Raw genomic sequence first — 144,179 nt, forward strand, 5'->3', positions numbered from 1 at the left:
ATTCACTTCATAGTTCAATGTAAAGGGTTTTTATTTAGCGCCTAAACTATCAAACACAGCAAACAAATTTCCAATCTGAGATATTAACTCAAGAGAAAGACAATGAAAAGAATGTTTACCAAATGTTTTGATTCAGTTTGTTTATGCTACCCACCACTAACCATCTATGGCGCTGCGCGCAGTACAACTGTAGCCATGTACAACGGTGAAACAGGTCGGTACAGATACAGCGATTGTACCGAGTTGCTTGCATGGTTCTAGCGATGTACATGGTGACAGGCATACAATTTTCGAAGTACAACGCTAGTACAGCTGTATGTCTGTCATAAGTATCAGGAAAAGGATGGGATGTGAGGAGATTATAACAATGTTCACACTCACACTCACATTCACATTCTCATTCACACTAACACATCACACTCAATTCTTAAAACTATCCTCACATCTAATATGTATTTACAATTTAACTTATTCTAATGTTAGTAGGAAGGGAACCGATGGCTCGCGAAGGACGAAAAGGAGGGGAAAATGATGTAAGAACAATCACACTCGAAGATCGATAGCTTTAAGGAAAACATTTAAGGAAAGTATATTTGGGACATGTAAACAAGGTCTAACCGAGACAACACGCTATCCGTTCTCACTGAACGGATAGCTTCGACAGAGCTAAGACTATCTGTTACAATGTACTCGTAATACTGTTCAACAGATCATGAGACGGCGGACTTAACCGGTTTTAAAATAAAATAGCAACAAGAAACTTGGAAATTACAAAAAAAAATATGGAAAATTTGGAAAAAAATATGTATATTGTATAATCATCCAAGTATTGAAATGAAATATTTATCACTGAAAATTATAGACTAGAACAAGAATAAGAACAGATATGAGTGAATGTGCACGAGCAGTTTAAGAATTACTGTTTTCCATAATTTAAAGGCAGTTCATATTAGTCCGATATTCCACAAAAAAAGGGCTTTCGGTATTTTTACATGAATGAAAAAGACTGAAAAGTTCATCGTTTTTTGGAGTATGGATGAAATGGCTAGTCATACAGACAGGAAATAAGGGGCGAAGATCAGTAACTGAAATTTGATAATTTTTTGAATATTCGTCAAAAATTAAAAAATTATCAATTTTCCACTTAGATGTGTAATCGTACCTGGACACAGTGCTTGTTTCTAAGAAATCTCCGGAACTTATAAATGGAATGTCCTAACATTTTATGAAGGAAATAAAATCAAGACATCCATCACAAACTTAATATGTCCATCCTAACCATACAAGTCTCCTACTCTCATCTACCAAAAATCAGCTATAATGAATCGAATTCAAAAATAAATTCACCCCAAATCCTTGGTACCAATATCGTAAAATAGCAAGTAGAAAGGGTGATCATGTTCAACGTTCCTAGTGGAACTTTTGCCCAAATGCCTTTTGCAAAAATGCCTATTTTCAAAAATTTTTATCTCTTGAACCACTACACCGATTCCGATGATCGATGTGTCAAATTAAAGGCAATAAACTGGCCTCCTTTCAAAAATATAACACTTGCGAAAAAAAATGGATTTCGTGAAAGCTGAGGCTTTTTTTTACATAACATGTCCGAATATCTGAGAGGTGTTTTTTTTTCGTTTTCGAGTGATTTTGCAAACTTAAAATGTTTTCAGTTTTCGTTCAATATTCCCATGCGACTGGACAACATCTATGCGACTAGAATCCAATTTTTATGCATATGTGGTATTTCATGTGGCTTCAAATTGGTATATCGATCATCTGAATCGACTCGGTAGTTTTAAAGTTATGAATTTTAAAAATGGAAAGAAAATGATTTTTTGGGCAACCCTAAAATGGAAATGATCACCCTAATGATAAAAAATACGAGTCTAATGTTTTGCGATAAAGAACAAAACTATCACTTTCCACGAAAATCTGAGAACCACTATGTCGGTTTCGCATGGAATGGCTGTATATAAACATTTCCATCGCACCTCTAGGTGGATTGACAATATTTTCGTAACTAAAATAATCAGAAATTGATTTCTAAACACAGTTCTTAATAGAATGTAATATTCACTACTTTGACCTATTGTCACCCCTTCTAAGGGGTTAATCGTGGTTCAGTGGAAAATTTATATTATTCAACGATTCCTTGAACACTTACACGTGTTCATCATTAGAGAACATTTCTACGGAATCAGTATTGGGTTTTACTCTAATTTACGATAGTTATTCAACAAATAGTTCGAAAGCTACCTTTTTTGACCCATTTTCACCCCCATCGACGGTAATTTATTTCTCAAAAACTATGAGTCTTACCGAAATAGTGTCTTAGAAAGAGTTATAGAGTATTTATGTTTAAATGTGAAAAAATATACACTGAGAAAAAAATAGTAGTATTTTTTTATTCAAAAAAAAACTTTAATTTGCAATATCTACAAATCATACATGATGTTTTATTTTTTTTATAAAATTAAAAATAAAAGTCAAGTAGAAAATTTAAAAAAATCAGTCCATGATGCTGAAACTATTTTTGGCGAACTTTGTGGAACATCGAATTTTTATGAATTTTCGAAACTTCGAATTTTTGTATGTTAACAATCATTTTGAGCCACAAATTATGAATCCTGATGTGATTTCAAATAAAAAAGCTCTTTTTCAATATCCTTCTGAATGCAACCATTATCGAGATATTTGAAAAAAGAAACATTTTTTTTAATTTATATATTAGGCTGTCAAAAAAGTCCTGCGGTATTTTTTTTGAATTTTCATTTGTTCATAAAATTAGTTACAATCATCTTTTTTTTTCTGTATTATAATGATTTTCAACACTTTTGGCTGATTCGTCACTTTTGCTTCCATTTTTGGAATAATATCGGGAGTGAGAATTGAACTCGTGATTTTGAGCGTGAGAGGTATGGATGTTACCACTACGCCAGATCGCCTCCACTAGTTACAATCATCTGTTTTAAGTCAAATATGTGCCGTTTTGTTCGATGACTTGTTCCCAACGAGATGCCAACTTCATAATACCCCTGTTATAGAAGCTCGCTTCCTTATTGGCAAAAAAAAACTCGGATAGCCAATTTTCACAAGCCTCTTTTGTGGCTAACTTCTGACTACCTAGCTCGTTCGCAATGGACAAAAACAGGTGGTAGTCACTTGGTGCAAGGTCCGGACTATACGGCGGATGCAAAAGAACCTCCCATCCGAGCTCCCGGAGCTTCTGGCGCGTCACCAAAGAAGTGTGTGGCCTGGCGTTGTCCTGATGGAAGACAATGCGGCCTCTGTTTATTAAAGATGGCCTCTTCTTCATGAGTGCTACCTTCAAGCGGTCCAGTTGTTGGCAGTACAGGTCCGAATTGAGCGTTTGGCCATAGGGAAGCAGCTCATAATAGATTATTCCTTGACAATCGCACCAAACACACAGCAGAACCTTCCTGGCCGTTAATGATGGCTTGGCCACCGTCTGAGCCGCTTCAGCGGGCTTCGACCACGACCGTTTGCGCTTCACGTTGTCGTAAGTGACTTTTCATCATGTCATGTCGTAGTTCACTTTTCATCGCCAGTCACCATCCGCTTTAGAAACGGGTCGATTTTGTTTCGATTCAGCAGCGATTCACATGCGTCGATACGGTCAAAGATGTTTTTTTGCGTCAACGTGTGTGGCACCCATACATCGAGCTTCTTTGTGAATCCAAGCTTCTTCAAATGGTTAATAACGGTTTGATGACTTATCCCCAGCTCTTGGCCGATGCTACGGCTGCTACTATGCCGGTCTTTCTCGGCTAATTCAGCGATTTTGTCGCAATTTTCGACGACAGGCCTTCCGGAGCGTGGCGCATCTTCGACGACCTCTACACCAGAACGAAAACGTTGAAACCATCGTTGTGCGGTGGAAATGGAAACTGTATCGGGTCCATAAACTGCACAAATTTTATTGGCAGCTTGAGATGCATTTTTGCCTTTGTCATAGTAGTACTGTAAAATATGTCGGATTTTCTCTTTATTTTGCTCCATATTTGCGACACTATAACTCACGAACGACTTAACCAAACAAAACACTGTCAAGAACTATATTATAGCGCGCAAAAATACCTTTCCAACAATCTATAGTATGACTCGATACAATGAATACAACTAGAACTACGCGCTTACAACGACATCTCGCGGAAATACCGCAGGACTTTTTTGACAGCCTAATATGTATTTTTAAACTTTTTTTAAATTTTTTACACAAGAAATAGTAGTCATGTAGAAAATTTAAAAAATGAGTCCAAGATGGTAAAACTATTATTGACGAACTTTGTGGAACTTCGAATATTTATGAATTTTCGAAACATCGAATTTTTGTATGTTAACAATCAATTTTGGCCACAAATTATGAATTCTGATGTGATTGAAAACAAAAAAAAACGCTTTATTAATCTCCTTCTAAATGCAGTACATCTCGAGATATGTGAATAAAATATTTCAAATTTATTGTCTTTTTTATAGTAAGTAGGCTTTTTTAATATGTTTGTCGTGTTATATGGTAATGTTCATGAAATTTTATGAATTTGCAAGTAATTTTCAACAACTTTTCCAAATACATCATTATGGAAAAATATATATATTTAGGATTTGAAAAACATTTGAAGACATGTGGGTTGAAACTTAAAAAAATTAAAAAATATATTTTAGATATTGCAAATTATTTTTTTTTGTAAATAAAAAAAGAATAATAATTTTATATAATAATATTATATATTTTTTCACATTTTAACATCAATACTCTATAACTCTTTCTAAGACACTATTTCGGTACGACTCATAGTTTTTGAGATTTGAGATTTGAAATTAATAATCAAAGATTTCTCTAACTAAAGTCGATACGCCCTTTTCAGAAGTTACACTTGAGTCAAAAAGTTCCCAATTGTTGTGGAAAACCCATATTTCCTCCAACCCAAACGGAATACAAACTTTCATTCGAATCAAAAATACTCATGTTTTGTAATTTGTCGATTTCATTTGGAATTGCCCTTTTATTAAATGCACATTCCAAAGAAATACGTCGAATTTAACCCCTTCCCGTATTAGTTAATACGTCACAGATCAAGTTATTTCACTACTCTGCCGAGCTTTCTAGCGCCCTATGTTATGCAAGTACACCACGAGTGAGACTCGTTGTTGTACGGGAAAGGGTTAAGTTTGCCAAATTTTCGTCGTTCCACCCATTATGAACCATGATCAGGTCACTTTGAATTCTTTCTCACTAACTATAATTTTGAAACTAACTATCTTAGGGAATCCCACTTTAGAATCATGTGTGTCCGTCCAATGTTCTTTCTGTCATTCGCTGGTTCGGGCCAATCACGGAGAGCAGCTACAAATTGCACAATCTACATAAATTCAAGCTTATAAACGAATGTATAGAAAATCGAATAATCTTTCTGTCTATTCCAGACATTGATTGCTCAACTAAGAAATTTGATTATTTTAATTTTATTACTTATAATAAAATATTTTAATAATATCCTTGTGCATATTCTACGAAATTAAATTATATTTTAGCGAATCCAACAAACACTCGATTGTTTGTCTCGTTTCAGTCACTATTTCTAGAAAAACTGAAACAAAACATGCCCGACACGAGGCCACAGAAACACTGGCCGCTGCACATCGTCGCCAGGGCGCACGGCTTCGACGTAAACAAAAATATATCATAATTGTTTATAACCCCGGCTGAAGATGTGTTCGCTTAGAATATCTTGCCACTTGTTTTATATGCAAATTTCCTAAGAGACAAGCGAATAATTCAGGATAAATTGGAGAGCCTCCAAATGTTAGCCGCCCCGGGAAAGGTTATTGAACGCGAGTTTTTCGTCCTAGAAACGGTTCAATTAATGACTATCCTTTGGACAGGGTAAACATATAGCCATGCTTTAAAATGTTATAGTCATAAGATATTAGGAGTGATAATTTCATCCATTGCAGTGTTCTCGACTAGCAATGAATACCAAAATCATATCTACTGAAATAAAATGTGTTGTTTCATGATCAATTTAATCATGTGAAACAGCAATAATGTTTGGAAAATACAGTGATGCTTCAGTTTTATCACGTTTCGTTTATAACACTCTCGAGTTGATAACTGAAAATGGCTCGCTCATAAACGCTTGTCAAACGGGTGATAACGGATGTCTTTTTGCCTTAGTGATAAGAAATTGCCACCAAGAAAAGTTCGCGTTAATTGACTGTCCCAATTTATTTCGCCAACAGGGATGCGAGTTTCTAGAAATTAAAGGCAGTAAAATATGTAATAGTTTTAAGTTTCCATCAAATCTGTCTCATTGCTTTATTGTCGTACTTTATTGTGATGGATCTTAATATTTTCTATGCCATCTTTGAGTTATTTTGCATTTTTTTTTTTTTTTTTGGAAATGTATTTCGCCTTCAATTCACCAAAGGTTCTATTTCGTATATTTTATCATTCGGGAAAACAGCATCTAGTAGTTGCAATACTTCAAACAGACTGGTGAACCACACACGCCCCTCAAACCGTCCGCAATGACCGGTATAATTGAATCATATTTTGTGTAATTAAATTGCACACATCGGCAGGAGCACATCAATTAGAGGGCCTTCGAGAGCCTAAGCTGCCTAAATGAAATAAATTATACCGGAATGGGATGGCGAACGGCGACACCATCGGGTATAAAAGAAATACTAGAAATCTAGGGAGAATTTACTATCGATTCGGCTAGTGATTAGAACCAACATCAATCGGAGCAATTGAACGGTTATCCTGTGGAAAGTGGTTGTATAGTTCTAGAGGATGATGTTGTTTCCGGTAGCGGATATTAAATCCTTAAAGTGACAGTGAATAACATTGTAATTTGGTTACAGGCATTCATATTGCTGATTTGCACTCTCTGTTCGGCCCAAGATGATGGAAAGTACAGACCGCCCACCACAACAACCACCATTCGTCCCTTTCCTAGATACAGTCCGTATCGTCCGTATGATCCGTTTAATCTGAATAGATCCTCGAACGATGGTCGTTATGTGGGTCAAAATGACGGACGTTACAAAGGCAAAAATGACGGGCGCTACCGTGGAGGAAACGATGGACGGTATGTTCCGGCAAATGATGGAAGATACGTTCACGTTGATAACAAATATCAACACATCGAAGGCCCTGCTGGATCTGGTGTCAGTAATCAAGGGCCATCTGGCCCGGGCTACCAGGGTTACAAGGGCAGTGGCAACCAAGCATCGTTAGGTGCTGGTGGAACTGGTAATCAAGGATCGTCTGGAACAGGTACCCAAGGACTGACTGATTCCAACGGTCAAAAGCCAGCAGGTGGCGAGGGTAATTCTGCTTTACAAACCACTGTTCCTCCGCCTCCTCCCACACCGAGAGCTAAGCCACCGACGCCTGTACCAACGCTCGCTAGACAAGCTCAAGCGAGAATTTCTAATACGGTGAATCCTGACGGGTGGAAAATCATTCGGTTAGAGAATAATGTACGAGGCAATGGATATAACTATATGTAAGTAAATATCTATTGATATGTTAATACAGAAAAAAAACCTAGTGGATCATCTGCAGATTCGAAACACAGAATGGCATTAACGCTGAAGAGTCCGGACGAATCGAAAGTGATGCCCAAGGCGGATCGGGGCTACGTTCCAAAGGATTCTATGAATATGTTGGTGACGATGGTCAGCTGTACCGAGTAGATTATGTCGCCGATTCTAACGGATTTCTGCCACAGGGCGATCACATTCCGAAGGTACCACCAGCGATCGAAAAGCTACTGAAATATCTGGCCAATCAACCTAACTAGTGGAAAATGGGACCGAAAAGCTGGAATACAGTTCTATCGAATGTTTATTCAGCTCCATTGTTTCGTTTCATTGACTAGAATAAATATACCTACTTTCCATTTAATATCAAACGTTCATTAAAGTAAGCTTCCAAGCTCACCAGATAAATGCCTAAAGTTAGGCTTCACCGATACACCTATCGTTCAATTATTGCACGCTAAAGTGAAATTCAAAATCTGTATGATATCGTAATGCATCGAAATCCGGACACATTTTGTCAACAGCATTTCTTTGAGAGAAATTAGTTATTGATTTTTGTAGAATTTATTATTTCATTGTTATCCTATTATAATCTTAAACCAAACATCAATAATGATCAAAAGGTATTTGATTTTTTCTATGATTTCTGTTATATGAACATACTCATAGAATTATTTTCTGAATGTGCTCAACAGTTAGGTAGAACGCTTGACCCTACATTAAAGTCTATTGTGTTACGTCACATTAATTCAGCAGATGATATGGTTTTGGTATGATATTGATTATAATGATAAAGTGTTCGGACTAAAAAGCCGTCCGGATTCAAAAGCATTACGGTACTACATTTTCACCTAATGATTCATCGAAGCTGGAACTATTGAACGGCAACGCCTATCTAAACCTGCAGCCCAGAGGAGACGTCATGTGTATAGTGCCGGTGATTCATTGTGCTTAACTTAATTAATAACTGCCGTTTCCCTCAGATTATTAGAGATGCGTTTTCGATAGCCAATAGTTTCTCCTTGGAAAAGGATGCCACCTGTTTCACATTGAGTGGGATTAGCTTTGGAAGATGAGACAAATGCGATCGAGTGTCCAAGGACTACTTTTTACGATGCTTTTACGATGAATGAGCCAGGGCGGATACTTAATGGATTTTAGACATGTGTATTCTAGCTGATATTTATTAGGATCTAGGGAATTCAGTCAAAAGAAAATGTACATGTTTGAAAGATTGCATTCCGAAATTGAACGCATCTTTTCATCATTCTTCAATTTATTTTGTTATTTCTGCGTTTCTTAATTTTTCTCAATTCAAGTATAACATGCATAACAGTATAACATGCAATCAAGTTTTGTGTTTTTGATACAGTGTTTTGGGTACAGTTATTTCGCCTCGAATTCGTACCCCACCATGCAGATATTTTTTCGCTACTTTTGATAGTCGAAATCAAGTTTCCGAAACATTCTAATTAGATAATTATACAGCCATTCCATGCCAAACCGATATAGAGGTTCTCTGATTTTATTACAATTGTAGTTTTGTTCCTTTTCACAAAATATTAGACCGTTTTTATTCATTTTTTCATTAGGGCTATTTTAGGGTGGTCCTAAATATAATTTTTCCAAAAAATAACTTTTTTCAAAAATTCATAACTTTTGAACTACTGAACCGCTTCAGATAGCTGACATAATTAAAGCCAATTAGCCAGTCTTTAAAAAAATATCACATTTGGGTTGAAATTAGACTCTAGTCACATAGTCTAGAGGCATAGGAAGGCTGGAAACATGTTAACTTTGAAAAAGCATAACTCAAAAACGAAAAACAACTCAAAACAACAACCTTTCTGATTTTTGGAAATACAGGTCGGACTCGATTATCCGGAATTTTAGACTCTATTTTCCGGAGTATTTTATTTTCGATTTTCGGAAATTTTGAATAATTTGTATAATAATTCTATATTTTTATTTATTTATTATTTATGAATAATGCAAATCCAAGATGGCGGCCACTACAAAATAACGAATTACATATTTTCTCAGAACCCCATCAATATGGGTATTGTTGCGATCAACAAACGAGCACTACTCTTTAGAGCAACTTTATTTGTAATTGCTTAAAGCTAAAATTATTTGAAACATAAATATTGGTTGCGGTAAATTCACTTGATTCACTTACATTTTATAGTATAATAAGACAGCTTTTTTATCCGTCGATTAATCGATCGATCAATCCTGTATGCTTTAGCCTCTAGTTTTAATTAGAACCCTGTTACGTAGAAGTTCAGTTATTTTAATTTAGGTTATCCAATTGTAGGAATTATTTCAATGGTTTTCTAACCTACCCGAAGTTCAAATTCCTTATTCGTAGTTCAATTCACTGTTTTAGCTAGATATAATTTAATTAAGCTGTAGTTTAAGAATAGGATATAAGTAGTTACTTAATTTAATTCACATAGTCACATAAGCTACTTACAAGTATAGATTTAAGGTAAATTAAGGCACAATTTCAAATTTGCATAATATCTCTATCAAAAACAATATATTTTTCCCGTGGGCAGATGATCAATTCTCGCGTAACTTTTGAAAAGGTCCAATGTAACATTTTCGTCAACTCGAGAAAAACGTAGTTGAAGACCCGAACATTATTCCGCGAATTGTCATAAAAGCTATTAATCTTTATCACTGTTTTCACCACTAGCTGTCAAGAATAACTCCGTAAAACCAATCGTAACTATTGTTCCGTGATTTACATTGGACGTTTTGACTGCCCGCGTTTGCACATTGGACATATTACGTTGCACTATAAAAATTTGAAACTAACTAATAAACAACAATCCAAATATCAGCATTTCGTTCTAAAGACTGATTATAATTGTTACCACTCGTTGAATTGCACTGAAATCGATAACAACACCTGTAAGAAAAAAATTCCAAAACGACCGAAGTACGACTGCGAGTTGTTTTGACTGCTTTGTTACTTCGGACGTTTCGGCCGTCGGAGGAAAGTGGCGTCCGAAGTAACAGTCGGGTGCTTAAAATTCGAATCTGTACATTGGATATTTTTTGTATCGGCGACAAAAAGATGAAGAAGATAGATACGTGAACGATTGTTTTTGTAATACATTCAATGATTGAAAACTAATAGCGTGCATCCATTAACTCGATTTGTTTACATTTGTTACATAGGACCTTTTCAAAAGTAACGCGAGAATTGATGTATTGCTCTACTGTTGTTGCATTGGTTCGCTTCATCAACGAAAGCGAACCTACCGTTGTAGGAGCGAACCAATCTTCGATAAGTCGGTTACAGTGAAGGCGCTGTGGGCCGGGTTGCCGGTGCTGTGGTCGTGCGAACAGGTATCAAATGAAAGGGCTTGACTAGTAGAACACAGTTATTTATGAAAAATGCAAATCCAAGATAGCGGTCACTACAAAATGGCGGATTTCATATTTTCTCAGAACCCTACCAATATGGGTATCAAATAAAAGGAACACAGTTATTTATGAAAAATGTAAATCCAAAATGGCCGCCACCGCAAGATAGCGCCATATATATATTTTTCACAATCCCATCAATATGGGTATCACATGAAAGGGCTTGACTAGTAGAACACAGTTATTTATGAAAAATTCAAATCCAAAATGGCCGCCACCGCAAGATGGCGCCATATATATTTTTTTCACAACCCCATCAATATGGGTATCAAATGAAAGGGCTTGACTAGTAGAATACAGTTATTTATGAAAAATGCAAATCTAAGATGGCGGCCACTACAAAATGGCGGATTACCTATTTTCTCAGAACCTCATTAATATGGGTATCAAATGAAAAGGCTTGACTAGTAAAACACAGTTATTTATGAAAAATGCCCAAAAATGTATCAAAAGAAGTTCTCGACTAGTAGAACATAGCAGATAATGAAAAATCCAATTTTAAGATGGCCGCAGTCCCCAAACAACTAATTACTTTTTGGATGGTTTCAATCAGCTTGACCTGTTTCTATGTATGATTGAATGTTTGTTGGGTTGTCCCACATTAATAGAAAATTGACCCCGTTCCTGTTGAATGATTGATCTGAAATTTGGAACATACATTTCATTCTACTGTCATTATAAAACTGCGTATTCCATGATCTTGAAAAATTCAATTTGGCCGCCGCAAAAAATGTCTGAATGGCTTGATTTGGAGAATACACTACACTATGAACAACATAAATTCGAAAAGGTCTCCGCCACAAAATGGTCGACTATGTATTTTTTGCAATCCTCTCAATATTGGTATCAAATGAAATGATTTGATTAATAGAATACAGTACAGGTCGGACCCGATTAAATACAGACTCGATTATATTCAGTTTGGAATTATTTTTTTTTTATATTTCAAATATGGCTTATTTCATGAAGAAATGTAACCTTTCAACGTTAAGGTGAAGTTTAAGTGGCTATTACATGTACAGTGGGGTAAAAATCGCGATTTTTGAAGATTTTGCGTGAATTTTCACCAGGAATTGTTTATATCGACATTGCAGCCAAATTAAGAAAGATAGAAGTTGTGCGTCAAAGAACAAATTGTGGAGCGGTTAGAGAACTTCATTTTAATTGATAGAAACAATCTAGTTTAATATAAATTCTTAGGATAAAATTAATAATAACACAGAGTCAGAAACAAAAAAAAAAGTTCTGTAACTCTGTCATTGTTGAAATTCGAACATATGCGTAGGAGATTTTTTTCCATCAAATATGACCGTCTATCACCTCCTGAGAGAATGTGGATAAATTAATTTTTTTCATTTGAGAAAGGTGTTTTGTGACTTTAAGGGGATGAATCAAAAATCAAATTTCTCTTTTATTTTCAAAAAAAGAGATATACATGCAAAAAAAACAAATAAAGAAAAACAAATTGTTTTGACTCGATTATCCGGAGGATTCGTTTATCCGGAGTGAAATGAAATCAATACTCCGGATAATCGAGTCTGACCTGTATTATGTAAAAAGATCTCAGCCTCCAAGAAAAAAATTAAAATAAATACAGCGCCCTTGGTCCCGAAACCATGTAAACTAGAAAAAACAAATACAATCAAAATTAAGAAAATAAAATCCAGTTTCTTTCGAAAGTGTGATATTTTTTCAAAGAATACTAGCTCTCATTGGATTTAGTTTGATCTGTCAATCATTTGAATCGGTCCAGTAGTTAAAAAATTATGAATTTATGAAAAATGCATTTTGGGAAAAAATTTTTTTGCGGACCCTCGGTTAAATTTAAAAAATTATAACTTATAAGCGAAAAAAACATGTCTCTGATTTTTGGATACGTTATGTAAACAAACCTCAGCTTTCAAGAAAACATATGAAAAAATATATAGAGCCCTTGGTCCCGAAACCATGTAAACTATTAAAAATAAACACAATCAGTGATTACGGAAACAGAGAAGATAACCTCATTGGTTTCATTTTGATCATCTTAATTGTTTTAGTACATCAGAAGTCATGATTTTTTGAATAAAGTCATTTTTGAAAAAAGACGAAAAAGTTGATTTTTCGGACCTCCCCAAAAACCGAAATGGGTACGGTTCGAATATTCTATGATAAGTAACAAAACTGTCAATTGTAACAAAAATAGGTTCTAAGACTTTTATATCGGTATGGCATGAAATGGCTGTATAATTATCTAACTAAAATGTTTCGAAAACTTGTTTTCGATTTTCAAAAGTAGTGAAAAGAATATCTGCATGGTAGGGTACGAATTGGATTTTGGAGAAGGCGATCTGGTGATAACATCTATGAACAATTCCAAATGAAATCGACAAATGACAAAACATGAGTATTTTTGATTCGAATGAAAGTTTGTGTTCCGTTTGGGTTGCAGGAAATATGAGTTTTCCACAGCAATTGAGAACTTTTTGACTCTAGTGTAACTTTTGGAAATGGCGTATCGATTTTAGTTAGAAAAAGCTTTGATATTTTATATCTCAAAAACTATGAGTCGTACCGAAATAGTGTCTTAGAAAGAGTTATAGTTAATATACACGATGTTTCAACTTTTTTCCTATTGATGAAAAATGCACTACTTTCAATTCTTATAGTAAAAGTCGTTTGCTATTTTGAACAACAATAAGTTGAACTACAGTATTCATCGAAAACGAGGATTGAAGCGGTATGTGGACGCAGTAAATGGGCATATTGCTAAGGGTGAGCACTATGCCCCCACTTCCCCTACGTAAACTTTGACTCATTTGCGACATTTTACATAGGGTATCTTTTGGCAGGAATCAACATTCTGCAGGAAGTGCTGTTCAAAAATTCGAAATGAGCATTTTCATATTCACACTTGCGGACATATAGTGAGGGAAAAATTGACAGGTTTGTAATATACGAAGCGTAGAGGATTATCGCTCGCGAAAGGAATAATTTCGCTCTCTCTCTCAATTCATGTGTGGCTATCACACGATCAGTGTTTAAAAGAAAAATGTTTGCAAATTCTATTGCTCTTGCCAGCGAGCGCACGAAACGTTGAGATTTACTAACTCGATAATTTTTTTTGTTAAACAAAATTTTTTTGGCGATCGGTGGTTTTTTGTCTGAAAAGTCGGTTTTTGACAATTTTTTTTAGATGATTGAAAATATTGACGTGTCATGCAATTTCAAGACATTTGGCCTAAAAAAGGTACTCGGTTTAAACAAAATATTATTAGCGTGGAAATATCAGAGGATCTCTTTTAAGGTAAATTATTTCCGACCGCAAAAGGTTGAAAAACTCAAATTTTAACGTCTGCGACACTAGTAAATGAAGTCCGAATGAGCTTATATAGGGTATATTATCATGCAAGTCAACATTTCGCAGCGGGGGTCTTCGTAGCCTAATTGGTTGCGTGTCCGCTACTAAGCGAACGATCATGAGCTTATAACTCAGGGCCCTCAACTGCCCATCTTTGTGTGTTATTCTAGCTACTACGTCCACATAACAAACAGCATGTGACGGTAAATCTAGTCCCTTATCGCTCACATTACGGTCTGCTGCATCGGTACTATTGTCACGCCGAAAAATTGACATATGTATCGATATAAAAAGAATACACTTACGCCAAAAATGGCTACTGTGTAATATATAACATGAGATGAAAATATACACAAATAAAATCGGCTCCGTTACCCAAACGTATTGAGATTCGTGTTTCCTGTGCCAGAAGCGAGAATGATGAGGGGTTTCCAGAAAAAATAAACACATTTTTTAAATGAAAATGAACCAAAATTAACTAAACATTCTATGTAATGTAATAGCGAATTCTTTTCAACCCCAGTTTGGCAGGCAAAACGTTTTTTCATTCACTCAGTTCATCCTAGTTTTGCACTAGGTTCAACCCGAAAGCTGTTGGGATCGCACGGAGATGTTTCACGGGTTCGCACTTGGGTTCACAAATACAACTATACTGAATTATCAAGTTCCGAGTATTGTTTTGGAAAATCTAAAAATAAAGACCATGAAAATGGAAAACCTGCTGCTTTTGCTTTTGCATATTATTAGAATCGTACTCCACAGTATATTCGCGTAGACGGCATTAAGCTTCGTGTGCTTTCAGTGGTAGGGGAAAATAATTAAGGATTTTCAGATGGAACAAACATGCTTTTACAATAAAAATTAGGGATTAAAATTTACTTTTACATATCGAATATGTATGTTTTTTTCCGAAATTGCAAAAACATATTAAACGAAAAATGTGTCTGATGACGATTTTATATTATACTGGTAATAATTTGTGGAACAAACAGGAAATACATCGACAAATGGTTAAGTGAGTGGCAGAACTAGATGTGTTAGGTAATCAAACAATATGAAGTAGAAATTTTCATTCAAACTTTTATGATTTCACACTGCACTTGGTCCTTCTGATCCGATAGAGAATAATTTACCTCCCAAGCATCATATCGTCATCAGACGTCGACACTGTACATTTGTCATCGCAAATATAAACAAATCAGACTATATAACGCACACCAACAAACCACTTCATTCGGGAACACGAAAACGTTTTTTTACATAGGACTACGTCTTACATTAAGGGTGCCAAATCAGAAAACAGATCACGTTTTTATGAAATAAAGGTAACGTTAATAACTATTTTTGCTGCGAACGGATTTTAATGATTTGCATACCAGACGAATTTCATGCCAACTCGACTGGCCATTGACAGCACCATCTCAGATAGCAGTGAAACGTTGTGGGTGTAAAGGCATGGTCCATTTAAGCAACTTTGCATACTTGAAATATTCGAAAAAATTTACAAAAATTGATAACTTAAAAACTATGATATCTACAACATTCTTGTCAAATGATGAAATGTGGAAAATTATTTTTAAATTTTCACATAAAAATACCAAAAACTTTTTAGAAAAAAATTTCGCTTAAAAAACAGTTATTTTAATAATTAATATATTTTAATCAAAAATTAATATAATATTGTTTTTAAACTTCCCAAAAAAAAAAAAAAAAAAAATATATATATATATATATATATATATATATATATATATATATATATAAATATGAATAGCCCTTACAATTTCCAACAATTCGTCCATACATCGGAAGATGGGAACTTTTACAGGGAAAAAGTTTTGCGAACAACAACTTTTTCATGTTTTCTTTGAAAAAAATTCAACTAACCCTAATTTTGTTCAAAGTCAAGATAGCGATCTAGTGTATTCGACAATATAAGAATAAAAATGTTACGAATTAAACATTAATACTATTTTTTCATAGAAAAAAATGAAAAAGTTGTTGCTCGAACAACTCACTTATTTTTGGTTGTGCTAACGTAAGGACATTTATCACTATTCACTCGCGAGACGCGACACGGAACTAGGACACAACACTTATAATCCTTACAAATATTAAAAGGGTTAAAATTACCTTTTTCGTCGACCGGTTTCGGGCTCGATGTTGTCCATCTACTGGACGGTGTCCGACGAACAACTCTTTCCATGTAAATGTGCTCATCGTCCGATGTATGGAAAACTTGTTAGAAATTTTAAGGACTATTTACTCGTTTATCTTTTTTTTTCACGATTTTAAAAACATATGTGTTCGAGAAAAATGAATTTCAATTTTCAAAATTTTTTTTTCAATGAAATTTTTTTCCAAGAAATTCTTTGATAATTTTTAATGAAAACCTAAGTAATTTCCTACATTTCATTCTGTGACCAACTTTTTGTAGATCTTATAGTTTTAAAGTTAAGATTTTCCGAAAAAAAAGTAGAAAAAACTCAAAATTAAAAAAAAAAACCTATAAAAAAAATCTATCAGACCAACAAAATTTTAGTCAAAGAATGGAATGTAGGAAATTATTTCAACAAGATCTAAATTTTTGTCGAATACACTATATCGCTATTTTGACTTTAAACAAAATTAGGGTTGTTTTTTTTTCAAAGAAAACATGAAAAAGTTGTTGTTCGAAAAACGTTTTCCCTGTAAAAGTGCACATCTTCCGATGTATGATGCCTCTCGTTAAATACTCAGTGCAGTACAATATCGAGTCTCTCTCGTGGTGCGCTTGCATATCACAAGGCACTAAGACGCTCAGCAGAGTAGTGAAATTACTCGATGCGTGACCCATCGAAGCGTTCGTATTTGGTCCGCTCTTTTGAAAACTAAATCGGGAAGAGGTTAAAGCCATTGCTACACCTTTCTTCTGTTTATTTAATCATGCAGAAGAAGACATAGAGTCATCATGTATCATTTTTAAACACAATTCTAAATAGTTAAGACAAGACTGACAAGACTGAGTCAAATCAATCTAGCATTATCTCCTTCGTTATTACGTTGTCCGGAACATTGTTAGTAATAACTTTATAGAACTGTAAGATCGCGACTACTCAAGCTATCATAATCTGAATTACTTGGGTATACCCTTCCGATCCGAAATCATCAGCCATTGAAATTCATTTATTGCATTTTCACATAACCAAACAACATACTCGATATTATGACATTATGGACCACAATTACGCAAATTGTTAGTAGTGAGACCTACACGATAAAAACATGAATTGAGCACAAATTGATTGGACAACATACAATATTATATGAAATTAATGCCTACTATCGGTAAATGGAGAATAATTCATTTTACGCATCAACTCACATTATGAGTTAACGGCCGAATTTATGCAAAAAGATTGCTCGTTGCGTCGGGGAGGGATGAGTGGATAGTGCAATCGAAAGGAAACATACCCAATTAAATCGTCAAATTGTTAACTTTTTTTACTATATTCACTGTTCATGTTTCAAGCAAAAAAAAAATTGTGGATAAATTTCCTGTCTAATGATATATAACACAACATATGTCGCAATAATCATTTTGTGAAATATGCGTTTGAAAACTCTTAATAAATCGTTACATTTTTCGTAGAGTGACCCCCCTAGATAGAAATCAAAGACATAGTCCTATTTCAAAACAAAAATGCGTAATCCTACGTCCTAAGCGGTCGTGTTTCGGATACAACCCCTCGAATTTTTTTTTATTGCAGGGTCAGTTTGGAACTAACCCAGTTTCAAAAACGAATTTGCTAGAAATCGAACACAGAATATAGAATACAGGAATACAGGAATACAGGAAAATTTGCCCGTGGCAAATTTCATACAAGTGGTGAAAAAATCTTGAACGAAAATAGTGTCTGACAATGGCTTTGCACTAGAGAAATTAGAAATGATGCGGATACTTTACCTTTGTAATGCTACACCTAATTCCAGTGTTGACAAATTTTCAGATTTTATATTTGTTAGTTTTTATTTCGATTCTTTTCTATTCTATTCATCGTTCATAAATAGTGTTCGATGAATTTTAGTGGTAACAAACATGAAGACATATAAAGTATTAGGGAATGATTTTTATGATATAAATCAAGAAAATATAGGGGGTCTCCCTAGCCACATTGGTTGCGCGTTCGCTTACTAAGCGATCGATCGTGAGTTCAAAACTCAGGGCCCTCATTCACCATCTTTGTGTTGTTACATAATAGCAGAATAGCCACGCAACAATCATCAGCGATGGAGATCGATCCACGGTCGAAATAAGGATCGATTCATCCATACAACTGCTCTGCTTTGCAAGACACATCGGGCTGCTGTTCTATAAATAACTCAACAATGATCAATCAACTGTCTCCGCTGTCCGGTGGTCCAACTGGATAATGGAAGAACAGAAAAAATACTCTTACGCCTAAATGGCTACTGTGTGAATGTACCATATGTAATGGTATAGAAGGAATACTGGCGAATGGCAACTGTGTAATGTGCTAATTATAGATATGATAACCATGTGACATGTACACGATTAAAATTTGGCACTGTTACAGCTAAAATGCTAATGAGCCTTAAATAAATAAATGGGATAAAAAAAAAGAAAATATACCAGAAAAGGATTATTATTATTATTGCTATTGGGTAATACATTGTAGCTTTGTACATTATTGTGGGCCCTGAACAAATCTGTTGGAGTTAGAGGGGGCAGCTTTCATTTTTATGAAATCAGATTAAATACACCTGTAGAAATTCTAACTGAAATTGACACTTCAAACATGACATTTATGTTGTGTTTGGACATCACAGTACTTCAAATGTCATTTGTGATGAAAAATCGGCCCGATTTCGGAGACTAATAAAATATTATTAGAGGTCAGCTACACCTACGCCTGCATCATTTCGATTTCTGAATCATCGCAGAAAATGGTCCGCTGGCCAGCAAAATCAATTTAATCCAGCTTACAAGGATTCACAGTCGAGACCTTCCACACGGTCAGATCAGTTGGTAATAAAATATTTTCGCATCTTATTTAAACCCGATCACACACCATAAGCTGCATGATTGAACTTGTAATATGCCAATAAAAAGACGATAAAAATGAAATGTTTGAGCTATCTTCGCAGGCGAAATTTATCTTATCTCCCTAGAGCAATATATCATTGCAGTGTGAAATTAATCGTAAATAAAATCGAGAGGAAATGATTCTCATCATTTGCGACTACTGCTTGTGTAGGTTCCAGCAGCGAGTAATCGAAAGCATGTAACACCGACATCCGAATCCCAAAGTTGACGGTCAAAAATTGTCAACTTTCATACCCTTGGAGAGGTTACAGGCTCCGAAACTAATTTGGCGATATGCAATTAACCAGTCAACCAAAAATGGATGCACACCGTACATTCGAGCCTATTCAAAATCAATAGCAATTCGGAGCCGCTACTCTAGGAAGGAATTCATGTCCTCCCTGAGTAAACAAAGTGAATCTCCCATCGTAAAATGATTTTTAAATGCATATTTTTAGCTACGATTGACCATCGTCATTTTTACTTCGCTGCCGGATCAGCGCGCCGCGAAATATCCGACGACGTCACGTCACGCGTGTGATTGCTAGTAGCAGACGATTGTGCATACACGCGTCCAGTACCTATTTAATAAGAATTTTGCCGCAAGCTCAGTTTAGTTTGATTGAAATTACTAAAGAATTCAGAAGTACAGCCTCACGCAAACGTCCTCGACAGGGACGCCCGGTCCAGCCAGTGTAAGCTTCGCAGCAGTAGCAGCATCTTCCTTCAGTTAAGACTCCCACCTTCGAACCAGCGATGAAATTCGCAACGGTAGCACCTCTGGTGAGTCAAATCTAATAACTTCCAGTAATTTATATCTGTGAAGGGATCCCGAGTGTCGAGAGCTGCGTGTGTCTCCCGTTGAAAAAGACACATTCCTGACAGATTAGATTGACTACCCGTTGGAAGATGCTTTGCTCGCAACGCATGTGTGTATTGACGAAGAAAAAAGTGTAAAAATTAGCCTCCAAGTTGTGGTGAAAGATCTCTAGGAGATTTATTTTTACGAGTCGAAGGAATTTATTAGACATCGTTGAATGCAAATGTTAATCGCGGGCGCCAAGAAATGCACGGTATATGGCATCGCGGTTCGGTGAATGTGTGTGCGCGAAGTGTCGACTAATTGGACAGTGTCACCCATCCTTGGACGAATCAAGATGGGGCTGCGGAAGTGATTTGGAGAAAAACTACAGTGTAATCAGCCTTGGATACCGTTAAATGGTCTTGATGGGTTTCTTTGTATGACATTTTGCAGGTGTCAAGTGAACATGTAAAAAATCGTTTCCCTTGAAGGCGATTTTGAAGGAATCATGAGTCATTATGATTAAGAAGTTTAAATGGAACATTCACCATTAAGAATTATTAATAATAATGTGTGTAATGAACTGTGGTTCATATAAAACATCCTTGACATCTTCTATTTTTTCAGGCTAAAGCAATCCTACTTACAGCTTTTTATAATATTGGGACAGTACTTGACAATGCATCCCATTACTCTATAAGTGAATTCATTTCATTTCCAACTGTATACTTGATGTACTAACCAAATGAGATCTTAGGTGTGCAGTTGGAGCAAAAATGTTCACGAGTCATGCTGGTCTAAAAGTTTAATTGGAATATCGGTATTGGAGTATGCAATCTCAAAAGTTACAATGTTTTTTGAGCTTGTAGTAATATATTCGGTAGAAAGTGAGGACTTGATTTATTGAATATACTCGACAATAGTGAGACTGAGATTGATATATCCTCCATAAGTGTGGTGGTACACAACTTACTAAAATCTTGATAAACTTCAACGTCTGGCCTGCTTAAAAACTATGATATCTACAACATTCTTGTCAAATGATGAAATGTGGAAAATTATTTTTAAATTTTCACATAAAAATACCAAAAACTTTTTAGAAAAAAATTTCGCTTAAAAAACAGTTATTTTAATAATTAATATATTTTAATCAAAAATTAATATAATATTGTTTTTAAACTTCCCAAAAAAAAAAAAAAAAAAAATATATATATATATATATATATATATATATATATATATATATATATAAATATGAATAGCCCTTACAATTTCCAACAATTCGTCCATACATCGGAAGATGGGAACTTTTACAGGGAAAAAGTTTTGCGAACAACAACTTTTTCATGTTTTCTTTGAAAAAAATTCAACTAACCCTAATTTTGTTCAAAGTCAAGATAGCGATCTAGTGTATTCGACAATATAAGAATAAAAATGTTACGAATTAAACATTAATACTATTTTTTCATAGAAAAAAATGAAAAAGTTGTTGCTCGAACAACTCACTTATTTTTGGTTGTGCTAACGTAAGGACATTTATCACTATTCACTCGCGAGACGCGACACGGAACTAGGACACAACACTTATAATCCTTACAAATATTAAAAGGGTTAAAATTACCTTTTTCGTCGACCGGTTTCGGGCTCGATGTTGTCCATCTACTGGACGGTGTCCGACGAACAACTCTTTCCATGTAAATGTGCTCATCGTCCGATGTATGGAAAACTTGTTAGAAATTTTAAGGACTATTTACTCGTTTATCTTTTTTTTTCACGATTTTAAAAACATATGTGTTCGAGAAAAATGAATTTCAATTTTCAAAATTTTTTTTTCAATGAAATTTTTTTCCAAGAAATTCTTTGATAATTTTTAATGAAAACCTAAGTAATTTCCTACATTTCATTCTGTGACCAACTTTTTGTAGATCTTATAGTTTTAAAGTTAAGATTTTCCGAAAAAAAAGTAGAAAAAACTCAAAATTAAAAAAAAAAACCTATAAAAAAAATCTATCAGACCAACAAAATTTTAGTCAAAGAATGGAATGTAGGAAATTATTTCAACAAGATCTAAATTTTTGTCGAATACACTATATCGCTATTTTGACTTTAAACAAAATTAGGGTTGTTTTTTTTTCAAAGAAAACATGAAAAAGTTGTTGTTCGAAAAACGTTTTCCCTGTAAAAGTGCACATCTTCCGATGTATGATGCCTCTCGTTAAATACTCAGTGCAGTACAATATCGAGTCTCTCTCGTGGTGCGCTTGCATATCACAAGGCACTAAGACGCTCAGCAGAGTAGTGAAATTACTCGATGCGTGACCCATCGAAGCGTTCGTATTTGGTCCGCTCTTTTGAAAACTAAATCGGGAAGAGGTTAAAGCCATTGCTACACCTTTCTTCTGTTTATTTAATCATGCAGAAGAAGACATAGAGTCATCATGTATCATTTTTAAACACAATTCTAAATAGTTAAGACAAGACTGACAAGACTGAGTCAAATCAATCTAGCATTATCTCCTTCGTTATTACGTTGTCCGGAACATTGTTAGTAATAACTTTATAGAACTGTAAGATCGCGACTACTCAAGCTATCATAATCTGAATTACTTGGGTATACCCTTCCGATCCGAAATCATCAGCCATTGAAATTCATTTATTGCATTTTCACATAACCAAACAACATACTCGATATTATGACATTATGGACCACAATTACGCAAATTGTTAGTAGTGAGACCTACACGATAAAAACATGAATTGAGCACAAATTGATTGGACAACATACAATATTATATGAAATTAATGCCTACTATCGGTAAATGGAGAATAATTCATTTTACGCATCAACTCACATTATGAGTTAACGGCCGAATTTATGCAAAAAGATTGCTCGTTGCGTCGGGGAGGGATGAGTGGATAGTGCAATCGAAAGGAAACATACCCAATTAAATCGTCAAATTGTTAACTTTTTTTACTATATTCACTGTTCATGTTTCAAGCAAAAAAAAAATTGTGGATAAATTTCCTGTCTAATGATATATAACACAACATATGTCGCAATAATCATTTTGTGAAATATGCGTTTGAAAACTCTTAATAAATCGTTACATTTTTCGTAGAGTGACCCCCCTAGATAGAAATCAAAGACATAGTCCTATTTCAAAACAAAAATGCGTAATCCTACGTCCTAAGCGGTCGTGTTTCGGATACAACCCCTCGAATTTTTTTTTATTGCAGGGTCAGTTTGGAACTAACCCAGTTTCAAAAACGAATTTGCTAGAAATCGAACACAGAATATAGAATACAGGAATACAGGAATACAGGAAAATTTGCCCGTGGCAAATTTCATACAAGTGGTGAAAAAATCTTGAACGAAAATAGTGTCTGACAATGGCTTTGCACTAGAGAAATTAGAAATGATGCGGATACTTTACCTTTGTAATGCTACACCTAATTCCAGTGTTGACAAATTTTCAGATTTTATATTTGTTAGTTTTTATTTCGATTCTTTTCTATTCTATTCATCGTTCATAAATAGTGTTCGATGAATTTTAGTGGTAACAAACATGAAGACATATAAAGTATTAGGGAATGATTTTTATGATATAAATCAAGAAAATATAGGGGGTCTCCCTAGCCACATTGGTTGCGCGTTCGCTTACTAAGCGATCGATCGTGAGTTCAAAACTCAGGGCCCTCATTCACCATCTTTGTGTTGTTACATAATAGCAGAATAGCCACGCAACAATCATCAGCGATGGAGATCGATCCACGGTCGAAATAAGGATCGATTCATCCATACAACTGCTCTGCTTTGCAAGACACATCGGGCTGCTGTTCTATAAATAACTCAACAATGATCAATCAACTGTCTCCGCTGTCCGGTGGTCCAACTGGATAATGGAAGAACAGAAAAAATACTCTTACGCCTAAATGGCTACTGTGTGAATGTACCATATGTAATGGTATAGAAGGAATACTGGCGAATGGCAACTGTGTAATGTGCTAATTATAGATATGATAACCATGTGACATGTACACGATTAAAATTTGGCACTGTTACAGCTAAAATGCTAATGAGCCTTAAATAAATAAATGGGATAAAAAAAAAGAAAATATACCAGAAAAGGATTATTATTATTATTGCTATTGGGTAATACATTGTAGCTTTGTACATTATTGTGGGCCCTGAACAAATCTGTTGGAGTTAGAGGGGGCAGCTTTCATTTTTATGAAATCAGATTAAATACACCTGTAGAAATTCTAACTGAAATTGACACTTCAAACATGACATTTATGTTGTGTTTGGACATCACAGTACTTCAAATGTCATTTGTGATGAAAAATCGGCCCGATTTCGGAGACTAATAAAATATTATTAGAGGTCAGCTACACCTACGCCTGCATCATTTCGATTTCTGAATCATCGCAGAAAATGGTCCGCTGGCCAGCAAAATCAATTTAATCCAGCTTACAAGGATTCACAGTCGAGACCTTCCACACGGTCAGATCAGTTGGTAATAAAATATTTTCGCATCTTATTTAAACCCGATCACACACCATAAGCTGCATGATTGAACTTGTAATATGCCAATAAAAAGACGATAAAAATGAAATGTTTGAGCTATCTTCGCAGGCGAAATTTATCTTATCTCCCTAGAGCAATATATCATTGCAGTGTGAAATTAATCGTAAATAAAATCGAGAGGAAATGATTCTCATCATTTGCGACTACTGCTTGTGTAGGTTCCAGCAGCGAGTAATCGAAAGCATGTAACACCGACATCCGAATCCCAAAGTTGACGGTCAAAAATTGTCAACTTTCATACCCTTGGAGAGGTTACAGGCTCCGAAACTAATTTGGCGATATGCAATTAACCAGTCAACCAAAAATGGATGCACACCGTACATTCGAGCCTATTCAAAATCAATAGCAATTCGGAGCCGCTACTCTAGGAAGGAATTCATGTCCTCCCTGAGTAAACAAAGTGAATCTCCCATCGTAAAATGATTTTTAAATGCATATTTTTAGCTACGATTGACCATCGTCATTTTTACTTCGCTGCCGGATCAGCGCGCCGCGAAATATCCGACGACGTCACGTCACGCGTGTGATTGCTAGTAGCAGACGATTGTGCATACACGCGTCCAGTACCTATTTAATAAGAATTTTGCCGCAAGCTCAGTTTAGTTTGATTGAAATTACTAAAGAATTCAGAAGTACAGCCTCACGCAAACGTCCTCGACAGGGACGCCCGGTCCAGCCAGTGTAAGCTTCGCAGCAGTAGCAGCATCTTCCTTCAGTTAAGACTCCCACCTTCGAACCAGCGATGAAATTCGCAACGGTAGCACCTCTGGTGAGTCAAATCTAATAACTTCCAGTAATTTATATCTGTGAAGGGATCCCGAGTGTCGAGAGCTGCGTGTGTCTCCCGTTGAAAAAGACACATTCCTGACAGATTAGATTGACTACCCGTTGGAAGATGCTTTGCTCGCAACGCATGTGTGTATTGACGAAGAAAAAAGTGTAAAAATTAGCCTCCAAGTTGTGGTGAAAGATCTCTAGGAGATTTATTTTTACGAGTCGAAGGAATTTATTAGACATCGTTGAATGCAAATGTTAATCGCGGGCGCCAAGAAATGCACGGTATATGGCATCGCGGTTCGGTGAATGTGTGTGCGCGAAGTGTCGACTAATTGGACAGTGTCACCCATCCTTGGACGAATCAAGATGGGGCTGCGGAAGTGATTTGGAGAAAAACTACAGTGTAATCAGCCTTGGATACCGTTAAATGGTCTTGATGGGTTTCTTTGTATGACATTTTGCAGGTGTCAAGTGAACATGTAAAAAATCGTTTCCCTTGAAGGCGATTTTGAAGGAATCATGAGTCATTATGATTAAGAAGTTTAAATGGAACATTCACCATTAAGAATTATTAATAATAATGTGTGTAATGAACTGTGGTTCATATAAAACATCCTTGACATCTTCTATTTTTTCAGGCTAAAGCAATCCTACTTACAGCTTTTTATAATATTGGGACAGTACTTGACAATGCATCCCATTACTCTATAAGTGAATTCATTTCATTTCCAACTGTATACTTGATGTACTAACCAAATGAGATCTTAGGTGTGCAGTTGGAGCAAAAATGTTCACGAGTCATGCTGGTCTAAAAGTTTAATTGGAATATCGGTATTGGAGTATGCAATCTCAAAAGTTACAATGTTTTTTGAGCTTGTAGTAATATATTCGGTAGAAAGTGAGGACTTGATTTATTGAATATACTCGACAATAGTGAGACTGAGATTGATATATCCTCCATAAGTGTGGTGGTACACAACTTACTAAAATCTTGATAAACTTCAACGTCTGGCCTGCTTATCAATAACTGGATCAATGGCCAGCAGCGCACCCTTCAATGCAATTCTACATGCTTTTACGCATGCTCTTCTACATCTTTTACTCTTGCACCAAAGCAGAATTTGGAGTGCACTTGGGAAAAAAAATTTGCCAAGACATGTACGGAATGAGTAAATCTACAGGAGTTGGATGACCAATATCTTTATTAGGGTCCAACATTTTCGAATACGAAACATAAAAATTGAATCTCCTCTCAATCGCTTCGCTTCGAGCACGACTACTTCCATAAGCGACTTCCTCTCTCTTGCTACTGAGTCACAACGAAAGTATTCGCCGCCAAACATGAATCGTTCATCAGTTATCCTCAATCTTGATGCTCGTCAATTCATTTCTAGTTGAAGCAAGTGGTAATTCTAATTGACGGGGCAAATGAACACAAATCTGCCTCCCCATTCAATCTGACTTCACTGTCATTTGTCATTTCAATGTACCGTGGAGTTCGTTTGACGGTGAAAATTGAAATGAACACGGATCATCGTAGAGTAGATAAATAGCAACAAAGACTTTTGATTTATGCTGACATAGAAACTGGTGGAAGAAGCGAGAACTCATTTCCAACTGAATGCGAAGGCCGATGGCTTCACAGTCTCCTGACTATCCTCAGTTGAATATGACTTTGCCAAGCCCTGATCTTTATTGTTTTCATCAGCCCTGATTGAAGATGCGGAAGTAACAGTCACATAGGCATATATTACCAAGAAAGTAAGAGCCGAGCTGTTGAACCTGGGGAAAAATCTGATGAAAACAAGAAAAAACAAGAAAAGCAAGATTTTTTTGAGCTGGAGAAAGAACCGGCGGTTAAGAGACAAGTCTTCAAGGAACGCGAAGTGAGAATTCCAATGTGAGAGCTCTATCTCAAGAAACAATGATTGAGTGCTGAAACCAGGACAATATCACTACGGAGGAGAATCAAAGAAACGCCCTAGTGTTACAGTGCAACTTGGGTGACGTACCGGTCGCAATACGGCTGAGGAAGACGTACTGTGGCACGTAGACGGCATCTTTACGGCTCTCGGTGGCTGCATCTGACAAACTGGAGGAGGTGAGAAAAATCGAAGCATGATGGTCTATGTTTGGATTTTGTGCATCAGGCGGAAACCTGTGGTCAGATTTAGGATCATTTGGCTACTAGTGGTTGATGACCTTCTGAGAAATTTAAACCTCACACACTCGGACATTTGTGTCGAGACGCGGAGATCAATCTCTGGGGAAAGGCATACCGCATCTTCGAAGATCCGATGTTAAACGACACCGGTGGAATCGTCTCCTAAAGACTATTGGTGAAGGTTTTTCCCGAAACATAACCCAACGAGATGGACATATAGGGACGTCATATGGAGAGGGAGCAACCGGGCGTGATCATGTATCTAACGAGATACTCGTAACCAGTCTCCCATGTTTCACAAAAAAACACTGCGTCCGGGATAAACATGTCCACGCTGCTGTTCGCAGTTTTGTGTTTGAATACAAACATGATTTTATCGTACCTATGTTTGAAAATGTGACATGTTTGTATTCGTGGTATGTTTGGACATACGATGTTTAATCCCAATGTTTCACATGATGTTCGAATATGGTGTACAGTTTCTCTTGCATTTTCACTCCAAGCACCGGAAGTGCGTAGAGTAGAAGAAGCGAATCGGACATCACACCACCACCACTAAACGCGTGGTGTGTTGGTATGTTGACATGGAAAAAATGCTTTCCTATGATGACAATGGGTGCTTCGTCCAAAACATTGGGCAAATAAAAGAATCCTCTTTATCTGTTATGAACAAAATAAACGTCGATTGATATCAGAGTTTTTCACAATTGATATCATTATTTAGTGCACGCATCAATTTTTATATTGAACTAGCTGACACGGCAAACTTCGTCCCGCCCAACATTTGTTTTTTGTTATCAATACCTTCAAACATTCACGTTTTCTTACTATGAGCAAGTTCATGGGTCCAATCGCAGAACTGTTCATTGATTGATCTTCTAATCGACCCCGTTGAATTTACCTTTTACTATAAAATTCCTAGTATTTCTAACAAAACTCATCATCATAATATCAGATTATTTTCAGACACAATTCTCGTTCAAGATTTTTCAACCACTTGCAAATAACATGTTTCTCCGTCACATGGAATTGATGTTTCATACAGAAAATATGATAGAATAAAGACAGCCCTAAATCGGACAATTCGTTCCTCGAGTTCTGCTTTTATCAACATATTCGGCGATTCTTTTTTTTTTTGTATAGATAGAAGAAGATATAGGAGTGCGTTTCATCACATTAAAATCCATTTCCAGTTTCGAACAAAGATCAATTTCGCTAGCGCAAACATCAAATGAACTAACAGCCCTTGTCACTATGTAATTGTAGAACATATAGGAATTTAATTTTCCGAATTTTCCCTTTTTCCTTCAGAGTTTTCCGAAAATTTTAAATTGTCATGTTTGGTTGGAATATTTTTGGTTGAAATATGTGTAATATTTTTATGGGACCCCTCTCCATTCCAGAGGAGGGGGGGGTTTCATACCATCACAGAAATATTCCTCCCTTCCCTCAGAAAGGTGGGAGGAGTGTTGAATCACTTTAGAAATGTTTCTTGCCCCTAAAACCTCCACATGCCAAATTTGGTTCAGTTTACTTGATTAGTTCTTTTATTAGTATGTTTCATTTGTATGGCAGTCCCCCCCTCAGAGAGACAGGAGGAGTGTCTATTCACCATGGAAACGTTTCGTGTCTCCTAAACCATTCGCATGACAAATTTGGCTCCATTTGCTTGATCAGTTTTCGGATTATGCAGAAATTTGCCCTTCATTTGTATGGCAGCTCTCCCTTAAAGAGGGGGTAAAGTGTCTAACCACCGTAAAAACATTTATTGCACTCTAAAACCTCCATATGCCAAATTTGCTTTCATTTGCTTGATTAATTCTCGAGTTATGCAGAAATTTGTGTTTAATTTCTCTAATCAAGTGTCTAACCACCATAGAAACGTTTCTTGCACCCTAAAACCTTCACATGCCAAATTTTGCTCCATTTGCTTGATTAATTCGAGTAATGCAGAAATTTGAATTTCATATGTATGGCAGCCCCCCCTTTAGAGAGGGGGCCGGAGAGTCTAACCACCATTGAAACATATATTGCATCCTAAAACCTCCATATGCCTAATTTGGTTTCATTTGCTTGATTAATTCTCGAGTAATGCAGAAATTTGTGTTTCATTTGTATGGCAGCCCCCCCTTAGAGAGGGGGGTGAGGAGTCTATCTATCATAAAATCATTTATTGCACCCTAAAACCTCATTATGCTTAATTTGGTTTCATTTGTTTGATTAATTCTCGTGTAATGCAGAAGTTCGTGTTTCATTTGTATGGCAGCACCACCACCCCCCTCCCACCCTCTAAGAGAGGGGGAGGAGTATGTAACCACCGTAAAACGTTTATTGTACCCTAAAACTCCCACATACCAAATTTGGTTTCATTTGCTTGATTAATTATCGAGTAATGCAGAAATTTGTGTTTCATTTGTATGGCAGCCCCCCCTTAGAGAGGGGGGTGAAGAGTCTATCTATCATAAAAACATTTATTGCACCCTAAAACCTCATTATGCTTAATTTGGTTTCATTTGTTTGATTAATTCTCGTGTAATGCAGAAGTTCGTGTTTCATTTGTATGGCAGCACCACCACCCCCCTCCCTCCCTCTAAGAGAGGGGGGGGAGAATGTAACCACCGTAAAACGTTTATTGTACCCTAAAACTCCCACATACCAAATTTGGTTTCATTTGCTTGATTAATTCTCGAGTAATGCAGAAATTTGTGTTTCATTTGTATGGCAGCCCCCCCTTAGAGAGGGGGGTGAAGAGTCTATCTATCATAAAAACATTTATTGCACCCTAAAACCTCATTATGCTTAATTTGGTTTCATTTGTTTGATTAATTCTCGTGTAATGCAGAAGTTCGTGTTTCATTTGTATGGCAGCACCACCACCCCCCTCCCTCCCTCTAAGAGAGGGGGAGGAGTATGTAACCACCGTAAAACGTTTATTGTACCCTAAAACTCCCACATACCAAATTTGGTTTCATTTGCTTGATTAATTCTCGAGTAATGCAGAAATTTGTGTTTCATTTGTACGGCAGGCCCCCTTAGAGAGGGAGGAGGGGTCTCAAACTATCACGAAAACTATCTGGCGGACACAAAGTGTCTCAGGATGTCCAACTCCTTTGCTGTGGGGTGAAGCTGATAGTATGAAAAAAATATGAAGTTGCTTGAAAGTGCTGCTGCTGCTTATCAATAGCCTTGAATAATTTTTGTTGTAGGCTTAATAAACGTAATATTTAAGTAAAATTTGTTCTATTAAATTATTTTTTGTAGTTTTTTTTTCATCGCCATCCGAAAATAGTCCATTTTTTTAAAGCATACGTTAACACTAAATTGGATGAAAAATGGATTGAAGTTTTCGAGCATTCCATTCGGTAATTTGAAGAAAATTGTTGAATTTGAATCGTGCTTGCCAGGCTTTAATGCTCTAACTGAGCCAGCGATTTTCAGGAGTAAACAAAATCTAGACCACCGAAAAATCACAACTGAATGACGATACTTAGAAAGAAATAAAACAGATAAGATTTAATTGCAAGGACACATGTTAAGTGTTTCACGAATAAATGAGACTCGCTAAACTACGGTTTATTTGCACATAACGTATATACGTTTATAACGTATATACGTTTATAACGTATATACGTTATGTGAACGTTTTGTTTTTTGTGTCCCGCGTTAGACCTTTGACCAACAGAAATTTAAAATTCATAATGCAACTATACAAAACAACCACCTGTCCATTATACCACACCCCCCCCCTGTCCGTCTTACCCGCTGTTCCCCTATAAATCTGTCCATATTTCCCTCACTACCTGTCCATTATTCCCGCATCGATAAAAATGTTCTACTTTTCGGTCTTGTTTTAATTTCTGTAAAAGACATGTGAGAACATATTTTTATAAAACATTTGGCCAATTATTTCGAAAACCAGTATATTGAACTGTGAGAAACTGCTTTTAAGTTTTGAAAACATGAGTTCCCAAGGATACAAGTGATGTTTTTCTTAACATGTCCGTCTTACCCCCACTTCCCTTATTGCACTGAAACTTGAAACATAACGGAACGCTTGTTCACGTTGATCGAGATTGTTGGGAAAGAATATTTTACAGTTATTATAAGAGCACCAAAATAATGTCGTGGAGTATGCAGTTGTCGCTGCAAATGGTAATGGCTGGGAGCATTGTTGCTACCTTGCAGTCTTTACCGTTCTGTTCTGATCTCATGAATGATTTGGATTATTGAATTCGTATGCTCTACCCTTCTCCTCATCCAGTAATGACAGCGAAGTGAAGTTCACACACGGATGAGCACCAAATTACAACGAGAAGTTGTCAATGTTATGCTGCCTGCCGTATGCACGTATAAATACACTACACAAACAGTTCGATTCAAGTACGGTATGTTCCTGGTGAATTTTTGCACTGAGCAAAAATCGAATTCGGAGTTTATACTCGAACGTGAACTAAAGGAACCATTAAATGGTCCTCCAGAGGATAAAAGAGGACAGATTTTTATGTTGTCACGGTTCGAACAAGCGCCGTGAGTTTGCCCTAAATCGTACGGGTAGTGTATAGGTTCACATTTTCTAGGAGGCTTTTCTGATAAAGTTGTTTGGAAAAATAATTTGTTAGTTTAAAATAACGCATAAACAATAGCGCATTGTGTTTATTCATTTCCATATACTGTAGAACCCCAATTATCTGCGGAATTGAGTGCCAATATCATCGCGGATAACAAAAATTGCGGAAAAGGCAATAAAGGAATAAAAATGAGATGCAAGCAAAAACTATCAATGATAATAAGACTATAACAAATGATCAAACTGACCATCTTTGAGGTCGTTTACACCAGTGGTCAGATCGTATGAAAACACTGATCTAAACAAAAGAGTAAGAGCATACATCTCTCTGACGAATTTCGGAAATACCCACTTTAGAGTCTAATCCGCACATTATATTCAAATGAATAACTGTGTTGTTTCGTTCTTACTATTTCAGTTTGTCGCCCTCACATTGGGTATCGTCTTCAGGGTCCACGCCAGAGCTGCAAATGATGGAAAATACGATAAGCGAAGATACAGTAGTGGGAAGTACATGCACACCAATGAAGGTAAGGTCTCGACTAGTTATTAAGTTTAACCTATAACTGCACACAACACCACACCACAGGATACACGTATTGGCTAAATAGATTTGCGTAGCGTAGGTATAATTCATAATATTATACAAACACATTCAGACAGTGGGTATCATCACATCTAACATGAATCTGCAAAACAAATAAATTATGCACGAAGTCTGTCAGCTATTGATTTATGGTTTCCTAGTTCAGAAAAAAAAGAACCTCTACTTCTTAATTTGCTTTTGTAAAAAAAATCTCGAAACGGATTCGAAATTTGAAATTTGAATAAATAATTGAAAAACGTGGAGCAAATGGAGCATAGAAATTTACTAATAAATTTTCCCCTACGCATTTGCAGGTGATTATGTGGAAGATTTGGAACGCTATCGCTACGTCCACTATGACGATGGCGATCGCGGACGCTACATCCATGTGCACGTTCCGTACGATGGCGGTTACGGCAACTACGAGGGTGGCCACGAGCCCTACCGTAATCCCCCGTACGACGCCACAGGATTGTATGCGTATGTTCAAAGACCAAGAAATGAATCATGTTTACGATTGCTAGAACAATACTATAACACTTGTAGCGATTCCAGTGCCGACAATCCTTTCAAGGTGCATGAGTACGATATCAAACAGCCGAACCTGTATCTGGAGTATGGGACACCCTATCCCGAGTTCAACTTCGATGCTTCATCCAAACAGGAGAAACAGACACTATCGTCAGCCGAGCCCGACGCGAGGATGTCCAATTTTCCAGGCATCGCGTACCTCCCGGTTCCTGAACCTTCGGCAAAGGTTGTTACTCACGAGGGAAAATTTAGCGAAGCAGCTAGTCGAAACTTTGCAAATACATTCGACCACAGTACGATAACGTTAACAACTGTTAGCCAGGGAAGGACCCAAACTGATTACGCCACCAACGTACCTGAGGATCAAACGAGCACCGCGCTGCCACGAAAAACGTCGTCTCAATCGGTAACATCTACTCCCTTTATGACAACTGCTTCCTCAACGACACCAGCCTCCGTTGAACTGCAATTGCAACAATGCAGGGTTCAACTCGAGTCAGCTTTATTGAAATTAAGCCACGATAAAGTCACTGAGCGCTAATGATCACGTGCAATAATAGCGAGATTGTCATCAGTTTTTTCTAGATGTTAATGTAAACCATCCCACGCCATAGTTCATAGCGAGAGATCGTTCTGTCAAACTTGAAGATTAATTCCCGCAATGCTGTAGATATTTATTTAGTACGAAAATAGTGTAAGAATATTTATTTCATCGAATGTAATGTGCTGAAATAAACGAACTTGTCAAAAGCCGGAAGCTTTGTATATTTTTTTCTTTTTTGAAGCTTACGAAAGTCCGAACGTTATCGTAACGGGTCTTCCATTAGGGACTTGTCAAATATTTTTCAATAAAACACAGCTTTTTTGAGATATTGAGTTCAAATTTATTCTGTTCATAGTTCGACTCTAACATTTTGAGAATGTAATTCGATTTTGGTCATATGTCTACATTCCAACCGGAATGTTGCGAATTTCGCATTGGATGTTGTCTTTGAGCTCTTCTAAAGTTCCTGTCTTGTTAGCAAAGACCAGTGACTTGAAATAGCACCATAAAAAGAAATCCAATGACGTCAAATCGCATGATCGAGGCGGCCAATCGACAGGTTCGTTTCTCGAAATAACATGTTCGCCAAACTTACTTTTAAATGAATCCATTGTAACGTGCGCTGTGTGGCCGAAAATATTCACGTTCAAGACATTCAAGATCGATCGTGAGTTCAAAACTCAAGGCCCTTAATTGACTATCTTAGTGTTGTTATAGAATAACTACGTCCACGCAACAATCATCAGCGATGGAGATCGATCCACGGTGGAACAAAGATCGATTCATCCATACAACTGCTCTGCAAGTAACATCGGGCTGTTGTGCTATTAATAACCCAACAATGATCAACATCAACTGTCTCCGCTGTCCGGTCTGCTGAACAATGGATGAACAAAAAGAATACTTTTACACCTAAATGGCTACTACTGTGTAACTTACCATAATGTAAAGAAACAGAAAAAATACTCTTACGCCTAAATGGCAACTAACTACTGTGTAATTTGCAATTTATAGAAATCGAAAACATGTAATATGTACACGATTAATAACCTGGCGCTGTTACAGCTAAAATGCTCATGAGCCTATATAAATAAAGATCCTGATCCATGGAGTAGCGAGAACATCGCAGAATCTGAGTGTGAAATTCTGAAAAATTTTAAAAGCGAAACTCTACCCATCGGTCTGGGAAAAAATTAAAACACCAAAATGTTGTGCCAACTATTCAAAGTATGTTTTTCTATTTGAATGATACAATCATGATTGATACATCCAGAATATTTATTATAGATTGCACGAAATGTGGCGAAAGGAATCTCAGTATTGGGAGTAAAAATTCAATGAGCAAACAATTCGAAGTTCCACAGTGCCTCAGTAAAGTGCTAAATAAAGACCGGATTCAGGCGGCACGATAGCCGAAGTATGCTCATTTAATTAATATTCATTGATCCTGATTTTGTTTGTATGAACTCGTATGGAATAAATGTTGTAATTTGTGTAATTCGTTTTTTTTTTTCAATGAAATAAAAATGTTTTTATAACGTCCGAAAACACAAAAAAAAATTTTTGGCGGGAAGTACAATTGAATTATGATTAGTGATTCTGAACGCTAGCATTAATTAATGCAAAAAGATAGTTCGTCATTTTTATCAGAATTTGATTTATTTTGCCTTCGATAACAATACTTTATCTATGTAGTGGATTATTATAAGAAAAGTAACACGTTTTATCCCCTCCTGATTATTGGATTCTTTTTGACAACAAATTTGATTCTATTCGCATGACCCAGATATCAACGAAAACAAGGGGAATGAACAGCAACGCCAACATGTCATGATGTTTATTTTTCATTGCATCTTCATTTTCATCTTGAAATTTGAATCATCAGAATTGAATATCAAGGCGTGTTAGTCAGAATCATAACATAAAAATTCAACGTCAACCAATTGAGAGTGAAATCGACTAGGGGGTATGTTGGTGTGGATGCATGATTTTTGGACGTTTTTTGAGCTCTGAACAAATGAAACAAATAATATTTTTTAATAATATTTTTTTTATTCTATTTCTGTTAAAATTTTACAAACGTGTGAAGTGAGAACGGTCAAGGCACAGTGGGGCGACTCCATACAAAGGTTGGCCAAGCAAAAAAAAGTTTCGTTAAATGCGAAAAAAAACATGGTTTTTACATAATTTCGGGATGCTCCACACGAATCTGGTATCCATTTTTTCCAATTTTTCCATCAATCCAATTTTTGGGATTTTATGGCACCCTCTTCTACGAAGAATTTTTCACATACTTTTCTATATAATTTTATGATCTTTGAGCACAAACAAACTCACTGGGCGTTGAAAAAAATCATAATCTTCTTCTTATTCTTCTTCATAACCAGGGATGGTTCCAATCGTATCAACGAGCACTCGTTGCATTCTCTTATTTGATTCATTCAACGCACACAATAATATGTTTTGAATCACTCATGAGACAGAAAACTGACGTGCCAACGAAAACACTGAATGAACACAGCTTGAGAGTCATCGCTTGGTAGCTGTGCGCGGGTTCATCGATGCTCGCTTGTATCATTTGATGATTCGTTCGTTAGTATCTGCCGTCGCTTTACTTTCGTTTCCTGATCCGATTGGGTGCTAAAGGTGGCCGTACACTGTTTGCCCGGAGGTCAAATATTTGATATTTTTTGACAGATAAGGTTTGATTTGATATTTGTACAAACACTATTTTGTTTGCCACTCTTCAATTTTAAACAGTAGTAAACAATATCAAACACCGAACATGGAAAAAAATCAACTGAAATATCCAAGGTAACCTAACCATGTACCGACAGGTTCGAAGAACAGACTGAAAAAATATTTTAGGCATCCAATAATTGAATATTTGATTGTCGTGTTTTGTGTAGAATATATTTGATCAGTACACGTTGACCAAATTTTATCTGTCAAAAAGAGTCAAATATTTGGCTTCGGTCAAACAGTGTATGAGCACCCTAAGCCTCGAAGCTTCGGATCGAATCGTTTTGCGATAGATTTGTGTCGCTCTCAGAAAAGAAATGAATCGCAAGGCAAAAAAAATCTACATCAAGAACAAGTAAAGTGCGATGAGAATGTAACCTTTCGATGCGCAGTGGGCATTGATAATACTAGCAGGTGCGCATCTAACAGTTGTCGTGTAATAACTTTTAAAAGAAAAGCCAATAGGGTTCAGTTTGCTTACCAAAAAGTAACTATATAATCGAATTTGTTAGGCCGTGAGCGCCTTTTTAAAAAAGAACTTTATTTAATTATAGAACTGTTACACTTGTTTATCGCACGGGGTTTAGATAATAACTAACTAATTGATATTAATTGAAGGTCTTTTATGCCCTACTAATTACTAACATAAGTGATTTACAAGCAAAAGCTTGGCATCCAGGAGCCAAGAAGAGTTCGATGACATGGTTAAGCGAATCAACATAAGGGATGCTATGTTTTGTGCAACCGAGGCTTGGGACGAGGTACCGGTTGATTCCATTGTGAAGTCATGGAAAATGCTGATATCCCGTTGTCGGTTGTAAAAGAATACATACTTTCGATTCTGCAGAAATTGATTGACCAGGACAATACCCGCAAAATGTAGAAACAATACTCTATGCAAACTACGCACAGTCGTCAAAGTTTCAGTTTTTTGGAAACCGTAAAATACCCAAGGGATATTATCAAAAATCTAATTTCGGGATTTAGGTGACAAAAAAATCAAGATGACAGCGAATCTCGACGTTACATGAAATTTAAAGACATTTGACATCATCATTTTTTTTTACAAAACTCCGATTTCATGCAATCTCCCACTAGGTGATTTTATGGTTCTCGGAAGACTCAAACTTTGGCGTCTTTATGACAATAGTAAGTAAAGTCCGATTGAGCTGAAATGTTGTATAGTGTATTTTTTCGAGGTAATCAACATTTTTCAGTGAGTCCCATTCGTAAATATTAGATGACAATTTTCACTGTCACTCTAATGCACATCGTTACTCATGAATTTGTTTTTTAACCGTATCTATTCTGCGATAATATCGTAACATATGAAGATGCTAAATAGACCTTTCGAGAATCCAATAAATCAAAGGACTATCCAAGCGGATTCGAAGATTTATCACTTATTTTGTATTCTTTGCAACAATCTCAATACTCCTACCTCAACTTTTCTTTTTTCTTACTACATCCATGATTATTCGAATGATCATATATGATATATATATGATGCAATGTGGATAACCGAATCAAAACATTCGAAACAAACCCTGGTCATCCTAACTACATCCATGTTTCATTAAATTATCATATCAGATATGTTTAAATATTAAATCGATGTATTCATTTAAGGGGGTAGTACACTATGAGAACTTGAAAAAATTAAAAAAATGTTTGGCCTAAAATGTTCTCTGGGATGTCTACTTTACTGTAGTTTTTGTCCCAGGTGGCCGATGGTTCGTTCCGAAGTTACAAGCACGTTTTTGCGTAGGAGTGCGGATCCAAAATTTAAAGCGCGTTTTTCTCGAAACTAATGGGAGTTCTACCTCCGGAACGGAAATTGGGTTTCCCAGACTCTCCACTAAATTTCCTGACATCGTACGTAGAATTTTTTTGATATTTTGAACAATAAAATGTTGGTGAATGTTTTTTTTGTTCTTCGAAATTTGTTCGATTTTTGAGACAAGCTCGCAATTTTTGACGTAGGACTACGTCTTTCATTTCTATACCGGGGTGTAAAATCAAAGTTTCGAAAACGAAAGCGTTACGCCGGAGACCGAGATTTTGAGCATTAATAGCTCCTAAACAACTGAACGAAATGGTATGATGAACACTTCATTCGAAAGATAAATTGTCTACGCGTTATATACTTGTTACTTTTTGATCCAAAAACATGTTTCAATAGTCTTAAAATTGATTTCAAAACAGGCTATTGAAATCACCAATCGGTATATAAGCGAGCGCCACTCGGAAATCCACTCAGTTCTAATTAAACAGCGATTGGAGCATGTTGTCACTGTTGTGGTGAAGCTCTTCGTTTATCATGAAAGCGCGAATGAACGGTGTCACCAAGAGCCTGTTTGAGCACCTTAGGCCAGAAGAGAATCCATCAGGAGGAGAGTGATGCCGCAAATGGTTCTCCGGGAAGAGATCGGAGCAGCCGCCACACACACACACACACAGAAACACGCGCGGAACTCTTCGTTTGGATACCATTAAGCATCGAGAAAATTCCGGAAAGATTCAATCGTTGCTGAAAAATAATCTGCCAGTTCCCCTGGGAACTGAAAAATAATTCATGCGAAAGAGTTCATTTTAATGTTTTTTATCCATGTAACACTGCGACCAAATATTTTTCAATTAAGTGCCATTAACAGGTGGTTATCGAGTTAGCATTAACCACTGGTGGGCTTCGAATATCGAGGAAAATCGGGAAAAATCTAATCGTTGCTGAAAAATAATCTGCCGGTTCCCCTGGGAATTGAAAAATACATTCATGCGAAAGAGTTTATTCTAATGTTTTCTATCCATATGACACTGCAACCAAATACATTTGGTTTTGTGATTTTTCAATCAATCGCAATTAACAGGAAAGCTTCTGAATCTTCCCCATCAGTAGAAAATTTTCGTATCCAATATTGTATGCGCGCGCAACGGAAAATGTTTCGCATCGCGAAAATTATATAATTTTCAATTGATTATTGCTCAGTCGCCGAAAGTTTCAAACTCAGAGAGTTCATTCCCCTCTAGTTTGCCTTCCAAATTGCCATCGTAAACCACACCTTCTCTCGATTCAATCACGCACAAAAAGCATACTTAAGCGATTATCTGGTGGTGAAACGCATACCATTCTTTGTGTGGACACCGACTGGACAACATCGTTGCTGGACGAGCTGGACGGCGAGGGATCAAGAGATTCATTACCTGGCCTAACCTGACATGAAACACATACAGTTTTTTTGGAACTATGAGGGAACGCAGAGAAGCCGATCCATCAGAAGAAGAGAAGACGACCGGGAAATTATCAGCACCGAAAAACGATTCCATTTGAGATATCGAAGCGGCCGCCACAACACACATATATATACGTGCGGAATTTCTTCCGTTTAAATGCCATCCAGCATCGGAAAATTATTATCGTTGCTGAAAAATAATCTGCCAGTTCCCCTGGGAATTGAAAAATACATCCATGAGAAAGAGTTTTTTTTTTAAATGTTTTCTAACTGCGATCAAATACATTTGGTTCTGTGATTTTTCAATCAAGTGCAATTAACAGGTGCTTATCGAGTTAGCATTAACCACTGGTGGGCTTCGAGTATCGGAGATTATCTGGGAAGATGTTATTGTTGCTGAAAAATAATCTGCCAGTTCTCCTGGGAATTGAAAAATACATTCATGCTAAAGAGTTTATTTTAATGTTTTCTATCCATATAACACTGCGACCAAATTCATTCGGTTATGTGATTTTTCAATCAAGTGTGATTGACAGGAAAGGTTCTGAAGAGTATTCTTCCCCATCAGTAGGATATGTTTGTTTCCAATATTGGATGCGCGCGCAACGGAAAATGTTTCGCATCGCGAAAAACATCATTCTCAATCGATTATTGCTCAGTCGCTGAAAGTTTCAAACTCATTCTCATTCGCCTCTAGTTTGCCTTTCAAATTACCTTCGTAAACCACACCTTCTTTCTATTCAATCACGGACAAAAAGCATACTTAAGCGATATTCTGGTGGTGAAACGCATTTCATTCACATCGACAAGACAACATCGCTACTGACCGAGTTGAACGAGCTGGACGGCGAGGGATCAAGAGATTCATTAGCTGGCCTGACCTGAAACGCATTCAGTTAGTTTGGAATTGTGAGGAAGCGCAGAAAAACCGTCAGAAGAAGAGAAGACGACCGAGAGAATACCAGCATCGAAAAACGGTTCCGTTTGAGACATCGAAGCAACCGCCACACACATACACACACACATATATACGTACGGAACTTCTTTCGTTTAAATGCCATCCAGCATCGAGAAGATTCCGGAAAATTATTATGGTTGCTGAAAAATAATCTGCCAGTTCCCCTGGGAATTGAAAAATACATTCATGCGAAAGAGTTTATTTAAATGTTTTCTAACCATATAACACTGCGACTAAATACATTTGGTATTGTGATTTTTCAATAAAGTACAATTAACAGGTGGTTATCAAGTTAGCATTAACCACTGGTGGTGGACTTCGAGAAGAATCGAGAAGAATCCGGAAAGATGTCATCGTTACTGCAAAACAATCTGCCAGTTCCCCTTGGAATTGAAAATTACATTCAAGCGAAAGAGTTTATTTTAACGTTTTGGTTTTGTGATTTTTCAATCAAGTGCAATTAACAGGTGGTTATCGAGTTAGCATTAACCACTGGTGGTGGACTTCGAGAAGAATCCGGAAAGATATCGCTTCTGCAAAATAATCTGCCAGTTCCCCTTGGCATTGAAAATAACATGCAAGCGATAGAGTTTATTTTAATGTTTTTTTTATGTTTTTCTGCGACCAAATATATTTGGTTCTGTTATTTTTCAATCAAGTGCAATTAGCAGGAAAGCTTCTGAAGATTATTCTTCCCTATCAGTAGGATATTTTCATATCCAATATTGGATGCATAAAACCTTGTACCTCCAACGTAACGCTCTCGTTTTCGAAGTCCCCCAAATATTCATTTATTCTTTCATTCAGAATGGATTCAGATTCAACTTCAAACAAATGATCACTAAATCAACGATAGTCCTACGTCACCATTGCGGTTATACCATAGATATAACCCACTTCCTGTATTTTTACAAAAAATATCGCTATTTCGTCAAAAATCAATATTTTGAAAAAATTAAAAAATTAAAAAAAATGGCAGGGAATATATTTCAGATTATCTAAAAAATCATTGGATTAAATCGGTCAACTAGAAAAACTTGTAGAACTCCTACCAGTTTACAAGGTTTTGGCTGCAAGGGTTCAACAAACCGGTTGCGGCTATTCAGAGGACAGTCCAATTGACACCATTTTTTTTTTCTTTGTTCTGTAATATGTACACAATAAAACTGTGATATCAGATTAATCATAGTAATTTATTTTCTCGTTGAAAAAAAATCGCGAAAATCACATACTTTTTATGATGTTCATAGTATACTACCCCCTTAAATTTGGAAATTCCAACGTATATAAATCTACTGCGGATAATCGAAACAAGTTGTATGGAACAACCCCATGTCCAGCCCTCTTCTTTACCTAACTACATTCAATTTTGTTCGAATAATCATATTTATGAAGCATGTTAACAAATTAACAAAATTTTTGATAAAACAAAATTCAAAACCAACATATTCCGGATAATCGAGTCTAAAATTCCAGATAATTGCGTCCGACCTGTACTTACTCTTTCTCGACTAGTATTAAAATTATTGATATTTATTTAAAGAAGAAGATATAATTGAATAAAGAAACTCCAGAAAATATGTGTTCTTCGCCTTCACTCAGTTTTTAAAGTCATTTAATTCACCCTCCTCAAAACAAAATTATTGATTATCGGTCTGGGAGACCGTTTGCGCAAGTAAATTAGGATTAAAGACATAATGGTCCTTAAAATGAATGACGTTTTGTTGGGAGAAGAAGTGGATACAATCTGGAATGTAAGGTTATTTGATTGTGTGAAATGTTCTTTCGGAATTATATTAGAACCTCATTTATTTTCTTGAATAACTGTATTTTAAAATAGGAACATTCCATGCGAAAACTGGTTCATATTAACCATCTGGATAACAAAAAATTCGGTACTTTCGTATTAGCGTCACCGGAGCCGAAATACAATAGATAGCATTTATATTGTTCGCACTGGCATTCAAATACTATTTGTATTGTTGTTGCCTTGTTGTATGCAGTGTTTTGTCATTTTTTAGTGCTACGAAAATGCGTATTTGGGACTTGGGGTATTTAAGTATTTCTGAGGACAAAATACCGGGCAATTAACCGGGCAATTAACCGGGCAAATGTATGCCGTCTGACGCTCGCTAACGCTCGGTCGGACCTAACTAAAGGATCGTCTCCTATGTTTCAAACTAACCGGGCAATTGATGGAACACAGGTTTGCTTGCGAAAGGCCGCCGCTTCCGACGGCGGGTCGGCGGCCGACTCGGATTGCGTCACCTCGGTGGCTTAGGGCGGCCTCTGTTCCTTATCCTCGATTGACGGGGACTACGTCCCCATTACGTTGCTCTTAGAATAAATTTCATTACGAAAAAAAACATAATGAAAATTGCGCTCCTGTGGCGTTCATACTTAAATACCGCAAATCATAAAATCGCATTGTCGTAACAATAAAAAATGACAAAACACTACAAACAACAAGACAGCAACAATACAAATGATATCTGAGTGCCAGTATGTACAATAAAATTGCTATCTATTGTATTACAGCTCCGGTGACGCTAATACGAAAGTACCGAAAATTCTTGCTATCAATTTCATATCACATCTGTGTGCATATTCGCATGCACCAGACTTTTTTTATTCGATGTTTTCTTTTTTACGTTAGCCGTGTGGTCTTGATTTTTTTGTCGTTAAAAGTTACCTGCTGGCGGTTTTCTAATTTCCTTTAATGTTGCTGTTCTTCGAAAACAAACTACTGTGCCACAAGCATTTACTAAACTTAACATCTTTTATCGCATGTACAATTAGCCATTTTACAAACCCCTGCTTATAAAAAATGTTTGTGCGATATGCATCACAATATACAGATATTTGCTGCATTTGCCTCTGAAACGCTTGCTGTCGGTATGATAATTGTTCAAATGAGTGCAATCACGGGAAAATTATCGCTAATCCTTCTCTATCTCATCCGCACACAAATCCGATCGATTAAGAGTGAATCATTGGCCGACAGAGCTGCTGCTCGTTCAACTCACGAGACAGAATGAATTTGTCTACCACATGTTCGGATTCGTTCACTCACTGAGTGGTATCGTATGATGCGAGACCAACACGTTGATTGAAGAAGCTGTTTTGACGTGGGGCTACGTCTAACCGGAATATATGGAGGGTAAAATGAAAACCTAAACACAGAACATGCAGGAAAAAATGAAAGATTTCGAATGCTTATAGCTCGAACATTTCGTACTGGATAAGAGAGATGTTTGCATCACTTGATAGGGAATATTTCTACGCATCTATCGCAACTAACAAAATGTTGTTTTTCATTAGATAAACAATTGAATAACTGTAAAATATTAGGCGTTATCTAAACGCCCTAACTGCATCGTTTTGATTGGCCCGATTTACGGTTTCCCTAACACAGCCATCAAAACCAAGCAGCCTTGGGGAAATCGGCATTGCAAACACACGAAAGAGCCTAGAGGCGAGTGAACTGAAAAGTTTAAACCCTCTTAAAGCCAAAAAGAAGAAAAAAACACACTAAAGTAGGGGGAGCTTTTGTTCTTACCGAAATGTGTTCCCTAATAGAGATTTCTGTGCTCCTGTGGCCGAGTGGTTAGCGTCATAACTGACATGCCGGGTGTTCGGGTTCGATTCCCGTTCTGGTCGGGGGAATTTTTCGTCAAAGAAATTTCCTCCAACTTGCACTGTGATCACGCGTATTCTAGAGCTTGCCACTCAGAATGCATTCAAGGCGTGTTATTTGGCATAGAAATCTTTACTAAGTACTAATAAAAATGACACAAGTAATACTACGTTGAGACGGCGAAGTTCCTCTAGGAACGTTAGTGCCATTGAAGAAGAAGAAGAATAGAGATTTCTAAACCAAGGTGCCTGGAGAAATCGGTATTTCAAATTCATGCAAGTCGGGGGTATTTTTGTTCCGACTGGAATATGTTTCCCTAACACAGACTTCAAATCCATGGAGCGTGGGGAAATCGGCATTGCGAATTCATACAAATCGGGGATATTTGTTCCGATTGAAATGTGTTTCCCTAACACAGACTTCAAAACCGAGGTTTCTGGGGAAATCGGCTCTGCAAATAAATGCAAACTGCGAGTACTTTTGTCCTCACTTGCCTTTGTGCAGAGTGGAATATGTCTGTCCTAACATGATCTTCTAAACTTAGGAACCTGGGAAAATCGTGCAGCCACTAGAAGCGAATGAACTTCCCAGTTTCAAGCAAATTCGAGATTCGAGAAGTATGTACACTTTTGGGATGTAAACTTCAGAGGGAAATGTAAAATAAAATAATCGTTTGATAATTTTTTTTTGTCTTTATTGGAAAGATTTTCAGCCTTAGGCTGGTTCATCAAACGTTTGATAATTCTTCCGTACATATATTTTGTTCTAGTCATCATACCAAACGTAAAAGGTCCGTCATTAAATTTACTTGTAACGAAGAACAATCAATCACAATAAATGAATTGACTTTACACGGCATTTGTTCATTTTTTTCACTCACAGAGCAAATATATTGAACTCAATTGAATTTGGAAACTGTTTCATTCAATCAAGAATGTAATCAATACAAACGAATGATTGCTACGCTAAGGTAGTTCCACGTGAACCTTGCGTTTATATCATAGATATAACCCACTCATTTTTCACATACTGAAAAAAGGTGGATGCTTTCGTCGATTCTCTCGTCGATCACCAACACTGTTCATAACTGCAATCAGATTCATAATCATCTTTTCCTGATTCAACAATTATGTCCTTTAATAGAGATATTACTTTATCTAGATTTTTTGACGTAGAACTACGTCTTTCATTAAGGGTGCCAAATCAGAAAACAGGTCACGTTTTTATGAAATAAAGTTAACGTTAATAACTATTTTTGCCGCGAACGGATTTTAGCGATTTACATACTAAACGAATCGGAAATTCCCTAAGATTTGTTTAATATGCTATACATTAGCATCCCCTGGTTTGTAAATGGTTAAAATTCATGAAAACTTTAGGCGTTTCCATTTTTTCATACATTTGTTCTGTCCATTTGTGTGCTTTACCGAACAGAGCTGTCAATAACGAGCAACTAATCCCATTTACATTACATCACAACCAACGAAGGGGAAATCGTAGGATTTGAAGTCGCCGTGAACAAAGGAAAAGTAGAAGAATGAAGGGGAATATTTGCCTTGAGTATAAACAGTGGATCTCGCTGAGGCAAACTTATAGAGGCGATGAACTACAAAGTTTAAAGCCTCCAGTGCCAGTCGCAAAACTGCCTTCAACTAGGATTGTATTTGCGCTATTATTGATCATGATGAAGCATTGCTACTGTTTTCGAGGTTGTTGATATTAACAAAAAGAGTTTATTTTGCTTGTTTAATCACCAAGAAAGTAAATGTCGTTCTGGAATTTTTGTATGTGATTAGGTTTCGCTCACCAGTAGCAAAAATTCCTCCACAAGGGTGACAGCTGCGCTTCTCTCGAGCATGAGAAAATAATGCAACTTTTTTTGAGGCCAGTAATATTAACATAAGCGTTTATTTTGAGAATAGCGCAAAATGATGAGAAGTATTTGTATTCCTTGTAGCTTCAAGCCACCAATGTATGGTTCTGTATGCATGCTATGGCGAACGCTTGTTTGGCGCTTGGTTAACGTTGTACGAACGATGCCTAGAGGTGCGATTGCTTTGAGGCAATACTTAATAACATGTAGCATGATATTTGATACTTGCAAGTATTGTCATTGTTTTTGTTTCCATTCGGTGCCAAAGATATATTGATATAGTAATGAGATGTGGAATAATGGTGCTGGTGTAACATGTATACAATCGACTGAAACCGAGTCTATGTCAATTGCAAAAAAGGCCACCGGAATAGCGTTCGAGGTAAATTTTCAATGCATTGACATGAAATAAATTGCGACATACGATCAGCTAGTGTATTGTTTTGCGAGGGCAAGAATGAATCATCAATCAACTATCGTCAACTGATTCTACAATGAAAAAACCATTTCAGAGATTATTCTACTAAGCAGTTGTTCCTGAAATTTCACCGCATTATAGAATAATATTCGAAGATATAAATAAGCGACTTATATAAAATAACAGCGTAGTTCTACGTGAACAATGCGGTCGTATCTTGGACACAACCTACTATAATTTTTTTTCACAATTATTTTTCTCCTTTTCAAAATATGTGTTTACTATTCGATCTGTGGAGGTAAGAGGATGATTCACTATATCATGATTAGTATTTTCTCGACTATTTTTATGAATGAAAATTGGAATTCATTATACTTATCAGCAGGAAAAATCTCTTTCGCTGCTATTTTCATTTCGTCTTGTGATTTTCAATACTGCATTGTATCATAGATATGTTGTCCTTCTAATCCGGTTAGAAGAGGATGTTAAAATACATGTATCAAACCACGAATAAACAACTTACTCGACTTTGAATTGTGTGGTACCGCTGAAGTTGAAGGCTCCACAATAAAACTCAACGAAATTATGAATTGGATTTTCTAAATATAGCTGATATCTATTTTGAACGAATCGTAGAAACATTGACACTGGAATCACACAACGTTGCATATGAAACTAAAGAGATGCGGTATTGCCACATACAACGAACTGAGTGCTTTACTTCTGTTTACAAAGGAGTAGGGGAACCGCGGGTAATACGGACAGTGGGGTAATATGGACAGGTGGTTGATTTGTAGAATATCACTTTGGCTTCCGTGATAATCATCTCAAATTATTGACAATAAAGAAGAGGTGCGAATGCAGGTTTATCGAAATTGATTCGTGCTGTTTTCATTCAATATAGTTAGTGAACAAAGTTCACACGTCATTGACATGATTGAAATGAACTCTTGCGTTACACTCATCATGATAGATATGATGTTGTGTTTCAGCAGAAGAGAATTCATCAGACAATTTTTATTTTTAGGTTTCCAATATACTAAGCGTAAAAGTTTATCGCTTGTGAGAGGAATAATTTTATTCAACCGAGGTCTGAACTCGTCACGAATGTCCGTTAAATGATTAAAAGATCCACCTTGAAGTGATATTGTGCTATTCAGCAGTATAAACGGATATATCCTCATCTATTTTGCTTTTGGTTCCAGTCAGCTTCTAGACAGTCCAGCGATTTGATTTCCTTTTATAGACGCTGGGCATTCCTTAGAAATAGAATGAACAGACTTTTCACAGTCCATATGACTTTCGCAGGCAACTGTACGTTTCACCCCCACAAGTACAATTATTTCAACAATTTAAATTTTCTACTCACAAATGAATTTACTTTTCCGTGCATACCTAATATCGATTCCCTGTTAACTCACAAACCGACCGTCAGCGAATTGAATTTTGGAATGCCTTATATCGAAACCGCAAAAATTACATCCACACGCGGAATCATGTGTGATGTTCGGTTTTTGTTTCCCTTTTCCATTTTTGATCAGTTTGTATTGTCATAAGGTGACTAAGGTACTATAGAATAGCATATAGAAGGGGTTCTCATTAACAGAAATTTGAAATTCATTAAGTAACTATACAAATCAACCAACTGTCCGTCTTACCCGCGCCTCCCCTAGGCGTAGAAACACATTTAAATAAGAATTAGAGTAGTACTGAATCTCTAAATCCCCCAAAAAAAATGTTTTCAATGCTTCAAGATTTTGTTTAGTACTCAAATTTTTAATGAACAATTCTTTTGATAATATTTCTCGATACACTATAGTAAGATGCACTTTCAGTATTTTATTCAAATTTATATCTTGAAGCTATTGAGAATATCGTGCAAAAAATGAAAAGTACGTTTTTACCATGGATCCTATGGCAAACCTCATAGGATTTAAAAAAAAGTCAAAATTTCTCATTTGGTACCCTATACAATATTTTCCATAGAGCGGGTGATTTGGTTTAGAGGCACTTTTTACTTCCGTACCCAGACAGGCCTTTTTAAAAAATATTCCTATTGGAAAACCCTTTAAATTTAACAAAGTATAGTGGTGCCGTTTCAGTCACCAAAATAAAGATACGAATTTATAAAAAAATATGGCATTTCAATATTCTGCGGAATCGTAACCATTTGAGAAAAGTTATATTAGAAATGGAATTATTACATGCGATTCTTAATGAAAAAACTATACATAACATTTTACATATAACGTGCTTAAAGCTACTTTCATAGTTACACAAAATGTTCCTGATCCGAGATCGAGAATCGTTTTACGGTAATATAATTTTCATTTTCCGGCCTAAAACTATGATATGACTGAGTTCTGGAAATTAGCTTAACATAATCATAACGGATTTAAAGTGTTCTTTCCATTGCCATTGTCTCTGAAATGAAACCATAGATTCTAAAATTGATCAATCAATATTATGGAACTTTTTTCTCAAAACTCAACTCTCAAGTTCTATGACAAAGCATTGCTCAGATCATGGTTTATGATAGCGGTTTGAGTTTTAGCGCTGCTTTTTTGGTCGCGGGCACAATAAAATGCATACGCTCAGTATCGCACAAATTGACTGATGTCGAAAAAAACTTAGTCCTGAGATAGTCCAGGAAAATATCCAATATCCAATAAGAAGATGTGGACGATTTGAATAACCCTACGATTTACACAGTTCCTAGGATATGTTTGTTACGTTTGATACCCTTATTTTGTTACATTTAAGGTACAAAAAAACTGAAAAAAACGAATTAATGAAAAGTTAATATAATATGGTAACAAATTATTATGATTATATTGATTATGTGATATGATTAAAAATGAACTGAACAACTGTCAACGCATCTATATCAAAAAAACGAACTAAAAAAGAAATAAAATAGCTTTGAAGCCATTGCTTGAAATAGGGTCAGTTACTGAGAGATTTTGAAATTAGATAAATGTTCGATATTCTGCTGCTCGAAACCAAAAATGTTTGTAGCAATATCCCACTACAGTGCACCGTTTTTTCGTTAACTTGTCTTCAGTTTCAGTATAAATATAGAAGAATTGCTCATTGGCTTCAATTTTGGGGGTCTTCGTAGCCTAATTGGTTGCGTGTCCGCTACTAAGCCAACGATCATGAGCTCATAAATCAGGGCCCCTCAACTGACCATCTTCGTGTGTTATTCTAGCTACTATGTCCAAGCAACAATCATCATGTGAGGGTAATACCAGTCCCTTACCGCTCACATTTTCGGTCTGCTGCATCGGTAATTGGCACTATTAATAACGCAACATATCAACAGTCCCGCTGTGAACAGCTCATTCGAACAATAGGAATACTCTTACGCCGAAAAAGGCGACATGTGTTGTGCATCGATAGAATTAGGAATTTTCTTACGCCAAAACGGCTACTATGTTCTAGATAAAACAAATGTTTATCGATAGATAGCGATACTCTTACGCCTCAAAATGGTAACAGTGTAGTATACAACAAAAGTTATCTTAAGATAAAAAAATGTACACGAATGAATTCGGCTCTGTTACGGCTGAATTGCTAAATGAGCCTAATAAAATAAACTGTTGGGATAAAAAAAAATGGCTTCAATTTTATATGTTGATCATCTCGATCGGTGGTTCAAAAGTTTTTAATTTTAAAAAAAAAGTCATTTTGTAGAAAAGAGGAAAAAAATAATTTTTCGGGCCACCCTAAAATGGGAATGAGTTCCCTAATGAAAAAATAATAGTCTAATAATTTTGCGATAAGTAACACAACTTCCAATTTTCACGAAAAAATGAGAACCATTAAATCGGTTTGGTATGGAATGGCTGCATATAGAATAATCTGTAGTTCCGGCAACCCTGCTCAATATTCAGAAGATATCCTATCAATGTAACCTTTGTGATTCCTGAAAACACTGTAGGGTTATGCAAGTAGTTTGTGAAAAAATTAACACGATGTCAAGATGGATGGCAATGTTAAAGCATGATGATTCAAGTTTAAATTCCCTTTCATATTTTTATAGCGATGAATTTCTTTCCTATTTTTCTATCTTCCTACTCCAAATGTTCTTCTAGTCGAAACTGTAACAGGTTTCTTTAGTCTGATCATTCTACTTATTAAAAGCATTTGCAATGTGATCTAGCGATTTTTTTAAGAATTTTTTGTTTCGAAGTTTGTTAAGCATTAGCTTTAAGTTTGAGTTTGCTCTACTTTTTCACAACTTAAAAAGTTTGATCTTATCAATTCGAACAATCATAGGGTGAACCTCAGAATAAAATGCACCAAAGTATTTGATACTTGCAGCGAAAACCGTTAGATTATGAAACCTTCACAAAAATTAATATTTCTAATGTTTCATGCATAATGTCGAACATAAATTAAAGCAATGGAGTAATTTGGAATGTTATCATAAGTTTGAACCATCATGAGGGCTCACACTGGAATGTCAACGAACGGCATTTAGTGACATTCAGATTCACCATAATACCACTGAGTATTTTTTTTTTTAATTTGTGCAACACAATAATGCAAAAAAAAGCTTGAAAAAAATGCTCGTCATCATTGTCGTTAAATTTGATTATGCTATCGACGCCGTCACCAAAAAAATAAAAATGAAATGATAATGCCGGACTGAACGAGTTAAACTATCCGAATGCAGAGCAACAAGCCGAATGGACCAGAAAATAGAATGCACACCTTTTATAGCTACAAATTAATGGGTCGTCTTCCGTTGCAGATAGAAACCGATCTGGATTGTTTGTTTCTTCTTTCCGTTGGCTTTGGAATTCGCAAATGCCAAGGTTAGATCCGATGTTAATTTCCCAAGTTTTCGAACAACGCGACAAATTGTAGCCCGGGGGACTATTGGCGTCTGGTGGATCTTCAAATCGTGCATTCTTTGGTTTTGGAAGAGAAAACTTCACTCATAGAGTGAATGATTTGATACTGCGTCATAAATCATGACAGGAAGCCGAACTCGAAAATAGAACCAATCATCACTCAAAATGCTACCAGTTGATGACACCTTTAAGCCGATTGTAAAATGACATCTGGAAGCCTACCGAAATGATGAATACTGTCAAGCAAGTTCGTATTACAGGTATGTAAATTTTTCTTGCTGAAACAACGTAGTAAAAAATATAGTTTCATCCTCCAATCAGACATTCATCTCATTTGACTTATTTGCATGGTATAGTATAGATTTATGCTGTTACCGGCTTGAATTGAACCGTTTTATGGATGCCTAAGTCGCATTTGCCCTCCCTGGGTTAAATCATTAGGGCGTTTTTGAGTAATAAAATTGCCGCCTTGGCAAATCTCGATAGGGTTCACCGACACCTACGTGGATAGCTATTCGCAGGCTGATGATTTTTTTTAATTTGAAACTAAAACTGGTTTACAACGATATGTTGCCGGAACTTTCTATAAATATCTGCTCTTCTGCCGTATTTTCAGTATAAAAAAAACAAGACTATTCTATATTCTAGCAAAACAACATTTTTATAGAAGAAGACCTTCGATAATCGATAGATCGTTTGTGTGTGATAGAATCACAGATTTGGAAGTAACAGGTTGAATATCATATTTCGCGAACTAAGCTATGGAGTGTTTTCCGTTTTAAATCAGATAGAAGAAGGCCTGGTCCTCTCCGATTCCGGTGATAAAAATTCTTTTGATGCGGCGATCAAATTTTCCAATCTTTATTTTGTTTTTCTCCCATTATTTTATAGTAATTTGATGAAACACATTTCTCAAATTTTTCAAACACTTTTTATATAACTTTGAATGTACACGAGAACGATGTTTGATTAGAAAAATTCAATTCATAATAATACAGAAATCTACCATCTGTACTGAAATTTTATACCTATTTAATCAAAATGGATAAAAGAAAAATGACCCTACCCCATAGGGTGTAGCGGATCAATCAAACGTTTTGTTCGGTTCATGTCTTCCAATATGTTTTGCAACGTGGAATTATCTCCATCAACGTGTTTGCGTTTCTAGCAAATTAGGAAGATAATTTTACGATCCGTGCTAATTCAATGTTTGTTTATTGCTACCGCTGTTTCGGCACTACTGTATGATTCGGAATCTATTGACCGTCGATTGAGGGAATGGAATATAAAAAAACACACATGAAAGATTGTTCCTTTTGATGGGCGAATATCACTTTGTAACCGTAAACTTGTTCTCCGTGAAGATAATCATTGTTGACTGATAAATCTTTCACGGCGGCTTCTTCAAAGTGATTTTGAGCATAGAAGATCACATTCTTTACGCGTACAGTAAAACACTATCGGTCCAATCTGTGTCCAATTGGAGCTTTGCTATGCAAATATCAATCGATTATGCATTTTATTATTGAATAGCTGATAGATTTCAGCAATCGAGCAATCGATTTCTAAATTTATTTGGATTCAATATACGTACCTACAGTATGTAAATTTTATCACCATTTGTGTAAATCCCATTCATTGTCTCAATGTGAGAATGTATATCTCTTAGTACAAATATATGAAGATTGTTTATTTCGAGGTTTCTCCAATTTCCGCATTAGTTACTTCCTTAAGGTCTCATAGTTTTACATGTCCATCAAGTATACAAGTGACATTCCATGTTCCATTGGAAGGAATCTATTTACCGATGAACCTGTTATAGAAATAGGAATATGAGACCTGCAAACTTTCGCAAAATGGCACCAAGTTGGATTTGCCATGAACAAACTACAGAGTAACTGATTTCAAGTGTTGCCAATGTTGCATTAATTATCTTTTTGCTGTGGAATGAATCCATCGAGTATCTGGATCATGTTCTCGAAGATGCCGTTTGCACGTTCCGGCGGAACTCGGCGTCAGGACTGTCATACATACTTAACAATCTGTATTTCTACAGTTTTCTGATTTTTCAAAACCATGAACATATAGGTCAACATTACAAAATTCACATAGAATTTACAGATTTCTTTTCAATTGCTTTCCCATATTAGTTATTACCTAATGATCAAAATATTTTTCGTCTTAATCTTTCCTAGGGCAATTTTTGAACCACTCCATTTCATTCGTCTGTTTCAATTAGTTTGAATTCAAATAAGAGAAATTTATTTCTAACGAACAAGCATATAGCTTCATAGCAATTTTCCTTTCCATGCGTTGGTAATTATTGGATTTTTTGAATCCTTACTTTATCATGCAACCTTTTCGTTACAGGACGGACGCGATATATACGGTCTCAAATTTTTTGACGTAGGACTACGTCTGGCAAGAAGATAAGAGGGTAACATGGAAATCATCTAAACATTGAACATGTACAAAATAATGAACGATTTCAATCGTTACTCGACCATTTCTTAATAGATCACAAAGATGTTTGAATCAATTGATTAGATTTTTCTACCCATCTACGCCTTGAATAGTTTTAAATAATCAAACAAGGTAACTAGAGCAACGGCGGAATACAACTTGAATACATCAACGCTACTGCGAAAACAAACGAAGCTATCCACCATACATATCAATCTATTTAACTCAGCGAGCTGTTGTCTGCTATCCTTTTCTTTCCTAATGATACTGGCACATACAACCAATTTTATCAATGCAATGGAAGCCTGAAGAGAAGCCAAACGCAAGGCCCACCCCTGTGTGATTCTATAGCCAGTCATTTCGAATAAATTTCACACGTTCCGTATATTTACCGAGAGAGAGCTTGTGTGAATTTCGAGCTCGGTGACTATGTGAACACCCAAAATTTCCGTATATGGGGCTCAGAAAATCCACACGTGATTGTTGAGAGGCCATTGCATCCGCCAAAAGTCACTGTTTGGTGCGCATTATGGTCTGGTGGAGTCATCGGGCCGTATTTCTTTGAAAATGAGGACGGCGAGACGGTAACTGTGAATGGTGAGCGCTATGGCCGCATGTTAACCGATTTTTTTTTGCCACAAATTGAAGATATGGATACGGATGACATGTGGTTTCAGCAGGACGGCGCCACGTGCCACACAACACGACCAAACATGGCCATATTGCGAACGAAATTTTAGGGGCGCGGGCAGCATGGAACCGGATACACGACCAGACAACATGCTCGATGTCGTGGTAGCCATCGCCACAATCACGAAGATTGTTTGCTGCGAGCCCAATGCGATAAAGATGCGCGTTTAGGTTGTAATGATTGGACATAAGCCGAGATATGACGCGAATGAAATCACGACCTACATTCAACCCCTTGAACCATGCACTCGTCGAGACCTTAGGGATAATCGTGTGTAACCAGCGACCGAACTCATCTTCACTCCACATGCGCTGCCAACTTACGAGTGTGTGCTGACGAATAATGTGAAAAAATTCATTATAAGCAATTTGCCTTTCAAAAAGTGTGCCTTCTGAAGCGGCCACCTTAGCTAGCGAGTCCGCTTTCTCATTCCCCGGAATCGAGCAATGAGATATATATAGTATATATATATATATATATATATATATATATATATATGATATTTTTATTTGTATATGATATATGCCGAATGGTATAAGATATATTTTCAAGGCATGAGCGGAGTTCAGTTGAGTTTTCCAAAATGGCATTTCTCAAGACTAGAAACGAGTTAACCACAAAGCATAAAATCTTTATAACAAAAAAAAACCAAACTGAAACCGAACCAAAACATTAGGAAATAGGATTCGGCTATCTGGCAAACACTCGGAGAAGAGAGAGTGTCTAAAATAGTATTTCTAAAAGTCGACAGTTTACGTTGAATTTTCTGAATTGATCTTTTTCAAAGCTAGATGTCTTTTCGCTCTCTCTGTGTTTCTCTCACTCTCTCTCTCTTCCTCTCTCTTTCTCTCTCTCTCTCGCTCTCTTTTTTTATTTCTTCCTCAGTCAACCCTTAACAAGTGCAAAGACGATTTTTCTAAAGATTTTAATACAAAAATTTTGGTGGAAATCAATTCAAAGGAGTGAAAGTAAAATGGACTGGTCTACCTTCTATGGTATTGTATGGAATCATTACGAGAGTTCGCTACATGAGCAATTTAATCTACCTTGAAGTGATATGGTGCATTTCAGCAGTATAAACGGTCATATTCTCTCATATTCTCTAGCTGAAGTAAGCGGGTGGGCAGTCCACATTAGACGATTTGATTTCAGCTTATAGACGCGATGCAATTCATAGGATGAACAGACGTTGGAGTCATACCGCAATGATTTGTTGAAGGGGTAGGAGCGGACATACAACTCTTTTTTAAATCAGAACAAAAGCAAAAAATACATTGAAAATGATATGAGGTTGGCCAGTACAGGCTATATCACAAAATCGGTCACATTAAATGAGTTCTAGCTCTCTATAACATAAGAAAGCATACCGGGGAGATGAGAATTTTCAATAAAATTAAAGTGGGTCACATAGATGAAAAGACTGGGAACAAATGCTCTAAGTAGCTTAATTCTTAAGCTAAAGTTAGACGAAGCTGTTTGTCATAACTGATCATAAGGTTTCTGGACAGCTTTTCAGCAAAATATGTACTGGTTACACGATCCAAAAGGACAACATAGATGAAACGAATATGTTGGTCATTTTTTCCAGATTTCGTTTAGTTTACTTTAAATGGACACTAACCAAACTCAAAAATTAAATTATTAACGCATTTTTGACACAATCCATGGAAAGTTAATCTCCCTAAAATTTGCATTTGTGCTCATTGGGATAACTCTATTTAGTATCATTCGTACAGAGAGTGACTTTCAAGAATGTTATATGCATATTGAATTACACCCATAAGGTTGATCGAAATTGTAGGAACAATAATAAATTAGCAAAAAGGTAGGTGTACCTAGGTACGACATTCATTCATTGCAAATTCCCTTCACATTGTACAAGGTTAGCAAAATAATGATATTCAAATCGGAAATTCTCCGCGTGACTTCATTTGCATTTGTCGAACAAAATCATTTCTGTTTCAATTTGCATTTGACCTGCCAACGAACATTTGAAAATGCATCGAACACCAATTCTCGCACCTAATTTGCACAAAATGAAAGTAGGCCTGACTTGAACCGGCATATCCCATACGACCTAGAACGATGGGTCTTCGACAAATGGTGGTGGGTTCGTCTTTCGCACAGTGATAGATTTCAATCACAACCCAAGCGAACATCGCATCATCCAGCAACGACCCCATGTCATCTGAATGTAGTCTTTTACTCCATAAACTTGCGGCTTACGTCGTTCGGCTGCCGTTTTTTCGCATGTAGGAGTTAGTCGAACTTATAATCGAAAATTTATTAACATTCGGATAAACCTGTTTTTCCCCATCTTCCGGGGTTTGGTTCGCAACGAAAGTGAGTCTGGCCTTTTCGAAAAATGGAATCAACCGATCTTCTCTAATGTGCACAGATACTCTGATTTAAATCTAGCCCGTCTCGAGACTTCTAACATTTCCAGCTCTAGCGGGCACATAGGGGGGGAAACTTGGTCCAACAAAATACATATGTGGAGATCGAGACATTCCACTGGGCGTCACCTGTTTTTGTTTTTTTTTTTTCAGTCGGAAATCTACGAAATTTTTCATCGCACGTTTGAATATTGAAACTAGAATACCTACAGTTAAAAAAAAACTCGTTTTCTGCCGGAGTAGATTTATAGCGCAGCTAGAATGACTAGAACAGGATTTGCTTTTGTCGCGAACAAAAATCACATTAAAATAACAAATTTAGAAGATGGTAGGGGAACCCGAGAGATGCTTTTTACCGGATCTGTAGTTGTGCGAACTAAATCGAAGCGTGAAACTAGCGATTAGTTCTCTAGATGACAAAGCGATAACAGATTCCTGAAAACAATTTTGAGAGTCCACGAAATACTCCAGTGATGATTTTCTCTAAATTTGTATCTTGTTTATATTGTATTGCATTGTATTGTATTTTAAATTTGCATTTTTTCGGATTTGGTTGACTACATTTGGACATTTCAGGTTGAATCCAATAGCTAGTGTTTGCTAGACATATAAAGAGTGTTCGTACTAACAAGAATGTTTTAGCCGAACCAATTTATAACATTGCGATAAATGGAATTTATTGTATCGATAAAACACAAATTTCAAACAACAACTTTTACTGTTCGAAAGCACACAAGCATTCCTCTTTCGATTTCGCCAGTTGGAATTGATTTTATTTTTCAGGTTATATAACAACAAGCCACCGCGAAGCAATCGCTCACGCCGAATCGACAAATCTGACGTTAGTTTATCGCCAAACAATTTTATTATTTATATCGAAATTCATAAAATTTTACGTTTTATTCATCTCTGAATCATCCCACAATCGGTGAATCAAAATAAAATATATAAAATTCAACGCTACGGTCAACCAAGTCTTATCTGTTGTTCAAAATGCAGTCTGTCGTTGGTCTGCCTTCATTCAAAACTTTAGAAAAAAAGCTAACAAAAACAGGAAAATAATAAGTGTCACAGACATCGACAGACAACGGCTATGGACCTGTCAGTTCTGATGTCAGCTCTGACATCTTGAGTTAGCTTATTCTCGTGGATGAAAACTCGGAAAAAACATGATACCATCAATCGCAAAGATTATCCTATAAATCGCAATTTGATATCCCTATCCCCTCCGCATGCCGAAAGCTGATTGGGAAGCAAAAAAAAGATATGTTATTAATAATTTTATTTATTCCCATATTCCCAGTGTTGTGATGAACCTAGTGAATCTGGAAAGCGTTGCTCCCGGAATCAGCATTCAAAGTCCAGAGTAGAATGCCAGACTGCTTCCGTGCATAATTTTGTATTTAAAAACCTCTGTTCTCCCGGGTACACTGCTCAACAAGATTTTGGTTTCATATAAAGGTAGAGAGATAATGAAGTGTGAACAAAAGTAGAATGGTCTGTGCCTAGAGGCATGGACGAAAACTTGACGTAAGACTTTTTTTTTATTAATTCGTTTATTTTTACATGCTCAGTTACTTAAGTTTAAAGGAGCCGAATCATTAAATATAATTTTAAAACTATATATATAAACAATTTTCTTACATCTATAATTAGTAAGGTGGGAAACCGATTACTCGCGGTGTACTCGAGTTTAGAAGGGTGACATATTTTTAGGAGAAGGATGGGGTATAAGGAAACTGTAACAATGTTGATGAACACTCAATTCTTAAATCTGTTCGTATATCTATAGTGTTTTTACATTTCAACTTATTCTACTATTTATAGCAAGGGGACGAATTACCCGCAAAGGAAGGAAAGGAGGGTATAAGGACATAGGGACAATCACACACGAAGATCGATGGCTTTAAGGAAAACATATATATGGGACATGTAATCAAGGTCTAACCGAGCCAACACATCTCTCACCGGCACATTGGGCTGTCTTCCTCGGGTCCGAAGAGAGTTTTCTAAATTCGATCTGGCGACCAGATACACCTCGCACGACCAAACAACGTGCTCGATGTCGCGATAACCTTGGCCACAAATACAGAGATTGCTGCTGGCAAGATTGAAACGAAAGAGTAGTGCATCTAAAGAACAGTGATTGGACATGAGTCGGGAGAAAGTGCGAATAAAGTCCCGACTCAATTCCAGACTTTTGAACCACGGATTGAGGCTAACCTTAGGGATAATCGAGTGAAACCAACGGCCCAATTCATCTTCATTCCGCTTGCGTTGCCAGTTAGCGATGGTATTTTTGCGGACTAAAGAATAAAATTCATTGAAGGCGATTTGACGCTGATAAATATCGCCTTCAATTGCACCTACCTTTGCTAATGAGTCAGCCCTCTCATTACCCGGAATTGAGCAATGAGAAGGGACCCAGACAAAGGTAATGACATAACAGCGTCTGGATAAAGCACTCAAAATTTTTCGTATTCTCTCAAGGAAGTACGGCGAGTGCTTTTCCGGCCTCACTGAACGGATAGCTTCGACGGAACTAAGACTATCCGTTACAATGTAATAGTGTTCAACAGGTCGTGAGGAGACGCTGCCAGCGCCCAGAAATCGACACAATGTTGATGAACACTCAATTCTTAAATCTATTCGTATATCTATAGTGTATTTACGTTTCAACTTATTCTACTGCTTATAGCAAGGGGACGAATTACCCGCAAAGGAAGGAAAGGAGGGTATAAGGATATAGGACAACCGTAGGACTTTGAAGACATTTTTTTTTTTTGGATTAAGTTTATGTCACTGTTCAGAAATCCGTAAATCGGACTCATACAGGTCGGACTCGATTATATATAGTCGACCATTTTTTTTCAGCAATTATTTTCAAATCCTATACATAATCGAATCTCAAGAAAACAATTTTTTCATTAATGTATGAATGTCAAACATTGATAGAAAAATAGCTTTTTTGTGATTCGATTATGTGTTGGATTCCAAAATTAACGTTGAAAGTAAAATCGAGTCGGACATGTACAAACCTCCAAATGATGGCCCTAGAAAAACCGTGTGTTAAATGAACTGAACTGATTTTCAAACGGGTTCTAAGAGTTGTAGTGGTAGCAAAAGTCCGGAACAATTAATTAATAATAGTTTGTATTTTCGATAGTAAACTCATGAAGAAAAAATCAGATAGATATTCCAATATCGACACGAAAAACTCGATATTCTCTCGTTTTTTTTGTATCGATGTTCATAAATGTACATGAAAATCCTCATTGATTAAATTGTCCCTACAGAAATATTAATCGATCGATCGCCTTTTTCTATCGTTTATTTAGTTTAGCTGAATACAATACGAAGCCATCATCTTACAGAGCATTTATGAACTTAAATTTAAATAACAAGCTTGTCCGACGATATTATACATCTCTGAAACATTGCCTGTGGAGACTCATAATAATTATATCGCCAGGTGATGCAGATTGAATATCTTATAACCGCTACCTCGCGAAATTTGTGTGGATTCTGTAGCGAACTAATCCTATGGGGTTCTGCCTATTCATAGGGAAGAGAAAGCGAAATGGACAAGTGGATTTGGGGAAGTGTAGCTGGCCAAATAAAACCATTAGTTCTTCTTCATAAAATATCGCGACTGATATACGTGAGTGTATCCTTTCGAACCTTTCAATCTGCTGCCAGTTTAGTTCTTTCATTGAATTTTTTGACGTAGGACTACGTCTAACCGGAAGATATAGCGGGTGAAATGGAAATCTAGGCACTGCACAAGTAGGAAAAAATGCAAGATTTGGAACGCTTATAACTCGAGCATTTCTCAATAGATCGCAAAGGTTTTTGCATCAATTGATAGGAAATATATCTACGCATCTATCATAACGAATAACATTTCATTTTTCTTGAGATAAATAATTGAATAATTGTGAAATATCAAGCATTGTCAAAATGCACTATGTGCCCATTTTTGATTGGTCCATTTTGTGCTCCTCAAATCGTACCGACCAAAACGGGCAACCAGAGCAGCAGCGAAATAGAATGAAGCGCGATTGGAAAGGAAAAAGAAAAAAATGAACGAAACATTGGTCGCAGTCCCACACATGCGTAATTCTCGAGCCAGCCAGTCAGCTTAAAAATCCCCGCTCCGCTGCCATAACGATCATTCTCATTCAAACCGTACACCACATCGGTTCGCATCACAACACATCAACAAACCAACCCAAGCAGCCATGTCTGGACATGGTAAAGGAGGAAAAGTGAAGGGAAAGGCAAAATCCCGCTCGAACCGTGTTGATCTGGAGTTCCCCGCAAGGGTAGCTAGGTCGAGCGCGTTAGTACCAGTGCACCAGTCCACCTAGCCGGCGTTATATAGTTTCGGCCGCCGAAGTGATCGAGTTAGCTGGCAAAGCTGCTCGCGACGATAAGAAAACCCGCATTCGGAACAGAACACATTCGGTTCGGTGGACATCAAGACAACAGGCAGTTGCAGCGAATGGCGAGTGGCAAACGCAATCGCAAAACGGCATCAGGTAGCAGAAGAAAAAAGTTTGTTCTTTATACAAACTGCTTTGGTGGCAAATCCAGAACAAGGCGGCATCGAGGGCGTTCGAAATGGTTTTTTTTCAAAACCACGAGTACTAAGTTTTCTAAATTGGAACCATTCCATAAAACAAGGCGCTTATCAGGGCCATTAAACCTTCCAAAAAAGAGTTTAGGAAATACAGTTCAATGCTTTCTAAAACATTATCCAAAATAATAATAAAACACAAATTGATTTTTTCATAATTTGTTTGCCAGAATCTGATGAGTATGTGAATTTGGCAGTTGTTCTGAGCTTATTAATAGTTGGGGACTTTGCTGATTATTCAATTTTCACCAATTCTTAAATTGTTTCCAGATTGAAAGAACAGTAATTTACAATTAGTTCGACATTTAGCTAATTGGACGGACATGTAATGCGACTTATTTAGTTGGACATTTTTGTAAACATAGAGATCCAAATTATGACCCCACATTGAAAGTCGACACTGTACCACTGTCATCGCAAATGTTCAATTACAGGTTAAAATTACCTCCAATCCGATACTGAGTGGTGGTAATGCTACGTGCCATTGAATGTAATTTACTGTAAAATATGTCACAAGCTGGATGGGAAGAAATTTTCCAACTGTGAAAGCTGTGGCGAGTGGCAAATGCAATCGCTAAACATAAAGGTTTAGCCGAACAAGATGGGGATATCGAGTGATAACAAAACAATAAACTCTTTAGATTGAAGATAATTTTGTGATCCTGAAAAGGACCCTTTTTAGCCTGCATGTGAATCCAACGAGCGAACAAATCGTAATGAATGTATTTTTTTTGCCATCGCTCCCTTTTAACGCTCATTCGTTCGTCTCGTTGGACTCGCCCCTCTGGCTGGGTCTGCCGATTTTTCTCTATCCTGTGAGTGTGTACCGCTAAAGTATAAAACACGCGGACCCCAAAAAAATATCTTATTTTCTTTTAAACCGTAAACCCGTGTGGTGGTACGGCATCGGTATCGTGGACGTAACAAAGGAGGACAAGTTAAGGGAAAGGCAAAGTCTCACTCGAACCGTGCAGGTCTCCAGTTCCCTGTTGGTCGCATTCACTGATTGCTCCGCAAGGGTAACTAGGCCGAACGGATTGGTGCCGGAGCACCAGTATACCTAACAGCGATTATAGAGTTTCGGCCGTCGGAGTGCTCGAGTTGGCTTGCAAAGCTGCTCACGACAATCAGAAAACCCGCATCAAGAACAGAGCAGCTTCGGTTCGGCGCTCATCAAGGCAACAATTAGTTTCAGTGAGTGGCAAAGTGTTTCTCCGGCACGTCGCATTAAATGTAATTTACTGAACAACATGTCACAAGCTGGATGGGAAGAAATTTTCCAACTGTGAAAGCTGTGGCGAGTGGCAAACGCAATAACTAAACAGGAAGGTTTAACCGAACAAGATGGGAATATCGAGTGATAACAAAAACACAACACCAAAGGTTCTTTTCAGAACCATCAACATATTCATAAAGAGTAAATAGTAAACTAATCCATTTTTCAGGTAGATAGGTAGGTATTCACGTAGGAGAAGAAAATAAAACAATATATTTAAATTATATATTTAACAAAAGCTGTCCCCTTTGTATAGTCCTACGTCACTCCGGTTATGTCCCCGACATTACCCACCCGTCTTTTTTTTCACGTTACCAACGTACTTAATATCATATCCCACATTATAAATAATTGCATTGAAATCAATATGATTAGGCAGCAACCTTTTTATAAAATCTCTATCAACGTTTAACCCTTTAAACCAGGCGCTTGTCGAAACTTTGGGGATAATAGAATATTGACATCTTCCAATCTCCTCTTTTCTAATTCAGATAGGTGCTTACCATCGGCGCTAACCATTCAGATAGGTGCTTCGACTTGCACTGTGATCACGCGTATTCTAGAGCTTGCCCCTCGGAATACATTCAAGGCGTGTTATTTGGCTTAGAAAATCTCAACTAAGTATTAATAAATGACGCTAGTTAATGCATACGTTGAGACGGCAAAAGTTCCACAGGTAATTTGTATGGATTTTTGTTAAATTACTGGGGAATTAAAAGGTGCTTCTACTTTGAAAGTCGCTAAAACTTGCGGAAAGGCGAACTAGTTCCTTCGCACGGTTCCTGAACGGTTTTTCCGACTCTATCATGAAAGCTTACGACCAAATTGTATGTAAACACGTTATTATTTAATAATTCATCAAAGTTTGATGTGCAAATAGCCGTCAAATAACACCTCAGAAAAAAAAATATCATGCCCAGCATTATACAGAACTATTAAATTGTAAATATGGGATAGATTTATTATTTAAATCTTGCCAGATGAGTCATTACTGATTTTGAACATCAAAAAATTTTACCATTCGAATTTCAATATTTTCGAAATAATCTCTTATTAACACTGAGTGGGGGTGATAATGGGTCAAGCACAAAATTGAATTCCATGCCAAACCGATAGAGTGATTTTCAGATTTTCATGAAAATTGGTAATTTTATTCCATATCGTAAAATATTATACCCGTATATATATTTTTTTTTCATCAGGGTGGCCATTTACTATTCAAGGTGGTCCGAAAAATCAACTTCTCCCCTTTTTTTTTTTTTTTTTCCAAAAATGACCTTTTCAATAACTTTTGAACAACTGGACCGATTTAGATGATCGATATATGAAATTAAAGCCAATGAGCTAATTTTGTTTGAAAGACATTACACTTACAAAAAACCCAAATTTTGTTTTCGTAATTATTGATTGTACACCAAGGTTTTTTCTACGCAGTTTTTCTTGCGAGGCTTTGTTACGAGTTTTTTTTACGCGGATTTTCCAATTAACGCGTTTTTTTTACGCGGATTTTCCAATTATCTCGGTTGTTTTTAACGCGGATTTTCCAATTAACGCAGTTTTTTTTACGCGGGTACGCGTAAAAAAAGACCAGAGCTATATTACATCTCTCACTTCGCTCACATATCGTCTTCATGCTCCGTCAGAGCATATGACGGTAATCAGTGCTTGCGACGGAGCTTAGCGCTTATGACGGAAATTAGTGCCGCACTCTATCACGATGTTTACGTAGGTTTTAGGTGACCTGTTTTTTACGCGGATTTTCCAATTAACACGTTTTTTTTACGAGGTACGTATCCCCCGCGCAAAAAAAAACCTGAGTGTAATTGTTTTCCATAGCTTACAACTACTAAGGTCACCATATTTTTTTATATTCTTTCTTGTAAGCTGAGGTTTTTTTACATACTTATCCAAACATCAGAGAGGTGTTTTTTTTCGTTTTCGAGAGATTTTGCAAAGTTAACATGTTTTCAGTTTTCGTTCAATATTCCTATGCGACTGGACAACATCTATGCGACTAGAATTCAATTTTTATGCATATGTGGGATTTCATGTGGCTTTAAATTGGTATATCGATCATCTGAAACGGCCCGGTAGTTTAAAAGTTATGAATTGAAAAAAATAATTTTTTGAAAAAAAGGGAAAAATGATTATTCGGACCATCGGGTAATTTTGAAAATAACACAATGTCGATCATCTAAATCGATGCAGTAGTGAAAAAGTTATGCCTTTTAAAAAAAAGTAATTTTTGGAAAAAAATGAGAAAAAAATATGTTTTGGACCACCCTAAATAGAAATGGTCATCTATTTAATTTGATATGTAGATCATCCGAATCGGTACAGTAGTATTATGAATTTAAAAAAATGTCATTTTTGGAAAAAAAAATTGAAAAAAATTGATTTTTTGGGCAACCCTAAAATGGAAATTATCTCCCTAATGAAAAAATACGGGTCTAATGTTTTGTGATAAAGAAAAAAAACTTCCACTTTTCACGAAAATCTGAGAACCACTATATCGGTTTGACATGGAAGGGCTATATATAAACATTTCCATCGCACTTCTGGGTGAATTGACACTATTTTCGTTTCTCAAATAATCATTCAAGACGCTTACATGTTGTTAAATTATCTTGAAATTATTGAGAAATTGATTGAAATTGAACACAATTCTTAATAGAAAGTAATATTCACTACTTTGACCCATTGTCACCCCCTATAAGGGGTGAGATTGGGTCGACTTTCAAATAATCGTAGTTCAGTGAAAAATTGATACTATTCAACAATTCCTTGTACACTTACGAGTGTCCATCATTAGAGAACATTTCTACATAATCAGAATCGTTTTTAACTCTAATTTACGATAGTTATGCAACAAAAAGTTCGAAAACTACCATTTTCGACCCATTTTTTCCAGATTTTTTCGTTATTTCGGTACAGAGTACAAATTTTCGTCAAAAGTACAGAATTGTACAGATTTTTTGGGCGTGTGAATTCCTTACATTTGAACAAGAAATTGTAAGGAATTTCATCCTTATGAAACTGATCAATCATTGCGTTGTAAATGCTTTTAAGATCAGCAGAACCAAGTGATACTGCGGCGTAAAAGTCGTCATGTACCTTAATGTTGCTTTGTTCAAATGTACGAAATTTCACAAATGGAAAAAGACGGATGGGTAATTTCGGGGACATAACTGGAGAGACGTAGGTCTACACCAAAGGGTGTCCATTATTCGAATATCATGGAGCACAGATCCCAGAATTACCAACTTTTCATGCACAAAATTAAAGAATAAATTGAAAGGATAGAATAAAACCTCAGCACACGATAAATTTTGATTGCTTCGTATTTGCATCTAAACACTCAAACGCGGTGCAAATGATGTAGGGGTTATTGTTCAGCCGGCAACGAACAGACTTAATGGCAAGCATATCGTAATAGGAATTTACCGTCTGGTATCATGATATAATTTGGTTTTGCATTCCTCATGAATAACTGTGAGTCAAGTATTTCATTTGATACCCATATTGGTGGGGCTTTGAGAAAATATGTAATCCGCCATTTTGTAGCGGCCGCCATCTTGGATTCCCAAGATCATGAAATACGCAGTTTTATAATGACTGCAGAGATAACGGTGTATTCCAAATTTCAGATCAATCGGTCACCAGGAAGGTAGTCAAATTTCAATTAATGTGGTACAGCGCTAGAGACAAACATGTTACTTACAAACATGTCGCAGCTAAACAAAACCCTTTCAAAACTCCATCATTCAATCAAATCGAGTGCGATTAGCCTCTACTTCACTCGGCGCGACGCTTCCAACGCTTTTAACACACTTCGATAGAAACTCGCAGCGTATTCATTCCCTGCAAATGCAACGATATCTCTTATGATCAAAATCAATCTCAAGACAACATCTTTCCTGCTTGGCGTCCGATGATAGAATGTGGCCAAGCACCACCATCGCTCACTTTATATAGCCATATAGTTAACGTTGTAGCGACCGCCTATATTTATTCATAATCTCTTTTTCGTAGCCCACCTTCACCTTGTCCATACGTTTCGCCCGTTCCCCGTGGTTGCTTGTAATGAATAGCTGTTCGCAGCAAGAGCGCAGACAAAATATACGGAAAGAAAGGGAATTCTTTCTTCCAAATTTTCATCAATTTGAGCTTTATATGAGCTGAGAACCCGATATGTGTAGCATATAAACAATTGCTGAGGATATTTCCTATCAATGTTTGTATTTGGAACCGAAGTCCATTCATTAATTGAGGAGGTATTAGCGTGCAAAAACTGAACACTTTTTCACACTGAATTATTGAAATGAGCCCCTATATTGAATGGTTAGACGTAGTCCTACGTCAACAAAAATTGTACCAATCTGTACACTTTGACGAAAATCTGTACTCTGTACCGTACAGAATCTGTACCAAAAATAACGAAAAAATCTGTACCACTCCAGATAAATCTGTACGGTTGGCAAAACTGGTTGTGACCCATAACTAAATCTATGTTTATATAGAAAACACAATAAAAAAAAGTTCAATTCCATTGATGAACTGCCAAAATAGGAGCTGCTTTTTTAAACGGTTTTATTTAGCTTGCCCTGCAATTTGTATGGTTATAGATTTGTATGTTTGTAACATGTTTGTCTGTAGCGTTTCACCACATTGATCCCTTGCCGTATGTATTATTTGATTTCTAACAGCATGGACCAAACACAAACACAACGAGTCATTCCCCTACTAAGCTGTGCGTGCGTATCGGGATCTTGACATAGGACTGTGATTATGTGTAGTAATTGTATTTGAATTGTGTTTTTTCACTGTTCAAAATCTGTATTTTTTTTCTTTTGATGCATCAAATGGAAACCCTGAAAAAAACCGTTTCCTGTATGTACTTGTATCCTTTAAACGGGTTAGATGACATAACGTGGTAGAATTCGGTACCGCATTCTGTTCAAAAATGTACACAAAAATACCATTAAAGCCATTACTTCTCTTTTCATCTGTTTATTCAGTCATGCAGAAAAAGACAAAGAGTCATCATATATCATTTTTAAACAAAAGTCTAAATAGATCTACATAAATATAAGCCTGAGTCAAATCAATCTATGACTACAAAAATATATTATAGATAAAAATAGCATTATCTCCTTCGTTACCACGTTGTCCAGAATATTGTTTGTAATAACTTTATATACCTGTAAGAACGCGAATACTCAAGCTATCATAATCTGAATTACGTGGGTATACCCTTTCGAACTTCCAAATCAGCAGCCATTTAAATTAATGTATTGCATTTTCACATAACCAAACAACATACTCGATATTATGACATCCTGGACCACAATTACACAAATTGTTAGTAGTGAGACCTAGACGATAAAAACATGAATTGAGCACAAATTGATTGGACAACATGCAATATAATATAAAATGAATGCCTATTATCGGTAAATGAAGAATAATTCATTTTACGCATCAACTCACATTATGAGCTAACGCCCGAATTTAGGCAACAAGATTGCTCGTTGTGTCGGGGAGGAAGTGAGTGGATAGTGCAATCGAAAGAAAACATACCCAATTAAATCGTCAAATTGTTAACTTTTTTTACTATATTCATTGTTCATGTTTCAAGCAAAAAAAAATCTGGATAAATTTCCTGTCTAATGATATATAACACAACATATGTTGCAATAACCAATATGCGTTTGAAAACTCTACACTACATTACTCTATCGTTACATTTTCGTAGAGTGACCCCCCTATATAGAAATCAAAGGCATAGTCCTTTTTCAAAAAACTTTTCAAGTTAAACGGTTTAATGTACTAAAAGCTAGAAAATAATTAGGCAAGTAGCAGTTAGTATTTATCACATCCCTTCCTTCATTAATCTAGGGCAATGATGAAACTAAAATAAAATCGGATTTCCATTATCCACAGTTAGTTGTTTCATAATATGCCCACGATTTTATTTTAGTCTGTGAACGTTTGTAAAAATGACATTAAGATGATTTTTAAGAAAAGTTTAGTTTTTTTTTTGCAATTATCACGAAGTTGAATAGGTATATAAATATGGGTTCTTTGAAAATTTGAATCAAAGGTTATACCCTGACGTGAATCAGCGTAGACCTTGTGATCGTCTATTTAGAATTTCATTTCAAGAACTAATAAAGCAAACGGAACCAAATTTGGCGTGTGGAGGTTTTAGGGGGCAAGAAACATTTCTAAGGTGGTTCATAGAAATGAAACACAAATTTCTGCATAACTCGAGAACTAATCAAGCAAATGGAACCAAATTTGGTATATGGAGGTTTTAGGAAGCAATAAATGTTTTTATAGTGGTTTGACACTCCTTTTTCGTTTCTAAAGAGGGGACAGGGTGCTAAACAACTCGAGAACTAATTAAACAAATGGAATCAAACTTATCATATAGAGGTTTTAGGGATCGATTAATGTTTCTATGGTAGTTCGACACTCCTCCCCCTCTCTAAAGGGGGGCTCCCTTACATAATTTTGAGCGGGACGAAGTTCGCCGGGTCAGCTAGTTATAAAATATAATTTTCGCTTGATTGCTTGGGTGGACTGTACAAATCCTAGTTGCTCTCCGTGATTGACCTGAACCAACCAAATTGCACAAAGAACACACATAATGACGCTTGGGACTAGCAAATCATTGCCGTTGTGCAATTTTCGGTGATTCAAGCTTTAAATGGTCAATAACGACGCCGGCCACGTCCTTACAGTTACCAGGGGAAGGGAAGGAACGTTAGTATGATATTCGCCGCCCGAAGGCCAGAAGGGTCGCCTCTATAGCGTGGTTCCCTAGCGAATGTCATGGGATGGATTATTGTTAGTGAGAAGAGGTATGAATCAGGATTCACTGAGGTAAGTGATGTGATTATGTAAACGCGAACTATCAACCACTCGACGAAACGAAATTGCGAAAATATTATGTTTCACAACATTCATCAATTTTTCTACGCGCGCATTTTTTTTTAGAAAATTATTCTTGGGAAACCTGACAAGGTAACCCAAAAAATTCTTTAGAAAAAATCGAACTGACAATATATTTCGTTATTTGTCGTGCCTACTCTTCATCAAACTATCATCGGCGGAAATTATTCTTTGGAAACCTCACAAGGTAACCGAAAAAAAAACCTTCTAAGATTAATCGATTCGGAGATAAATTTCGATATCTAATGTGCCTACTCTTGATGGAACTACAATCGCGGTGGGAGAAAACTATTCTTGGGAAACCAGACAAGGTAACCGAGAAAATTAATATTAATCGGACCGAGGATATATTGCGATATTTATCGTGCGTACTTTTCATCAAACTCCAATCGCGACGGCGAAATCTATTCTTGGGAACCTGACAAGGTAACCGAGGAATTCCTTCTAAAACTAATCGAACCGACGATATATATCGAAACCTGACTAGGTAACCGAGAGTCTAGAGGCGAATGAACTGCAAAGTTTAAAGCCTCTTAAAAACAAAGAAGAAGAAGAGTAACCGAGAAAATTCTTCTAAAATTATTCTGACCGGCAATATATTCTCTATGTTATGTTATTTATCGTACCTACTCTATATTGAACTCTAATCGGTAAAGGTAAAGATTTCAGGAATTAAAATATTAAACAATTAAATAATTTAAATAATGCGTATGGAAAAAAAACTTATCTGACGCCACTGCACACTCAGCTCATCCTTGGCGATGATTCTATTGTTTGTGACACTACGACGAAAGAAAATGGACGAAAAAGTGTGTAGAACACACACACGAACACATTTACACTCTCCGTTCCACGTGCCCGAAACGCAGAATATCAAACAGTGATATTTTCACTTCTGCGAAGAAAAAAAAGACGGGTGGGTAATGTCGGGGACATAACCGGAGTGACGTAGGACTATACAAAGGGGACAGCTTTTGTTAAATATATAATTTAAATATATTGTTTTATTTTCTTCTCCTACGTGAATACCTACCTATCTACCTGAAAAATGGATTAGTTTACTATTTACTCTTTATGAATATGTTGATGGTTCTGAAAAGAACCTTTGGTGTTGTGTTTTTGTTATCACTCGATATTCCCATCTTGTTCGGTTAAACCTTCCTGTTTAGTTATTGCGTTTGCCACTCGCCACAGCTTTCACAGTTGGAAAATTTCTTCCCATCCAGCTTGTGACATGTTGTTCAGTAAATTACATTTAATGCGACGTGCCGGAGAAACACTTTGCCACTCACTGAAACTAATTGTTGCCTTGATGAGCGCCGAACCGAAGCTGCTCTGTTCTTGATGCGGGTTTTCTGATTGTCGTGAGCAGCTTTGCAAGCCAACTCGAGCACTCCGACGGCCGAAACTCTATAATCGCTGTTAGGTATACTGGTGCTCCGGCACCAATCCGTTCGGCCTAGTTACCCTTGCGGAGCAATCAGTGAATGCGACCAACAGGGAACTGGAGACCTGCACGGTTCGAGTGAGACTTTGCCTTTCCCTTAACTTGTCCTCCTTTGTTACGTCCACGATACCGATGCCGTACCACCACACGGGTTTACGGTTTAAAAGAAAATAAGATATTTTTTTGGGGTCCGCGTGTTTTATACTTTAGCGGTACACACTCACAGGATAGAGAAAAATCGGCAGACCCAGCCAGAGGGGCGAGTCCAACGAGACGAACGAATGAGCGTTAAAAGGGAGCGATGGCAAAAAAAATACATTCATTACGATTTGTTCGCTCGTTGGATTCACATGCAGGCTAAAAAGGGTCCTTTTCAGGATCACAAAATTATCTTCAATCTAAAGAGTTTATTGTTTTGTTATCACTCGATATCCCCATCTTGTTCGGCTAAACCTTTATGTTTAGCGATTGCATTTGCCACTCGCCACAGCTTTCACAGTTGGAAAATTTCTTCCCATCCAGCTTGTGACATATTTTACAGTAAATTACATTCAATGGCACGTAGCATTACCACCACTCAGTATCGGATTGGAGGTAATTTTAACCTGTAATTGAACATTTGCGATGACAGTGGTACAGTGTCGACTTTCAATGTGGGGTCATAATTTGGATCTCTATGTTTACAAAAATGTCCAACTAAATAAGTCGCATTACATGTCCGTCCAATTAGCTAAATGTCGAACTAATTGTAAATTACTGTTCTTTCAATCTGGAAACAATTTAAGAATTGGTGAAAATTGAATAATCAGCAAAGTCCCCAACTATTAATAAGCTCAGAACAACTGCCAAATTCACATACTCATCAGATTCTGGCAAACAAATTATGAAAAAATCAATTTGTGTTTTATTATTATTTTGGATAATGTTTTAGAAAGCATTGAACTGTATTTCCTAAACTCTTTTTTGGAAGGTTTAATGGCCCTGATAAGCGCCTTGTTTTATGGAATGGTTCCAATTTAGAAAACTTAGTACTCGTGGTTTTGAAAAAAAACCATTTCGAACGCCCTCGATGCCGCCTTGTTCTGGATTTGCCACCAAAGCAGTTTGTATAAAGAACAAACTTTTTTCTTCTGCTACCTGATGCCGTTTTGCGATTGCGTTTGCCACTCGCCATTCGCTGCAACTGCCTGTTGTCTTGATGTCCACCGAACCGAATGTGTTCTGTTCCGAATGCGGGTTTTCTTATCGTCGCGAGCAGCTTTGCCAGCTAACTCGATCACTTCGGCGGCCGAAACTATATAACGCCGGCTAGGTGGACTGGTGCACTGGTACTAACGCGCTCGACCTAGCTACCCTTGCGGGGAACTCCAGATCAACACGGTTCGAGCGGGATTTTGCCTTTCCCTTCACTTTTCCTCCTTTACCATGTCCAGACATGGCTGCTTGGGTTGGTTTGTTGATGTGTTGTGATGCGAACCGATGTGGTGTACGGTTTGAATGAGAATGATCGTTATGGCAGCGGAGCGGGGATTTTTAAGCTGACTGGCTGGCTCGAGAATTACGCATGTGTGGGACTGCGACCAATGTTTCGTTCATTTTTTTCTTTTTCCTTTCCAATCGCGCTTCATTCTATTTCGCTGCTGCTCTGGTTGCCCGTTTTGGTCGGTACGATTTGAGGAGCACAAAATGGACCAATCAAAAATGGGCACATAGTGCATTTTGACAATGCTTGATATTTCACAATTATTCAATTATTTATCTCAAGAAAAATGAAATGTTATTCGTTATGATAGATGCGTAGATATATTTCCTATCAATTGATGCAAAAACCTTTGCGATCTATTGAGAAATGCTCGAGTTATAAGCGTTCCAAATCTTGCATTTTTTCCTACTTGTTCAGTGCCTAGATTTCCATTTCACCCGCTATATCTTCCGGTTAGACGTAGTCCTACGTCAAAATCGTTGAACACAAATTCTGTCAGTGAACACAGTGATTGATGAGCGATTATTTAAGATTTAAATAATGAGTACATGAAAAAAAAAACAAACAAAAAACATCTGACGTCACTGAACGTTCAGCCCACCCTTGTAGCTAATTATTTTGATTGTGATACATTCACTATCACGAAACAACTTTGAACTCGATGTAGAACATACAATAACGATCACTTATATATTGTATTCTAATGACAGGGGTATTCCAGGAGAGCTGCCAGTTGATGATTCCCGACGAAAAACACATTCATCTCTCTATTTCTGAAGCAGGGAAATAATGGATTTTTATATGATGGTATTCCGGCATGTTGGCCAAGCTTCACTAATTTCTAACATTCACTTCTCCCTGCTGTTGTTTGATGTTGTTTTCGATTGGCTCTGTCGGAGCTTAAGCTAAGCGAGAGCGAAACAAGAGAGCAGCTTCTGAAAAAAACACCATCAAAATAAAAGAGCAAAAACGCTATCGAAATTTGCAATATTTTTCTTTTTTTTTTCGGTCTCAACTTGGAAAACGACATATAACTCTATCGCGAACGACACTTCATAACTTTCGGAACACTTCGGACCTAAATTTTCCTCAAATGGTGATATTTTGCACAAATTAATTTGAAAAAACTCGACGTTCGACGGTTAAGCAACAGCTCCTCACCGAAAACTCTGTTCGTCCCGCTTTTCACTAGTTATAAAATATATTTTTTATACAAAAACATCACATTAAAATACATTGTTGAGTTAATACATATATATAGTTCACAAAAAAAAGAAAATGTTTATTTTTCATAATTTTGCATGTATCACTGCTTTTTCAAGGAAAAATAATTCCGACCAGTACGACAACCATGCCCAAATTTAATACGACCGAAAAGGGTTAAAAAAGAAAACTTAGGCCCTTTTCAAAAAATAATCTTATTCTTTTTTTGAAGATTTCAAGTATGCAAAGTTGCTTAAATGACCAATGAGATTACACCCATAATGGTTCACTGCTATCTGAGATGGTACTGTCAACTTCTTGGCATGAAATTCGTCAAATGCTCTTGATGCGGCCTAATGAAAAACCTAGCAGGAGCAAAAATGTGCTCAACGTGTATATATTTTTTTTTTTGGGTTGAACAAAGCTGACTGTTTCGTTGGCATTATAAAAAAAATTAAATAAAATGCAAAAAGTCAAAATCTTCGACCATATGCCTTCATTCAAAATTATATTGTTGAATTAAACCAAGCATCATTTTGAATGCATTTTTTCTACATAAAAAAATTATGCATGTTCTTAGGAAAAGTTAGAAAAAGTGTTGGTCCCTGTATCGTGTGCAACCAGGAATAAAAAAAAAACAAAGTAACCACAAGGTGGGCAGTTAAATCCAGAATTCGTTTACGAGCTTGCGCTGATGTCTCCAAAATAGAACATCCCCGCACGCGCCACCATTCGCACGACCTCAGGGAACGGGCGGATGGTAGCAGCAGCCGCCTGCCAGAACCAGAACAAGCGCGACCCATCTAATGTATTATAATTAATTTCATATGTAGATCAGACTTTTTCGCGAGGCGCTTGCAGAAGTCAAGCCACAACGTTTCCCCTTTGGCCGGCGACCAAGGAAAAAAATGGATGCTGCATCGGAACACGGGCTAAGCGGGAGCAGATGATCAGAACCGGATAGAATATGGGGGCTAGTCTATCATTGATCCATTCTATATAAGCCTCCCCGGAGTGGAGATGATACTGCATTCAATCCTCTGCCACGACGGAGTATAGATTTGGAAGTTTAACTTTCGCATAGCTTAAAAATGAAGTATATGATCTTGGTGAGTAGTTCAAAGTGCAGCGGTGGAATTCGAAGCAGCATTCAATGGCTCTGAGTGATGGTTTTCGAGCGTAGCTCTAGTGGTTGATTTTGCCGATGTGGGAAAGTAATTTATTGGCTGTCACAAAACACTAAACATCGAACATATTGGATTTCATGGAAAAATCAAAATTCGCTGATTCGGAGGATATAACTTAAGCCATCGTTCAATATATAAACAGTTCGAATAAAAATCAATGTTATTGTTGCTATCCAAATTCCAAGTTCAAAGTGGTAGAATTGGTATAAATATGAGTTGTTGTTACAGCTGGCGCTTGTGGGCTGCGCACTCGCCCAAACTTTCCGTAAACCCGTTAACGTCAACGTCAACGTCAACGATGGTCGCTATTATGGTGATGATCGTGGCAAATACAACGATGGAAAATACCGCCCAGATAACAGTGGCGCCTACCGTCCTGATGATTCCGGAAAATACTCTGGCTCATACGACCCATACTTGTAGGATGCAATCGCAGTGTTTTGGATTCATGGGCAATAGGAGATAATCGTGACTATTTTTCTTATTCAGGCACGGTAAATACGGCGTCGGTGGACAAGGCGGTGCCGGTGGTGCTGGATCTGGATTCGGTGGAAAGGGAGGCCAAGGAGGTGCTGGTTCGGGTGCTGGTTTGAGTGCAGGTAAGTGCAAAATACTGTTGTCAACAAAATTCCATTCTGACATTCACTCTTACTATTGATGATTTAAGGCTTTGGAAAGGGCACTGGTGGAAATAAATTCGGCACCGGTGTCCCGGCCAAGGTTGTGTCAGTTGTTCCAGTAGTAGCCCCACCAAAGCCACTGAAGCTCAAGCAGTCTTCCTCCGGCAGCGGCGAAGGATTCGATCGCATCAAAGAACAGCTCAAAGAGTACAACGAGGACGGATACTACTATCGTTATCTGACCGAGAAAGACACTCAAGTTGCTGAAACCGGCCGCATCGAGGAACGCAACACCGATAACGAAACCCTTCGCGCCAAGGGCTTCTTCGAATATGTTGGAACTGATGGTGTCCAGTACCGTGTGGACTACACCGCCGATGAGAACGGATTCGTCCCAGTCGGTGCTCATCTGCCAGTTGCTCCACCAGTCCCAGAACAGATTGCACGAGCGCTCGAATACGTCAGAAGACTGCAGCAGTAAGACCAGTTCAGTCATTGTACATAGACTTCCTCCACTTCTTTCTTTTGTATACATTCAGTCAGCGACAATCTATACGCCATTATTTGTGTTCTTTTAAGTAGTTTAAAACTATTTAAAATAAACCAATGTAATTTTTAAGACAGCCACAAATCAATTGATTTCCGAAAATCCTATGTCCCATGTTCAACAAGATTTAACGGGAAGTGCTGTCATTCGAATACTGAATATCAGATGTATTGGGTTGCCCGGAAATTTCGCGCAGATTTTAATTTAAATAGGAAACTATGCATATATTCAAATATTTATATGTGCCGTTCTGTTTAATAAGATTTCGTCATCTACGAGGGTCACTATTTATATTTCGGGAATAGGAACAAAAACAAATAGTTAAGCTGCGAATATATTTTTATTGTTTTTCAAAGTACTCGCCACGATGATCGATACACTTTTGCATGCGCTTAAACCAATTTTCAAAGCATTTATTCCAATCGACACGAGCCTTTTTTTGAGCGATTGTCAAATTATGTGGGATCCAACGTGAACATAATTTTCGCACAACTAAGTGTTCATATAAAATCGAATATATGCTGGTAGAACTAATGCTTAGGGATGCCTCAATCTCACAATAGGTTACATGACGATCTTGCCTAATCATTTCGTGCACAGCATCGATGTTTTCTGGCACTACAGTCGATTTTGGACGACCTTCACGAAACTCGTCGGACAGCGAACTACGACCACGATTGAATTCACTATACCAGCGATACACAGTGGTTTTTGATGGAGCTTCATCGCCAAAAGTCAAATTAAGTTGATTGACGCACTCTTGTTGTGATAATCCACGTCGAAAGTCGTAAAAAATCATCGCACGAAAATGTTCACGATTCAGTTCCATTTTTTTGCCGAGACCAAACTTTCAACTAATTATAAAATAAACAAATAGCGTCCGTATGACAAAATGTTCTGAGTACGTATATCGTCAAAAATGTCAAACTTTACGATGGAACCGTCAGATGGACTCACATGACATCAGTGTTGCCAATTCCCGAAATATAAATAGTGACCCTCGTATCACGCAGCACAAGGATTCAATTCTGCATGAACTTGTTGGTTTTTCGTCCAAAAAAGTTTAATAATAAGGCGTCCTATCTGGTTAGTATTGCGGGTAGAATAGCACATCCCTGTCAACCTCAAAAAAAATATCATGTTCTCCAAAGTTTGGCATTGCTCTGGTCGACAGGATACGACGCCTTTTTTATTGACTTATTTCGGATGTTTGTCCTGGATTGTGAGGAGTACTTGGTGGAATTTATCGATAAGTCGCTTGGTACGAGCTCATAATACAAAATTCCTTTACAATCTCAATCTCAATCTTTCCAATCCTTCTATCCCAATCTCATACAGAGAATGGATTTCTGAAGGTGAAAACCAGCTTCGGGGTAGTTCGTTTCGCTTTTTCCAAGAAGTTTCGTCGCTCAACATTGTTGGGACCGATCCATTTCTCATCACCCATCACGTCTTTGCTTTTTTGAAATGAGTTGTAGATAGAAGTACGTTCTTAAAATAAATCATGAATAGTTACTTTTCATATCGCTTATTAATCGGAGGAAGAATTGTTACCTGAAATATAAAATTTGAACCCATGGACAATATCCAATTGTGCGAAAGTTCGATTTGGATGATATTTTTTTATAATTCGTTTATTTTTACAGGCTCATTTACATAAGTTTTAAGGTGCCTTCTCATTTATATTTTTATAACTATTCATAAACAATTTTCTTAAATCTATGGTTAGTAAGGTGGAAAATCGATTACTCGCGGTCTACTCGAGTTTATGTAGAAGGGTGACAATTTTTGACGTAGGATTACGTCTTTCGGGAACATATTGGGGTACAAATTGAAAAATGAAAATCGATCGCATCGTGAAAAATGTCCAATTTCAAACGCTTGTTACTCATTCATTTCATGATGGATTGATGAGATTTTTGCATCAAACGATTACGGCACTCCATAACAATTTTTCACATTGAATAAAATAGTATATATCATATAACTAACTATCGAACAATTGGATAAATTCAACCCCTATCCAAACAGAGATACCCAATCCTGATTGGTCGAAATTGACGTCATTTCTTTTTCGCGCCTGATTCGTTCTCTCACCGGCAAGCTGCTGGCAATCGAGTAGGAGGCGCCTACTTCACACATACCAAATGATATAAAAGGAAGGAGCATTCGTGGATCTCATTCATTCTTACAACGGACGTGGAACGGACAACAACAAGTGGAGAGCAGCAGCAGTGAAAGCGGCTAATATATAGGCGAGCATTGAAGTTGAGCGGTCAAAATGCGAGCTGTGTCTCACATCGAGCTTCTATGGCAGCATAAGCAGCGGTAAACAGTAGCAACGGTTGTTGAAACCGGTCTACTACTAGTGGCAGCAGCAAACATCACGAGCGGATCGTTTCAGGCACGCTCTCTCCGTCAGAAGTGCGAGAACGTTTCTTGGCATCGTGAAAGTGCAGTATCGAATCTGAGCGGCCAACAATTGAGATGTGTCTCACATAAGTGGCAGTAGCAGCAGCAGCGGCGGTAAACATCGAGGCTGAACCTCAACAATCGAGCTGTGTCTCGCATCGGTCCACTACTGTTGGCAACGACAAACATCATGAGTAGAGAGTTTCAGGCATGCTCTCTTTGTCTACTGCTGCTGCTGCTGCTGCTACTCAGTCAGATTTCTCATTCTTGTTGGACGCTCAGATCGATAAACATATGTGTTTCTAGTGTGCATTGCTGGTACTCCTGTTCACATCAACCAATACAATTGGATGCGGTTATGGAGGTAAAGGAGACAAAGGATCCGGTTGAGGAAGAGTGTATCGCAAGGTTCCACATGACAACATCCAGTGTATCAAGCCCGCTATCCGTTGTTTAGCTCACCGTGATGGTGTCAACGAAACCCTTGCAAACCGACGCACAGAAGCCGAAGATGCCAAAGCCAAGGAAAGCAGCAGCGACTCCGAAAAAACTACCGCTGCCAAAAAGTTAACAACTGCTACATCCGACTGAAACCTCACATTAGAACGCAGCAGATTCCGTACAACCCATTTAACCATTCCAGTCCTTTTCAGGACTTTCGATATTGCTTTGAAACGAAAGAGTTTAATTTATTGTTTTCCACTTATCATAAAAATGATATAAAACTACGATCAAAAATACTGTTTACTTTTACATTTTCTTTGATCATGTGCAACTAACAGGAAACTTATCACGTCAGAAACATACTTTCCATCAACCAACCTGACTGGATGCGGTAAGGGAGGCGAATGACATATGTATGCATATATGTATAGCGAAACGGCTCCGGTCATGCCTCAAGGAATTTTCTAAAATAATATTTTGCCGATGCCTTTGCGCGAAATACACGAGCGAGTAGCACCATAATAGCAAATCAAATGTCGAAGTTCGTGATATGGGTGCGTTCATCGCTATTCGGTTCGGCGTCGGTTTAACCCTTTCATTACGGCAGTGTGCTCCGCCGAAGTGCTACCCCTGTACGGAGCACTGCGCCGAAAAGTATGCACATCGCGCTGGTGTGATCGAAGAGCAGTATGAATTTCATGTCGTCTAAAGACGACGCTCGTACACACAGCTCGTCGCGCGAATGTCGTCTATAGACGACGCTCGTAACGGAAGGGTTAACCATCCATAACTACGCTTGGCAACATTGACATCTGGCAATTTTCATATAAGATTTTTCCCCCGCATGTTAAAAGTGGTTTTTCATGTACATAAAAGCGCAGCGTAGTATGTCAACTGCTTCCCGGTTAGAAAATAAATGAGCGACCCGTCCAATTTCAAACGCTTATTGCTCATTCATTTCATGATGGATTGATGAGATGTTTGCATCATACGTTGTCGGCACTCCATAATAATTTTTCACGTTGAATAAAATAATATATATCATGTAACTAACAATCGAACAATTAAAAAATCTCAACCACTATCCAAACAGAAGATACCTAGGCCTGATTGATCGAAATTGACGTCATTTCTTTTTCGCGCCTGATTCGTTCGTTCACCGGCAAGCTGCATGACAATCAAGTAGGAGGCGCCTACTTCACACATACTAAATGATATAAAAGGAAGGAGCGTTCGTGGATTTTATTCATTTTTACAACGGACGTGGAACGGACAACAGTGGAGAGCAGCAGCAGTGGACGCGGCTAATATATAGACGAGCATCGAAGCTGTGTGGTCAATAGGCTAGCTGTGCCTCACATCAAGCTTCTATGGCAGTATAAGCAGCGACAAACTACTACTACTCTACTAGTGGCAGCAGCAAGCATCGCGAGCGGAGCATTTCGGGCACGCTCTCTCCATCAGAAGTGCGAGCACACGCTTCTTGGAATCGTGAAAGTGCAGCAGTGAACTTCAAGACGAGCATCGAATCTGAGCGGCCAACAATTGAGCTGTGTCTCATATCGAACTTAAGTGGCAGTAGCAGCAGCAGCGGCGGTAAACATCGAGGCCTAACATCAACAATCGAGCTGTGTCCCGCATCGGTCCAGTACTGATGGCAACAGCAAACATCAGGAGCAGAAAGTTTCAGGCATGTTCTCTCTTTCTGCTGATGCTGCTGCTCAGTCAGATTTCTCATTTTGATCGACGCTCAGATCGGTAAACATATATATTTTTAGTGTTTTAAGTGTGGTCACATCAGATCAACATCAACCAACATGACTTCATGCGGCAAGGAAGGCAAAGGAGGATCGGTGCGTATCGCAAGGTTCAACATGACAATATCCAGTGTATCAAACTCGCTATTCGCCGTTTAGCTCGACGTGATGGTGTCAACGAAAACCACTAAAATAACGGATAGCGGGTCGTTGCTGCCATAGAAGCTCGATGTGAGACACAGCTCGCATTTTGACCGCTCAACTTCAATGCTCGCCTATATATTAGCCGCTTTCACTGCTGCTGCTCTCCACTTGTTGTTGTCCGTTCCACGTCCGTTGTAAGAATGAATGAGATCCACGAATGCTCCTTCCTTTTATATCATTTGGTATGTGTGAAGTAGGCGCCTCCTACTCGATTGCCAGCAGCTTGCCGGTGAGAGAACGAATCAGGCGCGAAAAAGAAATGACGTCAATTTCGACCAATCAGGACTGGGTATCTCTATTTGGATAGGGGTTGAATTCATCCAATTGTTCGATAGTTAGTTATATGATATATACTATTTTATTCAATGTGAAAAATTGTTATGGAGTGCCGTAATCGTTTGATGCAAAAATCTCATCAATCCATCATGAAATGAATGAGTAACAAGCGTTTGAAATTGGACATTTTTCACGATGCGATCGATTTTCATTTTTCAATTTGTACCCCAACATGTTCCCGAAAGACGTAATCCTATGTCAAAACAAACTGTTTCTTGATTAAATTTATGAAAAAATGTCAAATGTAAAATGTAAAAAAAAATAATACTCGATATGGACGTTAAAATATGATAATATGATATACAGGTTTTAGGGTCGATAGATACTCCTCCCCCCTCTATAAGAGGGTGCTACCATACAAATAAAACACCAATTTCAGCATAACTAGGGAACTAATCAAACAAATTGAGCCAAATTTGGCATGTGGAGATTTTAGGGGGCATTCGAATGCAACACAAATTTCTGCATAACTCGAGAACTAATCAAGCAAGTGGAGCCAAACTTGGCATGTGAGGATTTTTGTGTGCGAGAAATGTTTCTTTGATGGTTTGACGTACCTTCCTCCTCTGAAAGGAGAAGGAGGGTGCCATAAAAATACTACACATATCATCAACCATATTAAAAAAATAATTGATAATTTTCGGAAAACTCTGAAGAACAATAGGAAAATTCGGAAAATAGAATTCCCAAATGTTCTACAATTACTTCATGATAGGCGTCCTTAGTGCATTCGATGTTTGCGCTAACGGAATTAATCTTTGCTCGAAAGTGGAAATGGATTTTCAGGTGAAAAAACGCACTGCTCTATCTTCTAACTATATGAACAAAAATGAATCGCCGAATGTGTTGGTAAGCGCAAAACTCGAGAGAAGAATAGCTCAATTTGAGATGTCTTCATTTTATTACTTTTTCTGTATCAAACATGTATTCCATGTAACGGAGAAACATGTCATTTGCAAGTAATTGAAGAAGTTTTGGTAGAAGTACTAGGAAATTTATAGTAGAAGAAAATTATAAAGAGTCTATTAGAAGATCAATCAATGAATAGTTCTGCGATTGAATCCACGAACGTTCGCTTAGTAAGGAAACGTGAATGTTTAAAAGTATTCATATCCATTTTGGGCGGGACGAAGTTTGTCGAGTCAGCTAGTTCATAATAAAAATAACGCTACGGTTGCGTTTATACGTAATTACTTTTTTTACAAACTCTTTCCACATTTTTGTTTATTTTTCTTTATTTTACCTGCTTCATTTTCGAAGAATACCCAAACCCCTTTTGCATTTCTAAATTATCTCCAAGACTCAAAGAACAACACGGAAAGGAACGAAGACCTGTTAATTGTGCCTACATTAATTCCTAAAACCAAATCAGCGAAGACTCCCGCATCATTTTCAAATATCCTCATTAAATTTTTCATTTTACTGCATATTTTTGTTGCTCTCTCTTGTTGTGTTGATTGAATCTGATCTATTATCAGGAGATTAGACAAAACTTATAACCCGATTTGTCTTCATTCGGTAAACGTTACATTTGGGTGAATGTTGCATTCGGGTGAATGTTGCATTCGGGTGAATATTATTCGGGTATTAGTTACATTCGAGTAAATGTGCTTCGGGTAAACGTGTTTCGGGCGAATGGTATTCGAGTATATGTTACGCAACCGTTTTTGACACTAAAGTAATTTTTGTGAAGAGTGTATGCATTTTAGCATGAACTTTCATTGGAGATGAAAGCTCGTAGCTCGGAATCATTTAGTTGTGTAGAATGTTGGAACATTGATTTGTTCGCAACCAGCAAGATACCAGAAAACGAATATCACGATGTTTTGTTTCAAATCGTCAAGAAATGAATAATTTCATTTTCTATGCGAGAAAACGGTTCGAAGTATCCCTCGATATTAATTTTTTCGTTAAAATCTCATTTTATTTTATTTTTAAAACTATTTGATTGTCTGCATACGTTTTTATTATAATAATGGTTCCACCTCATTCCCTACAAAGGTTTCAGCCGGACGAGTTATCTTTAAGATGATTAGTTATAATAATTTACTTTTGTATTATCAATCTGAACCAGTGATTAAGATAGAATAAAAATAAAACGGGCTGGTTGTGCTACAGAAATAGGAGCTAAAGGGCCTGGCTTGGTAAGGAAGTAAAAAGTACCCCAAACCAAATCACCCGTTCTGTTGAAAATAGTGTATAGGGTACCAAACAAGAAATTTTAACTATTTTATTGAACCCCTATGAGGTTCACCACAGGATCTATGGTAAAAACGTACTTTTCAATTTTTTGCACACCATTCTTATTAGCTTCGAGATAAAAATTTGAAAAAATCCTGAAAGTGCGTCTTACTATGGTGTATCAATGAATATTATCCAAAAAAAATTTCATCAAAAATTGGAGTACCAAAAAAAATCTTGAAATATTTAAAAAAAAAATTGGGTGATTTAGATATTCAGTACTAGAGTAATGCGGGGCAAAGATGCGCATTGGCCATTTTGAAGCAAACGAGCAAACGAGCATGAAAGTGGCAAAAAGTTATGAGGTAGTTTTGCGATGTTTTGATCTAATTTTTCCAGTTTTGGAGATGACGATTGACTTACCTAAAATAACTGAAAAGTTCGAAACTACACTGTCAAGGAACCCATTATTCTATAGTAGATGATAGTGCGTATTCGTTTTTGTGGAAAAGTTCAAGAGCTTTTTTAAAAAATTCGATTAGTTCAAATATTGCTTGTGGGGCAAAGGTGCGCAGTGGCTGTGGGGCAAAGGTGCGCAGTTTTTTTTATCCCTTTTGTTTATTTTAGGCTCATTAGCATTTTAGCTTTAACAGAGCCGAATTTTAATCGTGTACATGTCACATGTTTATCATATCTATAATTAGCACATAACACAGTTGCCATTTTTCGGCGTTAGAGTATTCCCTTCTATACCATTGCATATGGTACATATTTACACAGTAGCCATTTAGGCGTAAGAGTTTTTCCTTCTGTTCTTCCATTATCCAGTTAGACCGGACAGCGGAGACAGTTGATTGATCATTGTTGAGTTATTTATAGAACAGCAGCCCGATGTGTCTTGCAGAGCAGAGCAGTTGTATGGGTGAATCGATCTTATTTCGACCGTGGATCGATTCTCCGTTACTGATGATTGGTTGCGTGGACGTAGTTATTCTGTAACAACACAAAGATGGTCAATGAGGACCCTGAGTTTTGAACTCAAGATCGATCGCTTACTAAGCGAACGCGCAAGCAATGTGGCTACGGAGACCAGGAATAAAAATAAACAATGGCTTAAAAATAATTTAAAATGAATTTCAAATGAAAAAATGTTTTTATTTTCACCATGCATTCAATTCAATAACGGTTATTTTTCGTTTATGTTTATATTTTCACAATGAACTTTAAATCGATATTGTTTTTTTTTCAACAATGAGTTTCAAATAAATCAAGTGGAGGTAACTATGTATTTATAAACTTGATCTATATATAAATAAAAATGATTTGGTGTCCGTTCCTCACGATTTAACCCAAGAACGGAGCCACGGATTTAAACAGTCATTATCAGGATTGATGCGTCTTAGTCTGTATCAGGTTTATATGTCAAAAAAGAAATTATATACCGCGAGTATAGATTACGTACATAAAAATAATTTCTGTGGGAACTTGAGTGCTCGAAATGATTTATATCAATATATCAATTGTGGGTGGGACGAAGTTCGTTGGGTTTATTAATAGCTAGTTTGTTAATAAAAACGAATTCTGTTTCAAATGTTGGACATTTTCAGATATCTTATATTGTCAGTCTCCTTCCTCCCAAAAATTTCCACGTGGTATGTTCGACTATAACACCCGCTCTTCTCCACCCATAAAAAAAACACGGAACACCCCCCTTCTGCCTACTGGACGATGCCTACACTCTCTAGTAATGATGCTTCTCCCACTTCTGATGATAAAGCATTTATTTTTGGTATAAGTTATCTCAGAAGTTCAATTCAATAAGTGTGCACCTTTGCCCCGTACGGTGCGCACCCACTATGGGGCAAAGGTGCGCATTTGTCTTTTTGTATTAAAAAAGGGTATTTGTCCAATTACAAACACAACTCGAGAAATGCTTGTACTACGTATCGAAGGTAATATATATATAGTTACAATTTGGTAAGCAAACGGAATTTTATTTGCTTTTATTTCAAGAGTTATTGGACGACAAGAGTTAGGTGCGCACCTTTGCCCCGCATTACTCTACTCTAATTCGTATTTAAATGTTTTTTTTTTCTATTATAGTGACTTTCAACACATTTCGGTTGGTTCGTCATTTTTACTTCCATTTTTGGAAGAATGTCGGGAGTGAGAATTGAACTCGTGATCTCTGCGTGAGAGGTATGGATGTTACCACTACGTCAGATCGCCTCCATATTGAAATGTGTTTCTACGTCTACGCCTACGTTTTTTTTAGAATTTTAACAATGCACAAAAAAATGTTTCTAAAATTTAATTTTTTTAGAATTTCGAGACCCATTACAAGATAAATTTGTATTTGAATATGTATGTTTATTTGTTTGTGTATGTGTTTTTTTTTATTTTGGTGATCTTTTTAAATGGTTTTATTTAGCTTGCCCTGTAATCTGTTTGTATGTTTGTATGTTTGTATATTTGTAAAATGTTTGTCTGTAGCGCTGACCCACATTTATAGAAATTTAACCCCCTTCCTGTTGACCGATTGATCTGAAATTCAAATCCAAGATGGCGGCCGCTACAAAATGGTGGATCACATATTTTCTCGAAACCTCATCAATATGGGTTTTCCGAAACCCCATCAATATGGGTATAAAATGAAAGGGCTTGACTAGTAGAATACGATTATTTAAGAAAAATACAAATCAAAGATGGCTGCCACTACAAAATGGTGAAATACACATTTTCTCAAAACATCATAAATATGGGTATCAAATGAAAGGGCTTGACTAGTAGAACACGGTTATTTATGATAAAAGTAAATCTAAGATGGCTACCACTACAAAATGGTGGACTACGTATTTTCATAAAACTCTATTATTATGGGTATCAAATGAATGGGCTTGACTAGTAGAACACAGTTATTTATGGGAAATGCAAATCTATGATGGCTGCCACTATCAAATGACGGGCTGCATATTTTCTCAAAACCCGATTAATATGGGTATCAAATGAAAGGGCTTGAATAGTAGATGGCCGCAATCACAAAATAGCAAATTACTTTATTGAACGGTTTTTTTTTAGCTAGAACTGTTCGTATGTATGTTTGTATGTCTGTAGGGTTGTCCCATATTAATAGAAGTTTGACCAATAGGAACTGACCGAATTTATAAAATACCTTTATCTCTGCTGTCATTTTAAAACTGCTTATCTCGAAAAATCCAATTTGGCCTCCACTACAAAATAGCTGATTCCATATCATCTTAAAAAAAAAGATTGATTGAGATATGTGTATCTAACGAACAAACTTGACTTGGAGAACACACTATGTATTTTCTGCAACCCACTCAATATCGGTATCAAATGAAATTTTTTGGCTGATAGAATACAGTACAATGTTTTTATTGTAGAGAAATATTCGAAGGAAACAGATAATGTACTAAACATTAGAAAATAAAATAAGTAAAACAAACTTTTTATGTTAAACGGTTTAATTGTGATTAAACATAATAATGTACTAAAAGCTAGAAAATAATTAGGCAAGTAGCAGTTAGCAGTTATCACACCTCTCCTTCAATTGTCTAGGGCATTGATAAGACTAAAATAAAGTCGTGGGGCACGTTGGATTTCCATTATCCACAATTAGCGACTGCATAATATGTCCCACGATTCTATTTTAGTCTTATCAATGCCCTAGACTAATGAAGGAGAGGTGTGATAACTGCTAACTGCTACTTGCCTAATTATTTTCTAGCTTTTAGTACAGTATTATGTTTAATCACAATTAAACCGGTTAGCTTAAAAAGTTTTTTTTACTTATTTTATTTCAGAATATTTCGATAACTGTGCGGTTCGAGAATATCTAATAGGGTATATGATCTTGGTTTGTCCAGTCGAAAATATGATCATGGATTGCCCACTTTTTTGAATGCTCTAATTCAGCGCTCCTGTGTCAAAAAAGGCCTTCGAATGTTTCGAAACATATAAATGAAATTGCCTTTTACATGATTTATAGTAGTTTGATAGTATATTTTTACGAAATCACATGTTTTAAATGATTATAAAATACACCTTCTATTTGTGTCAATGCGCCCCTCATTCGAGCTAACTTTTAATCGATCACCAGATAATTATTTGGCACGTATTCAGACCTTTTCTGGATTACAACACTTATAAATATTGTAAACATCATGCTTGCTCACCATTTGTATCGGATTTACATAGCTAAACCATTAAATTAACGCATTTTGATGAACTCATTTCTGATCATGAGTTGTCCAATTCAATAATGTTGTTTTGTCCACATGATTTCTATGGAAACCGCTTGGCGCGCTGCAGTGTGTTTATGTTTGTTTATGGTGTGCTTTGCGCATAGCAGAAGTATGGGTTTTCTGTGTTGATTGTGTTGAGGTGAACACTTCTAAAATGCCCAAGAAAAGGCTATATTCTAAGCCTAAATTATGAATGAATCAATATGATGACAGTAAACTCAAGCAATGATAAATGCAACATCTAATTGTGAATTCGAATGTTTTCATTCAAAAATGGAGATTTCTAAAACCGGACAAACCATGATCATTTTTTTGGGCAAACCATGATCAGAGGTGGTCAAACCATGATCATAATTCTTCTTTAAGGAAAATCGTTAAAAAACATAAAAATTTGAATAATTCAACACCTCATGGTCGTATTAGCAACTAGAGACTTGGGGCTTTTCAACAAACCCAAACCCGTATCGATTATGTGTGATTCTCATGAAGAAAAATCGATTTGCATTTACTTGTTGCGTAAAAACACCCCAAATTGGACAAAACAAGATCATTTACCCTAATTTTTTTTGAAAATAATTTTTTTATTTCTATTTTGTTGTAATTTTCTAATATTACAACATCTAAAAAAGTGTGTTGAATATGAATGTTGCCGTATTGTAGAAAGCTATATACACTCGACAAAAAAAGTTAAAGGAACAGAATGCGAAGTCGGAAATTCTAAGTGATTTTTGACATGCTGTATCTTCGTGAACAATCAACACATATAGCTGATATATGCAATATTCTAAAGCTCCAAAATTTTCATTCAAAGTGAAATATCTCTGTATGGAAAGATTCTAGAGGAACGTTCTAGAAACCAAATGAAAGCTGGTTAATAAGGTTAATTGGATTCTCTTAAGTTGGTTAACAAAAAAAAATTATGTTAGTCCACAAAATTCTTGAAAAAACGGGAAAAAATCGAGTTTTTAATTCTTCCCGGTGTTGTTGTCCACTACACCTATACAGACCAAGACAAGAATGTGTACATAAAATATTCTAATTCTAACTTTAAAATGATGCATATATCATCTATATGTGTTGATTGCTCACGGAATTACATTATGTCAAAAATCACTTACAATTTCCGACTTCGCACTCTGCTCCTTGAATTGTTTTGTCAAGTGTGTTAATTTTTATGCAAGTTATTTTCCTGATTTTTCTCACCTTCCGCTGATATCTTCTTTTCTTTTCCAGGAATCCAACCAATAATTTTTCGCGCCTTGAAATTTGAGTTATTTGTGCATCAACCGATGGAATGGGTCTTATGCGTTTATACGAATTTTGAGTTCGCACTTTAACTATATTAAACACAATATAAGTAACAGTCTGTACATGGGATGTTGGAAATTAGTTGGGCTAGATATAATTCCGTTCAATGAAACATGATGAATATGAATATTTTTTACATAGCGTGACGAACTTTTCTCAAATCTTAAGGAGACTGATTAACTGACAGCTGACAGGATACTAAATACGAACCGAATTGATTGTTGACGAGCACAGCAATGGCTTCATCATACCAAGTGGAGGATCAGTAGAGAACTGATCAATCAGTTCCGACGTAACCCCTTTCATTCGACAACAGCAAATGCTCTCAAAATATAGTTAATCTTTTTCACTGATGAATGCCATCTTTTAAAGAACAATAAAACATCATCTCAATGCCAATGAACGATTCACACATACAACAAATATTCGCCAAACTCAAATCAATCTATTTTTAGCCCCAAATCTCTTCAAACAGTTCAACAGAACAAGTTCAGTTCGATTGAGAACTTGTCGCCTCGGCATAATTTCCACATTATAACATCAGCCGGCATGTCTACGGATTGACAGCTGGTAATCAGCACTGGCAAATATAACTGCTTCTTCATGCAAATCCATCAGCTAACCAGTTCAGCAAAATGGTGCGAGATCTTCTGCCGCGGTGGCCTTGATATAGAAAAATGATGGTTCTCCAACGCTTTTGTGCCTATCTTGTTTTTACATCGCGAGAGATGCTTCCGCAATATCGGAACTCTCGTTCTATCGGCTAAGAACAGGACAGGCGGCACAATTTGGCACTTGTATCAAATTCATAACTTTCTCACGGTCACCTACGAACTGTTCGGAAAACTGAGCCGAAGTTTCCCGCGCACGTGTACCCGATGGCGTCCAGGGTGGGAGAAAAGTTATGGATGGTTCTTTTCAGATTAAGCCTATATAAACTAGAGCACGGCCTCAATCCAGCACATCATTTCGTCTACTCCCATCAAGAGTAGGTCTGAGTCCGGAGCAGGAAGTGCGTACCGTTCAATCGTCAAACCAAAAGCTAGCCGCGAAAGTGCCAAATATGAAGTGCCTGATTGTGGTAAGGTTCATTACCATTACTGTGAAAAATTAATTAAAAAGAGCAGAAAGTGTACCTAGTCGATTAATGGTGATGGATACATTGATTCGGAATAATAGTGATGAAACAGATGTTCGATGATTCAATAAAAAACAGTGACAAAAGAAACACTAATCAAGTTTCAACTATGACGAAAAACAGTGCTAATTGAGTGCTAATTTGATGAATCGTGTTGTGTTTCTTGCAGTTTGCATTGGTGGCCATCAGCTGCGCTGTTGCCCAGTTCAACGATGGTCGCTACTATCCAGAGCAGTTCGCCGGAAAGTATGACGATGGAAAGTACCGTCCAGACAACAGCGGATCCTACCAGGGAGGTGACAACGGCCAATACACTGCCCAACGTGGATCCGGCAATCGTGGAAACAAATTCGGAAACTCAGGTATGCATTGAAATGGCTGATGAATCCCCAAAATTCGCTGAACCGATATCATCATAGGATTTGGTGGTCTCCAGAACATCGTGTTGAACGCTCCACCAACCCCAGTTGCTCCAGTGGCTCCAATTGCTCCAGCTGCCCCAGTTTTCATTGCCCCCAACAGAAACATCGGCCTCTCCAACAGTGGATCCAATGGCAACCAGATCGGTATCAAGGAACTGGTCAATGAGGTTAACGAAGATGGATACAAATACCGTTACCTGACCGAAAACGACATCGATGCTGCTGAAGCTGGACAGATCGAGAACCGTGGTACCGACAATGAAGTGCTCCGTGCCAAGGGTTACTACGAATTCACCGCCGATGATGGTGTCCGCTACCGCGTGGACTACATCGCCGATGAGAATGGATTCCAGGCTTCCGGTGCTCATCTGCCAACTCCACCACCAATCCCAGAAGAAATTCTGCGCTCCCTGCAGCTGCAAGGACAGTAAGGATAGGATCGGGGACAGTGGATGTACAGAGAACAATAGTGCCTAAGTTAAGATGTCTAGGGTGAAGTAAAATAAAAAAGACTAATAAAAAAAGCGATGAAAAACATACTTATTCTGTCCTCTGTATTATTTAATACTCTGAGTGAGCTTGTCGTTGGAACTAGCAACAGAGCCACGATATGCGCAGCGGAACTAATATTTTTTCCAGAAAAAATCAATAGCATGTTGAGAATCCCAATAATTCTACTGACAGCCGCTGAAGTCTATGAAGTTTGCATTAACATTAACAATACTATATGATTGAATAATTAATATAAGTCATAATCATCAATAATAAAAATAAAAATTCGAATTATCAAAAATCCTATTTAGCACAATCATATAATCGATAAAACCATAATATAGTTTTCGAATTTTTGTGAAAATGTTTTTTTTTCTATGTTATAGTGACTTTCAACACTTTTGGCTGGTTCGTCACTTTACTTCCATTTCGAAAGAATGTAGGGAGTGAGAATTGAACTCGTGACCTTTAGCGTGAGTGGTACGGATGTTACCACTACGCCAAATCGCCTTCTGTAAATGATAAATAAATTGCTAAATTTTGTTGACGTGAGTTGATTCTAACAATTATCACATCCCAAAACTTTTTTGAATTGTTCAAATTTTAAATCAATTCCCTGAATAAAATCGAGGATGAATTACTTGAACAAACCATGATTTTGAAATGCTTGCTTTCTGTTTTACTTCAAAATCTCGAACAACTTAGACCCTAATATGCCAACAATAATATGAATTGGTATGCTCGATTGCTTCAAGTTTAGTGAAGTGGTGCTCAGAAATATCTGCTGAAACAACGAGTCGCTCAGATAAGTCTCATCCAATAATTAAAAAAATACGGATGCACTCGCATTACCTTTGAAAAACCATCGCATGGAAATGTAGAGAAGAGAAACCTCGTGATCTCAAATTCATTCCATGACATAGTTCTTTGAATAAGCGAGAAACGAGTATTCAGAGTACTCGTTTCTCAGGGCTCTACTGTAGTACAGTAGAGCCCTGAAAGTATTAAGTATTAAGTCATTTTCGTTGGTTCGCAGATGGGTGTTGAACCAACCAATTACCGGACTGAGCTCCTCAGCTGTTGTGACTTCAGGAGCAGTCTCTCTAATGTTATGAAAATTCAACAATTCCAATTGGTCATAAAAGTCATAAAAACCAGGGAAATGATATAAAATTCCAAAAATACTCATCTACACATCCACTTCAACGGAAATTACCATCAATCAGAATTTTCCACAGATTCGTTTAAGGGGGTACAGTAAAGCTTTTGGGTTTGGACGCTTTCCAATTTATTACATTCAATATCAAACCAAACCATTACTTTTTTGCAAGTTAATTAATGGTTACTATCTTATCAATTCAGTGTAGCGTTAAACATAATACCTAGCTGTTGGAAAAAAATGTGAACCAAAGTATATATTTGTGTTTTAAATCCGGACGGATCAAAAGTTAACGATTGAATTTCTTATTGAATGAGTTGCATAAGAGTATGTTAAATACCTTAATATGGGGCAAGAATTTTCAATCCGGGAGACCGCAAAATTCTTCGGTATACAGGATAGAATGGGTTATACACAAGCTCCAATTTATTTTCACTGTATATAATCGAATCATGTACATAATCGTCAAAAAATAATAATTTTATAATATAAACATAAGGGTGGTGCTCCCGTGGCCGAGTGGATAGCGTCCCACACTATCATGCCGAGAGTTCGGGTTCAATTCCCGTTCTGGCCGGGGGATTGTTCGTCAAAGAAAATTCTTCCGGCTTGCACTGTGGCCACGCGTATTCTAGAGCTTGCCACTCCAGAGTACATTTAAGGCGTGTTATTCGGCATAGAAATCTAAACCTAGTATTACAAATAAAATTGACGCAAGTAATGCTACGTTGAGAAGGCAACAGTTCCACTGGAACGTTAGAGCCATCCAAGAAGAAGACATTAGGGTGGCAATGGATTTTTTTTATTAATTCGTTTATTTTTACAGGCTCAGTTACTTAAGTTTAAAGGAGCCGAATTCTTAAATATAATTTTAAAACTATATATATAAACAATTTTCTTACATCTATGGTTAGTAAGGTGGAAAACCGATTACTCGCGGTGTACTCGAGATTAGAAGGGTGACATATTTTTAGGAGAAGGATGGGATATAAGGAAATCGACACAATGTTGATGAACACTCAATTCTTAAATCTATTCGCATATCTATAGTGTATTTACATTTCAACTTATTCTACTATTTATAGCAAGGGGACGAATTACCCGCAAAGGAAGGGAAGAAGGGTATAAGGATATAGGGACAATCACACACGAAGATCGATAGCTTTAAGGAAAACATATATATGGGACATGTAATCAAGGTCTAACCGAGCCAACACATCTCTCACCGGCACATTGGGATGTTTTCCTCGGGCCCGAAGGGAGTTTTCTAAATTCGATCTGGCGACCAGATACACCTCGCACGACCAAACAACGTGTTCGATGTCGTGATAACCTTGGCCTCAAACGCAGAGATTGCTGCTGGCAAGATTGAAACGGAAGAGTAGTGCATCTAACGAACAGTGATTGAACATGAGTCGGGAGAAGGTGCGAATAAAGTCCCGACTCAATTCCAGACTTGTGAACCACGGTTTGAGGCTAACCTTAGGGATAATCGAGTGAAACCACCGGCCCAATTCATCTTCATTCCACTTGCGTTGCCAGTTAGCGATGGTATTTTTGCGGACTAAAGAATAAAATTCATTGAAGGCGATTTGACGCTGATAAATAACACCTTCAATTGCACCTACCTTTACTATTGAATCTGCCCTCTCATTACCCGGAATGGAGCAATGTAAAGGGACCTAGATAAAGGTAATGACATTACAGCGTCTGGATAAAGCACTCAAAATTTCTCGTATTCTCTCAAGGAAGTACAGCGAGTGCTTTTCCGGCCTCACTGAATGGATAGCTTCGACAGAGCTAAGACTATCCGTTACAATGTAATAGTGGTCAACAGGTCGTGAGACGAAGCTGTCCAGCGCCCAGTGAATCGCTGCCAATTCAGCAATATACACTGAGCAAGGGAACTCAGTCTATGGGAGGTGCTGGAAATTTTGTTGAACACTCCAAATCCTGTGGACTCGTTTATAGTGGACTCATCACTAAAGTACATATTATCACAATTGATACCCCCATACTTTGAATCGAAGATCGTTGGAGCGATCCTTGATTCATGATCATATCCGTTGATAATCTGAATATCCATGGATATCTTGCTTCATGGACAGATCAAAATGCACAGAGGAATTGATGTAGTCAGGGAAACAAACACGGTTGGGAATATACGAAGAAGGATCAACCTGCATGGAGATGAATTCATGATATGAACTCATGAATCCAGAGGGTGGCAATGGATGTATGGAAAAAATTTCATCATCGAATTTCAATAACCGAACATGTACATTTTGTTTATTGGCCTAAAACACTGATCTGTGAAATTCGGAAAATCTTTTTTGACGTAGGACTACGTCTAACCGGAAGATATAGGAGGTGAAATGGAAATCTAGGCACTGAGCAAGTAGGAAAAAATGCAAGATTTGGAACGCTTATAACTCGAGCATTTCTCAATAGATCGCAAAGGTTTTTGCATCAATTGATAGGAAATATATCTATGCATCTATCATAACGAATAACATTTTATTTTTCTTGAGATAAATAATTGAATTATTGTGAAATATCAAGCATTGTCCAAATGCACTATGTGCTCATTTTTGATTGGTCCATTTTGTACTCCTCAAATCGTACCAACCAAAACGGGCAACCAGAGCAGCAGCGAAATACAATGAAGCACGATTGGAAAGGAAAAAGAAAAAAAATGAACGAAACATTAGTCGCTGTCTCACACATGCGTAATTCTCGAACCAGCCAATCAGCTTAAAAACCCCGCTCCACTCCCGTAACGATCATTCTCATCGAAACCGTACACCACATCGTTTCGCATCACATCACATCAACAAACCAACACAAGCAGCCATGTCTGGACATGACAAAGGAGGAAAAGTGAAGGGAAAGGCAAAATCCCGCTCGAACCGTGTTGGTCTACAATTTCCCGTAGGTCTTGTTGAATGATCAGTGGACTGCACAACCTTTGGCCCGTGTATCTGTAAAGAGTGTGTGTATGTATTGCCGCGACTAAGTAAAAGTTTATAGATCGGATAGGAGGGATATGAAACAGGGACACAGCGAAGGAAACATCATTAAACGTTGACATCGGCATTTCTGAGGAACAGGTATAGATGAAGCAGAAGATCAGGATCACGGCTACCTAAGATATCCCGGACGGGGATATCCGATTGTCTGCCTTTTGCTCTCAGTGCTCTAGAGAGCTGAGAGCGAGCAGCATGGAACCGGATACACGACCAGACAATATGCTCGATGTCGTGGTTCCCGTAGGTGTATTCGCCAATTGCTCCGCAAGGGTAGCTAGGCCGAACGCGTACCAGTGCACCGGTCCACCTAGTCGGCGTTATATAGTTTCGGCCGCCGAAGTGATCGAGTTAGCTGGCAATGCTGCTCGCGACGATAAGAAAACCCGCATTCAGAACAGACCACATTCGGTTCGGTGGACATCAAGACAACAACAGGCAGTTGCAGCGAGTGGCGAGTGCCAAACGCAATCGCAAAACGGCAGCAGGTAGCAGAAGATAAAAGTTTGTTCTTTATACAAACTGCTTTGGTGGTAAATCCAGAACAAGGCGGCATCGAGGGCGTTTGGAATGGTTTTTTTCAAAACCACGAGTACTAAGTTTTCTAAATTGGAACCATTCCATAAAACACGGCGCTTTTCAGGGCCATTAAACCTTCCAAAAAAGAGTTTACGAAATACAGTTCAATGCTTTCTAAAACAATATCCAAAATAATAATAAAACACAAATTGATTTTTTCATAATTTGTTTGCCTGGAAATGATGAGTATGAGAATTTGGCAGTTATTCTGAGCTTATTGATGGTTGGGGACTTTCCCGATTATTCGATTTTCACCAATTCTTATATTGCTTCTAGATTGAAAGTACAGTAATTTACATTTAGCTCGACATTTAGCTAATTGGACGGACCTGTAATGCGACATATTTAGTTGGAAATTTTTGTAAACATAGAGTTCGGGGTCCAAATTATGACCCCATATTGAAAGTCGACACTGTACCACTGTCATCGCAAATGTTCAATTACAGGTTAAAATCACCTCCAATGTGACACTGAGTGGTGCTTCGGCACGTTGCATTAAAGATAATTTACTGTACAACATGTCACAAGCTGGATGGGAAGAAATTTTCCAACTGTGAAAGTTATGGCGAGTGGCAAATGCAATCGTTAAACAGGAAGGTCTAGCCGAACAAGATGGGGATATCGAGTGATAACAAAACAATAAACTCTTCAGATTAAAGATAATTTTGTGATCCTGAAAAGGACCCTGTGAATCCAACGAGCGAACAAATCGTAATGAATGTATTTTTTTGCCATCGCTGCCTTTTAACACTCATTCGTTCGTCTCGTTGGACTCGCCCCTTTGGCTGAGTCTGCCGATTTGTCTCTATCCTGTGAGAAATCATCCTCTTTCTATCATTCTCTTTCAAACCGTAAATCAGTGTGGTTGTATGGCATCGTTTCACATCACATCGCATCAACGGACTGATGCCGGAGCACCAGTATACCTAATAGCGGTTATAGAATTTCGGAGTGCTCGAGTTGGCTTGCAAAGCTGCTCACGACAATAACAAAACCCGTCTACAGAACAGAGCACATTCGGTTCGGTGGCAACAACTAGTTTCAGTGAGTGGCAAACACAATCGCAAAACGGCAGCAGGTAGAAGAAGGAAAAAGTTTTTTTATATACAGACTGCTTTGGTGGCAAAACCAGCCACCGTAAAACACGGCGCTTTCAGGGCCATTATACCTTTCAAAGAAGAGTTCTTAAAAGTTTTTCACAATACTAATGCATTCTAAAGTGACATAATATGACATATAATATAAACTGATTTATTTTGTTTATGCTTGTTTTTGAACTTATTGGTGGTTGGGGTCTTTTAAATTGATCATTCAGTTTTCACAAACCCATGCATGGTTTCCGAATTAAAAGTGGCTTCAAATTACAACATATTGTATGCAGGATGGTATTAACGAATTTTCTCGGTAGCAAGAACTGCTTTCTTTGGTTGATAACTGATGTTGAAAATTGACTGACGTTACATCTGCATTGTATAGCAAAATAACTAAGGAGCAACATGATGAGCTATGCATTTCCTGTTGCTCTGTTCTCATTTTAAAGGACTTTAATCCGACTTTCATCCGTCGCTGTATTTACTGTTGGTTTTTCAGAACGCTTATAGCTCGTTTATTTCTCGACAGATCGTAGAGTTCGTCTCCAAAACCTCAGTTCTTTTTCATTTTTATTTACTTTGTTTGCGGGGACTACAAATCTTACAATTCATTCGTCTCCGAAACCACAGTTATGGTACGGTAATGTGATCAATAGTGAAATATATAGTGAATGAGCTGATGACCACCTATGCATTCCCTATCACAGCCATCTTTTTGATTGTACGATATGTGCATTCGCCGAAAGATGCCCGACGTTGAACATTTAATAAGTACAAAGCCTTCAGAAAAAAAACAAGAATCAAGTTTGTAAAAAAAAACGCAAAAACACAACACCAAAGGTTCTTTTCAGAACCCCCAACATGTTGGTTGTCGAGTAAACAGTAAAGTAATCCATTTTTCAGGTAGATAGGTAGGTATTCACGTAGGAGAAGAAAATAAAACAATATATTTAAAATATATATTTAGCAAAAGCTGTCCCCTTTGTATAGTCCTACGTCACTACGGTTATGTCCCCGACATTACCCACTCGTCTTTTTTTTTTCGATGCCAAATGACTTAACCAAATGCCCAACCGATATAGTGGTTCTAGGATTTTCGTCGAAAGTGGTAGTTTTGACCATTTCCATTTTAGGTCGGTTCGAAAGATTAATTATTTCGACTTTTTCCCGAAAATGATTTTTTTTAAATTCATAACTTTTGAATCTCTGAACCGATTTAGATGATCGGTATATCAAATTGAAGCCAATGAGCTAATTTTTTAAAAAAAATTATTAAAAAATATTGAACTAGCAAGAAAAATGGATTTTGTTTCCGTAATTATTGATTGTAGTATTTTTTGTTGTTTTCATGGCTTTGGACTAGATGGCGCTATACTTTTTTATATTTTTTCTTGAAAGCTTAGGATATTTTACATAACATATCTCGATATCAGAGATGCTGTTTTCTTCGTTTTTGAGATATGATTTTCCAAATTTAACCGATGGCTGGAAAAAACAAATTTTTCACCTTTTTTCCATTACAAAAATTCATAACTTCTGAACTACTGAACCGAATCAGATGATCGACAAACTGAAGCTTATGAGATAGTTTTCTTTGAAAAAAGTTAACTTTTGTGGAAAAAAATCGATTTTCGTTTTTGTAATTTTCAATTGAGTCAGTTTTTCATGCTTTTCTCGATTAAAGATAGCATATCTTGCTATCAGATGCATTTTTTTTCGTTTTAGAGATATTACTTTTCAACCTTAACATGTTTTAAGTCTTCGTTCAATATTCCTATGCGGCTAGAATCCTGTCTTCCCACACGTGTGATATTTTTTCAAAGAAGGTTAGCTTATTGGGTTCAATTTAATATATCAACCATCTCAATCGTTTTTGTAGTACAAGTGTTATGAATTTTTGCGAAAAGTAATTTTTTGATAAAAGGGGGAAATGATTTTTTGGATTACAGGTCAAATTTGATAAATCATATCTCAAAAACGAAAAAAATAGCATCTCGGATATCGAGATATGTTATGTAGAAAATCCTCAGCTTTCAAGGAAAAATATTTAAAAAATAGTTCCCTCTAGTCCGAAGCCATGAAAACAACAAAAAATAACTACAATCAACATTACAAAATCCATTGTTTTTGTAAGTTCATTGGCTTCAATTTCATCTAAATCGATTCAGTGATTCCAAAGTTATGAATTTTTGAAAAAAGTAATTTTTGGGAAAAAGTTGAAAAAAATTATTTTTCGCACCACCCTAAAATGGAAATGCCCACCCTATAAGTGGCCACCCTATATTTTCAATAAAGAACAAAACAACCACTTTCCATGGAAATCTGAGAACCACTATATCGGTTTGGCATGGAATGATTGTTATAATATGTTTCATTGAGATCAATATAAGCGCGAACGAATATAACGGCGAACGGTGAAGGAATATTCAACTCATTGCATTTAAAATGAACATTATCCTAGATAAGCTAACGGCTATTCCGAGTCAAATTTCATCATGAGAAAAAAAATGGCAAAATTTACCCATTCAACCGATCAACTTCAAATTTTCAGGGAATAAAGTAAAACATATTATTCAACTTTGTCAACAGGTGTCAACATTCTCATTGCTCGATTCCGGGGAATGAGAAGGCGGACTCGCTAGCTAAGGTGGGCGCTTCAGAAAGCACACTTTTTGAAAGGCAAATTGCTTATAACGAATTTTTTCACATTCCTCGTCAGGACACGCTCGTAAGTTGGCAGCGCATGTGGAGTGAAGATGAGTTCGGTCGCTGGTTACACACGATTATCCCTAAGGTTTCGACGAAAGCTTGGTTTAAGGGACTGAATGTAGGTCGTGATTTCATTCGCGTGATATCTCGGCTTATGTCCAATCACTACAACCTAAACGCGCATCTCTATCGCATTAGGCTCGCAGCAAACAATCTTCGTGATTGTGGCGATGGCTACCACGACATCGAGCATGTTGTCTGGTCGTGTATCCGGTTCCATGCTGCTCGCTCTCAGCTCTCTAGAGCACTGAGAGCAAAAGGCAGACAATCGGATATCCCCGTCCGGGATATCTTAGGTAGCCGTGATCCTGATCTTCTGCTTCATCTATACCTGTTCCTCAGAAACGCCGATGTCAACGTTTAATGATGTTTCCTTCGTTGTGTCCCCGTTTCATATCCCTCCTATCCGATCGATAAACTTTTACTTAGTCGCGGCAATTCATACACACACTCTTTACAGATGCACGGGCCGAAGGTTGTGCAGTCCACTGATCATTCAACAAGAGCCAAAGTTTGTACCGCTCATGACAACTCTACACGAGCTGATGATTGCGCCGGCTAGTGACCATTCTATCCTGGATTCCTCGATTCGAGAAAGACGCACCACGCTAGATATGAGGTACAGACTAGGGGGGCGTTGCTGATTAATGGTCAGCTGCATCCCAATAGGAAGTATCCCGTGTCGGGCACACGTACAGAGCATTGGAGACAGCAACATCCCAATTACGAAAACACTTGTAATACTAACCTCGAGCCAACCGCGAGTAATCGGTTACATATTACTAACATAGATAATAAGAAAAATTGTCAAAGTATTGGACTCCCGGCCCCGTGAGGCTAACGCCATATGAGCCTTGATAAAAATATATATTTTGGAAAAAAAAAACTTTTATCATGTTTATTTTATTCAACATCCTTTCCTTATCCAAATACATGAACCTTCCTCTCCACACTAGTCACAAGATCTTGTACAATTGTTAGACCAACTTATTTGCGGAAACCCAGGTTTTCTTCGTACCTTCCTCCAATTTTACTTCATTAGGATGTTATGCTTTCTTTTGAAAAAAGTTATTGAAAAAAGTTATATGAAAGGACCCAGAACACATTTTCGAGATAATACTCATTCGATAAAGAATATTTTCATTTGTCTTTAGCCAAATTTTCATTGGTCCGAAAAGGGTATGAGAAAAGTTATTGGCCAAAACGTTCACGAGTTGTACGGGGGAAAGGGTCTGGCTGGGTAAGAAAGTAAAAAGTAAAAAGGAAGTAAAAATTGTTATTGTATAGAAATTTTGACTACTTTTCGAATCGCTATCCATAGGATCCATGGTTAAAACGTACTTTTCAATTTTTAACACACCATTCTCAATAGCGTTGAGATAAAAAACTGAAAAAATACTGAAAGTGCACCTTGCATATCATGGCATCGAGAAATATAATCAAAAAATAAATTCCTAAAAAATTGAAGAATTAAAAATTTTTTTAGTATTTAGAGATTCAGTATTACTATAATTCGCATTGAAATGTGTTCCTACGCCTTTTATAGATATGTGTGATTTTTTCAGATAATAATGAGATAATTCTCCTATAAGGTTCACTATAAGAGCTATAGTGATGAAATGAGTTTTTTTTTCCCATTCTCAATAGGCGTGGAAATGAAAATTTGAGAAAATACTCAAAGTACATCTACTATGGTGCACCGCGACAAATTATAACAACATTCTATCTCCTGCAAAAATCCTGGGTGCATAGAATTTATTAGAGAAAACTGATTTTCGATGATTATTTATTGAACTATTTATCATCAAATAGGAAATCGAAATTATACGTTCATACAATAATATCTCAGTGCTGAATGGTCCACAACAACGTTATAAAATCAAATGAAAGATAGTTGATAACGTTAATTGGATTTACTATCTTTGAAAAAACATAAAGAAATCGACTTCTCATTTCTTCCCGATATTTTTATCCACTACATCTACATACATCGAAATACAAATTTCTCTGTAAAATATTCCGTGTAAATCCATGTAAATTATGCTTTAAAGAGATTTATATCCCATCTTCATGCGTTGATATTTCACGATTTGAAGGCATTTCAAAAATCGCCTAAAAATTTCGACTTCGTTCATTTTTGTTTCGAGTGTGAAAAGTTCTATTTCCATTTTCGATAAATTTATCAATTTCCCTCCTACAACCTGTATACATTTTGGCCAATACCTTTTCTCAGACTCTTTTCCGGCCAACGATAATTTGGCTGAATGTGGATAAAAGTATTCTCTATCCAATGAGTATTATCTGAAAAATGTGTTTTTGGGTCCTTTGAAATAAGTTTTTTCAATTTTCTTCAAATTAATTTATTTCCCCCATACAAGCTGTATAGGCCCTTTTCCGACCAATGGAAATTTCGCTGAAGATAGATAAAAATATTCTATATCGAATAAGTACTATCTCGAGGATGTGTTTTGGGTTCTTTCAAATAACTTTTTTCAATTTTCTTTATCATAATTAATTTCTTCCATACAACTTGGCCTATAACTTTTCTCATACCCTTTTTCGATTGATAAAATTGTGGCTGTAAGATAGGTAAAATAACTTCGATAACTCTATTCGAACAACTTTATTTGATTTTCAAAATTCTGTAATTTTTTCTATATTGACCCATGCTCACGTTTCAGTCTATAACTTCCCTCTGTCACGATCAAGAAAAAAAAAATTATGTGGGAAGATGAATGATTCATCTCTCTATCTAATGAGCATGATTTTGAAGGTTGTTACTTGATAAACAATCAATTTATTTCAATTGAAATAATTCATTATTCATTAAATCCAGCAAGACGTTGAACAGAAACTTGCACGCAACAAAAACTATTATCCGCTAATTTCACACAAGTCCGTAAAGAAAGAACGCGAAAACGAGTAATCTCGTAAGCGGTCCGCAAAGTGTCAATAACACAACAATGGAAGCCTCATATCAACAGTCTTGCTGTGAACAGTCCAACTGTGAACATTCGAACAATAGGAATATTCTTACGCCGAAAAAGGCGGCATGTGTTGTGTATCGATAGAATAGGAATACTCATACGCCTGAACGGCTACTGTGTAATAGATAAAACAAATGTTTATCGATGGATAGGAATACTCTTACGGCTGGCAACAGTGTAATATACAACAAAAGTTATCTTAAGATAAAAATGTACACGACTGAATTCGGCTCTGTTACAGCTCAATTGCTAAATGAGCCCAATGAAAAATAAACTGATGGGATAAAAAAATGGTTTATGTACTTCAATAACCGAATAGTATTTTCGGTACATTGAAGGTGAATTTAAAAAAAAACATTTCCATTTTTGGTTTTGTTGGTTTCGGAACAACAGCATTAAACTTATTTATTTAATTGACTATAATCGAGCCATCTTCCCCTTTCTAAAACAGATAATTTTGCGAATACTTGGATCTAATTTAGCCTGATATCGTCAATGATTTGCGAATATTCAACAGGTTTAATCACAATTACAGGGCGAGCCTCAAGTTTCTTTCCGTATTTTGCCTTTATAAGGCGCTTTTTAATGCACGTGCGTTTTTTTATATATCTTATATATTATCAATATTTATACAGTTTTCAAAACTGATAGTGGGAATAAAATAACATGTTATATATGAAATTACACAGAATTAAATTTCTACAAAACTCATCGCAATCAAATAATTATGTATGATTATAACATTGTAATTTAAGTAACTACAAACCTTCTATAAACTCCCATTTCAAAATTAAAAACCATCATCACTTTCATCGCAGCGCGGCATAGATGAAGATTTTTAAGTTAGGTCGCCAATAGATTTTTTTTTATCTTTGGATTCGAAAAACTCTCACGCTCAGGCCGTTTAGCCAATATAGTTATTAAAAGCGTCATGCGTTGATGTGTTATTTCTATCACCGATAAAAATCAGACCAAAACTAAAGCCATACACCAAAAAAATTATCGAATCCATAAAGTTTGATGAAAACAAGCCAAATTATCAATCAACACCGAAGAACGCATCAAAATCAATCAATAATTCATGAACAGATATTAACCTAGAAATTAACGCACATCACTGGCAATTTTGATCCATGTAGTCTTCTGAATTCAGCAAAAGTTCGCCGCTTAACCTCCCGCTGATGTCCACCAACGCGGCTACTGATACTGGCTGACGTTTTTGCGACTATCCTATCGCCAGAGAAAAAAAGCAGATGTCACCCATCAAAACACTAACTGCTTCAGGATGCAAATTAAAGATTAATGTATTCGTTCAGCTTGATATGCTTTTCGATAGAGACCTTGATACAGAAAAGTTGCCAAAAGACCATTTCCGGAGGATAGCCAAATATACTTTCGCTTTTCTTTTCAGTGGATCGAATTTCAATACTCTAGTTTTGGCAAAGCTCGGGTTGACCATCGCAAATGATAGCATCGATTTTTTTTTCTATCGGCACGCTTCTGCATACCAAGGATAGCGAGAGATTTAGATTGCGAAAAATGCATCCGAATGCTCATGGTAGGTGGAGGGAAAGTATTTAGTTCTATTGTTCGACTTGGGCATATATATAAACTACAGCGCAATCTAAGTTGATCAGATCATCTCTTTTACCCCTAACAAAAGTGCATCTTAGTGTGGAAGGAACATTGTGTGAAAGATTCGGATAAAATATTTCAAGTGACATAATGGCCAATATGAAGTGTTTTGTTGTGGTAAGAATTTATTGGACAATGTTCAATGTAAATCGTGAATCACGAAATTCGAAAAATGAAGTGAACCAGAATTTTCTCAGTGAATGTTGCGCGTACAACTGATATGAGTGATAACATCAAAAATGTGTTTTCTTGTAGTTTACATTGCTGACAGTAAGCTGCGCTTTGGCACAGTTCAACGAAGGTCGCTACTATGCGGACCAACTTCAGGGCAGATTCGATGATGGAAAATATCGTCCAGATGGCAGCGGAGTTTACCGACCTGATGATAGTGGCAAATACACCGGAAGCGTTAGTGGCCAATTGTCAGGCAATCGGAGACCAGGTGGATTTGGTAAATTTCGAAGCATAAACAAACGAAACTTTTCTAATCAAACATTGTTTAATATAGTCAACAAACCAGCTTCCATTTTCAACTCCCCACCTGCTGCTGTTTTCGCTCCTGCACCAACCAGAAGACCAGCATTTGGAGGGGCCAATGTAGGAACAGGTAGTGGTAACCACATCGGTATCAAGGAATACATCAATGAACAATCTGAGAATGGATACGACTACCGCTACCTGACCGAGAATAATATTGACGTTGCCGAGTCGGGACGAATTGAAAACCCTGGTTCCGAAAACCAAGTGCTCCGAGCCCAGGGCTACTACGAGTTCACCGCTGATGACGGTGTCCGCTACCGTGTGGATTACACTGCCGACGAAAATGGATTCCAGGCTGCGGGCGCCCATTTGCCAACTCCACCACCAATCCCGGAGGCAATTCTGCGATCGTTGCAAGCGCAGAGGCAGTAGATGTGCTGCGGATTAGGATGCACACTGATTACAATGTAAAATGTGATTTTGTATGTTTGTTAACATTACATGTGATAATGGATAATATATTTAAGTAAGATGATTCGAAGCAGCATTGTTTTTCCTGTCTGTTTGAATGAGACTTGACATGAGATGTAAATGTGACAGTTCCTTTGCAATGATTCTTCAATGTCCGAAACGTATAAGGAAAGTGCAGATAGAATGATGATGATGGTCCCGCCTCCTTCCCCTACAGAGGTTTGAGCAAGACGAGTTATCTAAAAGATAATTTTTTTTTTTTTCAACATTGAAATCAGTTCAGCAAACATGAAAAACGAACTGATTTTATTTACAGATATAAGTTCAAAAAATTGCAATGTCCAAAAAAGCCAATACTCAGTCATGTCCGCCACAGAGCCGATACGGTCCCGACGAGGCCCTTGCAGCCAAGTGGTCTACCAGAGCACAAGTCCAACCGCCAGCCTTGTTTTAGATTGACTGTGAATACCATCATTCAGAGATTCCTAGACCGACACTAATAAAAATAAAAATAGTCTATCATCAACAAGATCATGACAGACATAATAGAGATCAAGACAAATTTAAAAAAAGATGATTTAAAAAAAATTAAATAATCTACATAATATAATCCGTTCAAAAAAAAAACTTCGTCAGATTCATTGAAAATATTGAAAACAAACTGCAAAAAATTGTCCACATTAAATTATCCGTTCGTATAAAACTTCGTCAGTAAAGATCTTCGTCATAAAAATAAACAAAAACTCGTTCAGCTGTTAAGAGAACACAGCTTTTACATGTGAAATACAGTGCCTCTTAAATTCTGTAAGTGTTGTTGCGCATTTAATATGTCTTGGCATCGAGTTGAACACATTTATTCCTTTGAAGTACAACGAATTTTGTGAAGCACATGACAAGAAATTAGGTGTTCTTATTTCATTCGCGTTTCTAGTGTTATAACTATGAAAGTCACTTCCTCTTTCAACTCGATCACACAAATATCGAGGCAGCAAACCGTTAATTACTTTAAAAATGAACACCATAGTTAAATAAACAATTCTTTGCTTCACGGATAACCATTGCAGAGCGTCCAACATTAATGATGAGGAAGTGAATCTGTTACATTTTAGTATCATCCGCATTATTTTGTTTTGCAAGCGCTGTAATCTCGATATTTGTGTGTCATTGGCTAAAAATAAAATGGAAGAGCAAAAGTCTAAATGAGGAGAGATGATTGATTTGTATAGCTGTATTTTGCTGCAAATAGTTAAATCGTTTTTCAATCGACATAAGATTCCATACTTCTTGGCAATTTTCTTGATGACATTGTCAATGTGAGTGTTGAACTTGAGTTTGTCATCAATAATCACGCCAAGATATTTAATGTCCCGAACTCGATCAATAGTCTCATTATCAATAACGATGGAGACGTTTTCATTTAAACGATTTCGCGAGATTACCATATATTTAGTTTTACTTATGTTCAATTTCAATTGCTTATACTTCAACCATCTACTTAAAGAATGTAAATCTCCATTCAAATGTAAAACGACCTGATCTAAATCATTAGCTGCAATGAATAACACAGTATCATCTGCAAAAAGATTGATATCACAAAATCGTAAAACTCTTCGCATGTCATTGATATACATAATAAATAAAAGGGGCCCTAATACACTTCCCTGAGGTACTCCAAGATTATTCCCTAGGGGATTCGAAATTGTATCATTAAAAATAGTCCGTTGAGTTCTGTCATTTAAATAGCTTTCGAACCATTTATATGCAGTACTCGTAAATCCAAAGCGCTTAATCGTGTTCAACAACAAGGGCCTAGAAATTGTTTCGAAAGCGCGTTTTAGATCCAAAAAAACAGCAATGATATTCTCTTTGCACTCTAGTTTCTCTTTCCATTTTGCTAATACCAAGTTCAATGCGGTTTCACAGGAATGACCTTCCCGATATCCCGATTGTTCTGGTATTAGCAAAGCATTGCAATTTTAAATATTCCAGCAGCTGGCCTTTAACGACTACTTCTAATATTTTCTCTAGCCTGTGCAACATATTGATGGGACGAAACTCTTCGGCTTTAATCGTTCCAGCAACCTTTTGAATTGGAACTATTGAAGATTCCTTCCACACCTTAGGCACATGCCCAGTTAGCAAAGATTTATTAATAAGGTCCAGCAAGATGTGATCGATGACATGAAAGCAATCTTGAATAACTCTAGCATTGACATTATCCACTCCAGCCGTTTTCCTAAAGAGAAGCAAATAGTTCTAAGTTCATTTAATGTAATTGGGTGAAAACTTTCAAATCTACAACTACTGTTAACCGGCTGTTTTATTTCATCAGGTTCATCAACCAATTCAATGGACTGATTGATCAATGAAACACTATTGACAAAATAATCGTTAAACTTAGATGCTATAGCCTGTTCAGACTGTTCAAGTGTGCCATTAAAAGTTATGGACCGCGGTTTGCTATTACTAGGTTTTAATAAAGATTTCAAAATTTTCCATAACTCCTTGCTGTTGCTTTGATGCAGATCAATCTTCCTCTGAATATATTCACAGCGAGTTTTCTTAATCGACTGTGAATATATATTGCGCGCGTTTGTGTACATATTCCAATGATTTCCATCATTTGTTCTACAAAATTTCTTGTACCATCTGTCTCTCTCACGTTTAAGGCGTAAAAGATCCAAATTGTACCAGCTGTTCGAGTTTTTCATAGGAACAAATTTTTGCGTAACAAGCCGATTTGTACACTCTTTCAAGGTATTAGTTAGAACAGCTGATGATTCATCTAAATTACCGACCTCGAATGGAAAATCTAGGCTTCTCACTACGAGATTCGAAACAGCATGCTTCGAATATTTCCTCCAGCACTTTAATTTCACAACATTTTCATTTACCACGAGATTATCTACAATATTGATAATTAAAGTCTCATGATCGGTTATTTTCAAATTGGTATCCGTGACTGTGTAAATAGTATCAAAATTGGAATAAACATGACCAATTAAAGTTTTACTGTGCCTGGAAATGCGAGTAAATTCATGTACTGTTTGTTTCAAATTGAAGAAATCGGATACACGCTTCAAATGGTTCGAATTGTAGTCATCACGCCAATTAATATTGAAATCACCAGCTAATATATTCAATTTGCTAGAGTCAAGGAACATTTCAAGCCAGTTTTCTAAAATTTCAACAAAACGCAAGTCGCTTGAGCTGGGACTATGATACAAAACACCAAAATTACCCATCTTCATGCCATGTTCAACTGTAATGCCCAAGAACCAGTTACCATCAAACACTTCGTTGAGGCGAAGATTGAATTGAACGGATTCTCTGACATAAATAGCAACACCGCCAGTGTGCCTAGAATGTGATAAACACGCAGCAACATTATATCCCGGAATACTATACTGATCAAATGATTCTATTTCAACAATGTGTGTTTCAGACAAAAGGACTAGAAATGGACGCTTTTCCTCAACAATCTGACGTAACGCTACGTAGTTTGTTGACAGTCCCGCAATATTCAAATACAAAATATAATATTGGTTCACAATTCTTCTGGAACCTGGTTGCTATTTATTGAAATGCAAGCTGCTTTTTTTCAAATCAAAAAGTCTCTGATATACTAAACATTCAGAGCTAAATGCGGCATGATTGACGTCCAAATTCAATTTCCGTTCTTTATTCATTTTAAAACAATTAACACATTTCAACACAGTTGACTTGCATTCAGATGTCTTGTGTTTCTGACTACACCTTGAGCACGTTTCAAAATTTTGTTTGCAATCCGTGCTCTTGTGTCCAAATTCTCCACATTTGAAGCATCTTAATACATTAATCGCAGGAACTACGGAGCACCGATCGAACCCCACATTTACTTTTTTCGCGTTCAATAAACAGTTATATGTGTCAACATCTACTTCAATTACAGCAGTGAACTTATTGTAGGTGAAGCGTGGATTTTCGTACACATTTAAAACCTTTACATCTTTTATTTCGATGCCTGCATTCTGACTTCGGAGGTAATCAATGAAAACATCGGAGGAATGCTGATCGCTCATGCCCACGATTTTCAATCTGGGCACCGATATGGGAACAACAGCACTATACTTCTCACCCAAATTGCTTTCGATGTCATCTTTCACATTGTCTATATTAGCTCCAGTTGCACACTCAACAATGATGGAGCCATTTCTTCCATTTCTGAAATTACTAATTTTGTGTGTTCTTGGATCTAATTTTGTCTTCAAATGCTTCCGAGTATCCTCGCAAGCTTGTTTGGACTCTTTAGGCTTGATTACAAGAACCGGATGAGTCTTACGATTACTTTGCATGATACTAGTACTATTACTATAACCCATTACCTTATTGTTGTTAGAAGTATTCGCACTTTTAACAACATCCGCAAAACTTATTTTATTTTGATGTACATTATCATCATCATTATTTTGAAATTTTCGTTTCTTACGTTTCGGAATATTCTGGTGCGATTCAGAATGAACTGTACCAGGTTCAATGAGCAAGTCATTCTTTGCAGCTAAACTATTTTGATAAGACGGATAGGGGTAAAATGGATATTGATTTGCATAGTTGCATTTTGAATTTCATACTTCTGATAAAAGAAGCCCTCCTACATTTAATTTTACAAGCAATCCCGAAAATCATAATTGATTCGGCGTGCATATGAATTTCTGCGTCTTAGATATTAAGCAAGAGGTTTAATTTCAAATGTTAATTCACTGGGTGTTATGTGTTATTCCGTTATATAAGTGCGCGAGGATCAAAACAATGTTGAGTATATACCGAAAATGTGAATTCATTTGTGAGAGAATCATTTGAATTACAATATTACTTCTAGGAGGAAAAATTCGGTTTGTTTCAATATTGAATGTGCTTCCGAAATAATTTCAAACTATGGTTGATTAAATTATTCCTCTCGTGAGTACATTACTTACCAGTCCGTTTCACCCCCACTATATGTCCATTTTACTCGCAACACAAAAAATGTTCTACTTTTCGATCTTTTTTTAATTCCAGTAAAATACATTGGGAAACACCTTGTGGAACATTTGACTGATTATTTCGAAGAACAATATATTGAACGGCAAGAAAGTTTATTTAAGTACTAGCTGACCCGGCAAACTTCGTTCCGGCCATAATATATTTTTTTGTTATCAATACCTTCAAACATTCACGTTTTCTTACTAAGCGCAAGTTCATGAGTCCAATCGCAGAACTGTTTATTGATTGATCTTCTAATCGACCCCGTTGAATTTACCTTTTACTATAAAATTCCTAGTACTTCTACCAAAACTCTATAATGATGAGTAATGATGGTATCAGATTATTTTCAGATACAATTCTCGTTCAAGATTTTTCAACCACTTGCAAATAACATGTTTCTCCGTTACATGGAATAAATGTTTGATACTGAAAATATGATAGAATAAAGACAGACCCCTCCCCTCTTCACCTCTTGGAGAGGGGGGAAGAGTGTCGATTTCCCACAAAACGTTTCGTGTTCCCTTAAATCTTCACATTTCGAATTTGGCTCCATTTGCCTGATTATTTTTCGAGTTATGCAGAAATTTGAGAGCCCCCCCCCCCCCCACCATAGAAACATCGAACCACCATAGAAACATTTATTGCACCCTAAAACCTCCACATGTCAAATTTAGTTCCGTTTGCTTGATTAGTTATAGAAGTATGCGGAAATGTATGCTTCATTTGTATGGCAGCCCCCCTCCCCCCTCAGAGAGACGGCAGGATTGTCTATTCACCATAGAATCGTTTGGTGTCCCCTAAAACCTTCGCATGCCAAATTTGGTATTTTCTCGATTAGTTTCCGAGTTGTGAGGGAATTTGTCTTTCATTTGTATGGCAGCTCCCCCTTAGAGAGAGGGGTGGAGTGCAGGGTTACCATATCTACAGAATAATCTGTATTTATACAGATTTTTCTGACTTTCTGAAACCAAGAATCTGTAGATACAGATTACAGATTTATTTTGGTTTTCATACAGATTTACAGATTTTTCAAAATAACGATCTAATATTAGTTATGGCTTGATATCAATAATATTTCTCCCAACTCACCAATTTCATTCATATAGCACACGAACAGTCTGAATGAGAGTCATTTCGGCATTCATATGTATATAGTAGCACCGCTTTCTCATTTCCAATCTAAGTCGAAAAGATGCGAAATTCTGCGTCATCCGCTAGCTTTACAATAAATATATAACACTGTTTATCTTTTTCCTGCTAAAGCACAGTGGAAACGATTTTTTAGATGGATACTATCAACATCGTCAAATTCATACTAACTATGCCAATCAATGATACTAATGTTGAGATTATGTTTCAAGGTTGAACTTATAAATGCCTTTGCGGTCGTATTAAATTTCGACGTGTGTGGCACTGGACGCAACTTTTTTACATAATAAAGCAGTGATGTTTAACTTTGTAAGATTATGAAGGATGAGCAAGTTTCCTTTATTTTTTGTGAACTCCAGATTAGTTTTTACTAGACAATGTTTTTTATGTTTATGCTTGAAAAAATATTTGCCATAATTGTTCTTCGTGTGATATTTTTCGCATGTATCACAAAAATAATTAGTCTTTCGCCTTTTATCTTTCTGTTTGAACATTCAGAGCAATGCTTTACATCTACACAGTGCCGCAATACATGGAGTTTTCCATGAGGCGTTTCCTCAAGCATGGATGACAACTTTTGTTTATATTGAGTACCGTTATCTATTACTCATAGTAGCACCGTTTTGGTTCATGAACAAGTTCACAAACGCGTTTAGAAAAAGAGTGAACTGATATATTGTTGCACAAAATAATAATATTTGTGTACTTCTTTGCTGTGGTGGCTAAAGCAGACAAACGCCCGCAAAGGGTTGATACAGATTTCCATACAGATTTCCTTAGAAAAAACACAGATAAAAAGATTTTTTGAGACCAAAAACAAAGATTTTATTCTGGTGGAGTGTCTAACCACCGTGAAAACATTTATGGCGCCCTAAAACCTCCATATCCCTAATTTGGTTTCGTTTGCTTGATTATTTCTCGAGTAATGCAGTATTTCATTTGTATGGGAGACAAAGAGAGAGGGAGGAGGAGTATCCAACCACCATAGAATCATTTATTGCACCCTAACACGCGTGCATCCTCCACACGCCAAATTTGGTTACGTTTGCTTGATTAATTCTCGAGTAATGCAGAAATTTGTGTTTCATTTGTATGGCAACCCCTCCCCCCTTAGAGAGGGGGAGGAGTCTCAAACTATCATGAAAACCTTCCCCGGCCCCAAAAACCCCCACATACCAATTTTCATGTCGATCGGTGCAATAGTTTCCAAGTCCATAAGAATCAGACAGACAGAAATCCATTTTTATTTACAGCCATTCCATGCCAAACCGATATAGTGGTTCCCTGATTTTCGTGAAAAGTGGTAATCTTGTTCTTTATCGCAAAACATTAGATCCGTGTTTTTTTATTTTTTCAGTAGGGTGACCATTTCCATTTTAGGGTTGTCCGAAAAATCAATTTTTTCCTCTTTTTTTTTTCCAAAAATGACTTTTTTCAAAAATTCATAACTTTTGAACTACTAGACCGATTCAGATGATCGACAAATCAAATTAAAGCCAATGACCTGGAAAAAACTGATTTTTCGAACCATCGGTTATCTTTGAAAAATCATAATTCAAGAACGAAAAAAACGCTTCTCTGGTTTCAACATATGTTTTGTGAAAAATCCTCAGCTTTCTAGAAAAAATATTTAAAAATATAGCGCCTTCGGTCCCGAGACTATGAAAACAAAAAGAAAAGAAAACAATCAATAATAACGAGAGCAGAATTCAAATTTTCTGCAGGTAAAGATAGCTTCTTCATATTTTTTAAAAGACCAGGTGATTGGCTTTAATTTGATATGTCGATCATCTAAATCGGTCTAGTAGTTCAAAAGTTATGAATTTTTGAAAAAAGTCATTTTTGGAAAGAAGAGGAAAAAGTTGATTTTTCGGACAACCCTAAAATGGAAATGGTCACCCTACTCAAAAAATAAAAATACAGGTCAAATGTTTTGCGATAAAGAACAAAACTACCCATTTTGCAAACGTCTCTCGCTGAACAAATCGTACATGCTTTGATTGATCGAATTGATAAAAAAAAGTTTGTAATGTACCTAGGGAGAACATCTGGAATGCCCGAGCACAAAAAGCACAAAAAATCAGTAACTCCAATTTGATTTTTTGATGAATATTCCTTCCAAACACACAAAAAAAATGTAGATAGCGGATAAAGACAACTAAGGGATACCATACTAATGATGGAATTCTGGAATTGATCAAAGCCTTCGAAATCGAGTTGAGATTTCAACCAGCGTACGAATATGATTTTAAGTCAATTTTCATATATTCGCACATACATTCGCCATTCTTGAAGAAATTAAAACCATTATTATGAAAACAGCACCTTTTAACTCTTATATGACACTATAATTTATCTAAATAGAATGATCCGTAAGCTTGTTTTCGACTTTCAAAAGAAGGGAAAAAGATCTGTATGGTGGCATACGATTTCAAGTTTGAATCACTATAGGTACATTGTACCACAAGTCATAGATTTCTCCTGAATCCTTTCAGAATCCTATGTACAAAGGGAGCGTCGATCCTATGAACTGTTCAACCGTAGTCCATTTTCTTCTTTATATTTGTTCTGAGCATCGACTGGTAAGAGTAAAGGGTGTGTCACATCAAATTGCATCACGGAAAAAACGCTGTAGAAATTCGCCCAGTAGACCGATCCTTTTGAAAATTTTAGACAGTAAAATAAAAACTATTAAACAACTTCTGGCATTTTCTTTTTATTCATACTTCGAGCCCAAGCCCGTATTCTCGCACCTTCCTCTTTACCCCGTCCATTAGGTTCTGTACAACGTCAGGTTGTAGTTTTTTTTGAACAGAAATCCATTTTCTCTTGAAGTCCGCCTCCGATTTGACAACTTTTGGGTTCTTCCGGAGGGCCTGCTTCATAATCGCCCAATATTTCTCTATTGGGCGAAGCTCCGGCGCGTTGGGCGGGTTCATTTCCTTTGGCACGAAGGTGACCCCGTTGGCTTCGTACCACTCCAACACGTCCTTTGAATAGTGGCACGAAGCGAGATCCAGCCAGAAGATGGTCGGGCCCTCGTGCTGCTTCAATAGTGGTAGTAAGCGCTTCTGTAGGCACTCCTTAAGGTAAACCTGCCCGTTTACCGTGCCGGTCATCACGAAGGGGGCGCTTCGCTTTCCGCAAGAGCAGATCGCTTGCCACACCATGTACTTTTTGGCAAACTTGGATAGTTTCTGCTTGCGAATCTCCTCCGGAACGCTGAATTTGTCCTCTGCGGAGAAGAACAACAGGCCCGGCAGCTGACGAAAGTCCGCTTTGACGTAGGTTTCGTCGTCCATTACCAGGCAATGCGGCTTCGTCAGCATTTCGGTGTACAGCTTCCGGGCTCGCGTCTTCCCCACCATGTTTTGCCTTTCGTCGCGGTTAGGAGCCTTCTGAACCTTGTATGTACGCAGGCCCTCCCGCTGCTTGGTCCGCTGGACGAATGAACTTGACAAATTCAGCTTTTTGGCGACATCCCGGACCGAACTTCTCGGATCACGTCTAAACTGCTTAACTACGCGCTTGTGATCTTTTTCACTGACGGAGCATCCATTTTTGCCGTTCTTCACCTTCCGGTCGATGGTTAGGTTCTCGAAGTATCGTTTTAGTACTCTGCTGACCGTGGATTGGACGATTCCCAGCATCTTACCGATGTCCCGATGCGACAACTCCGGATTCTCGAAATGAGTGCACAGGATTAATTCACGACGCTCTTTTTCGTTCGACGACATTTTTCCAAATTTACGAAAAATTGACAGTGAAGCATGGTCAACGTGATCTATACACTCTTATCTGATTATAAGCGGAAGCTGAAGATATAATTCCTAAAAATTAAATTTCTACAGCGTTTTTTCCGTGATGCAATTTGATGTGACACACCCTTTAGAACATTTAATGAAGGCTGTATGCATAAACATGGTTCACCATCAAATATCTCCATTGAGTGTAGGTCAGGGCTGCCATAAAAAAATCTGTGTTTTTGGTCTCAAAAAATCTTTTTATCTGTGTTTTTCTCAGAAAATCTGTATCGAAATCTGTATTAATCCTTTGCGGTCTTTTGTATGCTTTCAGCCACCAACAAAAGTTGTCATCCATGCTTGAGGAAAGGATTAATGGAAAACTCCATGTATTGCAGCACTGTGTAAATACCATTGTTCTGTATGTTCAAACAGAAAAATAAAAAGCGAAAGACGCCAAACTAATGTTTTTGTGATACATGCAAATGATATCACACGAAAAAGCATTATAGTAAATATTTTTTAAACGTAAACATAAGAAACATTGTTTAGTAAATACTTATCAGGAGAAAAAATAGGAAGAATCTTGTTCATCTTTCATAATCTCACAAAATTACATATCATTGCTTTTTCAAGTAAAGATGATTGCGACCAGTACACACATGTCAAAATTTTATACGATCACAAAGGGTTAAGGGTTTTGAAGCATAATCTTAGCTATAATATAGTATTGATTGGAAAATAATGATTTTGACGATGTTGGTGGTATACACGTAAAAATTCGCATTCACTGTGCTTTAGTAGGAAAAAGATAAACAGTGTTAGTTATTTATTGTAAAGCAAGCCGATAAAGCGGACTTTTCAATCTGTTTGCCTTAGATTGAACATGAGAAAGCAGTACTAGACGCTACATATGAATATATATGCCAAAAAGACTTTCATTCAAACTGATTCGATTGCTATATGTATAAAATTGGTGAGTTGGGAAAAAATATTTAGATCAAGCCATAACTAATATATATAATACAAAAGAATAAGAAGAATCTGTATTTATATGTATATGTTCTGAAAGTACTCACTTTGATCTTTCCAACGATACCGAACAACATGAACTTTCGAAACTTTTTCGGCCCGAAATTTTTATAATGAAAAATCATAGAAAAAAGAATCATCACAAATCACGTTTTCGTTGATAACAACCACAAAAATTATCGGACCACCACCAGATCTCGTCAGGCGTGGTTATTTCACTAGAGGAACAACTTCCAACCATCGCCGGTGGAATGCGCTGCTTACTTTTCGAGATATTGACGCGTTCCATATTTGGAACCCATTCCATATTTGGGTCCGCTCCTCTACTAAATGGATCTCCCGATACCAATTGATGCAGATAGGCACCCAGGGTTGCCACATGTACAGAATATTCTGTATTTTACAAATTTTTCAGATACATTAACTGTATTTACATTATTACAGATTTTCAGCAAAAATACAGAATTCACAGTTTTTTTTTCTAATCCAATTTGGGAGAACGGAAACATTTTCTGTAGTTGAATCTGTCATAGCTATAACTCAACATGATGAACTTATGCGCTCTACTGCATGAAAAACAATGACTTTGACGTTATAGGAATTCACCGACCTAAGCTGTCATAAAACTCTGGCCCTAGTGGTCAGGATAATGGATAAGCAATATTTGTCTGCAAAATATGTTTCGACGCAGAACTACGTCTTTCAATAAGGGTGCCAAATCAGAATACAGGTCACATTTTTATGAAATAGAGTTAACGTTAATAACTTTTTTTTCCGCGAACGGATTTAGGCGATTTACATACCAAAAAAAACCGGAAATTCCCTAAGATTTGTTTGATATCCTATACATTACATTATCTGGTGTGAAAATGGTTAAAATTCATGAAAACTATAAGCGTTTCCATTTTCCCATACATTTGCTTTTCTAACCGTACCATTAATAACGAGCAACTTATCGACGAGCAACGAAGGGAAATCGTGAGATTTAAACTCCCCGTGAACAAAGGAAAAGAAGAAGAACGAAGGGGAATATTTGCCTAGAGTATAAACAGTGGACCCCACTGAGGCAAACTTTCAGTTTCAATAACTCTCTCCACCAAGGATGGCAGCTAAGATATTCTAGATCGGGAATATCAACAACAAGGGCTTCTGCTGAGCGTTTATTTTGAGAATAGCGCAAAGTGATGAGAAGTGTTTATATTCTTAGTCACTTCAAGCCATCTAAGTATGGTTCTGTTTGCATGCTATGTTGAACGCTTGTTCGGTGCTGGTTGGTTTTCGTTGTACGAACGATTTCTAGAGGTGCGATTCGACTGAGACAATACTAAATACAATTTGGCTGATATTTGATACTTGCAATTATGACCATTGTTGTAGTATTCATTCGGTGCTGTAGAAAGATTCATGTAGTTATGAGATGTGGAATAATGATGCTGGTGTAACAAGTATATACATAATCGCCTGTAGCCGAATGTATGTCAAAGGGCCACCGGAACAGCGTTCAAGGCGATTTTTTCAATGCATTGACATGAAACAAATTGCGACATCAGATCAGCTTGTGTATTGTTCTACGAGGGCAAGAATGAATCATCAATTAATTATCGTCAACTGATTCTTCGACAAAAAAGAACATTTCAGGGCAACCAAACCGTTCTACTAGACAGTTATTTCTAAAATTTCGCAGCATTCTAAAATAATCACCTCTATTCCGGTTCTCGTTCGGCGGTTGGATTTCCCATTCCGTTCGGGATCGACTTTTACATTCTGCAACCCGAACGAAATCGACTTCTAGATTTTACCGAGTCCGAGATTCAAACCCAATCGACATACGCAAAAGTGGCAACATTGCCTTGACTTGAAAAAAAACGTCAAAATAATTTATCCATATTCTTGAAGCTGTTTACTTATGTTATTTGTTGAGGTCATCTTAAAGTATTTCAGTAAATATATATCCCTTTTATGCGTTTGCGAGCGCAACACATGTAACAGCGGCTGAGACAAAGATCACTAATGGTTTAAAGAGAGCCGTCCATATCTCCGAGCAGTAAGTATTGAAGATAAAGAAAGAAATTTTGAGCCTCTCCATTTTGGCTATTGCATACCTATAAAAGAAGGATAACACGCAGTTCCGATCACCTTCAGCTTAAATGGTAATCATCTTGATAGTAAAAAATGAACATTTGTATTTCTTGAAAACTTCTTGTTGGTGTTGAGTGTGTGTATTTTTGACGTAGGACTACGTCTTTCATTTCTATACCGGGGTGTAAAATCAAAGTTTCGAAAACGAAAGCGTTACGCCGGAGACCGAGATTTTGAGCGTTAATAGCTCCTAAACAACTGAACGAAATTGTATGATAGACACTTCATTCGAAAGATAAAATGTCTACGCGTTCTATAGTTGTTACTTTTTGATCCAAAAACTTGTTTCAATAGTCTTAAAATTGCTTTCAAAACAGGCTATTGAAATCACCAATCGGTATAAAAGCGAGCGCCGCTCGGAAATCCACTCAGTTCTAATTGAACAGCGATTGGAGCATGTTGTCGCTGTTGTGGTGAAGCTCTTCGTTTATCATGAAAGCGCGAATGTTGTCTATCCATGTGACACTGTAACCAAATACATTTGGTTTTGTGATTTTTCAAGCAATCGCAATTAACAGGATAGCTTCTGAAGATTATTCTTCCCCATCAGTAGGATATTTCCGTATCCAATATTGTATGCGCCCGCAATCGATTATTGCTCAGTCGCCGAAAGTTCCGAGCTCAGAGAGTTCATTCCCCTCTAGTTTGCCTTCCAAATTGCCATCGTAAACCACGCTTTCTCTCGATTCAATCAAGCACAAAAAGCATACTTAAGCGATATTCTGGTGGTGAGACGCATTCATTTTTCGTGAGGACATCGACAAGACAACATCGTTGCTGAGGGTGCTGGACGGCGAAGGATCGAGATCTGCCCTGAAACGCAAGCAGTTTGTTTGAAACTGTGAGGGAGCACAGAGAAGCCGATCCTTCAGGAGAAGAGAAGGTGACCATCGAAGCAGCCGCTACACACACACATACACGCACGGAATTCTTTCCGTTTGGATGCCATTCAGCATCGAGAAAGATCCGGAAAATAATCGGCCAGTTCCTCTGGGAATTTAAAAATACATTCATGTGAAAGAGTTTATTTGAATGTTTTCTATCCATGTAACACTGTGACCAAATATGTTTCAATCAAGTGCTATTAACAGATGGTTATCGAGTTAGCATAAACCACTGGTGGGCTTCCAGTATCGAGGAAAATGTGGAAATATCTAATCGTTGCTGGAAAATAATCTGCCAGTTCCCCTTGGAATTGAAAATAACATTCAAGCGAAAGAGTTTATTTTAATGTTTTCTATCCATAAAATATCCATATAATACATTTGGGTTTGTGATTTGTCAATCAAGTGCAGTTTAGCAGGAAAGTTTCTGAAGATTATTCTTCAGAACAAGGTTTTTCGTATCCTATATTGGATGCATAAAACCTTGTGCCTCCAACGTAACGCTCTCGTTTTCGAAGTCCCCCAAATATTCATTTATTCATTCATTCAGAATGGATTTAGATTCAACTTCAAACAAATGATCTCTAAATCAACGATAGTCCTACGTCACCCTTGCGGTTATACCATAGGTATAACCCACTTCCTGTTTTTCTTAAAGATTATTTCTTTTTGTTCAGTACTTTTGTGGTTTGGCTATGCGCTGCTGTGCAATGCATTGCTGTATTTTTTCGATATATTCGTTACTGATTGCACTCCTCTTGGAATGGTTCCAGAGTACGCAAGTCCGGCCAATGCTAGGAAAATTATAAGAAATGGTTAAGTTAGGGTGAGAAATACGTGTTCAATGTATATGAACAACACCAAGCAATAATTTTCATATATATTTCAACAAATTAAAACAGCATTCTGGCATCTTAATATGATAGGGAGTAACTCGCTTCACGAATACGAACGAATTATTTTGACCTATTTTGACGTTTGTTTCGCGTCAAGCCATTGTTGCCATTTTTGCATATGTCGATTGGGTTTGAATCTTGGATGGATTTTAGAATGCACAAGTCGATTTCGTTCGGGTTACAGAATGCAACATTGTGCTAATTTCAAACCCAATCGTGAACCGGAATAAGGGTGAATGAAATAACAGCGTAGTTCTACGCCAACAATGCGGTTATGTCTTGGGCACAACCTCTTATAATTTTTTTTACATACAATTATTCCCAAGGTATCGACAAATGCATGGTTCAAGGGATTGAATGTAGGTCGGGACTTCATTCGCGTGATGTCCCGCCTCATGTCCAATCATTACTTGTTGGATGCACATTTGTAGCGTATTGGGATCGTTGATAGTAATATTTTCGTTTGTGTGATGGTTATCATGACATCGAGCATGTGATCTGGTCTTGTATTAACTTTCATTCTGCCAGGGCTCTTCTATCGGATTCACTCAGGGCACTAGGAAGGCAATCTGACTTACCGGTTAGAGACAATTTAGCTTCCCAACCTTATGCTTTCTCTTTACCAATTTCTCAAAAGAAATGATATCTCTGTTTGATTCCTTCCCTCCTCATCAAACCAAACTACCCCACTCACTCCATCCTAGTCCTGAATCCTAATCCTGTCCGATCAATCTAGTGTTAGATTTAGTTATTATTAAATTGTTAGTCTTAATTATATAGAAAATAAGTTATATTTTAAGGTGAAATTTGACTCTGTAAACGTTAGATAATAAGTAATTGAGTCTGATTAATAAACACATTTGGAAAAAAAACAAATTTTTGATCAAAAATGGTACGAATGTGATTGAACAAACACTGTACTCTCCAGATATGACCCCGTGTGACTTTTCCGAAATTCAAATTACCGCTTTGTGGAATCCGTTTTGACAGCATTGAAGACATGAAATGAACCCATTGCGTGAATTGAAGGCAATTGCTGAATACAGCTATAAATAGTGTTTCGATGACTGGATTTTTCGTTGGAAAAAGTGTATTGCTTCAGAATGTACCTATTTTGAAGACGATAACATAAATTTTGATCTATAAATATAAAAATGGATTTCTGTCTGTCTTTCTGATTTCTATGGATTTGGAATGGAATTACCGATCGACGTGAAAATTTGTACAACATGTGTCAACATGTGTTCCATGTAACGGAAAAACATGTTATTTGCAGGTGGTTGAAGAATCTTGAACGAGAATTGTGAATATTATTTATAGTAGATTCATTTTTTTTTTTGAAAGTTTTGAAAGTTTTTGAAAGACAAATAGACAAATAGTATCGGGAATTTTTCTCCATTTTCCGACAGCAGTCAATCAGCAATTGGCAAAACCAATGGTACAGAGATGAGCTTGGAAGATGGCTATACTCTATTATCCCCAAAGTTTCAACGAAGGCCTGGTTTAAAGGGTTAGATATTGACAGAAATTTTATTAAAGGGTGTGTCAAATCAAATTGCATCACGGAAAAACGCTGTAGAAATTTAATTTTAAGGAATTATATCTTCAGCTTTCGCTTATAATCAGATAAGAGTGTATAGATCACGTTGGCCATGCTTCACTGTCAATTTTTCGTAAATTTGGAAAAATGTCGTCGAACGAAAAAGAGCGTCGTGAAATAATCCTGTGCACTCATTTCGAGAATCCGGAGTTGTCACATCGGGACATCGGTAAGATGCTGGGAATCGTCCAATCCACGGTCAGCAGAGTACTAAAACGATACTTCGAGAACCTAACCATCGACCGGAAGGTGAAGAACGGCAAAAATGGGTGCTTCGTCAGTGAAAAAGATCACAAGCGCGTAGTTAAGCAGTTTAAACGTGATCTGAGAAGTTCGGTCCGGGATGTCGCCAATAAGCTGAATTTGTCAAGTTCTTTCGTCCAGCGGACCAAGCAGCGGGAGGGCCTGCGTACATACAAGGTTCAGAAGGCTCCTAACCGCGACGAAAGGCAAAACATGGTGGGGAAGACGCGATCCCGGAAGCTGTACACCGAAATTCTGACGAAGCGGCATTGCCTGGTAATGGACGACGAAACCTACGTCAAAGCGGACTTTCGTCAGCTGCCGGGCCTGTTGTTCTTCTCCGCAGAGGACAAATTCAGCGTTCCGGAGGAGATTCGCAAGCAGAAACTATCCAAGTTTGCCAAAAAGTACATGGTGTGGCAAGCGATCTGCTCTTGCGGAAAGCGGAGCGCCCCCTTCGTGATGACCGGCACGTTAAACGGGCAGGTTTACCTTAAGGAGTGCCTACAGAAGCGCTTACTACCACTATTGAAGCAGCACGAGGGCCCGACCATCTTCTGGCCGGATCTCGCTTCGTGCCACTATTCAAAGGACGTGTTGGAGTGGTACGAAGCCAACGGGGTCACCTTCGTGCCAAAGGAAATGAACCCGCCCAACGCGCCGGAGCTTCGCCCAATAGAGAAATATTGGACGATTATGAGGCAGGCCCTCCGGAAGAACCCAAAAGTTGTCAAATCGGAGGCGGACTTCAAGAGAAAATGGATTTCTGTTCAAAAAAACTACAACTTGACGTTGTACAGAACCTTATGGACGGGGTAACGAGGAAGGTGCGAGCATACGGGTTTGGGCTCGAAGTATGAATAAAAAGAAAACGCCAAAAGTTGTTTAATAGTTTTTATTTTACTGTCTAAAATTTTCAAAAGGATCGGTCTACTGGGCGAATTTCTACAGCGTTTTTTCCGTGATGCAATTTGATGTGACACACCCTTTAGAACTGTGTCCAGATTGATGTCCAATCATTCCGCGCTAAATGCGCATCACTTCCGCATAGGTCTTGCTACTAACAATGTATGCAATTGTGGTCAAGGATATCATGACATCGAGCACATTGTTTGGTCATGTAATGAATTTTGCAATAAAAGAATCAAGCTGGTTGCCGATTTCGAGACACTCACGCATGCCAGTTCGCGATATCTTAGCTACTCGCGACCCTTATTTTATGTTCCCCATATATGTCTTCCTAAGAAGCGCTAATATTATTATTTAGGTCGCATCTCCTACTCCCACTTGTCCATTCTCCCTTCCTTTCCTATTACATAAGCAGAACTTAGTACTCTTTGAGATAAGATCATTACAGGAGCTATTAACATAGCAAGGAAGCACTCACCACCAAAGGATATCGTTGCTACATCGACTGCTTGATGATGGCTATCCACTTGAGCCTAATTAAATAAATAAGGGAAAACAAAACTTTTCCAACCTTATTCAAAATATTCGCGCTATTCAGAAAAAATCCTTTGTTCTATCCAATAGAATTTCGGCAAATACCCCGCGGCGATAATTTCATCGAATCTCATCCTCAGAAGATGGGCAACTAAAACGACTTGCTCTGATTAGCATAGAAACAGCAAATGCTACCAAAATCTTCTGCCAAATGATACCATTCAAGGCAATTAACATCCATAACTGATGACAAACTAGTTCGAGAAAGAGCATAGACCTTCCGATGTTTCTATCCTTGATACCGCAAAATCAATTGCGTTTCGATCAAATCTCAGCATAAGAATGTTATTTAATTATCTGAGAAAACAGCTGGTGCTTCTTTTCCGTCATCTATAGATTTCTATTCTTTCAGAAGGAAAAGGGCAACCACCACGCATAATTGATCGAATCCATTTCATATTTCTCTTCCGCTGTTTGATGTTTGGCTGCGAGGCGTGCGATTGTGAATCGTGTCCTAGCTGTGATTGTGACGGAGGAGGTGGTGCTCTGAATTTGTAACATTTGATTTAATATTTTTTTGTATATAAACTGGAGCACCGAATCGACGCGACACATCGTTTAGTCTACTTCCATCACGGATAGATCGAAGTTTGTTGCGGAAAAGTGCGCGAGAATCCTAACTCCAATCATTGCGAAAAGCCTATCGCCGAAGTGTGAAAGAAAATCATGAAGTGTTTGATAGTGGTAAGATTGATGGTGAAATGACAACCAATGTTACGAATGTGTGACGACAAGCTAAGTGTTGATATACATAGCGCAGACTATTTCGAATTACTCAGAAGAAGTTTGGATGTGTTTTGATCGTTTTTAGTTTCAATTTATTTAACCACAAGTGGAATTCGACGACAAAATTATCAACTGTAACAGTCTGTCATTTAATTGCAGTTTTCGCTGTTGGCTGTGAGCTGCGCTCTTGCCCAGTCTTACAACGATGGCCGCTATTCTCCGGAACAAAACCAGGGCAAATATGACGATGGTAAATACCGACCGGATAACAGAGGAGCTTATCGTCCAGGTGACAATGGAAAGTACAGAGGAAACGGAAGGGTATCCACAACTCGCATCAGTACTATCGGAACTAATGTAGCCAGTATGTATTATTCCGTTGAAATTCAAAATATCGTTAACCAAGAACCAAACTCTTTACTCCTACTCTAGCCCAAAGATACACTCCACCAGCTCGCATTGTAACACGTCCACAAGTTGCCGCTCCAATTACTCGAGTCGCTCCAGTCGCTCCAGTTGCTCAAATCGCTCCAATCGCCTCCCCTATTGTGGCATCAAACTTCCTTGGATACATTGGAAACGATATCGGAATCAACGGATTGACAAACCCAATTGGTGATCTAGGTTTGCTATCCCAGAGCAACCTACACATTGGGGATATTGGACATCTGGGAACCCTGAACACCGATTACAGTGCGCTCCTTGCTGGAAGTTCTTTAGGTTTGGGATATGATTATTTGGGTGGATTGAACGGATTCCAGTCCACGGGAATTCATCTTCCAACTCCACTTGATCTTCCCCACATTCTGTAAAACGAGTAATTTCCATAGATAATGTATAAGCGTTTATTTATAAGTTTGCGTAAAAATACGAAAATAAATAACCTGTAATTTCTAACTCTCGTTCTCTTCATTAATTACACAATCGCCTAATAAATAATCAAGAAATAGAAATTAGCAACTTTTCTACTTCCTGACTCTCATAAATCTAAAACCCGATCAATCAAAATTATCTGATGGGGACGAATATGGAGATTGATATTACCAAAGAAAACACTGTTCATTATGTTCACAATTGGATTACTTGACCTGTTCGTATATAAAATGCCTAAAATGGCGCATTTTGAATATGCAAAACGAAACAAACAAAAAAACGTCGTAGTCGCATTTCGTTATCATATTTTAACTATCGTGTCAACCTTCTGACTTCCGCTTCGATCAGGAGCCAAATGTTGATAGGCACAACAAAACATTTTTCTGGTTATTTGATGATCCGTGTTCTTCATATCAATGGAGGATGCGTAAATATGCAGATAATGTTCTACGTCATATTTTGATGCTCAAATCAATATTGTAGTTTGATGCCAATTCACTAACTAAACTAAATGCCATAAAATTGTTTCGAATTCATGTTCACTTGGATGCACCGAAACCCGTTTCTTTGTGCTTGATAATTTTCCGTTTTCTTTAGATTGATGTACAGAGAAGTCACGAGGACGCTTTTTGACATAATTTGTCTGTCATGACATAGGTCGTGCCTAAAATATGTCTTTTTAACTAGAAAAACATCTATTTACATTATTTTGACGGTGAGAATAAAACTTTCTTTCAATATTTGGTAGCGTGTCCTATGTTTTATAGAGTTATACAGGAAAAGTATCTAATATGCGACAAACTTGGGTAAGCGTCGAAATTGCATAGTAGGGTGTTATCACTTTCAGGATTTCCCATAAACATTCGCATTTATTTGTTATTATTTTCGTTTTAAAATCATCTCCTCTTTTTGTTTTACGTAGAACGCTTTGGCTCGTCTATAAAAACCAATCCGAGGCTGAATGTCATACATTTCAGTTCTAATGAAGGCCTGTTTTTGCATAGTAGGGTAAATTAATTTGGTTTGTCCGATTTAGGGTGTTTTCATGACCCGGTAAATGCAAATCGTTTTTTTTTTTCATGGAAATCGCAACCAAGGCGGGTTTGGGTTTGTCGAAAAGCCCCAAGTACACTTTGTTTATCGGCCCAAAAAAATGACCTTTTGGTTGGTTTTTGAAATTTACCATCACCTGTAGGGTGGCACCCTTAGAGAGGGGGAGGAGTATCTAACCACCATAGAAACATTTATTGCACCCTGAACCTTCCACATGCCAAATTTCGTTTCATTTGCTTGATTAATTCTCGAGTAATGTAGAAATTTGTGTTTCATTTGTATGGCAGCCTCCCTCAGAGAGAGGGGTGGGGTCTCAAAATATCATGAAAACCTTCGTCCCGCCCAAAATTTAATTTTTGTTATCAATACCTTCAAACATTCATGTTTTCTTACTAAGCGCAAGTTCATGAGTCCAGTCGCAGAACTGTTCATTGATTGATCTTCTAATCGACCCCGTTGAATTTACCTTTTACTAAAAAATTCATAGTACTTCTACCAAAACTCATCATTATAATATCAAATTATTTTCAGACAAAATTCTCGTTCAAGATTTTTCGACCATTTGCAAATAACATGTTTCTCCGTCACATGGAATAAATGTTTGATACAGAAAATATGATAGAATGAAGACAGATCCAGTGTGTAGTGTCTAACCACCATAGAAATATTTATTGCGCCCTAAAACCTCCACATGCCAAATTTCGTTTCATTTACTTGATTAGTTCTCGAGTAATGCAGAAATTTGTGTTTCAATTCTATGGCAGACCACCCCCTCCTTTAGAGAAGAGGGAGGAGTGTCTAATCTCCGTGAAAACATTTATTGCGCCCTAAAACCTCCATATACCTAATTTTGTTTCGTTTGCTTAATTAATTCTCGAGTAATGCAGAGATTAGTGTTTCATTTGCATGGCAGTGTGTGATTTTTTTCAGTGTTTCGCGGTATAAAAAATATTGTTTTATATTTCCAAAGGGTCTGGCTGGGTAAGAAGGTAAAAAGTGCCCTCAAACCAAATCATCAAAAATATGGAAAATATTGTATAGAGTACTAGATAAAATATTCTGGCAGTAGTACCATATATTTGAGTCCTTATACGGTACGCCATAGGATCTATGGTGAAAAATGCACCTTCTCGTTTTTTTCACGCCATTTTCAATAGCTTTGAGACAAAAATATGGAAAAAAATACTGAAAATACATCTTACTAAGGTGTATCGATCAATTATTTAAAATTACTTCTTCATCAAAAAATCAAATATAAAAAAAATTTAAATTAATTTTTATTTTAATTTTAAATTATTTTTTTTATTTTGAGATTCAGCGCTACTCTACTACTAGTTTGTATTCAAATTTCTTCCTACGTCTATTTTAGGTATATGTGATTTTTTTTTCAGAATTTTTAGAGTGTTTTTCGCGGTACAAAAAAAATATATATTTTCAGGCATTTCGAAATTTCGCAACAGTGAAAAAAATCTGGAAAAAATCACACATATCTAGAAAAGCCGTAGGAACACATTTAAATATAAATTAGAGTAGTACTGAATCTCTAAATCCAAAAAAAAATTCCAAATTTCAATATTTTTTTGTGTAGTTCAATTTTTGATAAATTTTTTTTTTTGATAATTTTTCTTGATACACCATAGTAAGATTCACATTCAGTATTTTTTTAAATTTTTTCTCGAAGCTTTTGAGGATGGCGTGAAATAAACGAAAAAGTACGTTTTTCACTATAGATCCTACATCAAACCACATAGAGGTTCAAATAAACCGCCAAAATTTCTTATTTAATATCCTATACAATATATGTCATACAGCTGGTGATTTGGTTTGGGGGCACTTTTTACTCCCTTACCCGGCCAGGCCCTTTGTGTTTCATTTGTATGGATGCCCTCCTTAAGAGAGGGAGGAGGGGTATCCTACCACCATAGAATAATTTATTGTGCCCTAAATCCTCCAGATGCCTAATTTGGTTGCCTTTGCTTCTCGAGTAATATAGGAATTTGTGTTTCATTTGTATGGTAGCCACCCCTTAGAGAGGGGGGAGGGGTCTCAAACTATCATGAAAACCTTCCCCGGCCCCAAAAACCCCTACATACCAATTTTCATGTCGATCGGTTCAGTAGTTTCCAAGTCCATAGGAATCAGACAGACAGAAATCTAGATATAGATTTGTTTTTTTTTATAGTTTACATAGTCTCGGGACCAAGAGCACTATATTTTTTTAAATTGATTTTTCGGACTAATAAAAGCCAATAAACTTATCTTTTTTAGAAAAATATAAAATTATTTTGAATTCTGTTTTCGTAATTTTTGATTGTATTTGTTTTTCCATGTCTTTGGACTAGAGGGTTTTTTATATATATTTTTTTTTTTTGAAAAATGAGGTTTTTTTACATAACATATCCAAAATTCAGAGAAGTGATTTTAGTCGTTTTTAAGTTATGATTCTCCAAAGTTAACCGATGGTTCCCCTTTTTCCAAAAATGCATTTTTCAAAAATTCATAGCTTTTTATACATTGGACCTATTTAGATAATCGGCATATCAAATTAAAGTCAGTGAGTAATGTTTAAAAAAAAATATTACACTGGTGAAAAATAGGATCTTAGTCGCATAGATCTAGTCTTTGCATAGGAATATTGAACAACGACTGAAACCAAGGTAATTTTGAGAGATAATTCAAAAAAAAAGAAAAACACATCTCTGGTTTTTGGATATGTTATGTAAAAATTCCTCGGCTTTCAAGAATAAAAAAATATAAACCATAACGCTCTCTATCTTCAACCATTTAAACTATAAATAACAAATAAATCAATGATTACTAAAACAAAACCCATTTTTTTGCAAATATGATATTTTTCAAAGAAGACTAGCTTGGCTTAAAATTTATATGTCGATCATCTGAATCGGCTCAGTGGTTCAAAAGTTATGATTTCTTTTAAAAAAGTCATTTATGGAGAAAAGGAAAAAAATTTGTTTTTTTCAAGTTGAAACTTATCTTAAATAATCACTAAATTCAAATCTGTTTTCAGCATACACAAGGTATGACAGATTTAGATAAAAAATAGATATTCTCACAGAACGTTCTGGGAGGCGATCTGGCGTAGTGGTAACATCCATGCCTCTCACGCTAAAGGTCACGAGTTCAATTCTCACTCCCGACATTCTTCCAAAAATGGAAGTAAAAAGTGACGAACCAGCCAAATGAGTTGAAAATCACTATAATACAGATATAAAAAAAAAAAAAAAAAAAAAAAACAAAACGTTCCGAGAAATATAATTTTTTATATGCATTGTTTTAACTTGTCCGAAATCCAGTTTAAAAGAAAATCCTATTTGGGTTTAGGCTGACCAAACGTACCGTTTTTTCGACCCCTTTCTATTATCCTTTCTTTTTATCAACTCTCACTGTATTTTAAGTATAAAGAAAAAATATTTATTTCTTTGTCATTTTTTTTTTTGTCATTTGAATCTCAAATAGTTACCCCGTAAAAAAATGTGCACCACCTCGAAGAAACATACAATGCAAAATAGCAGCTCAGCCGAACTTAAGCGAAAATGGCGCAAAGCAGTCAAAGTTTGAGTTTCTTGAAAATCTAAAAATTACCCAAGGGGGAGTGAAGGAAATCAGAGTTTTCAAAAAAAGGTTTTTGATGCCAAAAGTCTTAAAATTGTATGAAACGTCGAGATATACTGTCACCTCGAAAAATTGATTTTGGTCAACAATCGACACTCTGGAACTTTTTTTGGAATACGAGGCAGAACGTATGATTTTGGGTGCCAATAAAAATAGTTATCTCGATTTTTCATTCGCTTACTGCGAAATGTTCATTCACTTGCTGCGAAATGTTGATTTGCACGATAATATATCCAATGCAAAATATAAGCTCAATCGGACTTCATTTACTAGTGTCGCAGACGGTAAAATTTGAATTTTTTGTAAAGCGAAAAATCACCGGAAATCGGGTCCCAGAGTGTCGATTTTTGACCAAAACAAATTTTTCGAGATGACTCTTCCCTTAAGTACGATTGAGCTGAAATTTTGCATAGGATGTTTTTTCGACGCGATGAACATTTTGTATAGAGTAACTTTTTGAAGTTTTAGGGTCGTTTTTTCCATACATTCATTGGCACCCTAATGTATATGAGTCATCCATATAAATTTTAAGCCAAAGTCATCCTAGAACAGATTTTGAAAAGCAGTATTAGGAACAGTTCTTACCATATTTTGGATCTATTCATAGCATTGCATTGGTAAAACCTGTGTCTCTATTCTCTATTTAGTCAAGATGAAAAAGGTTAAAACACGTCTAGATTCGAGACACAATTAACAAATTATAAAAAATGGGGGGAAAATTTTGTTTCACCGTGTATTTTTTCGAATTTAAATTTTGATTTAAAATTTACTCGTTGTATTTGCAGAGATTTTACACAGCTGTCATTTAGCATTAGCATTAGCATTAGCATTGGGCAAGTTACACAATATCGTAGTTGGTACGAATTCAGAACTGTTCAGTTAAAAGATAGCCTCCATCAGTTGCTGATGATTAGTATTATCTATTAGATGAAGGTGTGCTTTCTCCAACAGTTAAGAATTGTCCTGGCCACGTCCTTGCAACTGCGAAGGAAAGGGAAGGAATGTTCGATAACTTAAGAGAGATGCAGAGAACTCTACGACCTCTCATAAATATCTCGGGAATTTAGGATGTGTGTTAGTGGAGAAGGTAAGCCACAGGATACACTCAGCCGGTGTTACTGGCGCAATTAGTTATTACTAATAATTTAATGGTAATTATATTAATATTACTGTTCTTATTCCAATTATTATTAGAATGACTATTACTATTACTATTACTATTACTATTACTATTACTATTACTATTGCTATTACTATTACTATTACTATTACTATTACTATTACTATTACTATTACTATTACTATTACTATTACTATTACTATTACTATTACTATTACTATTACTATTACTATTACTATTACTATTACTATTACTATTACTATTACTATTACTATTACTATTACTATTACTATTACTATTACTATTACTATTACTATTACTATTACTATTACTATTACTATTACTATTACTATTACTATTACTATTACTATTACTATTACTATTACTATTACTATTACTATTACTATTACTATTACTATTACTATTACTATTACTATTACTATTACTATTACTATTACTATTACCTATAGAATATCACGAGTGCGCTGCGACCGTCCGATAGTTCCAATAGTTGTTTAATAGCTGTGTAAAATAAGTGTTTTGTCGTATACTAGCTGACCCAGCAAACTTCGTCCCACCCAAAATTTGTTTTTTGTTATCAATAGCAACAACAACAAAATCAATACCTTCAAACATTCACGTTTTCTTACTAAGCGCAAGTTCATGAGTCCAATCGCAGAACTGTTCATTGATTGATTTTCTAACTAGAAAAAATCCTAGTACTTCTACCAAAATTCATCATTATAATATCAGATTTTTTTCAGACACAATTCTCGTTCAATATTTTTCAAACACTTGCAAATAACAAATAACACACTTATATAAGAGTTTAATACAGAAAATATGTTAGAAAAAAGACAGACCCCTCCCCTCTTCTCCCCTTAGAGAGGGGGGAGGAGTGTTCATTCACCATAGAAAAGTTTCGTGCCCCCTAAAATCTTCAAACGCCAAATTTGGCTCCATTTGCTTGATTAGAAATCGAGTTATGAAGAAATTTGTTTTTCATTTGTATAGCAGAACCCCCCCCCCTAAGAGAAGGGGGAGGAGTATCTAACCACCATAGAAACATTTATTGCACCCTAAATCCTCCATAAGCCTAATTCGGTTCCATTTGCTTGATAAATTCTCGAGTAATGTAGAAATTTGGCAGCAAAAATATTTGATATCGATTCGTGTAGAGCAATTGAATGGTTTTTGTTTTATTTCGTCGGTGAACAGTGAACAGCATTTTACAATTGAGTATCGGGTCTACATTCCCTCTCACATAGTCGAAATTGAGGGTGTGATAACCGAAACGGGCTTGACGTGCGAATACATTACGAGTGAAGGTACCGGCCGTTTTAAAAAACTGCCCTCGACGACTGTTATGATCTTGGGTTGCCGCCAGCTCGGAACAGTCTCCCATGAAGGAGAAGAAAAGAAATTTACGCCGTCCAACTCGTTTCGAGTCACCTTCGCTGGTTCAGCTCTCCCTGACTACGTGATGGTAGATAAATTGAGGTTAGCCGTGCGACTTTTTATTCCAAAGCCAATGACTTGTCTAAAGTGCAAGTCAGTTGGTCACACGGCTGCTTATTGTGCCAATAAAGAACGATGTGCCACTTGCGGAGAACAACATGAGGGGAAATCCTGCAGTGCGACTGAGCATAAGTGTCCATATTGCGGGGGATCCCCACACGTGCTCTCAGCTTGTGAAACATACAAGGCTCGCTGGGAGAAACAGAAGCGCTCTTTGAGGGAACGCTCTAAACGCACTTTCGCAGAAATTTTGAAGGGCGCTTCTCCACTGGCCCAACAACAACAACCAATCAACACACAAAATGTCTTCGCCACGTTGCCCGTTGACGAAATAGAAGCGGACACAGCTAACGGGGGCACGCCGTTTATTTCTCAAGGGAATCCCCGGCGCAAAAATGTGACCACTCCCAAAGTCCCTCCGGTGATACCCCCTGTTAGCTTGCCCAAAAAATCGAGTGCAGCGGATAAGCAAAATCAGGTCCCTCCTGGCCTCCGTGGTAATAGTTCACCTTCGAACAACCCAGCACTCGAGGGGACATCAAAAACCCCAACTGTCCCTGTTTTTCCGTCCAGTTCAACTTCCCAATCGGGATTTATAAAGTTGTCTGACCTTTTGGACCAAATCTTCAAGTGTTTTAATGTTTCCGACTCCATCAGAACCATTGTCATTTCAATGCTTCCAGTGTTAAAGACAATTTTGCAACAATTGATGCAAACATGGCTCCTCCTTGCAATGATTATCTCTCTTGATGTCTAATTTAAATAGAGAGGCCGGAGATATCACTGTTTTACAGTGGAATTATCGTAGTCTTATCCCTAAATTGGATACATTCAAATTTCTAATTCATAAACTCAATTGTGATGTTTTTGCTCTATCCGAAACCTGGCTCTCTTCTCAAAATGATCTCTCTTTCCACGATTTTAATATAATACGCTTGGACCGCGATGACAGATACGGAGGGGTACTATTGGGGATCAATAAGTGTCACTCATTTTTTAGAATTGACCTTCCACCTATTGGAGGGTTCGAAGCTGTTGCTTGTCATGCAAACATCAGAGGCAAAGACCTCTGTATAGTCAGCTTGTATTGGCCTCCGAGAGCTGCGGTTAGCCGCAAGCAACTTGTTGACATGTGCTCACTCCTTCCTGAGCCACGATTGATCTTGGGAGACTTCAACTCTCACGGAACTGCCTGGGGGGAACCGTACGACGATAATCGTTCATCGTTGATATATGACCTTTGTAACAGCTTCAATATGACCGTTTTGAACACTGGGGAAACAACACGTGTACCTAAACCTCCTGCTAAACCAAGTGCTCTTGACCTCTCGCTTTGCTCGAATTCACTATCGTTAGATTGCAAGTGGAATGTAATCCAGGATCCCAACGGTAGTGATCACTTGCCAATCAAAATTTCTATGACCAATGGGTTGAATTCTTCTGAATCAATAAACATGGCATACGACCTCACAAGACACATTGACTGGAAAAAATATGCGGACGCGATTGCTCTAGCCATCAATTCCAGAGATGGTTTGCCTCCATTGGAGGAGTATAACTTCATTTCTCGTTTGATCTATGACAGCGCGGTTCGCGCTCAAACGAAACCCATCCCAGGTTCCACTATTCGTCGAAGGCCTCCCAATCCATGGTGGGATGGCCAGTGTTCCAAGCTTTATGGAGATAAATCGAATGCATTGAGAATTTTCAAACGTATTTGGACCTTGAAAATCAATTTAAAAACTTGATCAAAGGGAAAAAACGTGCTTATTGGCGAAATTTCGTGGGAGGTTTATCACGAGAAACGTCAATGAAAAAATTATAGAAAGTGGCTCGAAACATGAGAAATCGCTCTTCAACGAATGAAAGCAAAGAATATTCACATCGATGGATTTTTAATTTTGAACGGAAGGTTTGTCCCGATTCCGCTCCCGTGCAAAAATTTTTTCGAGTTATACCACAAGATAGATGCGATCTTGATTCCGAGTTTTCGATGGTAGAATTCTCTCTTGCTCTCCTTTCATGTAACAATTCTGCTCCGGGATCGGATAGAATTAAGTTCAACTTGCTGAAAAATCTCCCTGATGTGGCGAAACATCGCTTGTTGAACTTATTCAATCGGTTTCTGGAGCATAATATTGTTCCAGATGATTGGAGACAAGTACGAGTTATAGCTATTCAAAAACCCGGAAAACCCGCGTCCGACTTCAATTCGTACCGCCCAATAGCAATGCTGTCTTGTATACGGAAAATGTTGGAGAAAATTATCTTGTTTCGCCTTGATCGATGGGTTGAAACGAATACACACACAATCTCAGATACACAATATGGGTTCCGCATGGGCAAGGGGACGAATGATTGTCTTGCGTTGCTTTCTTCAGAAATTCAAATGGCTTACGCCGAAAAAAAACAAATGGCTTCAGTATTCTTGGACATAAAGGGGGCCTTTGATTCTGTTTCAATAGAGGTTTTGTCAGACAAATTACACTCTCGGGGTCTGCCGCCTCTATTGAATAATATGTTATATAACTTGCTTTGTGAGAAACATTTGAACTTTTCTCACGGAGATTCGGCAGTAAGTCGGGTCTCTTACATGGGACTCCCCCAGGGCTCATGTTTAAGCCCCCTTTTGTACAACTTCTACGTAAGCGACATTGACAATTGCCTTACACAAAATTGCAGCCTAAGACAACTTGCAGATGATGGAGTGGTGTCTGTCGTAGGATCAAACGAATCCGACCTGCAAGAATCCTTACAAGATACTTTGAACAATTTTTCAACCTGGGCCATTGGGCTAGGGATCGAATTCTCCACGGAGAAAACAGAGATGGTGGTTTTTTCTAGGAAGCATAAACCAGCAAAACCAAAGCTTCAACTTTTGGGTAAACCGATCACTCATGCTATGTCATTCAAGTATCTTGGGGTCTGGTTCGACTCTAAATGTACTTGGGGGGCCCATATTAGGTATCTGAGTAAAAAATGTCAACAAAGAATAAACTTTCTCCGTACAATTACCGGCACCTGGTGGGGAGCCCATCCCGAAGATCTTATAATGTTGTATCGAACAACTATTCTCTCAGTGATGGAGTATGGCAGTTTCTGTTTTCAATCAGCTGCCAAAACACACCTCATTAAACTCGAGCGAATTCAGTATCTTTGTCTCCGTATCGCGTTGGGATGTATGCCCTCAACGCATACCATGAGTCTCGAGGTTTTGGCAGGCGTACTCCCACTAAAAGATCGCTTCAATTTATTATCTCTTCGGTTCCTCATCCGGTGTAAGGTTATGAACCCATTGGTGATCGGAAATTTTGAGCAGCTGATCGAGCTAAATTTTCATTCTGGATTCATGAGCTCATATCATGAATTCGTCTCCATGCAGGTTAATCCTTCTTCATTGCTTGAGATCAGTTGGTTGCCTTTCAAACATTTATTGCCATGTTGAAAAAGACGATGTATCTGTTCATTGGATTTTCTGTTATTTTTGATGATTTCATTAGGTTTTTAATAGTTTTGTTGATTCAGACTAAATACAGGAGGCTAATTTTCATAATACATGTGAAACATTTCTACTTTGTATTGAATTGTATTGTATTGTATTGCACAGTATCATGTGCTGGAGCGAGTACACGAAAGCGATGGGTGACGATTGTCCGTTGGATGGCAACAAAATTAAAACTCGTTGGCCGCTGCCAATGCAACCCGCTGCTGATAGTGATCTTTTTTTTATGCTGGAACGGTGTCCTTAACGTATGAACTATGCTTCGCGGTTAGAAAACGAATGCAACTGCGGTTGGAATTCAGAAAGCAACTGCCAGAATCATTTGATTTGACTGTCAGTAGATCCACAAGGGGAGGGGCTTACGATTCAATATTTCGCTTGTAATTGAATTATATTCCGCTGTTAATCTTGTGGCTCCTATTGGCTGGAACCATTTGAAGAGCACAAAATGGACCTATCAAAACGATCAAAAGAACCAGCTTAGCACGTTAGGATAATGCTTGACCTTTCACAATTATACAATTGTTTATCTCAGGCAAAATAAAATGTGATTCTCTGTGATAGATGTGTAGAAATATTTTCTATCAATTCTATGATTTTTTAAGCATACGCATCAATCGCGTAAAAAAGAATTCGGAGTATTGTTTTGATTTTAACTGCACATCCCTTTTCCAATGTGTCAATCATGACCTGGATGATCAAGGTTGAAGACACTTTTCTTCGTATTTCGTCTTGAATGATTTCGTCTGTTCACCGAGGTATAATGTGGGCCGATGCAGCTGAGCGCAGCTGCTCTAAACAGACATTCCATACTCAATTATTGGGAAGGTGGTAATTAATTATTCCAGCGAGATAATATCACGTTTTGTCACGGTTTTTTCAAGATATTGCTTTATAAACAGTTCGCTGTTAGATGATAGTAGACTAATCTATGTCAATAACTATTTAGCTGATTCCGGATGTTGTCTGCAATAATGTTCAACTGCTATATACATTGTTTGCCGAAAATTTTATTTTTTCATCTCATTTAATTATTCTTATTACAAAAAAAACATCATGGGAATTTAACGAAAATCTGAGAACCACTATATCGGTTATATATCAATAAAAATTTTGCGTAATATGCATTTGAAAATTTCTATATGGGAGTGATCCCCCTATATAGAAATCAAAATTGATTATGTTTCTGTACTGTCAAAATCTTAGAACCTCAAATGATAAAAAATGTTCTTCGGTAAATTCCATACATTTTGCTGCTACTATATATTCGAAAAAAAACTGATTTATGATTTCCCTACCCAATCATTAACAAAAAAAAGCTTGGCAAGAAACGAGAGTGAGCCATATATAGCACAGTAACAACACCGCCTTTAAATGTCACAAAGCACAACTGAATATATCAAATTGATAGTCATCCTTCCGTCTCAAAGCCAAATGCTAGTATCGAGATCGTATCAGTTTTGATTATGTGCATCAACATCCAACCAAATGTTCATCCATAATTCCAATTGGATTGATTAATTGCACAGTCATTGATCACGAACATCAAATGATTTTGGACGCTTGGAAACAACAATTATTCACTTTAGCGAAATAATATCAGAGTAAGAGTAATTTGATTGGAGACACAATACTGGAGAACTGTGTCAAATTCGAATTAAATAACCCGAAATATGGGGATTAAATTCGATAACAAATACATTTAGTATAAAAAAAACACTGCAATAATAAAACATTTCCTACTCATGATTATGATTCGATGGTATTACTTAATTTGAAAATCCTTGATGTAATACATAAACTAAAAACATGTATCAAATTATTTCGATGAATCATAAGTTGATTCATTGAAACGTATTCTCAACTGTAAATAGCAACTGCAATACTTGACAATTCAGAATGTAAATTTCAATCATAAATGTATCAATAATAAGCAAGTCTTTTTGAATGGACTGTCGTGGATGGACCTGATTGCATTACATTAATGTTATTAAATTCGCCGATTTCAATTATGTGAATATTAGCTTCGAAAGTTATCGTATAAATGTTGGGAAAATATCATGCCTCATTACGAATTCCATTAACAGACTTGAAGTGAACCTACAAAATATCTTAGCACATTGTCATCTCTTCGCAGTCCAACTGCCATAGGTTGAATCGATGCAAAAACGCAAAATTTATAAATAGTTTTCAGAGAAACATCAGTTGACCGATAATCGTTCATTGTTTTTTTGTTACGATCGTCACACCAAACTAAATGCTTCCACGGTTCCATCTGATTTTGATTATCAAATCGTCGCTAAAGCGTTGTTCGGTCGCAAATTCACGGTCAGTACTAGCACGAACCGGGCAGATTAAAATGCGATCGACTGCCTCACAGCTCATCTCAAAACCGCCATCATCTCGGATGCTCTCTTCTATTAGTGCGTCCTTGATACTGAAAACTTGTCGCAGCCAAAACCCAGAAGCAGCAGCAATAGCTCATCTGGAATTTTGCCACGGCCATCGGCTCGGCTCGACTGTGCGTGGAATCCACGGTAAACGCCTATGCTCTGTTTTTGGTAGCTTGGTAGCGGTGATACTGTTGCTTTAGTTAGAGGACCAGTAAATATGTATAGCCGGAGCCATCGTATCTAATCACATTTTTTGGTGGTCGCCTGCTGAAGAAGATCGGCGAGTTTCCCCAGAACACTTCCGATATGGACCGCAGACCTTGGAATTGATAATGGAGAGAGAAGTGACTGCCTTTGGAAAATAATATTGGGTAGGGGATTATATAAACTAGAGCACGGAAACACCTTCATCACATCATCTTGTCTACTTCGATCAAGAGTAGATCTTGGCGAAGAACTAGAAAAATCGTGTCGTGTTGCAAAAGATCTATTGTGATACTATCCAATATGAAGTGCTTTATTGTGGTAAGCAAAAACATCTATGACAAATACAAAGAAAAATCGTTTACAAACAGCAAAAATCAATAGCAACTTCTAAATACCTTCAGGAAACAATGGATTAATATAGTGATTAATTTTGTTATGATGATTCAACAAATTTGCTTGGATTTTAGTTACTAAAATCTTCCAAAGCTTGTTCTACAAGGTATTCAATGAATTTAATATGACACTGATCTATACGCATCGAAAAGGTTGGTGTTGATAAATTCAATAACGAACTGAAGGTGTGAATTATATTGCGATGTTTTTATTGAAGTCTTTGCTGAATGAGAAGGTCTATTGAATTTTATAGTTTACAGTCTGCGCGAAAAAAGGTTTTGTTATGTATCCAGCTTTCAATTCATCTTACTTTCTCTCGATTTCAGTTTTCGCTTCTAGCAGTGGGGTGCGCCGTTGGCCAGTTCAGCGATGGTCGTTACTCTCCGGACCAATTCCAGGGAAGATTTGACGATGGAAAGTATAGACCGGATAACAGTGGAGCTTACCGACCAGGTGACGATGGAAAGTACAAAGGAAACGGCGACGGACTGGGATCTGGTAACCGTAGGCCACTCGGCAATCGGCCATCTGGTTTCGGAGGTATTGACTAGTGTCCACCAAGAGCCGGATTTCTGATGACTCATCAAACAATATCATTTCAGGATTCACCGCCCCAGTGCAGGTCATTAGCAGACCACCGGTCCAGATTATCAGCAGACCACAAATCCAGGCTGCTCCAGTGTTCGTTGCGCCAAACAGAAACAATGATTACGTATCCAATGGAAACCAGATTGGAATCAAGGAATTCATCAATGAACTGCACGAGGATGGATACAAATATCGTTACTTGACCGAGAACAACATCGATGTTGCCGAGGCTGGCCAAATCGAGAACCGTGGCAGCGACAGCGAAGTGCTCCGTGCCAAGGGTTACTACGAGTTCACCGCCGATGATGGCGTGCGCTACCGCGTGGACTATATTGCCGATGAAAATGGCTTCCAGGCTGAGGGAGCTCATTTGCCAACTCCCCCACCAATTCCGGAGGCTATTCTTCGATCGCTGGAGCTGCAGCGTCAGGGTTAGAAATAATCTTCCGTACTAGCGTGTAAATACCGACAGTAGAAATTATCGAATTATATACATAAGTTGTAGATTTTGGATTTTGAAATCAAAAGCTTCTCTATTATAGATAAAGCACAAAATAAAAAAAATAATAGTGACATACCAAAAATATATTTTTATTCGCGTACCTACAAACATGTCAACGGTTTAAGAGCCTGCCGGCTTCTTATGAACCATGAAAGGATTCAATTTGTTAACACTTTCGTCGCCCAGCGCGATTCGGTTGTGTTTTTGCGGGGCCCAAATTCAACTGTAGGTGCGCTAGAGAAATGAGCGGGCAACGATAATAATGAATTCGGGATCGATTCAGGACTACTTTTCTGTTGAATCCGAATGAAATCAACCGACTGCTGATTAGAATACTTATAAAAATATTTTCTCACCCAATTATACAGTGTTGCTAGTGATAATGAAAAATGAAATTCAACCGAACGTAATTACTTTATATACTATATTCGATAACGATGAATAATTACAATTTAATTGGAGAATATGATTCATTCGATCGAGAATATGTTCAATCGATTGCGAAGATTATGTGAACATGTCATACCAAGAACATATGTCACTTTTGTGGGATAATATCGTCATAAACTACATCACATTTGAAAACTCCGATGCTTCACGTAATTCGTTTTCATTGTTCTGTGCGCTTGGTAGATAAAAAGCCAAAAGAAGAAGCATGTTGAAGAAGTTTTCTGTGAATGAGAATATTAGTTGCGCAACTCGGATAGGGCCCTGTTTATTCCAAAACGTTGTTTTCTTAGACGCACATGTGCATTTTTTTCATTCTCAAAATGTTCACCGGATGGCGTAATAGTAAATCTGAAAGCGAGGGAAGTAGTGACGGCGAAATAGTGAGAAGCGTTAGAAGAAAAGTTTCGTGTATTATCTCAACGAGTTCCGATTCGAATATTGAGGAACTATACGCAAGTGAAGACCTGGATGATATGTTAGAAGAACTTACTATAGACGACAAAAAGATATAAATGTTTTTAATATTAAATTCAGTTTTTGCGAATGATTTTTTAACGGTACATTCAAAATGTGTTTTTTTTTTCAAACGGTTTATTGATTTTCCAATAATTTTGTCAAACACCATCTTTAAATCAGACATCTGGTTTTTGAGTTACAAAAAAAGAAAGGTCAATCATTTTATTTACGCCCATTTGAAAAATGAGTCGTAATTTAAATTGGTCGTATAATAATGAAGATTGTAATTTAGGTAGTTTCCATCGTTTGTACCAAGTTTTAAAAAACGTAGAGGGTTGGGTCAGCAGCTGGCTGATTTAGTGTGGAATTGCTCTATACGGGAGTTGTATGAATAAAAGTAATTGGCCATTTTGAATTTGGATTTTTCATGATCTAATGTGTTCTACTAGTCAAGCCCTTTCGTTTGATACCCATATTGATGATTTTTTTTAAAAAATCGCTATTTTGTGATGGCGGTCATTTTGGATTTGCATTTTTCATAAATAACTGTGTTCTACTAGTCAAGCCCTTTCATATGATATCTATATTGATGGGGTTTTGATGAAATATGTTGTACGCCATTTTGTAGCGGCCGCCATCTTGAATTTTCAAGATCATGGAATACGCAGCTTTATAACGACAGCAGATATAAAGGCGTGTTCCAAATTTCAGATCAACCGGTCAACAGAAAGGGGGTTAAACTTCTAGTGATGTGCAACCCTACAGATAAACATACAAACATACATACAATTGCTAAATAAAACCGTTTAAAAGTATAGAATAAAAACTATATTTCTATGTTTTTGATTTTTAGATTATTCTACATATCCCATATTTACATTGAAGTGCCTATTCTATAAAATTGAGTTTAAAAATTCTATTCAAAGCGAACGAAAAAAGTGCCACCTACATCTGGGTGACGGGGCGATGAAAGTGTTAATTAATAATGTTACGCTAGTAACATTGCCATGATAACACCTGATAAGCATAGGTTGACCTAACGTACCGTTTTTAACGAGACAGTACCGTTTTTTCGACATATTTTGATAGTCTCGTCTTTTTATCAATCTGTACCGTATTTTGAGTATTAATTTATAATAAAAAAATATTTATTCCAATGTCCACATTTATTCAAATGGATATGGATATCTGATTGGAATTTAGATTTAAAAATATGCTCAGTGTTTTCGTATTCATGTAGAACAATTGAAAGCATTTTGTGATTTCATCGGTGAATATTATACAAAATTGCCTGACCATAATAACACACGATTCATTTCTCTCTGACCTTCTATCGAAAGATTTAGCATTTTTGACGGATTGCATACCATTTTTTTTAACTAGATAAATGTAAGGTTTGTCCAATTGTTTGTAAGGTTTGTCCAATTTGGTGTATTTTTACACAACTAGTAAATGCAAATCGATTTTTCTTCATGAAAATCACATATAATCGATACGGGTTTGGGTTTGTTAAAAAGCCCCAAGTCTCTAGTTGCTAATACTACCATAAGGTGTTGAAATTATTCAATGTTTTTTAACGATTTTCCTTAAAGAGGAATGATCGTGGTTTGTCCAAAAAATGATCATGGTTTGTCCGGTTTTAGAAATCACCATTTTTTGATGAAAATATTCGAATTCACAAGTAAATGTTGCATTTATCATTGATTGAGTTTACTGTCATCATATTTATCCATTCATAATTTAGGATTTCTTCAAAATATTGCATTTGCTCGGGCATTTTAAAAGTGTTACCCTCAACAAACTCAACACAGAGAAACTTTGTTTCTGCTATGTGCGAAAGATACAATAAATAAACTGCAGCGCGCCAAGCGGTTGCCACAGAAATCATGTGGACAAAATAACATTATTGAATTGGACAACTCATGATCAGAATTGAGTTCATCAAAATGTGTTAATTTAATGGTTTAGCTATGTAAATCTGATACAAATGGTGTGCAAGCTGTAGCGTTGCCTAAACGGTCTTGGCTTTCTTTCATACAACTAAAACTCAACCAATCGTTTTAGCGTGCAACTGTCGACTCTTTTATTTTTCCGAAATTAATTCTACAAACTAATTCTTCTACCTTCGAATTTCTGGGGAGGCGCTTGGAGTTACCCCGCTATATCTGCCGATAAATAATTATGCACCGAGTAATCAAAAAATGTCCCGTGTGTGTTGAACTGCCACGAACCAAGTGGAAACTTGAGATTTGTTTCACTCGCACAAAAATAACAAAATTGATGTACGTAAAAAAAAAATGTAGACTCGGTGACAACATAATGTAATTAGAGAAGTGTTCGATTTTCGACAAGGGTGATGCACTTTTGGATCTTGACGACAAAGCGCAAGTGTGCTTCAATGAAATATGGAAAAATGGAGCGAAGCATTCTCCAAGCGTCTCTATAATGATGTCTGAAGCGATTAGGGCCGCTTCAAAGCAATATTTGTAAGTGTTATAATCCAGAAGAGGTCTGAATACGTGCCAAATAATCATATGGTGATGGATTAAATGTTAGCTCGAATGAGGCGCATTGACACAAATAGAAGGTGTATTTTATAATCTTTTAAAACATGTGATTCCGTAAAAATATACTACAAAATACTGTAAATCATGAAAAAGACATTTTTATTTATATGTTTTGAAACATTCGAATACCTTATTTGACACAGGAGCGCTAAATTAGAGCATTAAAAAAGTGGACAAACCAAAATCATTTACTTTATTGCTGTACTATACGATATGTTTTAAAAC

General features: G+C 37.1%; 6 protein-coding genes across 6 annotated transcripts; all 6 read left to right on the top strand.

Moving 5' to 3' along the window:
• The first annotated feature begins 6,698 nt into the window (after nucleotides 1-6,698).
• Nucleotides 6,699-8,005, top strand: LOC129778791 (larval cuticle protein LCP-30). Its single transcript, XM_055785901.1, has 3 exons — nucleotides 6,699-6,832; nucleotides 6,889-7,535; nucleotides 7,595-8,005. Exons 1-3 carry the CDS (start codon nucleotides 6,818-6,820, stop codon nucleotides 7,830-7,832), a joined length of 900 nt encoding a protein of 299 aa, XP_055641876.1. The 5' UTR covers nucleotides 6,699-6,817; the 3' UTR covers nucleotides 7,833-8,005.
• A 17,439-nt stretch (nucleotides 8,006-25,444) lies between these two features.
• Nucleotides 25,445-76,631, top strand: LOC129773356 (uncharacterized). Its single transcript, XM_055776953.1, has 7 exons — nucleotides 25,445-25,595; nucleotides 32,753-32,864; nucleotides 33,235-33,987; nucleotides 75,017-75,078; nucleotides 75,686-75,876; nucleotides 75,947-76,056; nucleotides 76,125-76,631. The coding sequence occupies exons 1-7, from the start codon at nucleotides 25,569-25,571 to the stop codon at nucleotides 76,556-76,558; spliced, it is 1,689 nt and encodes a 562-aa protein (XP_055632928.1). The 5' UTR covers nucleotides 25,445-25,568; the 3' UTR covers nucleotides 76,559-76,631.
• Nucleotides 76,632-90,513: 13,882 nt separating this feature from the next.
• Nucleotides 90,514-91,522, top strand: LOC129773357 (larval cuticle protein LCP-30-like). Its single transcript, XM_055776955.1, has 3 exons — nucleotides 90,514-90,612; nucleotides 90,839-91,031; nucleotides 91,089-91,522. Exons 1-3 carry the CDS (start codon nucleotides 90,595-90,597, stop codon nucleotides 91,520-91,522), a joined length of 645 nt encoding a protein of 214 aa, XP_055632930.1. The 5' UTR covers nucleotides 90,514-90,594.
• A 13,397-nt stretch (nucleotides 91,523-104,919) lies between these two features.
• On the top strand, nucleotides 104,920-105,741 carry LOC129773358 (endocuticle structural glycoprotein SgAbd-2-like). Its single transcript, XM_055776956.1, has 3 exons — nucleotides 104,920-104,946; nucleotides 105,085-105,280; nucleotides 105,338-105,741. The coding sequence occupies exons 1-3, from the start codon at nucleotides 104,920-104,922 to the stop codon at nucleotides 105,739-105,741; spliced, it is 627 nt and encodes a 208-aa protein (XP_055632931.1).
• A 10,113-nt stretch (nucleotides 105,742-115,854) lies between these two features.
• LOC129773359 (larval cuticle protein LCP-30-like) lies at nucleotides 115,855-125,511 on the top strand. Its single transcript, XM_055776957.1, has 3 exons — nucleotides 115,855-115,884; nucleotides 124,859-125,063; nucleotides 125,132-125,511. Exons 1-3 carry the CDS (start codon nucleotides 115,855-115,857, stop codon nucleotides 125,509-125,511), a joined length of 615 nt encoding a protein of 204 aa, XP_055632932.1.
• A 13,787-nt stretch (nucleotides 125,512-139,298) lies between these two features.
• Nucleotides 139,299-140,415, top strand: LOC129773360 (larval cuticle protein LCP-30-like). Its single transcript, XM_055776958.1, has 3 exons — nucleotides 139,299-139,316; nucleotides 139,718-139,931; nucleotides 139,994-140,415. The coding sequence occupies exons 1-3, from the start codon at nucleotides 139,299-139,301 to the stop codon at nucleotides 140,413-140,415; spliced, it is 654 nt and encodes a 217-aa protein (XP_055632933.1).
• The last annotated feature ends 3,764 nt before the right edge of the window (nucleotides 140,416-144,179 follow it).

Source organism: Toxorhynchites rutilus, chromosome 3 (assembly GCF_029784135.1).
Source record: "Toxorhynchites rutilus septentrionalis strain SRP chromosome 3, ASM2978413v1, whole genome shotgun sequence".
Classification (NCBI taxonomy): domain Eukaryota; kingdom Metazoa; phylum Arthropoda; class Insecta; order Diptera; family Culicidae; genus Toxorhynchites; species Toxorhynchites rutilus.

Bases quoted from the DNA above. Each gene is read 5' to 3' on its own strand.
- LOC129778791 (XM_055785901.1), top strand. The intron at 7,536-7,594 runs GTAAGTAAATAT...GATCATCTGCAG, and splicing joins GGCAATGGATATAACTATAT to ATTCGAAACACAGAATGGCA.
- LOC129773356 (XM_055776953.1), top strand. From the start codon at position 25,569: ATGAAATTCGCAACGGTAGCACCTCTG. The intron at 32,865-33,234 runs GTAAGGTCTCGA...ACGCATTTGCAG, and splicing joins GTACATGCACACCAATGAAG to GTGATTATGTGGAAGATTTG. The intron at 75,877-75,946 runs GTAGGATGCAAT...TTTCTTATTCAG, and splicing joins GGCTCATACGACCCATACTT to GCACGGTAAATACGGCGTCG.
- LOC129773357 (XM_055776955.1), top strand. The intron at 91,032-91,088 runs GTATGCATTGAA...ATATCATCATAG, and splicing joins AAACAAATTCGGAAACTCAG to GATTTGGTGGTCTCCAGAAC.
- LOC129773358 (XM_055776956.1), top strand. From the start codon at position 104,920: ATGGCCAATATGAAGTGTTTTGTTGTG. The intron at 104,947-105,084 runs GTAAGAATTTAT...GTTTTCTTGTAG, and splicing joins ATATGAAGTGTTTTGTTGTG to TTTACATTGCTGACAGTAAG. The intron at 105,281-105,337 runs GTAAATTTCGAA...TGTTTAATATAG, and splicing joins TCGGAGACCAGGTGGATTTG to TCAACAAACCAGCTTCCATT.
- LOC129773359 (XM_055776957.1), top strand. From the start codon at position 115,855: ATGGTTCACCATCAAATATCTCCATTGAGT. The intron at 115,885-124,858 runs GTAGGTCAGGGC...ATTTAATTGCAG, and splicing joins ATCAAATATCTCCATTGAGT to TTTTCGCTGTTGGCTGTGAG. The intron at 125,064-125,131 runs GTATGTATTATT...CTCCTACTCTAG, and splicing joins TATCGGAACTAATGTAGCCA to CCCAAAGATACACTCCACCA.
- LOC129773360 (XM_055776958.1), top strand. The intron at 139,932-139,993 runs GTATTGACTAGT...ATATCATTTCAG, and splicing joins TCGGCCATCTGGTTTCGGAG to GATTCACCGCCCCAGTGCAG.